The sequence below is a fragment of the Chenopodium quinoa genome, unplaced genomic scaffold (assembly GCF_001683475.1).
Source record: "Chenopodium quinoa cultivar QQ74 unplaced genomic scaffold, ASM168347v1, whole genome shotgun sequence".
NCBI lineage: Eukaryota > Viridiplantae > Streptophyta > Magnoliopsida > Caryophyllales > Amaranthaceae > Chenopodium > Chenopodium quinoa.
Genome location: NW_018742969.1, coordinates 923,033 through 1,024,862, shown reverse-complemented (window position 1 = coordinate 1,024,862; position 101,830 = coordinate 923,033). Strand labels below are relative to the sequence as shown.

The window sequence follows — 101,830 nt, the reverse complement described above, 5'->3', positions numbered from 1 at the left end:
AAATTGCTATGAGTTGATTTTATATACTCACTCTGTAGTTTTTTTTGTCTTTTCACTCACTTTAACAAGTAAAAGAGAGTCGGTAATATAGTGGAAAATGGGTTCCATTTTTAACTTTTAGGTAGAAATTTGTGTAACTATTTTTTAACAAAGCTTTTTTGGTGCAGCAGGCCACACTGTGTGGCCTGCTGCCAAGTCAGTAAAAATAACAGATTTTGATGCGCGCAAAACGGGGTTATTGTTCACGCGCATAACGGGTTACTGGTTTTGTTAGGGTTACTTGTATTTTTTTTTCAAGAGTTACTTGTAATTTTTTTTAGGGGTTACTTGTTTTTTTTTTTTTTTTTTTTACAGGAGTTGTTTCGGGGTTTTCTGATGTCCTGGGGGAGAGTTACAATTCTAAGACTAGAACCGGACGCCTGTACCTGCAAAACAAACAGATGCTCCGGACGATTGGAGATCCGCCTCCGACGGTCAAGTTAGTACTTGATTAAGGAGTAATTAATGCGGAAATAAAAGTAATTGGGTCTCTCTAGGTGAGAGTGTTAAATGTGCGTAATCTACCTTAATGAGGATTAATGGGCATATTTATATGCCTTGGGATGCGTGTCAGTACTAGGTTTAGGTTAAACCTAAGGCTGACTGGGCCTCCCACAATGATTGGGCCTTGTTGGCCGGTTTTCCCATTTGGCATGGGTGGACACGTGTCACATTGCAATTGGTCCAAGGAGGACGAATCTCTTGATGACACGTGGCAGGCTCCTATTGGCCTACATGAAGGACACGTGGCGAAACCTGACTGGCCCACGTGTCGGATGCTGATTGGTGGATAAAAATCCCCTAATCATTTGCCCCTCACAGGTGGCACGTGACTGGTCACGTGTTACCTGTGACAGGTGTCGCACCGTGACAGGCGACGGCCTGCTACAGGTGTCACTCGGTGAAAGGCCGAGAGATTCTCCCGCCCAAATTTTGAATTTTGGAAGTGACCCTTCGCCTTCTCACTTTGCCTATATAAGGGTGTGTTGACTTCAGTCATTTTCACACTTGAGAACTTTTTAGAGAGAACATTCGGACCCCTGAACTTGCTCTGACATTCCGGACTCTTTCTGCCTACCGCCTGCTCTAACAAGCCGGCTACTCAGGATTTTCAGAACTCCGTCAACTTCACTCGTTCAGGTAACCGTCGGTTCTCTTACTCTTAATTTTCTCTTTATTTTATTCTTTTTTGAAATGGCACCACGGAAGCACACGACACGACCTAGGTTAGTGATCAGCCGGTCACCGGGGACGGCTGAATCTAGGACTAGGAGTGTCGCCTGCCCTTTTCCGGACCCATCTTTGCCCTTTATACAAAGTCCGACTGTCTCTGTGTCTATGCAGAACATGATGGCCAGAACAAAAAGAACTGCTAGGATCTCGAACTCAGACGGCTCCTCCCACAGGGTGCCGATTAGTGAAACATCTGACCAGGCGCCAGATGTGGAAGTGAACCAAAGCGGCTTGACAACCGACAGTTCTGAGGGAGGGGTCAAGGTGACCCCTTCCCATTTTACAGTTGACATGTCTACATTCTCTCCTACTCCTTTTGAAGGAGAGAAGGCGGGGCCCTCTGGGAGAGGGGAGGAGTCGTCCTCTTCGGACTCGTCAGAGGACGAATCCGAGTCTAGTTCTTCTGGTCATGCTTCTCTGGACACGGAAGAGAAAAACAACCGCCTACAAGAGGCGAGGCTTTCTCACGCAGTTGAGAAGGGGGACAATTGGGCGGAGCCATCCGCCTCTTACCGAGAGCAAAATACCCCTTACTACTGCACTGTCCCACGGGGCCGGATCACGGCCATGCAAGAGAGAGTGGGGAGCTTTATTGCGAACCACACAATGGGCCCCGGCTTTTTAGTTTTCGTGCCGAATCCAGAAGACACAGTCGTCTGGCCGGCTGGTACTAGTTATGATAGCGCCTGCTTTGGCTGCTACAAGGCGGCCATCAGGGCTGGGCTGCGCTTCCCACTACATCCGGCTGTTCAGCGGATCTTGTATGGGTATGAGTTGGGGTTATGGCAGTTAGCCCCAAACTCCTGGGTCAACGTACTCGGCTATGTGGCCGGGTGCAAACTGCACGGGGTGGAGCCAAACTTCGAGGCTTTCGCCCACATGAACTACCTCAGCCGGACCCCTAAGGCAGGCGGTACCGGCTGGTATCAATTGACGAGCCACAAAGGCTACCTCATGACAAGAGGTAAAGCAAACAAGTGGAAGGATTGACGAAGCACCTTCCTTATCATTGAAAGTTCAGACACAGAGTTGAACAAGCGCTTCAACAGGTGGAACAGGGATCCGCCTCTTCTTGCAGGCGGCCACATCATGCCGCCTGTTCCCCCCAAAGACAAGAAAGAGATCCTGGATAAAGGACTCTTTAAAGTAGAGTCGAGGGTCGACTCTACTATAGGGGTACGAGAGCAAGTACCCCTGCACTGCGTCCCGAGCTTCAAATGGCTCTATGACGAGTACTTTCTGGCCGCCTGTGGCCTTAGCAGTCGGTGTTCAAGAGGTAGTCGGCCTGTCGAATACTCTTTTTTGCCATGAGTTACTGTTTATCTTTTTATTAACTTGGTATCTTGTCTTTGTAGCGGACGCCATGAGCAAGATCACCGCTTCCAAGACTGCGGCGACCATGTTGCGAGCCTCTATTATGCAACAATCCTCAACCGACTCCCCCAACAAGGGGGTGCCCTTGGTGAGCTCCGAACCTTTCACTCTCTTTTTTGGAGTTGGGTTTATGCATATACTGACCGAGTGTTTGTTTGTTTTTTTTTTTTTTTTTTTTTTTTTTTTTTTTTTTTTCAGACGGGCACTCCAAGAACCTCTTCTTCCCAACAGCCGGACTCCAAGACCCGGAGGACGACTGTTGCGAGCTCTCCTGGTACTGCCAGGAAACATGCGGCGGCTGAGAAACAGCCGTCCACTCCTTCTAAAACTCCAATCAGGCCGCCTAGAAGTATGAAGTTGTCCTTGTGAATTTAGACTTGCTCCCTTCTTTACTAGGTCTAACCCGTTTGTTTATGCTTGATGCAGCCGGCCCTCGGGAGCCAGACTTGGTCGAGGTGGCCAAGTCTATGATCAAAGCCGTCCCTCCGGCTGAGAGGGAGGCAGTCAGGGGTGTCGGCACCCTTGACCTAGACGGGATTGCAGGGGTCCTTGCTGAGGTATACTTAGCATATTTTTGGTTATTTAAATTCCAGGACGCCTGTTTTTTGTTTGAAAACTGACGCCTGTTCCCTTTTACTTAGGCCCTGCTCCGAGTGAATGGCCTTCGCAAGCCGCTTGACAGGAAGAACAAAGAGGTAAAGGCTGCAAAAGCTATGGCCGCCTCTGACTGTGATAAGGCAATGTTTCAAATTGCCCAAAATGAGATTTTGACAACTGATATTCTTTATTATTAGGCGCAGGCTACTTCTGCTATCCGGGCTCAGTTGGAGGCGGCCCAGAAGAAAAATAATGAGCTGGAGGCGACCATCAACAATCTCAAGGCCGAGCTGAGACCTCTTCGCCAAAAAATGTCCTCATACGACACCTTGGAGAAATCCTTGGCAAAGGCCGAGCAAGAAAAGAAGGAGCTGATCCGAGAGATGATGGAAGACTCTGCTCAGATCCAGCGCCTGACCTAGGGCCGCCTCTTCCCCAATGTCGACTTTTCCTCATGGGAAAAAACGTACCGCCAGTGTTCTGATAGATATAATCAAGAGATCCTGGCGGCTGCTGAGGACGAGGCGTTGGAGGAGGAGGAGCCGGTAATGGCGCTTGTGCCGCTTGGGGTGGATGCATCGAAGAAGGATGCAGCTGAAGCCGAGTCCAGCAAAAAGAGTGCTGACCAGGCGGCAGCTGCTATTATTGAAGATCTGCCCCCTTCTTAAGCTTTATGTCTTCTTTTTACGGCCTGCGTGTCGTTTGTTTCTGTTTACCCGGCCAGGGGGCCGGGGTTTTGAATATTTTGCCGGTCTTAATGACCGGCTTCTTTTTGTATCTTTTACCCGGCCAAGGGGCCGGGGGTATGAATATTTATGCCGGTCCTTCTGGCCGGCTGTTAATATAACTCAGGCGACCATTATTTTAGGTCGCCTTTTTGCCAAAATGTTTCGAATTTGTTTCGTTTCGAATTTGTTTCGACTTTGCTAAGTATCGAAACTCTGATATCCAATTGCATACTATACCGACTGTTTTGCATGGCCGATAGTTGCGGACAGGTACGAGGTAGTTAGTCACGCCACCTATGCCCCTGGACGACTGGTTGTCTGTTTCCAGGCTAAGCGATCAGTCGGCCACTTTAAAGATTGGATCCCCTTCAACCAAGTAGGAAGGTGGTTTCCTACCTGCCTTGTTTGTTTTTTTTTTGGCTAGAGACTCTAGTCGGTCCAGGCCGACTGTTCCCTGCCACATTTAATCTAGTGTGAACAGGCGCTGTATGAACACTTTTTTAGTTTCATACTAAATTTTTAAGGAGTGACGAAGTAAACATGATTGTTACCTAGTCGCCGAGTGACTTAGTAGTAGAGGTTTCAAGCGGTGGGTACCGGTTGTTCCCCTTTATTCGCCAATGTTTGTTGGCTATTAACTCATAAGATACCGACTGTTCTTATCCCAAGTAGTTCAGTCGGTTGGTTGACACGGATGGTTACTGCGAACCCTTGTTTGACCTGATTAGTCAGTTAAGTGAGAGGTATCCTTGTCCGGGAAACGGCTACGTGGTTGTCTTGGTTAGACAGTCGTATAGGTGTCGTGTAATGATTTTATAGAATAATGTTCCACCCAAAAGGGAGCTGCTCTCTGCGACGAATTTCATCCGGATGGATGCCGTCGGACGTCTGCTATAATGTTGGGACAGGTCGAATTAAACTTATATTTGGATCAGTTGGCTTGGCGCCTGGTCTGATCATTTCAGCCATGAGCCTTTGATAGTTCTTGGTGAACTGTGTTATGGGAGAGTAGCCGGTTGTGTGGAACAAGCGGCGTGCCCCTCTTAAGTAAGAATGAAAATTAAACATGGAGAGTAGCCGACTGTTTGTCAGTAGGCATGCCCCTCTTAATACAAAATTGAATGAAACAACAAACTTTTATTAAGTAGCCCTCGACTATTTACATCATTCAAAAGAAATATTTCTTAAGATTATCTACATTCCAGGTTCGAGGCAACGGTTGGCCGTCTGGTGTTTCCAGACGGTAGGTACCATCCCTAACCTCTTCATAGATTCGGTAGGGTCCTTCCCAGTTGGGAGTTAATTTGCCAGACTCATTAGCCCTACCAACTGCTTCCATTTTTCTAAGTACAAAGTCCCCCACTTTGAGTGGACGCCTGTGTACTTTTTTGTTGTATGATCTGGTCATTCTCAGGCGGTGAATTTCATGGCGCAAGACAGCATTGCCCCTCCTTTCTGGGAGTGAGTCTAATGCCTGGCGCATGGCTTCCCAGTTTGCCTCTTTGTCATATAGCATTACTCGAAGAGTCGGCTCGTAGTGTTCAATTGGAGGAACAGCTTCCGCACCATAAGTTAGGAGGAATGGAGTTTCTCCAGCCGCCCCTTTTTCAGTCGTCCCAATGGCCCAGAGAACATGTGGTAATTCATCCGCCCATAGGCCGCCTGCTCGTTCAATCTTTTTCTTGAGACCGTCTGAGATGATTTTATTAAAGGCTTCTACCTGGTCGTTTGCTTGTGGACAGCCGACTGATGCAAAGTGGTGTGCAATTCCTTGGTCACCCAACCAGCTTTTGAGAACAGGCGTCTCAAATTGGGGACCATTATCAAAAACCATAGACATGGGAACCCCGAACCGAGTGATGACATTTTTCCAGATGAATGAAATTACATCCTTCGTCTTGATTCCCTTTACAGCCTCCACCTCCACCCATTTAGTGAAGTAGTCGACTGCAACAAGTATGTACCTCCTTCCTCCTGTAGCAGGCGTATAGGGACCCAGAATATCCATGCCCCACTTAGCAAACGGTAGTGGGCTATGAATGGTAGTGAGGTCAGTAGCCGGACGGTGAATTAGTTTGCCAAACCTTTGGCACTTGTCACATTTTTTTCACCATCTCCATTGCATCTGCTTCTAAAGTAGGCCAAAAGTAGCCCTGCCGCCTTGTCCGTTGAGCAAGCGACCTACCGCCTATATGGGAAGCGCAGTAACCAGAGTGAAGATCGTCTAGTATCTCTCGTCCCTTTTCTGGAGTAACACACTTTAAGTAGGGTTGAAGGTACCCTCTTTTGTGAAGTTCTCCCCTTATCATTTCAAAACTGGCTGCCCGTTTTTTCAGCGCAGCCGCCTGGTGATGATCATCCGGCAGGGTACCGTCTGTCAGATATGCCCTGATTGGATCCATCCAGGTTGAGCTTCTGTCTAGGATTCCAATAGGGTCTTCCTCGATGCTTCTCTTCTCCATTACTTCCCAAAAAAAGTTCGAGGAGTATCACAAGAGGCGGATGATGCTAATTTTGAAAGTGCATCCGCCTGGTTGTTTTCTGATCTCGGCACTTGAGTCAGATGAAAATCTTCAAGGGATCCGACTGCTTGTCGTACCGCCTGTAAATACTTGATCATGGCCGGATGGGTTGCTTCGTATTCGCCACTATACTGACTCGCTATCAATTGTGAATCAGAACAGGCGTCTATCTTTCGTGCCCCTGCCGCCTTGCACATGCGGATTCCGGCTAGTAAAGCTTCATATTCTGCCTCATTGTTTGAGGCCTGAAAACTGAAGCGTAAAGCATACTCGTACCTGTCGCCCTCTGGCGACTGACATATGACGCCTGCTCCACAACCATTTGAAGTAGAGCTTCCGTCCACATATACCTTCCAAACTTGATCTGGATCTCGAGAATCAGGGGGACGAGTCATCTCAACAATAAAGTCAGCAAAGGCTTGCCCCTTCACTGCTTTTTTAGGCTCGAAAGTAACTTCGAGGCTCTGTATTTCTATGGCCCATTTGATCATCCGGCCTGACGACTCCATGGTGGTCAGTGGCCGCTTGATAGGTTGATCTGTATACACGACGACTGCATGTGCCAAAAAGTAGGGCTTCAATTTTTTAACAGCCATGAAGAGCGCAAGACCAAATTTCTCCACTAAGGGATACCTCAAATCGGCATTTTTCAGTACATGACTGACAAAGTAGACCGGGAGCTGACAGTCGTCTCTTTCAGCAAGAAGAACAGCGCTTAACGCATGATCAGAGACGACCAGGTACATGTAGAGTACTTCTTTGGGAAAAGGGCTGACCAGCCTCGGCAAGGAATGCAAGTGAACTTTCAATTTCTGGAAGGCCGCCTCAGCATCCGGCCCCCATTCAAACCTTGCCTTCTTCTTAATGGCCTGGAAGAAGTATAAGCATTTGTCGCCTGATCGGCTTAGAAATCTTCCCAAGGCCGCCAGACAACCTGTTAACTTCTGAACCTCTCGGACGGTACGAGGCGACTGCAGGTCGATGACCGCCTGCACCTTCTCAGGGTTCGCCTCTATTCCTCTCTGATTGATAAGGAATCCGAGAAATTTCCCAGACTCAACTCCAAATACACATTTCTTGGGATTGAGCATGACATGGTGCCGCCTGAGTGTGGCGAAAGTTTCTCGGAGGTCCGACAGATGATCTATCTGAATCTTAGACTTGACAATCATATCATCAATGTATGCCTCGACGTTTCTCCCAATCTGATCAAAGAACACAGTGTTTATCAATCGCTGGAAGGTGGCCGGGGCATTCTTAAGACCAAACGGCATGACCGTGTAACAGTATAACCCTTGATCAGTGACGAAGGTCGTCTTCTCCAGATCTTTCTTCCATAAAGGAATTTGATGGAAACCAAAGTAGGCGTCCATAAAGCTCATCAAAGCATGGCCGGCTGTTGAGTCGACCAGGTTATCAATTTTAGGCAGAGGGTAACTGTCTTTGGGGCATGCCTTGTTTAAGTCTGTGTAGTCTACACACATTCGCCAGGTGCCATTCGGCTTTTTAACAAGCACCACATTTGCAACCCAGTCTGGGAAGTAACATTGCCGAATGAACCCTGCATCAAGTAATTTTTTAACTTCGGCGGCTGCCGCCTGACTTCTTTCTTCGCCATGGTTCCGCTTCTTCAGCCTTACCGGCTTCTTTTTCGAATCCACAGCCAGTTTATGTACCGCCAGGTCAGGACTAATGCCTGGCATTTCGTGGACTTCGAATGCAAAGATGTCCTTGTATTCTTTCAATAGTTTGTGAAAGTCGTCACCCAGGACTCTCAGAGCAGTCGTCCCAACTTTGACTGTTCGGTCAGGACGCGAGTCGTCTAAGATCAGGTCCGTATGCTCACCAGCCGGCTGAGGGCGGAATTCATCCGACCGCTCATCTGCCAATGATTGCTATTTTCTGTCTTTTCTTGCGGCCCCCGTCTGGGCTGCCTTTCTCTTCTTGCCGCCTGCTTCTTGAACAGGCGCACTCTCCTTGACATTGTCAAGGTCTGTTTTTCCACCACTTGACCCAGCGGCCATAACAGTGGGCTTGATATCCGAGAGATAGCACTCTCGGGCCATCCTCTGATCTCCCCTTAGGGACCCGACTGTTCCATCATCCCTCTCAAACTTGAGCAACATAAGAGATGGGATTATAACAGCCTTGGAATTATTCAGGGTTGGTCGTCCCAGAATCATGTTGTAGGTCGAGAGTTCTTCTACTACCAGGAACCGGACTACCATGTGTCGTCCTTCCCCTTTTTCACCCAGGCGGATGGGTAAATCCACTCGTCCCACTGGGTGGACGACTCCTCCTCCAAATCCTACTAAAGGGTGGGATGCCGGATGTATGCAATCAGTCTGATATTTGAGTTTTGACAGACATTTGCTACTGATAAGATCTGAGGAGCTTCCGGTATCTATAAGGATTCGGCCAACTCTCTGGTTGGCCACTTTACATTCAATAACGATAGGGTCGTCATGCGGCCCCCTTACCCCTCCTAGATCTTCTTCAGTGATGACAATCTCAGGAAATGAATATTTGGAGGGCCATTCTTGGTGAACGGAATTTACGTCTAGCCGCCTGATATTGTCTTTGTTGCCCCTAATAGTGGGGCCGCCTCCTGAGAAGCCGCCTGCAATGGTGTAGACGACTGCATCATCTGTATCAGAGCTGTCGGCCTGTTGACTCTTTTTGGCCGACTGCTTTTTCGAGGAAGTGTTCCCCGTAGATTGAACAGACGGCGCCAAAATGTTTCGGGGTTTTCTGATGTCCTGGGGGAGAGTTACAATTCTGAGACTGGAACCGGACGCCTGTACCTGCAAAACAAACAGATGCTCCGGACGATTGAAGATCCGCCTCCGACGGTCAAGTTAGTACTTGATTAAGGAGTAATTAATGCGGAAATAAAAGTAATTGGGTCTCTCTAGGTGAGAGTGTTAAATGTGCGTAATCTACCTTAATGAGGATTAATGGGCATATTTATATGCCTTGGGATGCGTGCCAGTACTAGGTTTAGGTTAAACCTAAGGCTGACTGGGCCTCCCACAATGATTGGGCCTTGTTGGCCGGTTTTCCCATTTGGCATGGGTGGACACGTGTCACATTGCAATTGGTCCAAGGAGGACGAATCTCTTGATGACACGTGGCAGGCTCCTATTGGCCTACATGAAGGACACGTGTCGGATGCTGATTGGTGGATAAAAATCCCCTAATCAGGAGTTACTTGTATTTTTTTTTTTCAAGAGTTACTTGTAATTTTTTTTTAGAGGTTACTTGTATTTTTTTTTTTCAGGAATTACTTGTATTTTTTTTTTAGGGCCGGGTTTACTTGTATTTATTTTTTTTAGGGCCGGGGTTACTTGTATTTTTTTTTCAGGGTTAATTGTATGGATTAGTTATTTAAAGGTTACTTGTATTTTTTTTTAGGAGTTACTTATATTTTTTTTTCAAGGGCACTTTTTTTTTTTGTAAGGGTTACTTGTATGGGTTAATTCAAAGGTTACTTGTATGATTTACTTATTTAAGGGTTACTTATATGAGTTACTTCAAAGGTTACTTGTATGAATTACTTATTCAATGGTTACTTGTTACTTATTCAAGGGTTGCTTGTAGGCCCCATACCAAACCAGTAACACCCTACAAGTAACCCCCGACCAAAACCAGTAACACCCTACAAGTAACCCCTGACCAAACCAGTAACACCCTACAAGTAACGCCTGACCAAACCAGTAACACCCTACAAGTAACCCTTGACCAAAACCGATAACACCCTACAAGTAACCCCAAACCAAACCAGTAACACCCTACAAGTAACCTAACCCTTGACCAAAACCAATAACACCTTACAAGTAACCCATGACCAAACCAGTAACACCCTACATGTAACCCCTGACCAAACCAGTAATGTAACACTCTACAAGTAACCCCTGACCAAACTAGTATGTAACACCCTACAATTTTTGACGTAGAATGTTCGATATGAGATTCCACGAAGAAAGGAGCCTCAAATTTCTTTGGTTCTCATCGATTTCACTACTTCAAATGTTGTTCATGATTTTAAGGATAATTAATCACAATTTTTCACAACAATTTGACACCAAATTTCTACAATTTCGGGCTTTAATTGTAGCAATTTAGCAAAGAGGAGAGAGAAAATGGGTAGAGTAGAGATATGGTTGTTGGTGATGTATGGTTTGGCTTGAAGAAGAAGCTAAGAAAAGAGGAAAGAGAAAATAGGTGGAGTAGAGATATGGTTGTTGGTGATATGTGAGTTGGCTTGGAAAAGAAGTTAAGAAAAAAAAGGAGGGAGAAGAGTTGTTGTATTAAAAAAAAAAAATGGTTGGCTACACTGTGTGGCCAGCCACATACAAAAATTTGTGATTTTTTATACAACCAATACTTTATCAAACAAGCGAAGTGAACCAGCAAACAATCAACAGTACGTGGATTGTCAGACTAGACGAATTGAGGAACACGTGAATATTAATGACTATAACATGTGATCTAATTCAATGAAGTGAAATAGATCAATCTAGTCTAGCTTAAAAAGATGGCTAACTATATAATAATATAATGGACCACCATTATTATTTATCCTCAACAGAAAGATTCAAGGAATCCCTAGATTCACTTTCAAAGGCAATTATCATCTCTTCCGTCTATTCCATGTAGCAATAATTTATACACACTTTAAGAATCAGAAACTCCTGAATAAATTGAACAATAATTCATTTCAGAATCTGATGCTTTTCCCTCAAAGCTAAGATATATATATAACTGGTGGGTCAAATTATATCTTAGATTTCATTCTCTTTTTTTATTACTCGTCGACGAATAATGGAACAGGAAAATATTTAGGTCAAAATTGTGTCAAATTACTATCAAAATATTATCACAATAGGATTCTGGGGAGCATTTTATTGGAAAGTATTTCAATTTAGTTTATAGAAGTATCTTGTGACTCATATTATGTCTCCCAATAGCGCGAAAATTGATTAAAAAAAATAAAATAAAACTAAAATTACTTCATAATATAACGACCCTTAAGAAGAAGAATTCTACAATATGCTGGCTTTCCAAAAAAATTCTGGCCAAAGGAATAATAATATTTAGTTCTCATGCAATTTATCACTTTGAAGTTGGAAAAAAAAGAGTGGAGAATAAATTTTCTTTAGACAAAATGATTGGAAACAAAATTAATTAGAGTTTAATTGTAATTATTTTTCTCAATAATATCACAGAAAAAAAAAAATTTATCCTATTGTGGACATAGAATAATGTATCTTTAATATCATATGAAAGTGCAATTTCATGGATTTCTATGAATATTAAGAATGCATTTGACAAACTTGGTTTAATAAACTAGGTTTTCAATATAATGCTTGCACACCATTACTTGGTACAAATTTCAACAACACTCTTTATTTCTTGGTTTGGATCGGACCACAAACATGTGTTTCATATGTATTGAATTTAATAATTGGAGTAGTTAGAGGTTTGAAGTATTATTAATATGGAGTAGTTTTTTCTTAATATAGAATTGTTGCAATTAATTTGAAATACAATAGTAAAATGAGATGTTCATACATTTTTTTACTAACACTCTACTCAATATATATCCACTATCATAATATCTTAATTATATATATATATATATATATATGTATATATATATATATATATATATATATATATATATATATATATAATCGGTTCAATTTTTCACGATATAAAATGGCCACAATTTGTCTTATAATATCTACAATGTAAATATAAATTTTAAAAAATTTAATTTTAATCCAACATAAAATAAATATTTTTCACGAAACTATAAAATAAGAATAAAAATTACATAAGTGAAACTAAAAATTAGATAAATAAAAAATAATTAATAATATTTAGTACCATTAATAAAGTAATATAATTAATTACTTGGAAAAAATGTGTCAATTATGCACTATATAATCATTAAAACATTGCGGTAGTCATATTTCAAACGAATATTGTAAAAATTTCAGAGTTAAACACTTATAAAGCTAAGTTGTTATATGGTTTTAAAATTAAACCTCTTTGAACTTGTAAAATGGATTTTACGCACTTAATTGTTTTTTTTTTCAATTTATATATAGTGAATAGTGAGCGAGAATGTATATCTATCAATGAGATATGGTCTAAGATGTTATATAGACTCTTCAAGTTGACCTTTTATCCTTTTTTATTATTATTTTTTTTAATATATAGACTTTTCAAGTTGACCTTTTATCCTTTTTTTTTTTTTAATTTTTTTTTTTTTTTTTTTTGCGGCATGAATTGTTCTTTTATTTTTCGGCTACCATTGTTCTTCCTTTATAGTCCTAGTATTATATCACATATGAACAAGTTTCTCTTTTACATATTTCATGTTTCTCAATATTGATCCACACTTAGGGCCTGTTCTCATTGGAAGAACTGAACTGAATTGAGCTGAACTGAACTGAACTGAACTGAGTTGAACTGAACTGAACTGAATATTTTATAAGAGAAGGAAATTAGGAGCTGAGCTGAACTGAACTGAACTGAATTGAATTTCAACGCAAGAGAACAGGCCCTTAGCCCTCTTCCCTCGAGGGCCCAACAACAAGCAAGTGACAAATAAGACATGTTTAAATTTAAAATAGGAATTACCTTTTAGATAAAGATGGTCTTGAGATTCTAACAAGATGAAACCATCAAAAGGCCATCCATTATATCAACCCTAATTTAAAGAATATATTTGAGAATCAAACACCTTACATAGCAAGTATACATCATTGCTAGCTTTGTTTTTTGGCTGATTTAAGCCACATTGTTGATTAATACATCTTTGCTAGGTTTTTTTTTTTAGTTTATCTCTTGTTTTTGGAATGAATTGAACCTAAGTTTTCTTTTCATAAGCATTGATGTTAATTTTTGTTTTGCTAAAGGTTGAGACTAAAACTTCTAAAACAGATTTAAAATAATAGGCATAGTGAATCTTTTTCGTGAATAATTACATGAAATTAATTGTATTTGAATTGACTAATTTATTTAATTTTTTTTATAATTATTTGAAATTTTAACAAATGATTTAACAAGAGTTAGAATGAGGGTAGTGATTAAGGAGGGGATATGTGGAGCTAGTAAGTGGAAATAATTTGAAGGGATGGAGAACTAATAAGAAGAAGGAAAACTTAAATGAGGATGTGGGAGTGACAAACAAAAATTGACCACAAGTGTTAATACAATTATTGTCAAGTTAATTAATGCCCTATTTTACAATTTTGGTAGAAAATAAGAAAGAGTTTTCACCAAAAATCCTTTCTTTAACTAATCACAACAATTTTTCTTTTACTAAAACCTTTTTCTTTTCTTTTTTCTTTTTTTTTTTGATTTACTGTTGTATAGGGGTTTGGGGGTGGGGGGGGGGGGATCAATAAAACAAGTTATTACCCTATTAATTGATGAAATTACACTTGACAAAGTTGAATTGTTAGTTGTGACGGGTATCCTTATTATTGTAGTTTATAAAGATACATAAATCCTCATATATATAATTGCAAACCAAGATATGATCAAAAACAAATAAAATGGTACGGAGTAATGCTCATTTCATCTTTACCTCTAATCTCCCCACTTCACTTTTTCCGGAAATGAAATCCTCCTAACAAACTCAAAATTATGTGGTTCTACATATATGATGAACATGTTTATAGGTACTCATTAACCAATAAAATTGGTGTACTTATTATCTCTTATGGAAACATATAAATATGATTGTAAGAAGTTTTAACACGGTGGAATATAATACATCTTAATTTCTTTTCCAAGTGTATAGTGAGCACAAACGACACATATGAACAAAATTTGATCCAAAATATCATATAATACTCTCAACATGACCTTTTTTTTACTACCTTTTCTTGTAGTGTATGTGAGTTGAAGCTAAGTCTTGTTATTCGTTTCTCTTGCCCTACTCTCTCTTATATTCGTCCTCTCTTTATTTCCACCGTCATTTTCTTCCTTTCTAACTAGTCCTAGTATTCGCTCCACCACCTTTGTTCTCCCATTTGAGTCTTAGTATTCGCTTTACCGTACCCCATTTGTATGTACTACTATTCTCTTCATCTACCCTAGCTTTTTCATGTTTTTCAGTCTTATAATTGATACCTTCTTCATCCTAGTCGTCGTCCTTCTTGAGGGCCCAACAAAAACAAGGAACAAATATGACATGAACAAAATTAAAAAGAGTTACCTCATAAATAAAGATATTTAGAATTGAAATTTTTACACACAAGATGAAGTGATCGAAGACCACAAAATAACCCTAATCAAAATAACAACGTTAAGAATCAAACACCTGCATTCACTATACAAGTATACTTCTTTGCCAACTTTTATTTTTTGGTCGAGTTTGTTGTTTTGATTAAATTTTTTTTTTTTTTTTTTTTTTGAGGAAATGTTTTGGTTAAAATTTAACCCAACCTTTATTTATTATCATCAAATTTATAAACGAAATATATATTATCGAGCCTCCATAAAAATAGTGATTAAATCAAAATAAATAGAATAGGTAAATTCTATTTGTAATTAATTATAATAATTACGTGAAACTATGGAAGTCATTATATGTGTATGACTAATTTATTTGTTTTTTAAAAAAATTATTAATTTATAATTTTCTTGGAAATTATATAGTATATATCTTCAACTTTGGATGAAGTGTTATACTACCTCCGTTACAGATTATGTGCAACGATTTGACATAAAGCAGAGAGGAAAAATGTCTAACCGTTGCACATAACCTTAACGGAAGTAGTATAATTGAATGATGGATAGAGAAAGATAAAGTGAGAAAATCAGGGGCATAAAGAGATAATATAATGAGAAAGGGAGCTATATGAACGTTTAGTATGAGGGTAACAGTGTGACATGGTGATAAAGGAGTGAGAAATAGAGCCATTAAGTTCTAACCTAGTATGATGAAGAATAAGGAGATGACCATGAAGAAGAAAAACTTAAATAAAGGTGTGTTAGTAAAGTTAGGCGTGGGCCAAGTCGGCATAAATGATGTTCAATTGTTCATATACTGTAAGAGGATAACTCGACCTAACTTGATAAATCAGGCATGAACCAAGCGGCCGACTCGCACTTATTTTGAACCCATCTTTAAATAATTAAAAATAATAATGGACTGTTTGTTTTTGGTAAAAATAAAAAAATAAAAAAAGTTGGACCGTTATTTTTGGCGGGTAACGGAAATAACTAAACTTCAAAAAACAAAAACCCTCATTTCTTAGCAAACAAAAAACAAAAAAAACCCCAATTAAAATGACAATGCTAATTTCATCTTCAACCCTAATTTCTCCACTCCATTTTTTCCCAAATTCAGATCCTCCATACAATCTCCTTCAATCTCAACCCTCACTCTCTCTCCTCTCCAAATGCAACAACATTCAAACCCTAAAACAAATCCACTCACAAATCATCAAAACTGGCCTCCACAATACCCAATTTGCTCTTAGCAAGCTCATTGAATTCTGTGCTGTCAATCCTTCGGGTGATCTCTCGTACGCGCTTTCGATATTCGAATCGATGGATGAACCCAATACTCTGGTTTGGAATACTGTGATTAGGGGGAAATCTTTGAGTTCTGCTCCAATGGGTGCTTTTGATTTGTACATTCGTATGCTTGTTTCGGGTGCCGAACCGAATTCTTATACTTTTCCTTTTGTTTTGAAGTCTTGTGCGAAATCGGGCAATACCCAGGAAGGGAAACAGGTTCATGGGCATGTGTTGAAGCTCGGGCTCGATTCGGATGTTTTTGTACATACTGCATTGATCAATATGTATGCTCAAATTGGGGATTTGGATTGTGCACGCAAAGTGTTTGATAAAAGTCCTCTTAGAGATCCTGTTTCGTATACTGCACTTATTACTGGGTTTGTGTCTAGGGGTTGTTTGGAGGATGCACATAAGCTGTTTGATGAAATTCCTGTGAAGGATGTTGTGTCATGGAATGCTATGATTGCAGGGTATGTACAGAGCAGTCGATTCGATGAGGCAATTGCATTTTTCAAAGAGCTGATACGAGCAGGAGTTACTCCTAATGAGAGTACGATGCTTAGTGTTCTGTCCGCTTGTGCTCAATCGGGTAATCTTGAGTTAGGGAGATGGGTTAGGTCTTGGATTGAAGAACATGGCATGGGAACAAAGCTTCGGGTTGTAAATGCGCTCATTGACATGTATGCAAAGTGTGACGATCTTGAAACAGCATGGACTTTGTTTGAGGGATTACCTCAAAAGAACCTAATCTCATGGAATGTGATGATTGGTGGGTACACTCATAGGAGCTTGTACAAAGAAGTTTTGTGTTTATTCAGAGAAATGTTAGAACTTGAGGTTGTGCCGAATGATGTGACTTTCTTAAGATGGTGGATGAAGTAGATAGGCTCTTGGCCTTAAATGGGCATTTCCCTGATACATCTGAGGTTCCCTATGACATGGATGAGGACTTGAAAGAAGGAGCATTAAGTCATCATAGTGAAAGGCTGGCAATTGCTTATGGATTAATTAGTACAAAACCGGGAACAACGATTAGGATTGTTAAGAACTTAAGGGTATGTGGTAATTGTCATTCAGCTACTAAGCTCATATCAAAGATCTTCAACAGGGAGATCATTGCAAGAGATCGTAATCGTTTCCATCATTTCAAAGACGGCCAATGTTCATGTATGGACCAATGGTAAATATTCTTCTTATCCATTTTCATCTCATTGGATTTTAATTACTTGCACAAATCATGCTAGCTGATAAGCTATTCCTTTGCATCAGTCCAGATTATTATTTTTTTCTGGGAATGAAATTTAATTGTTCATGTAAAGTAATGAAATATAATTGTTCATGTAAAGTTGTAAACTTGTGAATCTATATTTAACATAATCTATGGCAGCATGAATACAATATACATACATTTTTTCCAAAATAACCCATGTTAATATTGTTGTTAGAGTCAATATTTTTGTTAACATTGATATATTTTGAGATTGTATATGAATTAAGGGTTATTGAAAGTTGGCATGTATAAAAAGACCGCGAAAAATTGGAATTATTACTGTTAAATATTACTTCTCTTGCTAATAGTAAGAAAACAAGGAAATGCTAGCAGAACTGCATCATCCTGCAGGTAATCAGCTGATGCAAGGAGATAATTTGAAAGAAAAACATCTTTATTTTAATTCATATACATTACATAAGATTAACTCATACAGTACAAGATTTGCTTCTTAATATGTAATCATATGATTCATACTAAGATCAACTCATTGTCTCATTCTATGTTATCGTCATCATCATCATCATTATCATTGTCGTCGTCATCGCTGTCATCTTCAATAATCAATGACAGCCTCCAGAACATGTGTCATCTTCAAATCTTATGCTCCAGTGTTTGGCATTCCTGCTTGATTGAAGGAGTTTTTGCGAGCTGACTTCAGCACAGTTTTATCAGCTACTATGAAATATGCTGCTCCAGCCACTATTATTTGCAATAAAATTTTCAAAGTTAAATTAGTGAATTTTTCAAAGGAAAACAATAGTAATAATAATTAGGGATAAAATTTGAGACCAAAATTAAATAAAATGTGAAGTTATATACCAGTTGAAATTATGAGGGCCTGAGCAGTGGGGTTGAGATTGGCCTTAGCCCAAGCCAACTTTCTTGCACTTGCTATCTGCAAGTTAAGGTTAACATTAAAATTTTGAAACCCACAAACACGAATTCTTGTATAATACGGGTGTATACAGGTGAATTAGCAGAGTTTTCTCGACGACCTTCTTATACACTCGTTTTATAGAAGACCTCACTGTTTTATATATAAAATTGGAATCTAAACCGATTTGATAAGAATGATTACGGGTAGAGATTGGGCTAAGAAAGCTTACAGTTGGGACTGCTGCAGCAATTCCAGCAACAACAGCAGCCTTTGCTCCAGCTACAACACCATCTGTCATACAAGAAGAAGAAAATAAACAATGTCCTTAATCAGCTAATGCATTCAAAGTTTCTAAGAAATATAATTAAAGCATAAATTAAGATGACAAATAAAATAAGGAGCTCTATTTTTACTCATAGAATAGTATAGATATTCCTTAAATTATTATATTGCACTCACATGAAATCTTAAGAAGCATTATATTTTCATAAGGTAAAATTTTGGTTAATTACTTTTTTTTTGTGTGTGTGTGTTCAAACAGACCAAAATGTGAGTTATAAATGAAACTAATATTATGCCAGTGACCATTTTTATCAGAATAATTGTGAAATATATATAAAAATTAAAAATAACAAATAACAAATTTTTAAGTACCATGAGAACAACGTTTAGCCATGGCTAGCCTTTGTTCAAGTGAAACCAAGCCAGGCCTCTCTAGGGGTGATTCTGCAATATTTTTAGCCATTTTTCTCTTATAGAAAAAAAAAAGTACAATAATTAAGAGTACTATATATAAGAAGGTAGCAAAAATATGATGATAATCAAGTGAAATTTGAAGGTTTAAGATGAGTTAGTTGAAATGGTGAAGAAATTGTATGTTATATTTATAGAGAGCTTTAGAGAGTGTAAAGTAGTTGTAAAGTGGTGCACAAATTAGGTGGTTTGATGGTTTTATGAGAAATCTAAGGTTTTAAGTCCCATTGTTTTCTACTTGACTTAGGTTTCTGTTTTTAGTCGGTTGATTCCTTTTGTCCTTTTTGTCTCCTTAATTGAGGATCTTTCATGTTAATTTGTGATTAAATAAATTAATCTATTAACATCCCAAATCACTCACTTAATTGAAAAGTTCATCTTATCAAGTGAATGGGAAACTGGAGTAGTGTACAAAATTTTTAGTGCTTCATTTGTTTTATGAAGTTAACTCACTTGCACTTTAAGTAATTTTTAAAATCAATGCATATCCTTTGATTAATATTATCATTAGTCAATTTAGTACATACTTCCTCTTTTTCTTTAATATCGCAATATAGAGTAAGGGAATTACGGTGTTGTGCATACAATTGCAAACATTTTACCTAATAATAGAGCTCTTTATTAGTATTGAAATGGTATTGTTTAAGTACAGTTTAACACCAATGAACGTTATTATTAGAGTCATTAAAAACTCAAGCTATTAGAAGTTAATAGTTTGCCTACTTAAAATGTGATTAGTATATTAAAGGATAATAAAAGACAAAAAAGAGGGGGGGGGGTTTAAATAGTTGGAATGAAAAATAAGGTAGCGAACAAATACAATTGTCTGTGTTCTAGTCTTCTTATCTCCTTAGGCCTTATCATTTTATCAACACCCTTGTAGTTTAGGATCATATACTCATTATATAGTTCAATTACTAATTTACCATGTCCTAATTAATAAATCTATGTGAAAGTGGTAAATCAAAATATTGAGTGAGATTAGAGGTGTTAGTCTGTTAGGTATTTAGGCCCTGTTTTGATACGATTATTTTCAGTTCAATTCAGTTCAGTTCAGCTGTTCAGTTCAGTCAATAAAAACATGTCTTTAAATTGAATTGGTAAAGTCGGATCAGATTAGATCAAGTCAAATTAAATTATTGTGTTTATACTCTGCCCGATTATTTTTTGGATAAAATCGGGTGATAATATCAGTTTTTATACCTACTGGAGTCTGGAGCTACGGCCATATAAATTGATTTTATCAAAAAAGGCGAAAAAATCAATGCCATTAAAATGGATACTGGCACATTGCAGAGAACAGTACTCAGCTAAATGGGATATTTTTTTAAGTAACGGATAATGTGACAAACAAGCCTAAAACCATGGGTACATTTATACGAGGTCTCCATTTACACTGCAATTGCATCCTTTTTTTTTTTTTTTTTTTTTTTTTTATAACTGCATTGTGCACTTGTGCCACACCTCCCATCCTCCTCCGTAACTTGCAACACGCGTCTCTTATGATCTCCGTTATTTTTTCCCCTTAATTTCTTTTTCCATCTATTTTAACTTTCTCTCATCTCATTGGGGACTTTGGTTTACAAATTGTGATGGGTTTAGAATCGGAAATGAATCTACAAGAAATAAGGATAGTATAAAAAATTGAGGTATGATCCATCATCCATTTGTCTTCTACCCCGGCCCATTAGCCCATACCTTATGGATTGAGGTATGGGTAAAGTTATAGAGTTATCTTGAATAAATATTAGGTACGGGTTTTATTCATTCCAACTTCGTACCTCACGTGTACTTGAGGGCTGAAACCTTTTATTTAAACGTCATAAAAAGAGTTTAAATATGAAGAAAAAAAAAATTTAATCCAAGATAATAAAGGTATGTTTTATAGACGGAGAATATACTAGTAGACCTGTTTATATAAATTTGAGTGAATTTTAATAACCAACAGGTGCTTGAATCCGTGAATAAATTTAATCAAGGTCTAGTTTGCATAAATATAAGTAGAGAATACTTAATTAGCCCTACCCAAATAAAAATTAAGGATAATTAAGCTATAATAAAGAATTTTTATTTAATTGATTAGTTTACTACGGAGTATAATGTTTACAGAATTACAGATCATAACATGGTATTCAGCATCAATGTGTCATCCCTCGTTCATGAGTAATGGGAGGAAAGTGACTAGTGAGTAGTGACCTAGTGGATATAGTATGGCATTACGTCATCGTATTTGCATGCTTCATGTATAATTTTCCCTTATTATATCATCTAGGGGTGGGACTTCGGTCTGGCGGTTCGGTTTGAGTCGGTTTCGGTTTGAAGCGGTTCGGATTGAAACGGTTTAGTTTAGCTGGCGGGTCGGTTTGGTTCGGTTTGGGTTAGTCACGGCTCGGTTTGGTTTCGGTTTATTTCTTTGCGGTTTAAATTCGGTTTGGGTCATAAGCGGGTCGGTTTATAAACGATTCGGATTATGTCGGTTCGGTTTGATACGGGTCGGTTAAGGGGGCGGGTTTACCCGGGTCAATGTCAGTTCGGTTTACAAACGGTTTGGATCAAGCCGGTTTGGTTTGAAATGGGTCGGTTTAGGGGCGGGTTTACCCGGGTCAATATCGGTTCGGTTTATAAACGGTGCGAATCATGTCGGTTCAGTTTGAAATGGGCCGGTTTAGTGGAGGGTTTACACAGTTCAATTGGTTCGGTTTATGAACGGTTTGGATCATGTCGGTTCGGTTTATAAGCGGTTTGGGTCATGAATTCATGATTGTTTTAAAGATCGCGTCATGACCATGATTTAATGAGTTGATACTTATAATACGATAAATCGATAATTAAGAATGTACAAGTATTCAATTAGATTGATCAACAAGTGTTTTAAACTTTTAAGTTTTAATGATCAGATATGTAAATATGTTTATCGATTGTAGTACATACCAATAATTCAATGAGGCAATGATACTTATGATAGTATGATAATGATACCAACCGTACATTCGTACGATATGATATACATAATAATTAATCTATAATTACATATACATTAACAATATCGTATTGAATCAATTTCCATTTCCAAACATTGCATTTCTTATAAATTATAACTTACACGAGATTAAATGGATTCGTTATTTAGTTTGTTACTTTATTTAGATTACTAACTCAAACAACTTAATAAGTTAAATGGACGAAATCACGAAATCACTAATTAAAGTGGTGATGAAATCATTATGCAATACTAATGTACGAATAGTCAAATATACAACGGTTAGATTGAATGCCCATGAAAAACAATGGTTAGATTTTCATTACTTTATTAGTTATTAGTATTACTTATTAAGTTATTATAAGTTTATTATATATATATATACTGATATACAGTCACAGACTCACAGATATATATAATATACATATAGAGATGTCAGATATTGATGTGCATTAACTCATTAAGTCATTAACTATGTCGTATTGAATCAATTTCAATTTTGAAACATTTGCGTTTCTTACAATTTATAACTTATAAGTAATAAACTAATAATAATAATAATAATAGTAATAATAATAATAATAATAAATAATAATAATAATAATAATAGTAATAATAATAATAATTATAATAATATTATAATAATAGTAGTAGTAAACTAGTAATAATAATAATAATATTAACAAATAATGATACTAACAATAATAATAATAATAATAATAATAATAATCCCTCAAAATAATAATAATAATAAATAATTAAAAAAAACGGTCAAAAAGACCTAGAAAAGCACAAAGAAAAATCTAGACCATTAGATCTAGATGAATATTCTGGAATCTACAAAAAAAAAATGAACGGTTAGATGTTGAGATTGAATATAGACGGTTAGATCAACTGAAGAAGTAAAACCTCAACCTAGAAAAAAAAAACCCACTCTATCAGCCATTCAGCCGTTTTACTCACTCATAGTTTCTCTTTCTAACTTCTCAGTTTCTCACTCTTTCGTTCTGAAATTCTCAAGAATCTCAAGCTCAACTTCTCAACTTTTAAAAATCCTAATTAGGGTTTTTGTTTTCGTTTCATTTGTGTTTTGGATCTACATTTCTGATTTCTCGCTTTACATTCTCGTTTTTTTGTTTTTTCAAATCTTCCTCTCCTTCAATTTGAAGGCTTCAAGCCATCAAAAGTTCAAAACTCAAGGTAATTTTTTGTTAATTTTTGTTGTTTTCGTTTTGATTTTTTTCGTTTTTGTTTCGGTTTGTTTATTTAGGGTTTTTGTTTTCGTTTCATTTTTGTTTTGGATCTAAGTTCTGATTTCTGACTTTTCCATTCTCGTTTTTTTTTTTCCAAATCTTCCTCTCCTTCAAGCCGTCAAACCTCAAGGTAATTATTTGTTAATTTTTGTTATTTTCGTTTTGATTTTTTTCGTTTTCGTTTCGGTTTTTTACTTTTTTTATTTAGGGTTTTTGTTTTCGTTTCATTTTTGTTTTGGATCCAAAGTTCTGATTTCTAACTTTTTCATTCTCGTTTTTTTTTTTTTCAAATCTTCCTCTCCTTCAAGCCGTCAAACCTCAAGGTAATTTTTTTGTTAATTTTTTCGATTTTTTTCGTTTTCGTTTCGGTTTTTTTTTTTTAATTTCAAGTTCTGATAATCTACATTCTTGATTTTTTCTTTTGATCTCCAGTTCAGGCAGTTCTCCATCTTCAAATCTCCTTCAAGCCGTCAAAGGTAATTACTTTTTCCTTTTCGTTTTTTTTAATACAGTTTTTCTGTTTTTGTATTTGATTATTGTTGTTGTTCTTGCTTGAATATAGTCGAAATATGCCTAAAATCTGTTGTTGATTGTATTTTTGTTTTTTACGGGAAAATGGTAGATTTGTGCTGTTTTGTTGTTTATTATGCTCGATTTAAAAGTAATGATGATGGGTTGTTCAGATTATGTGGTTATTGGCTTTTTTACCTAACAAAAGACCAAATTGTGTCACTTTCTGCAGTTATGTGCATAAAATAAATGCTAGTTTAGGGCTAGTAAAATAAACATCTCATGTTTATTTATAGGTTCATAATTTCATTGGAAACTTTTGAAAAAGTTTAAGCTTTTCTTATGTATGCTTTTTTCTTTTTGAGGATATAGGGGTAAACTTTTGCCAAAGAATGTTGAGGCATTGGTTACCACCCAAAATTGGTGTCGTGGTTATCAAGCGGATGTTGAGGAAGACGTCCTCCTTATTGATAAAGAGATTGAAGCCGAAAGTGCTTCATCTGCATAACTAGTATTTGTGTCTCATTGTGGTTTATTTTATCTTGAAAAATCGTTGCCCTTGTCATTTATTTTCAGACTTACTGGCAGCATTTTTCAAGACTTTTAAAATCGTTTCCCTTGTCATTTATGTTGAGACTTAAATAGTTAAATGTATTTTGGTACTTGCTGACAGCTTTTCTTAAGTTTTTGTTAAAACAACCATTGCTCAGTGATGTAAATCTGAGAGAAATTTTAAAAAAAACAAAAGCTATAATTTTGAATTTGCTTGAACTTGTTATGAGCTGCTGCCTGCTGGTAGTGCTTTTGCCTTTTGGTTGTTGTCTCTGCTGAGTTGTTATTGCCTATATTGTTGCCTGCATGAGCTGGTTCCTGCCTCCTGCCTCCTGCCAGCTTGAGGTGCTGTGTTGCTGCCTTTTGTGTTATGAATTTATGATAAGTTTTGTTGCTGCTGTTTCTTATGCTTGCTGTTTTAATTTTTCTTGAATCATCGTTGCCCTTGTCATTTATGTTGAGACTTCAATGTATATGTACTTGCTGGCAGCATTTTTCAAGTTTTAAGTTAAAACAGCCATTGCTCAGTGATGATACGATAAACGTAAATTTGAGAGCAATTTTGAAAAACAAAAATAAGTTCCTGCTGAGTCCCTTCTACTTATATTATTCCTTGCTTCTGATAAGTTGCTGATCTGTTATTCCGTGTGCTGGTTCCTGCTTGTTGCTGCTATTTCCTCTGCTCTTGGGTGTTGTGCTGCTGCTTCAAGATTCTGCTCCCAAATCACTCACATTCTCACTCCTCCCTTCATCTTATAATGTATCATTTTTTGCAACCCTAAACTTGATGATGTTTCAGTTGATAAATCTGAAATCTAATCTGGGTAGTAGTGATAGTAGTTTCATTATGTATTGGTATATGTATTGTGAATTTTAATCAATGAAAATGGTGACTTTTTTTAATTGCTTGTTGATATTACTCTAATTTCAATGCTATTTATCTGCTGGATTGTGGTAATGTTATGAAATAATTGTGGCTACAGATTTGGGATGCCTCCGTATTTATTAAAATTCTTTTTCTTAATATCTGGTTTAATATAAGAAAAGCTAAAAAAATGTGTTTTATAAACATTTTAGTCCTCCCCTTTACAAAATACTTGTATAAGAAAGTTTTATAAAGTGATAATGTGAATGATTGTACGCCTTATTGACTAGTACAGTAATATTCTAATGCTTATGCCACTTGTGTAACGCAATCTCATACATCTCCAATCTTATGTTACCTTTGAGGCTTTGAGTGTTATTGGATGATCATGAATATCAAGGAACAATGAAGATAATTTGGGTGGACTAGCATTATTACTGGAATGAAAATGATACAAATGATATATCTTGTAATTAAAATAAATAAGTAATCTAAAACGATATTAATAATGCCGTTGGCCTAGATCTAGGTGATATAAACCTTTGTATAAACCTAAGCCGTTTGATTAGATCTACATTTATTAACATTAATTGTATTTACTATTTAGCCATTTAGGTTGTAAATAATTCAATTTGAGTTAAGCAGTTTGTAATCGGATCAGTTTAAACAGGTTGCGATTCGAAAACAGTTCGATTTTAACGGTTTAACGGGTTATGGCTGTTCAGTTTAGACGGTTAGCGGATTATAACGGTTCGGTTTATACGTGCGGTTTAAACGGTTTCGGTTCATAAACGGGTCAGTTTAAACGGTTAGCGGGTTACAAATGGTTCGGTTTAAACGGTTTTTTCGGTTTAAACGGTTTCGGTTTATAAACGGTTCGGGTCATTAACGGGTTTATAAACCATTCGATTCGGTTTCGTTTCGGTTCGGATTTGCACAGTTTGGTTTGTTATCGGTTTACGGTCCGTAACGGGTTAACATTGAGCGGTTCAATTCGGTTTCGGTTTGATATTGAACGGTTCAGTTCGGTTTTCGGTTTGTATTTATCGGTTTATAAACGGATCGGTCCGTGATGGTTCGGTTCGGTAATGGACGGTTTCACGGTTCGGTTTGAAAAGTCCCACCCCAAATATCATCTCATCTTATGTACATGTCATGTTATGGTAATGACACATTCACACGTACGATTATACATTTTTAGGTGAACATACATTTGACATTGCTTAACCAAGTGTGATATTCCATACAATTTTTACTATATACGAATTTTATCGATAGGAACTACTACGGATAATGATAGAAAGGTAAAGTAAATGAGATAAATAACTTTAAAAGATTCAGACAGAAATGAAAATGTAGCTAAAGAGAATAAATTAACAATTATTAATGAACAACTTCTTATTTTGATTTAAACGGCTAGGAAATTAAATTAATTGATAAAATAATATATAAGTATTATTAACTAACTTCTAATACAGAGTACTCCATAATTCCCTATATCCATAAATGTAGGCTGTTCATACAAAACTTGACATTAACTAAATTAAATGTAGGACTACTAAATAGAGATTAATTAGCTCTTAATCACAAGATTATAAACCAACTAATCAAAATATACATTAAAAGCTTTGCAATAACATCACCATGCTTAATTTAAATTGTGCAAATTTTACATCGAACTGACTGTGAGTTATGGAGGAGGAAATTAAACATAATACAATAAAGTGAATAAACTAATTTTGAGGAAATTATACATAATACGAAATACATTAAACTAATTTTTAAAAAAGAAAAAAGAAATCACAATGATATTTACTCATATATTACAATGGTATAGTGATCACTATCATCGTGACTTCACCATGCAACGATCAAAATTTCAAACTGACTTTTTAATACGTAATACATTAATCTAATTAAAAAGAAAAAGAAAAAAGAAATCGCAATGATTTTTATTCTTATGTTACAATGATCATGTTCGACATAATATTTATTTTTTGTGATTAAAATTAAGCTCCAAAACTGTGGATCTCAGCATCTTTATTATTGATAGAGTTGCGACGTGCTGATTTCAAAACTGCTTTGTCAGCTACTATGAAGTATGCTGCTCCTGCCGCTGTAATTAATCATCAATAACCAATTTCAATACATTAGCAACGAACTTAATTAGTAATTCACACAAAATCAATTCAATACATACGTTACGTGTAACAAATTGATACACACGTACAGTTGCGTATGTATACAATGAATTAAGTGTTTAAATACCGGTTGAAATAATAAGAGCTTGAGCAGTGTAGTTGAGATTTGCCCTTGCCCATGGAAACCTTCTAACACTTGCTATCTATAAGATTATATTGCACATTAAAATATCAATTTATTATTACTATGTAAAAAGAAATGACGAATTAATCAAAGTATAACTATTAACCTATATATATTCTGAACAAATGAATAAAAAATTAAAGGAAAATAATTTTCAGAAACAACTCACGGTTGGGATGGCTGTAACTACTCCAGCAATAACGGCTGCCTTTGCTCCAGCTATAACACCCTCTGTATTTATTTATTTCTTTCACATGTTAGAAAATCACATGAAATTTAATTTTATCATAGTGTATAAATCTAATTTCATTATCCAACAACATTAAATAAAACTCGAACTTTAGACTTATGTCTTGATTTATTCATCACTTTTTTAACTTACTTCATTTATATAAGTTTGGTTAATTATTTGATAAGTTCAAATCAATTTAGACAGATAAAAATTAAATTTACACAAACCTCGGCTTGCTAATAGGGTTGCAACTATAATTCATTCTAATAATATACGCGACGTATACTTCATATAAACATAATAAATATACAAATTAAATGTGATATCGATGACAGCTGAGAGTAAAGTAAATAAAATACCATGAGAGTATTGTTTGGCCATGGCTAGCCTCTGGTCAGTTGTGGACTCTGTAAGAGACTGTTGATCAATACCTTTGGCCATCTAGAACAACCTAGAAGATTGGATAAACTTACGTTTGATTTATTTTATACGTAAACCTAGCTTATTTAACTTAGTGGTAAGTAGTTTTTGTAAAAGCTTTTGAACGAGGGAAAAATGATGAAGACTGAAGAGCTAGAGGTAGTATGATGTATATATAGAAGCAAAATTTGGCCTCCCTTCTTTTTTTTTTTTTAATTCATTTTATTATTTATTATTTATCTTATATTGTTTTAGTACTAACTTGGCCTGAATACTAGTTAGAGCTTATGAGTTTTGACTACAAAATAATTAACAATAAGCCCTCGTTTTTATTCACTTTTAGATTAAGTTTACAAAGCAACTTATATTTTGTTGCATCTATTTATATATAAGAATTATTACATGTGAATATGTGATGTGAAAGAAAAATGAGGTTAAACCTTGCGTGAAAACTCCTTATCGTAACGTTAATAAATTAGATAACCTACGGGCTACGGCCCTCTCATTTATCAAAACTTTTACCATAGTACATAGAAATTTAACTGTATTTTTTTGCTCATATCATTATGTACACAAATACTACAAGAATTCGATATATTAATTGATGGTATGTTCTCTTCAGCTTAATTTCAGTTCAGTTCCTAATTTTCTTCTCATAAATAATTAAGTTTAGCTCATTTCTGAAAATCAGAACTAACAAGCCTTAATTAATTACTCGATCATTTTACAGTGACTTAATGAGCGAATGTGATGATCAAAATAGTAAATTTACTAACAATTCATTACTAATTTAGGTAAGTTCACTTAAGAATCTTATCATGTTAAGATTAGAATAGGCCCAGTCTATAATAACTTATTGTAGATCCAATCTTCTAATATACCATACAAATGTGATTATCTCATACGAAATGTGATTATATTACTACAAAAGTGATTATATCATCTGAAACTGTTAGGTAAATGTATCACTCAAACAGGGAATTTATCATTATAAAAAGTATCAAATAGTAAATTACATTCATTCAAAAGATGATTTTTAAATTTTATCATCCTAAAGATAATTATATAATCTCATTAAATGATTTACTATGAGATTATATAATTCAAAATATGACTCACAAAAAGGATAATTATATCATCTAAAAATGTGATTATATCATCTAAAATGTGATTATATTATTTGAAAGTGTCAAATTTTGGGTCTACAATAATTTATTATAGACCGGGTCCATACAAGACCAATTATATTTATCATATATAATTACATACACCTTATCCAAAAAAAAAATCTATTTTTATTACTTTTCGTTTCTCAAGTTAAAAAAACAGTTCTTTCAAAATAAAATAAAATAAAATAAAATAAAATAAAAAAGGTAAAAAGACAGTACAGCTGTACAGAGAAAAGATGGATAACTATTAACTAATACTTCGTATAAAAAGGAAGAGTAAAAACAATGGGTAGCAAATTAAATTAAGAAGCTTTGGATCTATCACCCATCATCATCTCCTTTGTTATAGCCAAACCCAACACGTGTCAAAATCAAAGGTCCATGATTTTTGGAATTTAATAACGATTAATTGTAATATTATGGATATTGGGTGCACACCGTTTTGTAGCTAGTTTATAATAAAACGGTACGTGTTACAAAGTAGTACGTGGTGGTTTCAGTATGTTTCTGTTGCTATGTTTGGTGCATACTCCATGTTCATGTCCTTTTCATTATCCTTTTATTTTCTAGATTTTTTTTGGCAATTTATTACTTTTGCTTCATTTTCTGATCTGCTCCCACCGCTCAATCTAGTTGCCGGCTTGCCGTCAAGATATATAGATAATACAATCACAAGATTTTATAACGGATAAAGGCTTGTTTGGCATCATGGTAATTTCATGCTCATTTGATTTTATTAGTTTTGGTTATAAATTTCTCAAATACTTATATAATTATTTAGTCATATTATACCTGCATATAGGGCATCTTTTCTTCAGCTTAATTTCGATTCGGTTTAGTTCCTTAACTATTTCCTTCTCTCATAAACAATGCAGTTCAATTCAGCTCACTTCACTAAATAAGAACAGGCCCATAGATCTGAATAATATACTACATACATATATACATTTACAAGCTAATAAACTCGATTTCATTAGAATTGTTTAGCTTATAAAAAATCTTATAGTGACAAAACATGGTTAAATACTTTCTAATTAAAATTTGTATATATCTTGGCCTTCTAGCTTGATCCAAATCTTCAATGTACCTAAAAGCTTTGTTGAATCAAAATATAATCTTTCTTGATTTGCATTCTAAATTCTAATATCGGTATAGTTGTATAGACAATGTATAAAGGTTTTATATTAGCACGGGCACAAATTTATGAATATTTAAATAAAAATTGGGGAATATACTAGCTCAATTGATAATCCAAATTTCTAGCTCTATAATAATATTGGTCGATGAATACCCTCATCTTTATCACACTAATTAGTTGTGAGCTCAAGTTCAATATAATGCATCCATGCTTGAAATTAAAGTAAAGTTGAGACTCATGCTAATTAAGATATATTGAAGTACAAACTCCATGTTTATAAGTAATAGTACATACTTATTAATATTACATAGGTATGGATTAGATATAGATGCATGGTACTATTATAATTGCTATATTGCACCGCAATTATTATAATCATGTAATCTTAATCATATCCTAATTAGTACAATCAAATCTTTCTATGCGATCGTCAAAATCATAATCAACTTGCCATCATGATCATTTTCATTAATTAATTAATCATATATGGCAATATTATAGATCATACAATTTGAATTGATTATTTCAAATTTATTATAATTATGCTCCAATATTTGGATTTCTAGCTTGATTAAAAGAGTTTTGACGTGCCGACTTCAGAACAGTCTTGTCCGCTACTATGAAATATGCTGCTCCAGCCACTGTTTTATCAATTAAATTCAGAATTTTAATTAAGTGCCAAGAAAAAAAGAATTAAAATTCAATATAAAATATAATAAGAAATTTGAAGAAAAAAAATCTTTGATTATATATACCAGTAGATATTATAAGAGCTTGAGCAGTGTGACTGAGATTGGCCTTTGCCCACGGAAGCATTCTAGCACTTGCAATCTGAAAAGGTATTACATAAAACTCTCTTATTTAATATGAAGCGAGGGATAGAGTATGCTAATCAGTTAATCTACGAAGAAGTAACTTTTTTAGCGCATGCACTTCACATGCTGATGCACTATATGTACATACAATGCATTAGGTGAAAGGTATTGTCGTGAATATTAATTGTGACTAATATTGTTAAAGATGATTATGCTTTAATGCACGATCGATGTGGTTACGTGCTAGAGTGATCAATGTATGTACGACTAGTTGCATAACGTAACGTGTGGTTAGGCCGGAGGAGGAGGATTCGATAATTAGCTAGAGAACTCACAGTTGGTATGGCAGCAGCAAAGCCAGAAACAACAGCTGCCTTAGCTCCAGCAAGTACACCCTCTGATATTCAAATTTTCAAATTAAAATTAAAAACAAGAAACAATTAAACATTTATAAGCAAATTATACATTAATAATCTATTTGAAGAAATAGTAAAAAATAAATTGGCTAATGGGCCCAAGGACTTTTAGGTAAAGACTAAAGACCATAGAAAAATGAGTCCAAATAGTTTCTTGGGTCAACAAAATTAAGGTTTTTGGACCCAACAAAAATATTATAGAAATTTAATTTGGACCCATCTATAATTTTAGTCATCATAAAAAGGGCTCTCTTAGTTTATTCAATAATGTTATAATTAAATATACTAATCAACTTTAGTTAATCAAGTTTCGTGCATGCTACAGTAATTTGTTTCTTAGGAAGTGTGAAAGACGAAATCTTCATAAAAATAATTAGAGGATCATCTAAAACACCATCATTATACCTTAGATTCTTACTCTGTAACAAAATATTGACTCATGCTACAATCTTATTATGTTTTTCCATTTTGGAAAATCACTCTTTTGTCAGAAAATCAATGAGCACCCTCATAAAATAACATTATAATTTATAAAATATGTTAAACCGATTCATCTATTCTAGGACGAAAGGAGTATATAAAGACATTATAAAACTGCAATATATATACATGTATATACCATGAGCGCAACGTTTGGCCATAGTTAGCCTTTTATCAAAAGAGACCAAGGTAGACCTCTCTAAGGGTGATTGTGCAACATTTTTAGCCATTGTAATTTATAGGATATAAGAAGAAAATAATTTGGAAATGTGATAATTTATTGATGAGATGAATATATTAAGAAAATAATTTGGATGAGATAAAATGGTGAAGAAAAATGTGATATTTATAGAAAGAAATTTAGTGGGTGAGAAAAGTGTGTGACATTTTAAGTGACAAGTTTGATGGTATTACTAGAAATCTAAGTTCCAAGAAATAGTTTAGTCCCGTTGTTTTTCCTTCAATTGGATTTGTGTTGTAGTCAATTGATTCCTCTTGTCTTAACTTTTCTTTATTTTATCCAATAATGCTCATTGTGCACGAGAATGTTGTAATTAGTTGGTTGTGCTATCATGTGTAACATTGCAAGTTTAAATAGCTATATATTGAAATTACTCTTCGGATTCAATAAATGAAGTAATTGCAACACAAAAGAAAAAAAAATAAAAAATGCTCGAAATAATTGTTACAATTTGTAGCCTAAATCAATATATCAAAATGCTTGTCTCACCCCTTTATGCCCCCGCTAACTTGTAAATTCGTGAGACTGTGTTTTCTTTGTTATTTTAATTGCAATGATTTGCCTTTTGTGTTTATGTATATTCTTTCTCGATTACATAATCTTTAGTAATTTACATCTAATGTAAATTTTGTTACACCCGTCTTAATAATATATACTAATCAATGTGATTTTGTTGTGCTTACCTCACTAATAATATGTGTATTATGGGTGAGGTATTGAGTGAGATGGGCATGTATGAAGAAAAACACATATTGGAGGATGAAGTTACATTGCTTATAAGGATAACTTTGCCTGTCAAATTTCACTACATTTATTTTCATTATCTTTGTTTAAAACCGCCTATCAAAAAAACCATAAGTTCTTTTCGACCTAAATTATGTTTGGGAATTTTATATTTTGTCTAGAACACTCTCTATCTCATGGTTGGTACACTAAGACACGGTTGATGGTTTTATGGAATTTGTCAATGGTTTTCACATGATTTATTTTCAACCTTAGTGGGTGGCAAATGGCCCTTTTTGATTATCGTATACCATTTGTTGGACCATAATATAAACTTAATACTATTGCACACTTCACTTCTTTTTTATCCAATTATAAGCCGATTGTTGGGCCTTTTTTATTTTTAGCAATCCTCTTTACACCGTTTTAAGACGGTGCTTAGACTCAATATCATAAAATACTAATTTTCTAACTTTCTCAAAATAGGCAATCTCCAAAGTTAAGTAGAAGATCTTCCTTGCTATATAAATTACTAAAATTATTCTTGTTTCAATATCCCTAACCTATGGATCAATGTTTCATTGTCCTCTTAACTTCTAAGTCCTAACTACCATGTTTCAATATCTTTGTAAGTGAAATACAAAACATATAAATGAGTATTTTGTGTGATCTATATGAATTGATCCCTAGGATCAAGGATTGCCAAACGATAATCTTCCTTTTGCCCATATATTCAAAGTTTGTATTATTTGCAACTTGCAAGTGTTACAATATGACTATGTTTATTTGGTGATTTATGCTTAATATAAGGAATAACATTCATAAAAAAGTATTGTACAATATTCATATTTAATTATGTCAATTTATGTTTCGCTTTTTATAAATATAATGTTGTAAAATAAGGGGAAAGATGAGAGAGATTGATAGAGAATATATCAGTGTATTTCTATTCCATATAATGGGGTATATATAAATACAATATATTAGGGTTTGAATGGATAAGAATGTAAACCCTAGATCTAGATTGTTCCGGAATGATACAAAGGAGGATAATGGATATCCATAAATATTTCATAACACTCCCCCTTGGATGTCCATTATCGAAGATTGTGCCTCATTAAAACCTTACTACGAAAAACCCTGTGGGATAAAAACATAGTGGAGGAAAAAGAGTACATCATTCTTCGTAATACGCTCGAGATGCTGCCTCATTAAAAACCTTACCAGGAAAACCCAATTTGGGACAAAACCATGGTCAAGGGAAAAAGAGTGCAGCGCGTATTTTCTCCCCCTGATGAATACATAACTTGAGATCTTCTAATGTCGCAACAATGAATCCAATATGTTGGATATCTTCTAATAAGTTGGTAAAATATCATTTGTTGATCTTCGACTCTCCTAAGCTGAAGTTGCATCTTCAATTCTTCAAGCCTTCACGTGAACATGTGAAGTGTCTTCATTTCACCATATATGCATGTGTTTATCTCTAATATCACCATTCCAAATCTCTATTTAATAGTTGATTAAAAAGGATAAACTCATGCGGTTATGACTTCTTCTAGAAGTCGTTAATAATAAATATTGGTGATCATTATTTGATTTAACATTCATTAATAATAATTTGATGACAAAACTTGATATTATTAATGTCATCCTTCAATCTCATATGAATTATAATATAACATATGTAATTATGTACGCTAATCATGATTCTTCTGGACCATGAGAAAACATTCTCGCGCATAAGTATTCCATTGATATTATTTAGATGTTTCATGATTGACATGATAACTCTCTTGTAAATACAAATAGTAAATCTTACCAACTCTCATATGCTCAAACTTCAAGTTGAGATGTCAATAATGTAATCACATAGACTTTTCAAGAGTTTGATAACAATTGCAATATTCAAGACATAAAAAATTGTAGGGTTGGGCATTTAATACGTCGTATATAAGTTCTTCAGGAACTCTTTTTACATAATTCATAACGTGCAATTAAATAAGTGTCATCAATAATTTCATTACAATTATAAGCCCATTGGAATATAAATATCTCTTTCTAATTTCTTCCCAAGATGCAACACAACAAGATAATTAATAATGAGCATAATTTAGCGCATTCAGTATACAACGAATTAATCATTAACCTAAGAAATCAACAATAAAATTTACATATTGATTAGAGCTTTGGTGCTGATAACGTGTTGTAAAATAAAAGGAAAGATGAGAGAGATTGATAGAGAATATATCAGTGTATTTCTATTCCATATAATGGGGTATATATAAATACAATATATTAGGGTTTGAATGGATAAGAATATAAACCCTAGATCTAGATTGTTCCGGAATGATACAAAGGAGGATAATGGATATCCACAAATATTTCATAACATATAAGTTTAATTCAACCCATACATTAATAAGTTGAATCAAACAAGGCATGTTCTCTTCAGCTTAATTTCAATTCAGTTCAGTTCTGCTTCAATCAGTTCAGCTCCTAATGTTCTTCTCTCATAAACAATTCATTTCAGCTCAGTTCAATTCAGTTCAGTTCACTTTAGTTCAATTTAACTCCAATTAGTTCAATTCAGTTCAGCTCAGTTTAGTAAATCAGAACAGGCTCTTTTAATTCTTATTTAAAGCTCGCATAAATTGGAAACAACATGCATCAACCAATTATATTGAATAATATTACTTTTTATCTTAATTTCGAAAATATAAATAATAACCTTAACTTTTTTATAAATTCAGCAATAGCAATAGGGCTCCGACAACATGAATTCGAATGAGTAGTTAACTTCTTTTGGTCAAAAGGAGAAGCATAATTTTGACTACTAATTATATAATTAAACACGTCAGATGAAATCTAATTAACAAATTAATTAATAATTTCTTGGGTTACATAAAATTTAGGGATTGAACTAACTTGCACAATCTTTATTATAGTTAGGTGGTACTCAAGAATGTCTCCATAAAATTGTGTGCAGTCTGCATTATCAAATCCACTTGAATATTCAGTTTGCTGGAAACTGCGTTTTTATGCTTTACAATGTGGCCATGTAATCGATTTCCACCATATGGTAATCATTATACTCAACTTATAATTATAAAGAGTTTATTTATTTATTTATTTATTTTAATTGAAGGGAAAAAAAAACCGAAAAAATCAACAACTTTAGCTTTACTTTCTTATACTCATTTTTTACAATATAATTACATGCATTTTTTTTTTATCTAAAATTTTCAATTTATAAATCTATCTTATATATATATTTTAGATATAATTATAATTTGAACTAAAACAATCCTTATTATTGGTTGTAAACTTATATAATGGTAAAAAGTTTACACCATTTTCTCAAAAAAAAAAAATTAAAAAAAAAATTAACACCATCCATTCTAGAGTAATTGGCACACATTTTTTTTATATACTAATTTTGACTATAAATATATTAAAAATAATATTATTTTCATTTAAAATATTGCTAAATTAGTGTGTGTTCTATTCACCTGATTTTTACTTATCTGAACTTATCTGAACATAACTGAACTTATCTGAACTTATCAACCCTTATCTGAACTTATTACACCTTATTAACACTTATTTTCACTTATTTGACCTTATTAAACCTTATTAACACTTATAAGACTTTATTAGACATTATTTGTCATTCTTGAAACATATTGTGTAACATATTGGTAATATGAGTATATATATATATATAACAATATATTAAAATAAAAGCAATAAAATATGAAAATATTAGCATTTTTTAATATATTAAACTTGTTGATTTGCTTAACTTTTATATAAGCAAAATTTATCTAGTTTGACCATATCTTAGTTACTTTAATTTTATTTTTTATGCAAATGTTACTTTATTCTTATACGAAATCATGATAATAAAACACATAAAATTTTACAAAAAAAAAGTGAAAAGCAATCTTGATTAGTAATAACTCTATATAAATATAATAAGTGGAAATAAGGTGAGGAGAACGTTAATTTAGAACTTATTAACCCTAAACTTATCTGAACTTATTAACCCTTATCTGAACTTAACTGAACTTATCTGAACTTATTAAACCTGAAATAAGTGAAAATAAGGTGAACAGAACAGACCCTTAGTATTAATATCGAGATTCAAAATAGCAGCAATTAATTTTTAAACATATTTCAAACCATATATTTAATAATCAAACTAGTACATTAGCAAGTACGTCAAGTTTAACCATGTCGAAAAAAAAGAACTTTTACTAGAAACACATAGATGTTTAATTAAAGTGATTTATTTAAATGTAAATGTGTAAAAATATACATGTCTACATTCTTTGCAAAATAAAATAAAAAAATCATACAAAATATATCTATTTAATTTTGATATTTCTAGCATTGAGTGGAATGAAGCGCATTTACATTAGAAAATCTTCAATCTTCAACGCCTACACTTTTTTCATAACCAATAATTGTCACTAGTCATTTGTATACCTCCTTTCATTATCTAACCAATTACAACGTCATTAAAAAACTATTGTCTTGGAATGCTTGTTTCAACATGGTGCATTAACTCATTGTTGCTAATCAACATCAATCAACTTCCAATTCTCGAGCTTATCTTGGTATTTGGTTGTTATTTGCCTTGTGATCTTTTAGTTATTATTATTATTGCACGTACACCCAATCTTAGCTAAAATGTCCAACTAACATTAACCTCCTCTTGTTTGTTAGCCCTTTGCCCGCGTGATTTTTTTTGTCATTAAGGTTATGGATACCTCTCCAATGTTAGCGTTCATACATATAGCTCTCGCGTTGTTTAATTAGAAAAAAAAAAAAAGGATTAAAATGACTATGTGATAGTCAAACTCACAATTTTTAATTGTATTCCTCATGTCAATAATAAGTAGGCCAGTATTCAATCTCCATCAGTTTGTCAAGCAAATCAACTTGTCTGATTAAGCTAATTTTTATGTGTAATTCGATTTAATGGTTAAATTTATAGTTTGAGACTTTAATTTATAAATTACAAGTCTCTACTTGCTACGAACCGTTAAATTTTATATTTTTGTCGGAAAATTAATTTAATTTCCTAGCAAGAGTGAATTAGAATTTGTTTTGAGTTGGTCGGAAGTTAATTTTATGGAATCAATGAAAGAATATATCTCTATAGATAAGACAAGGATTCATGTGATAGTGATGAAAGAGTGCATGTAATGAATATGTCAAAGGAAGGAGTCACGAGCATTTTCTGATTCCATACATTTCCTTGTCCATGCAATAAATTCATTAACTAAAATATGGACTTGTATCATTACATATGTGCACTTTGTGCCCACAAAAATAATTAACCTTCTCTTCTTTTTGTTTTGGCAAATACTCTACAATAATTATCGATAATATTATGAAACGGAGATAGTATAATTTAAGACACGTATAGGGGTAGATGAAAAACCATCTAATTGTTAGACAAGGCCAAACTACAACATATCTTATTTCCACATTATGAACAATAAAACCACACTTTATCTTCCTTGTTAAACTTTTTCCTTACAATAAATCCTATTATATTCTTTGTAGTTATCTTTACATGCTGTAAAATTAACAGTATCCATCTTGTCAAATTTTTGATTCCAAAGTAAATTGATCAAATGACCGTACAATTATTGGAATTCCAAAGTCACATTCTTTTTAACACATTTTCAATAACATTATTGATGTGGTGTTAGCATTTTTTTATTCTTGTAATATTGTACACTATAAATTAATGTTATGGAGTACATTTTAAAAATTGTTTAATAAATAACTTTTTAGTTGACTTTTTACATTTTATTTGATTAAATAGCTAACAATAAAATACAAATAGTATCAAACCAACTATATAAAACAGGCGATAACCAATTGCCAAACATCTTTATTTTGTTTACTCTAGCTGGCTTCCTCCAAAATAAATTACTTACTGTAGTAAATAAAGAACATAAAATTTGACCCTACTAGGAAAAATGACAAGAGAATTTGTCCAAAAAAAATAAACTCATGATGAAAAAGAGGAAAGAGAATCAGAGAAAGGTAGAAGGGCCATGATGGGCCTGTGTTTTAGCCAGCCCTCTTTCTCTTTAATCAATGAAATTAAAATAAATTATAAATTTCAAAAAATTAATAAATAAATAATAAATAAAAATAAAAGAAAGAAAGAAAAGGCTGGTATATCAAAGTGCCTAGATGAGTTAAAAGGTAGAACAAATTAACAAAAAGAAAACACCTTTTGGTCATAGCTCACACCAACTTTACAGAAAACCAAAATTCAGTATTATAATTTTGTATTTTTAGATATTTTATAGTGTTTAAGACTAAATTTTGATCATTGTTCACATATTTTCTTTTTCCCTACTTGAGTAGAATCATAATTGTGACCACATGATATAATGAAACCTCATGGGGAAAACATTGATGCAATTATGTGCCTCCTTCCAACTTTTCTTTCATCTTATAATTATTGAAAATTCTTTATCGTAATTCAATATTTGCAAGGAGTTTCATATCATTGGTTAAACAATTCATTCCATATAGATAATTAAGAAAAAAATGAAATTTGGAAGAAAGCTAATATGAGGTGTTAATTGTACATAACATTCGATCTATTCATAATTAAATGTCACATTATTGATAGTGTAATTTGAACTAATAATGTGACAATTAAGTCTGAGTACAGGTGATATATGTCTTAAAAGTTAGCTAAATGAGAAAGACTAGCTAGATTGATCGTGGAGTTTTCTCTCTTTGGATCAAGTATTATACATATGATAATAGGAATAGTAGTGATTGAATTACAAGCTAATTCACCACCACTAATTAATCAATTCTCTTCTATTAAGACCCTATAAATCTATAAACTAATTATATACAATTCAAATAAAAAATAAAAAATAAATAAAAATAAAAAGAAAAAGGTCTCACTTAATTAAAAGTAATCAAAATGAGATTGAGGAATCTGATATGGTGCTTCCCTCTCTTTTTTGCTTAGTGCTTTTGGCATATTGAGACCTCTTTGGTAACTACTACTACTATTACTACTAGAACTCTTCCTCATTTTGTTATTGTGAAGCTCTTTAGGCACCAAAGGTGGTTTAACTGACCTAATTAAGGCCCAATTAATACCCTTGAAGAAGTCATGCCTTTTGATCTCATTTGAACCCTTAAGGTTACCAATCCTTTTCTTAGGATTCTTCACTAGAAGCTTGCAAATTAGGTCTTGAACTTTTGCCATTTCTTCATACTCTTTCGCGCTACCTAGGCTCATCCTAGGAAACGTTACAGGTTGCTTCAGAATATTAATCAGTGTCTTCTCGTTATTTTCACCCTTAAAAGGTGTCCTACCATACAACATCTCATAAAGAAAAACCCCGTAGGTCCACCAATCGACAGCACTCCCATGGCCGAGCCCAGAAATGACCTCGGGGGCCAAGTACTCGTGGGTCCCAACAAAAGACTTGGACCGAGCATTGATGGGCTCGGCCACTAGCTCCGTGTCAAAAAATACTTTATTATTATTATTATTCGTCGTACCATCACAATCACCATCACCATCGTCATCAGAATCACTATCGATACGATCACCATTGGCCGTCTGTCGAATGGTGGTGGTGTTCCTAGGGGATGTCTTGTTCCTCCTCTTGTTACTAGAAAAACAAGAGAGGACAGGTTGTATAGGTGTAACACAAGAAGGTGTGGAACACCTTACATAAGTGTTCTTCTCAATAGAAGTTGGCAGCTTTTGTTTTAACAACTTTGGGACCACGTCACACTTGAGTGAAAGATCAAAGTCAGATAGCATAATGTGTCCATCTTCTCTTACCAATACATTCTCTGGCTTTAGATCCCTGTATATTATTCCCATCATGTGTAGATACTCCAATGCTAAAACTGTCTCTGCTGCATAAAACCTGTTTTTCATAATCAAAATTCAAAGTCAATACTAATTCTTTTTCAAATTAAACTCAACTAAATTAAATTAACATACATGTATATATAATATATAACACAATATTTACTAATTAGTTTACGTATATATTTACTACCTCGTTTTAAATTTAATTACTCGTGTCGTGCTGATTAATTAATGATATACATATATAAACTCTATTGTATGTGCCCATAAAAGAGTAATGGTACATGATATATTTTTTTGCATGCACGCCTCATATTATGTATTTATATTATCTCTACCAAAAATTATTATTTTCTTACTAAATCAAATTGACAATATATGGTGAGAAAGACTGCTCATGGTAATAAAACAAAACACCAAAAGCATCATGCAAGCAACTATGTACATACATACATATATACTTTGATCATAATAATATCTAACTCTGCTACCATCATACTGTAATATAACCAACAGTTGATTGTCAAATAAGAAGATAGATTAACTAAAAACCGTGCTAAGAAAAACTTACTTAGCAGAGGAGATATGAAATCTCCGATTAGGTTGACGAAGCCTAAGAGCATACAAATCACCACCAGAGCAAAACTCCATAACCAAACAAGAATAATGAGAAGCTTCAAAATCAGCATACAAAGTAGGCAAAAAAGGGTGATCAAGCAACCCTAAAATCTCCTTCTCCATATCAGCCCTAACAAGTTTCTTCCTAATAGCAAGAGCTTCTCTATCAACCACTTTCATAGCATAATAACACGGTACCGCCCCTACGGCCGGGTTTCGTATTTGACAAAGGTACACATTACCTAAATCACCACCCCCTACACGCTTCAATATCTTGAAATGTTCGAGCCCGACTCGGCCTCCGGCTACTTGCCTCCGGAGCCCCTTTATCGCCTCCCACCCGGCTTGTTGAGCCTTGTGGGGTTTAGTTGTAGGGCTGGATAGAGAATGGCTTGAGAAACTACTTCGACGACTAAGACTAAGAGTGCTTAGGTTTAGGTTTAGACTCATCCAACTTTGGCTTGAGTCTGGGATTGTTATGGAGGATGAACAGCTGCTTTCTTGGTCAAATGAGTCTGCTGCCATGGTTGATGAATGAATGAAGATGGAGTTTATATGATGAGAGAGAAAGTAGAGAGAGAAAGAGGGTTTGTTAATGGAGGTTGAGTTGAGAAGTTTGAAGGAGAGAAAATGAAAGGGGGTGTTCTTTTTTTCTTGTGAGGTGGGGAAGAGGGTGTGTATATATAGAGAGGAGTTTTTATAAAGGTAGAATGAGTTGAGTGTCAATTCTTTTTGTTCTAAAATTAACTTAACTTCATATTTAGATGCTTATATTAGAGATATTATGAGATATAATATATCTCCTGAAATCAGTGTTATTATCAAATCCTGTTATTTTTGGTATAATAGGATATTATGTTGAATAAATATCTTTGTTATCATATTTTGTAATAACTAATTATATTATTCGATTTTTGTATATCTGTTAGTGAATCAGAGAGATTATATTCGGATTATATATTCTTATGTAACACTATAAATAGTAGCAAGTATCCTTTCTTGGATAACATAATTCAAGCTTGCTAGTCTCTCGTTCTATCTATATATGCTTTTCAACATACATGTTGTTTCTCATAACTCTATCAACTTATATTCGCTTTGTTTTGGGAAACTCCTAACATCACCTTGTGTCATATCAAATTTTACATAGTATAATTACGCAAGTCAAACTAGTTAAGACATGTAGACAATCGGAAACTATGGGAGTAATATCTACCGCGTACCAAACGAACCTTAGCTTCATACTTATCTATTCATGTACAATCTATTAATGTGAATTGTTTGATGATTGAATCCATATTATTGTGGGAATAGAAGAACATGAGGTTACAAGGACATACTTTATTCTTATAAAAAATTGTAACAAGTTTAAAAATTGAAAAGTTGTCACGCTTTAAGTAGTAGTTGGGAGATATGCTATTATCTATCACATATATTCACATTATATCACTGTATTGTTAATTCATCCAACACACTATCATATATACAATGTGATCTTTTATCATCTTACCTACCTATCTATCAAGCTTGCTATAGCTTAGAGTGGTCCTACAACCTCTTAACTCAGTGGTGGTGGTTTAACTATCTTACTATAAACTAATTTTACTAGTTTAATTTGCATGCAAATCATCATAGTTATTAATCTATTGACCACTTTTTTTTATGAGTGTTATGCTTGTATTGGTTAAGACTCAAAGTAGTTGAAATGAGAATCAAGTTAGATGATGAATGATGTATATAGTGTTACATTTTTGCATAATTACTCACTTAGTCACTTACTTCAAATTAATTTCAACAACTTTTGTCAAATTTTAAGCTAATTGCTTTTGATGATTGGCTTTTTCCTATCTCTTTCTTCTATATATGAACAAAGAATTGTTATTTTTCATTTGATTATATATGTACAATAGTATAGGGATGGCAAGACTTTTAAGCTAGAGAGGTCAAGTAAGACATGATATGAGATATCAATTTATAAGACAACTCCTAGTCACTTATATTGATGACGGGATGAAAATTCTATCTATATTTGTACGCTTATTTCATACCTCATTTTTAATTTACTCCCTCCGTTCCTAAATATAGTTTTCATTTGACTTTCTACTGTTTCTAAGACATGTCTTATCCATTTCATTATTAGATTTACCATTTTACCTCTATAACTCCGCAATGATTAATTATAATACACCATTTTACTCAAGTTCTCTCACACTACTCTTTTTCTTATCCATTCTATTATTGGATATACTTATAATTGCATTTTTCCTTACAAATATAAGTACATCCATTGGTAACTTAGGATCAATTACATGATTTAAATCGAAATATTAATTGTATCTTGTTGACAGCTGACGGTCAAAATGCTTTGTCGCTTGTGCTAAAAGTTACAACACAGATTACCAAAGAATGTTATTCTTTTTGGCTAAAAAATTAATTAAAAATAGCATAAAAGTGGTTCTTTAAAGTTAAAAACCTTCTCTTGAAGAAAGAGCATATGATGGATGGACCATATCCTAAACAAATTTCTTCATAACTTTTTGAATTATAGTTTACTACGACTGCTTTTTTTAAATCACCGAAAACAATTACATTAATTAAATTAATGGTACTTAGTAAAAAGCATACTCTTAAACTTTAACACGTAGAATTAGTACATGAAACTTCATAAAACAATGGTGAGAATACAAAATTTTTAACTTCTTGTTTTTCAAATCGGATATTCTAAAATCAGATTGCAATCTTTTTTGTAGACTTTTTCACTGCTCTTGCCCATCTTTAGTTTTAGAATCATGTAGTATTTTAAGCGTGTATTCTTTTTCTTTATTAATCTAAATTGATCTAAAAATTTAAAATAACAAGAATTGTTAGATATATCATATATGAATTAAATTATTAGAGCTTATTTATCATCATAACAATTGAAAAAAAAAAAATCAATTAAGTATATCAAAAACAAAAAATATGGAGGGAGAGAGATTTGTGTTATGAAATAATAATTATGCCGTATTTGTGAATCCATGCAAAATAATTTTAATTTTTTTGGTGAATTGTATCCATGCAAAATAATACGAGTATTAATTATTCATTAAGTTCAAATATGTTATAGAGAAATAAATCAAATTATTTTGTGTATGTTTAGCTTATATACATCTAAATTATGTATCTCATTACATATAAATATACTAATCTACAAGAAAATACAATAATATGAAGTATAAATCTTTAACATGAAACTAATTGAAATAAAAATTATATAAATTTAGGTAAATAATTTTTATATTTTGAAAAATAAAAATTGAAAAAAAGGTGGGAGAAGCATAGTGTAATACTAGATTCCATAGAAAGCACATGAAGTGCCCGTGCCACAAATAAATATCACCTCTCTTTATTTCTCTTTATATTTCACAAATATTAAGGTGCCTTTTTGTGTGTGGTTTAGTAAATATACCTTTGTGATTTACCTTTTTTATGTGCATGTGAATCCATTATTTATTTTTCTGTAAAAATTTAAAATATAAACTTAAAGCCTTAGCTTCCAGATCAGTTACAGTGGATTTGCTCCAGATTTTCAACCAATAGATCTTCATTTTTCTTATTTTATATTTATGATTGTGCTTATTATTATCTAATCTTGTTTTACTTTGCTATTATTACATTGTTTTATCATTAAATACAGTTTATAATATAGTTTGTGTAGTTAATTAATTTACTAGCCTTACTATCTAGCAACCTAGCTAGCTAGATAACCTACCTTGTAGTATCATGATCATATCATAAGCTTGGATATATGCCAATACTTGAAGCAAGGTTGCATTTTCTTTTTACGTATTATTGTCAAAATTATTGTGGAGATGTGTTAATGCATCCAACCTTATTTTCTAAAAGTTAATTAGAAGGACATTTTGGTTCTAGCAAGAACAAAAGAACCAAGAATGATAACTAACCTAGATTGAGGTTGATATAAGGACCCAATATTGTCCCCTAAAAAGATAAAATTTAGGTTTTTATTTATTTATTTTTTTCATGAATTCAAAAATTCCCTGAATTTAGTGTTTGAATCTTTTTCGTAAATGATAAAATGTCTTTCAAAACATTTCAACTCAGTTTTCCCCATTAGTTGTGCAGGATTTGATCACTTGTTTTCTTTTTGTTGCAGTTTATGGTAGCACACCCAGCAAAAAATTGCACAAACTGCAATGTTTTTGGATTGTTCAATGGCCCATACATTACAGTTCTACCCATACAATTTTCATAAAGTTACTCAGATCCAACATTAACTCACAAGGTTACAGTTTTTTGTCAATGATTTAATTACTCAACTTTACACACTTCCTAAGCATTATTATTAACCTAGCTAATAGCTTATCATGTAATAATTTGTCTGTTTTAATTAAGTCCATGGGAAAGCAAAGGTATAAGAGATCGCGACAAAAATACTAGAGATTTGATCCAGCTTAGGTCTTTGCTGGTACCGTCTGATCTTAAAATGTCTAGTTCAATTACACAACCCTGGAAATTAAACAATTATTAGGGGGTTGTGTTGAGATGTATTAGCATTATTAATAGTGCGTTGTTTCTACTTCACAAACTAGGGTGCATGTATAATACACCTTAAGACTTCATCGCCTTTTTTTTTTGCCTATTTGGCAACATTTCAAATGAGGTAAAGTGAAATTTCGTATAAACGGGTGTGGGTGCATTATGTACTAGGTGTGCATGCTAGAACCTCGCTAGCTAGGTATATAATGGATATCTACCTTAACTGATCTTTATTCTCTCCAATCCTAGCCTTGATCACAAAATTTAAATACGTAAAATATTACGGAGTAATTGTTTTTATTTTTTATTTTTTATGAAAGTGTATATCGAATGAAGAAATGATTATGTGACAATTATTTCCGTATGAAGAATATACGTAGTTTGATATATATTGACATTAATTTGAATCTGATAGTGTGAATTATTTGTGACAATATTTTGCTCATAATGGCATAATGCTTATTACATTGAAATGGTTATGAATACAGTTGCATTTGCATACATACTACTTTAAAATTTGGCCGATGCAATGCACATGCTATTTGTTGAAATATTGAACTTTCAAATAAAAAGTAAGAATATATAATCACTAAAATTGTGGTTGCAATGAAAATAGCCTACGCAAATCTGATCTTGTTCATTATTTGTTGTAATAAACTTATGATTGCGCTTCATGACTTAAAAATGTTTTCATCATTCAATAACTTAGTTGGATTTTGAGAAATTACTTGCTTTTGGCTACCGTACCATGCATGTCTATGATTACTTGCATTCTATGCTTCTCTAATTAATTGGTAAAGCATACGTCACAAAACCGACACCACGTAGGATTATATATGTCCTTGCATTATTCATTTATTTAACAGTCTATTCTTACATACTTCTTCGTAAATTTAACGACCCATTAAATTTGCCTATTATGAAAAAAATTTGAAAGAACATACATAAATTTTTTAAACGGGTGCATACTAAGCTAATTATAACTTGTATTCAAACATGGTTTACTTTTAGCTTCTACAAATATTTAAGCTTTCTTATTAATTCATTTATCATACGTTTTTTTTTTTTTTTTTTTTTTTTTGAAGGGATCATACGTTCTTCTTTTTGTTTAAAATAAGCATGTGAAAAGTGTTATTTCCATTAAAATTTCATCAAAATTCTAGAATACCATTGAAATGAAATTATTATTCTTCACAACCTTTGCGTCTCTGAAAGTGCTTTGGCTATTGAATAAAGTTCAATGTGGGTTGCAATTTATTTGTAATTTTGTACATTTTTTTTTTAAAATCCAAATTCAATTTTTACCCTAGAAGGTGCACAAGAGAAAAGAGCCCAAGCTCGGGACACTTTTTTTTGTTAAGGTAATCATTAATTAGTGTTAACGATATGAATTTATACTTTTATGCTACTCTATGAAATTTATTTGCTAGAATAGTACCGTACTAGTGAATCACTCCATCTGTTCAAATTTAGTTGTCATACTAAGATATACATGTACGTAGTATCAAATTACATCCCTCAATCTAATCTCGAGGAGAATAAACACATATTACATTCCATATGAGTACACTTTAATTATATCATATCAAAATTTGAGGTGAACTAAACATAGCTTAAATTAATATGTAACGTGAGCTATCTAAAGTCGATCATAACCAAAACTAATCAAATGGGTAGATAAGGAGGCACCTTTGAGAAATTAAATACTGAAACAATACGAGTGGTATTTTTTGACAGTGTTAAAAATACGAAGTAGCAAAAAGCTAGAAACAAAGAAGATAAATAAAGACATAAAAGAATGACGCTAATTTTTTTAATTCTGCATGTATTCCAGTTTCCACTCTTATAGTGCACTGACCAAGTGACCAAAAAAGTTCAACGGTGCTGACAACACCACAACATAAGTTTTTAAATCAACAATTTTAAAAAAAAAAAACCTTAATTAAACTTATTCTGTTCTTTAATTAAATATCGCAACATTTTTCTATAAATAAAGTTATAGTTTAATAACAACATTTTCTTATTTGCACATTTTTATTTTTATTTTTATAATTTAATCGCTTTGTTACATAAATTACTTTTCTTTTTCATTTCTCTATATATATCTCTTGATCTCATTATTCGCTAGGATACTGTGCATCCCCTACATGTTACAATGACAAAATTAAAGAACGGATGAAAGACATGAAGTATATCTTATACTCGGTATCACATTAAAATTAAAAAAAAAATGATAAAATAAAGAGAAAAAACATGAACTTCAGTGAAAGTAGTAAAGCAAGATATTGAGAGCGAGGGACAAAGATAGATGGTGTAACAGGGAAACTATATAGTATAAGCACATATCTAATCGTGTTTGTTGTCCATTGTTTGGATGCATGTAATCATGGGCAGCTTCAACTAATGGGCTCCAAATGCATTCATGTCTGTGTGCCCCTACACTATCAATTTTATCTTTTGACATTTTTATATTTTCATCAATTTTCTAGATTTTTTTTTTTAACTTTCCTTTGGCATATATATATAATTCTAATTTGTCCTTAGCTTCTACGGTTGCGTACGTACGTGATACCTCTCACAATTCAATCAGCCCAACTATATAGTGGCAACGTTTCAAACTAAAGAGGGGGGAGGGAGAAAAAGCCAAAAAGGAATTCTCTATCTCAAGCAATGAACCAAATGTAGGTGATAAAACGCTAGACAAGGTCATAAAATGAGTTCGTCACCACATTCACCAAACATGCTTATTTCATATATATACACATAGTAATTGATAAATGAAAAATAATACTTGAACATGTAGAATATTTTGATTTGTCCTCATAAGTGTAGACATTTAGTACTATGTAATGATAGAGAATCTCCCTATTAAGATGAATGTGTAAATGTACAAGGAGATATAATTTATGTAATTGTAAATCGGCTATCAAACTAATATCTTATTAATTAATGAGAATAAGTTGTAATAATATATGTGGTTAGAACTTAGATAGATCATAGAAGCTAGGGTTAGAAAACAAGCAACGAGTAGAGAAAGTAGGAAGTTATCCTAAGTTTGACTAGTACGTAGTTTAGATTTCTAATCCGAAAGTCCCAAAAGTATTTACAAAGGGCCTATTTCATAAAATTTCTAAGATCCTCCAATAAAATTAGACATTCTATTATTCTAACATGCTTAAAATGTCATTAAAATACGCTAATCTCTCAAATGACCTTCCATCCCTCCTAATACTAGACCACATACATTTCTTGTATTCAATTAACTAAACTGATCAAAGTCCAAGTTTGGATTTAATTCCCTTACATTCTTGACTTTTTGTTTTATTATATTATCTATTCTCCAAACTTTCATAATCAACTACGTAATTAGAGAATCTATGCCATTATTATTCATTTGCAAATGGTTTACAACTCTTAAAATTAAGAAAATTAACCCTAATATTATTCCTCATAGTCATAAAAGCCAAGCTTTAATTTTTATAGCAAAGAAATGCATTCTAGATGCTAGAGATATGAGATATCTAAAAATATATATGTGATATATATTCCCTAGATATAATTAGGAGTTTTCACAAAATCTAATATGATATATATCAGAGCACAAGTTTTGAGTCAACCTTGTTTCTGCAATATTTTTTTTTTAAAGCCCTAGCTATATTGCAAATAAGTAACATGAATGTTGTTATCTCAATTTAGAAGACTCGTCTTGATAATAAATACTTTTATTTATCAAAAATAGATATTATTACTATTATTAGCTAGGTAAGTCATATCATTATATTCACAAATATTATTGGTATAAATTGTATATTACCACTTTACCAGTAAGCAAATGATGCAACTGTATAAATTACCAAAGAATGGAATAAGCAACAGCATGTAAAGTTGAGCAAACGTGGTTTCTTACGAATTAAATAATGTTATCGAAGAAGCAAAAGAAAGCAGCAATAAGATTGATAAACCTGAAAATACAATCAAATAAGATAATTTCGTCATGTGATATGAGGATTTTTGAGGTATATAGAATCTATATCATCACTAAAGCTTGATGTCTAGTTGGTTGGGAACATAACAAAACTAGGAAAAGATTGATAGTTTATCTAGAATTCTAGATTTAACATCAATAGAAAAAAGTTGCTTGGTACATGCATGAATGTGTAATCTAGTGAAGGTTCAATGCAATCAATCTCTTTACCTACCTCTTTTTATCTTAAAAGTTAAGGTGAGTATGTTTTTATGCTTTATTAATTAATTAAAAAATCTTGATTAACTATTTTGAACCTTTTTTTTTTATTTGACAAAACCATTAAAAAGAAAATACAAAGAAAATAAAAGATTCTCAAATATATTACTTCCTCCGAATCTTTTTAGTTGCTGCACTTATAAAATTGTAGAATTCTAAACATTTTTTTTTTATGCCAACAAATTTTTTGATGTTTAGGAAATAAAATAAAATTACAAACATTGTCAGTACTAAGCTTCGAACCCATGACCTATTGACCTCAAGTAGTTATGGCTTCCTTTTGATCTCAACATAGAAAATCTAAACATATTAGGCTTTGAATCTTACTTTGGCATACCATATTCTAGATGGGTCATTTTAGCAAGTCTTGAAATTGGGTATGATTTGGGCTTTAAAAGTAATGATGGTCTTCAATAAATTGGGCTTAATTAGTTTTATTGGGCCAGTTAACTTTACTATCATTATAACTTGAGTCTACAAAAGTAAAACTCGCTATTGATTTGTACTTGTACTTGCATCATGTTTATGATTGTGTCTTAGTGACTACTTGTATTTCACTATAATAGCTTCTTTTTTAACCCTTGATGGTTGCTTTGTTTCTTCATGCCTGCCTACTTGAGTACGAGATTCTGTTAAAAAGTTTGTATGTAAGTTTGATGCATATGATATACATGTAATCTTTGTCTTAGGAGCTCGTGTGACCAAGCTACATGCATGCGATGAATATCAAATAACAAAAACAGAAATAGATAAATCTATGATGCGTCACTAAGATTTTGTTTATTGGTTTGATGTAAAATGTTTTCATGTAAAAATGTTTTACTATGTTTGATTTGTAATATTTGATAGCAGCTTTCGCCATCCGGTGACCGGTGCCAAAGATTCTTGAATTGTGGTGAGAGGTTTAGCTTCAAGTAAAACTACTTTTGTGGTAGCATGTAAGATTGTAAGTACGATATGCAATGGTGCTCATCCATGTAATAAGAAGCCTTTTGGATTATGGAGTATTTGGACCTCCAATATATGGGCCATAGAATCCATTCACTCCTTGGGCCTTTTTCTACCCAAAACTAAGAGTTCGATTTTATTTGCATTTTGTTGTTTTTTTTTAGATCCTCGTTTTATTCGTAAGTTATCTTTACAATCTTAAAATTACAACAATTCTTTTAGAGGGTTGAAAAAAAATACTCCGTAGTCCACTAACTTAAATTAAATGTTAAAGGTGATTTTTTTTTTTTTTGGTGTTTAGAAAGCCACAAGGGCGGGGTGAGAATCGATCTCAAAATCTCCTAAAATCGGGAGGAATGCTCTAACCACTTGATCTATCCCTCACTCTCAAAAGTGAATTAATTTTAAGGGCTACGAGTATATTATACACACTTTTTAAAATGGAATTGAGTTGGAAATTCATAACAAAATTACGCACAAATCAGCGTAATTAATGTTATTTTATCTTTAATATTTCTTCATTTTAGCTTCTTATACATAGTTTGACCTTTGATTAATTAATCAATCTTTTATTGATTGACCTCCTGTGGATTAGAATTTTTTTTTTTTTGCAATGGTATACAACTTTGGACCTAACGCGCGACCCAGTAACCTTTCGAAATGGGGGATCCCCGATGGCAACAACCACGGTAGTAGTTGCGGAACTACTGGATCGGGAGAGGACAATAACCTTATTGCCTGCTCCTCTTTCTTCGCTTCGGGGACGGAGGTCCTACGGTAGCAGTTAATCTACTCGTATCATTTTCCTTTTACGCATTAATTAATGTTTTGTTGTTCAATTCCTTGTTTGGTTGAAATTCATGAATTTCAAAGGACATTAGGAGCTTTTCCATAACTTTTTAACTCATAAAACTAAATCCCAAATATGGAGTTAAAAAAAACCATATTGCCCATACCTCAAGACAAATTAATTTCAACCTTTGAATTGACTAAATACATTAAACTTAGCTTAGGTGTGGATTGGTTGGTAAACTCCTAGATTTTTTTTTTTTTTTTTTTTTTTTTTTTTTTTTTGTGTTGTTTGATTGATAATTTCATGGAAACTAAGAATTTCAAGGGAATTTCACTTCTCATAAAATGAAGGAGTTCAAATACCTAGGAAAACATAGATAAGTTGAATTTCTCATGGGAATGCAAATTTGACATTTCTTAGGAATTTCAATTATATAGGAATATAAATTTATAAGGAATGCAATTCCTACATTCAATCAAACAAACCATTCTTTAGAAATAAAAATCACTATGAAACTAAGAGAACATAATACTCCATATTGTATTAATTTGATAAGATACGAGTACAAATCACAAATATACTTAAATACAACACGACTAGACTGTACTTAAACTAAGTTATTCAATGCTCAAACCAAATTCATACTCACTTATTTTTTAAGAGATGCGTTTTGGTTTTTTACACTATTCACTTAGGGCCTACTCTCATACGTTTATTTTCAGTTCAGGTCGATTCAGTTCAGTTTAGTTTATCTTAGTTCAGTTCAGTTTAGCTCAACTCAGCTCCTAATTTCCTTCTCTTATAAAATATTCATTTCACTTTAGTTCAGTTCAGTTTAGTTCAGCTGATTTCAGTCTATGAGAATAGGCCCTTAATTCCAATTTGAATGGATTCAAATCAAATGATCAAATTCCCAATAGCGGGTGATGCTCACCCTCAAAGAAAAGCCGAGACAATAGTGATCAAAGTCTCAATTACGCGCCGCCGACTTTGTAAGCAAACATGCATTTTTCATTTTCACTTTTACCCCAAAATCTCTTTTAAATTTAAAATAAATAAAAATTTAAAATAAATAAATAAATAAAACCTTAATTTCCACATCAGCAATAAAAAAGTTGGTTATATAAGACGGCCTAATATTTCATCCAATTTTAAGGCGTCCAGCTTTCTCTCTCTAACATCCCTCTTCTCTCTCTACTTTCTCTCTCTACTTTCTCTCTCTTCTTTCTCTCTGATTACAGAGTTTTTGAAGCAGCGAAACCCAGCATCAAACCTACCAGTAGAAGAACAAGAAGAATTCAAAGATCATCAATTTATTTATTTTCGGATTTCAAATCGTCGATCGTTTACCCTAGTTCATTCAATTTTATCGACATCTTGGCTATTTCTGGTAATAATTTTTTATTCTGATGAAAGCCCTAAATTTTAATTGGACCAATTTTACCCACCTTCTTTTTTGATTGTTTCTTGTGTTTTTGTTTATGAATCGAATTTAGTGTTTCGGGGATCTTGGTTTTGTTTCTAGGGTTTTGATTTTGGTGGGATTTGTTGGGTTCTTGTGTAAAGGTTGAATTGCTTGGTTTTGATTGTTGTCAGTTTGAGGCGGCGGATGTTTGCTGTTGTTGATTGAGTTTTTTGTTGCATTGTTTCAAATGTACGAACTGTAATTGCCTGTTGAATTGAATTATTTTTCTGGGTTTGATTTTTCATGGTTTATGATTGGATGAATTCGAGGTTGGTCCAGCAAGAAACCCAGAAGAATTGTTAAACTGGGTTAAAAATTCAAGCTTTATGTTGTGTTTGAAATGTTACTCGGTAGATTTGCTGTTTGGTATTTAGGATTTTTGTGAAAGTAGGTTGTCATTTGCTTTGATACATTAGTCTGTTGTTAGTTATGCGTTGGTAATTAGTTTGAGGCTCTACTTGCTGACTTTTGCTGGAAATTGGTTCGATTTCGGCATTATACAATGTGTATTAGGCAAAAAGGCCTAATTAAATGATGGTGATTCCATTTCAAACACAGATTGGAGAAGATAGAACTGGTTGGTTTTGCGATATGGACACCGATGTTTTATTCATCAAGGAAGCAAAGTTTTTGCGAGAATGTATGTTACTCTGGCTTTACATGAAAGGTTTTGAGAACAATTTTTCATGGACTTTTCAGAATTATATGGCTAAAGATAACTACTCCCTCCGTCCCCGAATGATAGTCACTATTTCCATTTTTGGACACCCAAAATGTTAGTCACATTTCACAATTTTAGGTCCCATACAATAACACAAAATGACCTATGTACCCTCATTTTTTTTGGATGTATTATCTGTGCTTCCCAAAACACCCTCATATTTGCCTTTGTACTTGTGCCTTAATTGAATGAGTTGTCTCCCTTTTTAATAATGACAATCAGTTTCTCTCTCTTCTTTTTGTTTTGCACATGATTGAATTTTAGTTCCCATGTACTTTATTTATTTCTCCTTAATTCCCGTGATTTTCACCCAAAAGTGACTATCATTCGGGGACGGAGGGAGTATATACCATTGGTTTGCTTATGGCAGCAGCAACAACCGTGTATGGATCATTCCCTGAGTTGGGCTGGTAAAGGTAACAGTGTTCAAAGCCGTGTATACTGAAAGATCACATGGGAAGACTTGTATACTAGTTGTCTGATTTACGTCTTAGTGCACAGGTGGAGTGTATCGTTGTATCTATGTAGTATTAGCAGGCAGCTGTAGTTTGGATTGCTTGTCAGTCAAATACTCAGAAGGTGCAGATAATGTGGAATTACTTTGGGTTAAGCAGCAGACACTTGGTATAAAATATACTGTTGGTCTGTCATACCGTCTCTAATTTCTTTAGGTTTCTTCTCCTATGATATGAGCTAAGGTTTTAGGGTGAAAGTTGAGGTATGCTGGTTCACTCATGTGGAGAACGTTACAGATGTCTGCATTTGAAGGGGCCAACTCCCATTGATCCATTTCACAGGGATGTTCATGGTGTTGTATATCTTTGGAAGAGAAGCTAACAGTTACTAGTATGTATGTATGTCAATTGATATTTGCTAGAAGAGACCAATGTGTTTTACTTGTGAATGAAGTGATGGAAATATTATTTGTTTTGATTTCTTTTTTGATCATGTATCTGCAAGGCATGGTGATAAAATGCTGTATTGGTTTTGCTGTTTTATTACTTTCATATTGCAGTGTTATTTAAAATTAATGATCAGTGGAATAGATTGTACGGGTTAGTTTATCATTCAGCTGTGGGGTTTTAAGCTGGAAAGAGTTCTTTCTTTATTGCATCACTAAGCTTACTCTCCTTTTTCCTTTACCATGATATGGCATGGTGGAATGATATGCAGATATGCTCATCAATTTGATTATACTAAAGATTAATTGATTTTTGTTCATATTTTTTTTGAACAATCTTGCAATACTGAATACAATCTATCATTATGCAACATGTCAACATCATGGTTTTGCTTTGCTCATTTTCGGGTTCCTCTAGTTGGAATTTGGATCATTATGTAATGGAAATTCACAAAATATGAATGTTAACTCTCCATAAAAAGAAGTAACCCCATCTCAGATCAAATCATTGAATTGGTCTCATATGCTCATATAGTCATTCTAGACTTAGGTTGTTACTTGTTGGTGTCCTATACTTGAGTATTTGGGTTCACTTGGTCATTTGCTTAATGAATTCTCTGTGTGATCTAGGTATCAAACTTCAGTATATCAATATGCCTAAGGCAAGAAGAGATCGTTCTGTCTCTTTTGAGAGATCTAGAAAATCACCTGTTCCTTGCAGCTCGAGTTTGTCTTGTGAAACTAAGGCCAAAAGTCCTCCAGCAACAGTGGAAGACTTGAAAGAATGGGAGGATGCCAGATGTGCCGTTTGTATGGAGCATCCTCACAATGCTGTGCTTCTCATTTGTTCGGCATATGACAAGGGTTGTCGCCCATACATGTGTGATACCAGCTATCGACACTCCAATTGTCTAGACCAATTTCGCAAGTCATTCACAGAAGATTCAACAGAAACGCTGACAGAAGAAGGAATTCAGCCTGCTGTGCAGTCATCAGACATTGTGGCCGTTGAAACTGTGGTGACCTCGCAGGACGAAGGGAAATCCCAAGGTTCTGTTGCTGAAGAGATTGCTAGCATGCATAAGCTTCAGCAGAAGCTTGTTTGCCCTTTATGCCGTGGACAAATTAGTGGGTGGGTTGTGGCAGAGTCAGCTCGTGATTTTATGAATGCCAAGATTCGGAGCTGTGCCTGTGAGACTTGTGAATTTAGTGGCAATTATACTGATCTGAGAAAGCATGCAAGGGTAGAGCATCCCCTAGTGAGACCTTCTGAGGCTGATCCTGAGAGGCAGAGAAATTGGAGAAGACTTGAGAGGCAAAGGGATATAGGTGATGTGCTCAGTACAATCCAATCTTCCTTTATGGAAGATCAAGATGAAGATGCCAATCTTCAGATGGATGAGCGTGGTTGGATCACCATATATTTCCTCTTTCGGGTTTGGCGTCCTTCATCTAGTCCCAGGAGCAGCAGTAGTTGGTCTGGTACCTCCAGGTCTCGAACCCGAGCACAACAGGGTACTAGGAGGAGATCGTCTGCTAGGTTATGGGGAGAGAGCCTTGAGGCTGAAACTGGATCTGCTTCCGTAGAGGATGAGGATTCCTCTGATGACGGTTCAGTCCCTTGGAGGCGTCGTGTGAGAAGACGTCTACCCACCCCAGACGACGAATCTTGAGTGCCTTAAATAGAGTTACTTTACCCGAAGAGAACTGGACTTGGGCATATCTTTCTTGCTGAATATCTTTGTTGCAGTTTGGCATGTGTCTTAGTTTAAAATCGTCAACTTTCTCAGGCATTTGGGGGGATTCAGGGATAGTATCAGTGGCTAATAGGAAGCTGCAGAACTTGGAGATAAATTCGCTTGGGCAGTTCCTTTGCTTCACTTTCAGATTGGTTCAGAACTGTACTGAAGAATTTCTTTGATACTCATAGAATATATGCTGGCTTATCAGTGTATCACATATAAAATGAGCGAGTTTGTAATTTTCTTCTCGAAAATGTACCAATTTGAAAATGATACTAATTTTTATACCTCTATGGTTTGCACTTTGCAGTGCAATTGCAATCCTTATTTTCCTCCTTTTTTTTGCACTTAGATTTTTCCCCTAAATTCATTTGGTGTTATTTATAATAGAATATCTAGGTACCTGTGTGTATATTTTATCTTTGAATAATGAAGCAAATATTATGTTGTCCATTTTTTTTTTTTTCTATGGAGGAATCAGTTCTTGACGTTCTTGTTCTCTTTCAAAGAAGTTGCCATGTCTAAAAGTCTCACCTAATTATTGAATTGAGCTGTTTCCATATCTATAAATGGAATCCAATTTTTTTCATTGCTCAAAGTACTAAGGAAGCGAGTATACTGAATATGAAGTATATTATCTCTAATAAATAAGTTAATGAATCCTATGTTAGAAACATTTTGGTTCGTTTCACCCTAAGTCCCCATAGATTCTTCTAATGATGAATTGTGAAGTCATTCTTACTTATAATAAACTAGTTTATATTATCGTAATAAAATCTTCCTTTTTATTCGGGATTTTATCCTTGATTTCAGGTCTCGAAATCTTGAGTACGATCCTCAAAACTTAACTAATTAAACTAGTTGATCATTCACTTGTATAACATAGGTATCGTATGCGCTTGTTTTATTTATGAGAAACCGAAAGCTATGAGCGTGTTCGGCAGTCGACACTAGTAAAAGATATGAGCGTTAATATTATTAGTTTTTGTGAAAAGCTAGGTAGCTGTTGGATTTTTTTCTTCTACATTTTTTGAATTTTACAGCTAATACTAGTTAACAACAACTTTACCGGACAATCATACTTATGACCTGTTCATATTTACCGAACTAAACTGAATATTTTATGAAAGAAGGAAATTAGGAGCTGAAGTGAAATTAATCTAAAGTGAACAGACTCTTAATCATTATTTTCACAGCTACACATACAACTAACAACTATTATTACAGCTATATTTTGCCGAATACGCCCTATACTATATTTCTCCTTAATATTAACCACATTTTCTAATTTTTTTATGTTGAAAAAAAAAGCAAAGATATTCACCGTATAATGGATTTGGAGCCTATATTTTGGCTAGTAAATAAAATTCCCAAACTACCTCATCCTTTCATACCCTCACTCAACTTTCTCTGCTTTCTCTTCACTGAGCAACCACCACACCCGTTTTCTTCCGGGTCAGAAAACCACTTTCCGACTGGGTCGGACTTCTGCTCCACCAGGCCCAACACCGGCCCACCTGCAACTCCACACCGCACCTTTACCAAAATCCTCTATTCAGGTAAATTCTTTCGTTGCTTCACTCTTTCGTTTTTTTTTGGTAATTAATTATCATGTTGGCAACTTCAAATATATTTTTTCAGAATTTTGTTTGTAATTTGTTGAAATACTTGGGTAGTTAAATGGGTTTATAAGAATTGATTGATTTTGTGACTTATTTTTGAAGCTACTAAATTGTTTTCCAAGTTTGAATATTTCTTGATATATAGGATAATTGTTATATAAATTGAAAGTTTTGAGCGTTATTGCTTGGTAATTTTTCAAAAATATGTGTTTCTACTAATCTTGGATGATGGTATTATACATTGCTTCTTACTGAAATTGTGATTTTTGTTGGATGTTGGATATTGCGTTAGAAGACAAAAGTGAGATTATGATAATGTTTTTCTGTGTCTGATAAACTAGAGTGTACTCGTATTAATGCACGGAATATATCGAGTATGCAAAGAAAGTCGATCTTGTTAGTAGTAATGGAAGTTATGGGGAGCTTGTTGTTAGCATCAGATTCTTGGGTTGTTTAAATGACAAAAATTGTTGTATTTGATTTTCTTATAATTATGTTTAATTGGGTGTAATTATCCTTTGATTATGGCTGTTGTCTTCAATGATATGACATTATATTGAATTTTAGGGTAGCATGTACATATGAACTTTCTGACCTCCAATATGAATTTTCTAGATCCGATATTGGCCGCGAGTCCTGGAGATGCAATGATGCTTACTTGGTTGAATACATATAACCTCTCGCCCTCTCGGTGAGCCTGCTTGAATCCATCTTGCTTTCTGTGGCATAAAACTTCAAGCATGGAAGTTTCTTGCCACCACACTCTTTCTCTATCGACTAATTTTCCAAAGTTTTTCTCTACAATGTCCGCTACTGGATTACTTACTTCCATTCCATTTCATAACACTGCTTTCCTGAATTTATTTCCATGTAAACTCAATTTAGTGCCAAATTTTAAAGCTGAGGCTATAGCAACTCATAATGTGGGTCTTAAGGACTTACCACACCGTAAAAACTGCATATTGTCAAGAATCCAACATGCTAATGATTTTGTTAACTCTAATCATCAAGCTGTGGAAGATGAGGTAGTTGAATTTTTTGCTCTCCTTAACCAAATAAACAAAAATAGTGGTGGAACTAACAACATTTCTTCCACTTGTAAACAAGTCCATGGTCATCTTGTCAAAGTGGGTGCTTTAAAGGCTGATGCTTTCATAGGGAATATGCTAGTGGTGGCGTACTCAAAGAGTTTAGAGTTGTTAAATGATGCTATCAGGCTATTTGATGAAATTCCAAGAAGAACTGTATCCGCGCATGCTGCTTTGATAAGGTCATTCTGTCGATCCGAGAAATGGGTTGATCTTTTCTTGGCTCTTGGGATGATGATAAATGATGGCATGTTACCTGACAGATATCTTATACCAACTATCTTAAAAGCTTCTTCTGTGATGGGAGTGGAAAACATTGGTAAAATGGTTCATGGATATGCCATTAGAAGAGGGCTTGATGAGGATGTTGTTGTTGGGAATGCTCTTATTGATATGTATACAAATTGTGGGGGATTACGATTGTCGAAGATTGTTTTTGACACAATGAACTCACGGGATGTGGTTTCTTGGACTGCCCTCATTGTTGCTTATATGGTTCACGGTCTTCTTGACAAGGCAATGGATATATTTTGCAAGATGGAGTTGGAAGGTGTGGAAGCCGATTTGATTTCTTGGAATGCCCTTGTCTCAGGCCTTGCCATGAATGGGGAGATTGAAATGGCTCATAGAAGTCTAGAAGAGATGCAAAGAAAAGGGGTTAGGCCAGAAGAGAACACTTGGAATGGAATTATTTCAGGCTGCATTCAGAATGGATTTTATGGAGATGCTTTAGATGCATTTGTTAAAATGTTTCGGACTTCCTTGATCCCTAATGTTGTGACAGTCTCCAGCATTCTACCAGCTTGTGCTAGCTTGAAGGATCTAAATTTGGGAAAAGCAATTCATGGATACGTTATTAAACTTGGTCTTCATGGCAATTCTCATATTGATGGGTCATTAATTGGTATGTATTGGAAAAATGGAAGGATTGATGATGCAGAAAATATTTTCGTCAGGATAATGCACAAAAGTACTTTCGTATGCAATGAGATGGTTGCAGCTTACATGAGTGATGGAAATGTGGAGCCAGCTCAAAGCCTTTTTGTATCAATGAAAGACTCTGGTCCAAAACCTGATGTTATTACTTATAACACTATGCTTGCTGCCTGTTTTGGGCATGGAAGAATTGAGAACATTTTCAAACTGCTGTATGAAATGACTGAAATGGGTTTGCTACCAAATGTTGTTACATTCAACATTTTAGTATCTGGCTATCAGCAAGCTGGCATGAGTCATGAAGCTCTGAGATTTTTCCAGGCCATGCAATCACCTCATAGTGGCAGCTTTCTTCCACAGATAATGGAAAATTCGATTGAACCAAATACTGTAACTGTTACTGGTGCCCTTGCAGCTTGTGCTAATTTAGGTTCTTGGCGCCATGGGAAAGAACTTCATGCTTATATTGTCAGAAAAGGGCTTGACTCAAATATTTTTGTATCAAGCGCACTTGTTGATATGTATGCAAAATGCAATGATATAAACTCAGCAACAGATGTTTTTTGGAGAACAAATAACAGGAATACGGTTACATGGAACACGTTGATTGCAGGTTACATCAACAGTAGGTTGGAGCATGAGGCATTCAATCTCTTTGATAGAATGCTTAAAGAAGGGGTAGAACCAAGCCCTGTTACTTATATGATACTCATTCCTGCCTGTGGAGAAACAGGAGCTCTTAGATTAGGGAGAGAAATGTATGGATACCTTCTGAAGAATCAGTTTGATGAGTCTGATGATTACCTTGCAAGACCTTTGATAAATATGTATGATAACAGTGGCAGGGAGGCCAAACAGGTATTTGACTCCAAGCTACAATTTAAGAGCACATTTAAATATGATAATCTAATGAAATACATTCATTATACTTCTTTTGTACCTATTTCTAGATACTTTTAGAACCTTTCTAAGAAATATTGGAGTTGCTCAAAAGAATAGTATTACATGTTACCCAAGTATATTATCTATAGTGGAAACACTAGACTTTTATACATTATAACTCCTAACTTTTTGCGTCCTTGTGCTGTACGGAGTAAGAAAATTGATGATGTGGATGGCCTACCAAGCATTTTTGTTCAGCAATGTCCACAACCACAAGACATCAGTGATGGAAATTTGAGATGGGAGAGAGAGGATACTTGTTCCATCAATGGTTATGGGAGGGAAAAAAGGGAGGAAACTTGAGGAAATTATACCATCCCAATATTAAATTTGCTAAGCCAGCATTCTGTAAAGTGCCAGTGCTTTAGCAAAGGTGGTGTGTCATTTCAACATTTTTCTCGGAGCAATGGAGTGGGGCAGTGGGCCAGAATTTCCATAATGGTTATGCATAAAAGTATATAACAATAATTTAGACAAAATATGGAAAGTTTATGCATGAGGAAATATCTCTGATCCAATGTGAAGAAGCTTCATCGTTTCCTCTAGTATTTCTTCAAGTTCAAAGAGCATAAGGAGTTGCTTGCTTTGGAATTTTCTCTATGATTTTAACTAAAGCAAAGGATTAGTGAGTTACATGTGAAGAACTAGTGTTATTGCTACCTTGATGTTGCTTGGCTCAGCATACAGGTTAGTTGTCGTTTCTTGATGTTTTCATCGAATTAGAATTCTGTAATGCTGTATGGTAGGTTTATTTGACATGTCTCTATATACATGCACTTCAATCCAAGACATTCTCTTGATGAGTTAATGTATATAATTGTAGCCCATGGTAAACTATTTAGGTGCTAAATACCAGTGTAGATTTGCATTATATGGGCCATTCTTATTAAAACTCTACTGAAGGCTATTTTAATATAAGCTATATGGTAGCCTTTTGGTATTATTTGTGATGTTACTTGTGCTTATATTATCAATGGACTGCATGTATAACTATAACATTTTTTATTTTTATTTTTATAATGGTTTAATAATTATTATACGAATTATAACTAGTGTAATAAGTGTTTACCAAAGTCTTAGTTTGCGTTTGTCTAATTATGCTATTAGTGGTATTTCATTGATACAATTTATAATGTTTACTAGGTGAAGATATGAAGCATCATTCCATCAATAATGAATATATGAAATTCCAATTATTCTGCTGACCAAAGTATCATAATGTCGATATCCTTTGGTTGTAGAATATATGAACTAAATTTGTAAATGTGCAAGATTGAGAAATTGTTGATAGTGATGTAGGACAACATATTATATACGACTGATGAATTAGTTTTTCTACAGAAGGGAAACTTCCTTGAACTGTTACTTGGAAGGAATTTGAATTTATCCTTCTGCAGCATCTGCCCTGAACAACATAGCTTGTGAAATACATGTGGAACAGAGTTTTCAATTTACTATACTGCTGTAGATACGGTGATGCTCTTTGGCGTAGCTGCTGCCTTGTGAATTTGCTACAGCTGTAACTTCCTGTGTACTATTTCTGTAGAAGTTGCTAGTATGTCTGTAGCAAGTGTTGCTGCTTCTCTAGCTTCTTTCAGAGTTGTTTCTTGGAGCTGCACAAGCTACAACAGCATAGCTTACCTGCTTTTTTCATTGTTGTTTGTTGGTTCCAACTTCCAACTATCTTTATGCTTCGCATCTGTTTTTGTTTGTTGAATTGACCACCTTATATTTTGATGATTGACCTACATAAAACAAACTTTGACTAACGACGTTTATGAGTCTTGGTTAAAACAGAAGATTCAGGTTTGAAGTTAAATGTTCCGGAGTAGGAACAACAGAGTTTGGAAGACTTGATGATGAATGCAAGCTTTCAAGATGTCCTCACAACTCTATATTCTTAGTTACTCAGTGTACGAACTTAAGAAACAAAAGTGTTGGAAAGAATTAAGAAGAAACTCGAAGTTCCTGAAGGAACTTGACGAATGACTCAGAAAGTTTTAAACGAAAGTTTTAAAACGGTTTTCAAAAACCCTTAATTTAAGGAAGTGATAAAAATCTGTTTTGAAAAAGATTTAAAAAGATTTTATAAATAAATAAATAATTCATTAATTTAAAAAGATAAGTTTTAAATTAATTAATTATTTATGTTTTAATTAATAAATAAATAATTATCTTTTTTTAATAAATAATAATTATCTTTTGAATAAGTCTTTAACTGATTTTTAACTTGGTAAATATTGGCTGCTTAAATTAAGGAGCACGTTGAATTTAGGAGTCAAGCTAGGGAAATCATGTTCCTAAATTTCCTCTGCCTACATCCCAACTTCTCAGTCAAAGAGAACGTGGGATTAAGGGGGAAGTGGGAACTTGATGGAAGCTTGGTTTAACTCCTTATAAAAACAGATCAACGTTAAGTTTTGAAAGTGTGGAAAAACAATCTTAAGTATTCTGAGCATAGAGTTTCAAAGTGTTTAAAAGAGAAGTTCCTTCCATCCTTAGTCTCTTAAGTTGTTTAGGAAATACTTGTAATCATTGTGTAATTGGGTTTGAGTTGTGAGAGTTGTAAAGTGTGAGACTTGAAAGAGTTGTTTACACTGTACAAGTGATTCGGAGTAGAATCACAAAGTGTGAGAAACTGTGATGAGGGATCACAGTTGGGTAACTTGAGTTCCTCACGGAACTTGAGTCTAGGCAACGTATTAGTGATTGTAAATCATTTTTACATAGTGAATTTATTCATTGCCTATCTTAGTAGTAGATTTAATTCCGCAAAATTTACCATAGTCTACATACACTACAATTCACCCCCCCTCTTGTAGTATACATTGTTCTATCATTGTTGTTGTTTTTTTTATTTTGCTTACTCTAAATTTTTTTCCATTCTACTTCTGTAGATGCTGAGGGCATAATGAAACACTTTTGAGACCTGAGTTTGAATCAGTATAACCAACTAAAAACTAGGGCAGTTCTCACTTTGTAACTCATATTGTAGAGCTGACAAAATGACGTAGCATTGTGTCCAATCATTGCAATAAGCAAGTGTTATGTCTGTGACTCTGTGTTAATGTTTAATGCAAAGTTGACATTGTTGAGTTGGATTAAGTAATCTTGTTCTCAATCTTTAAGTATCTGTTAAAGCCTTGCAGAGATAGATTTTGGTTAAACATCAATTTATGATTAACATTTACGTTTTCTGGAGGCTAAATCTCTGGCAGAGTGCTGAAGTAGATTGGCATACACAAGGCGATGTTGGTATCAGCTGCAATATACATAAATTTTTTTTAGTTCTGCAGTATTCTGCTGAACTTTCAGTTCCAGTTACACTGGTAGATTGGTAGTTAGCATCCCTGACAAAAGACAGGCTCTCACTCTCTCAGTGATACAGAGACTGTTACTAAGCTAACTGCAGTGATAGAACGCTACCTGGAGACCAAGCAATGAGTTGTTTTTTTTGAGAGAGCTGATACCTTTAAACTACAAATACATGATCATAAATTGTTTTCTTAAAAATTATATTTGGGATTGTGCTGCTGTAAGGGATAGTGTTGAATGTTATACCAAATTTGTCGCCTATTATCTTCAGAACTTGATGTCTTACTTGAACTTCATTGATAAATGGAATGGACTTCACCAGATATCATTCGAGCTGTTGAGAATCGAAAGGTTTGACCTTGCAGCGCCAAGCTTTCCTCTCTTTTCCATTGAAAAGAAATGATCACAGCATCACAGACCTGCAGAAGCGGCATCTCATACTACAACATTGCATTAAACGGTGCTTCATGGATATTACAGGCTTAACAGCGAGATTGACATTGAAAAAGAAAAGAAAAAAACCACTGTCAATTTAATTCAATAGTTTCTGATTTTGATCAATGTGTTAATCTCACATTAATGAACTCGTATGCCCCCCAAAATTACATAAAGCAGTATATCTATACTGCAATACTGCTTTGCAGTTGCAACATGTTTTTGTACATTATTATTATTTCTTAGAATAATTTATAATGTTTTTAGTCACCCAAAAGGTTTGGCTAGAGAATTGGTGGGAAAATTGTGGTCTAGGAATCTCTGAAAAAACAGTGTTTTTTAATTGGAAAAAAGAAGTTGACTTTCATTATATCAACTGACAAAACCATTCTTCTACAGAAAACCTTCTTATTTGAAGAAAGTGCCTAGAAAAGGCTTTATTTTAACCTCCGAGGTTTTGTATTTAAATCTTGGCTTAAGTTAAATTATTAATATGTCTGATCTAATTATTAGATTAAATTTTGCCACCATTGTATATACTATTTCTTGGAAATTAATATTTTTCTCAAGTAGAGAATAGAATACACAATACAGTATAAAATATTGCTTATGTTGTTAGAATTACTATATGAGGCAAGTGATACTTGGTCTCATTTTGTGTCATGTATTCAATGCAACATTATCTTAATAAGTGTAGAATTTTTTTTATTTTATTTTATTTTTTTCTCTTTTCTTTTAATCAATACAAACATGTCAATAATGATTATCATACGGTTTTGCTCATTGTCATATTTGATATATTTGACCAAATTTCAACTTGCTAATATAAATATAATACTCCAATAATATTAGGTTACTTTTATCCAATTCGACTCATTCAAGTTGAAGGGATGACTAATGCCAACAATGACTAAACTCTAATGCACTTTTTTTTTTTAATACAAAATCAAAGTATCAAGAATCTCATTGTAGTTGAGCTGTTTTAAATGCATGTGAACTCTTACGGTGTAACAAAAATAAATTCCCGTAAAGGAAAACTTTCACTAAATCGGCTATTCATCTATAAATTTCTTGTATTTAAATAACTCATTTTACTGAAAAAATATTAGGGTGTAGTGATTAGTTTTAAAGAGTGAGATATTAGAGATTCAAAATCTGTATCTTATCAATATTTTCGACCAAAATCCACCGCGGAATATAATTGAGAATCATTCTGTTTTTTTAATTGGTTTTCCAACCACGTTCAAATATTCCTATAAAATTTGACTGGAGGCCCCAAAATTGCCTGTTTCTCCCTTTTTTTTTTTTTTTTTTTCTCTCTCCTCCACACCCAACAGCAGGGCTGATCTCAGAAGCTTAGCTTTGTTACTGGGTTGCTGGGGATTTCTCAAAATCCTCATCACCTGAAAACAAAGTTGTGTTCTTGAAAAGAGGGTTTCAGTATTTTCTGAGGAATAAAAAAAAATACTAATTTGGGAAAAAAGGGGGAAATTCAAATAATGGGTAATGAAGAATCATCAACGGCTAAAAATGATGGAGGAATTGAAACCCAGGTGGTATTGAATGTGTATGACCTAACGCCTCTTAATCATTACACCTACTGGTTCGGTTTTGGGATTTTTCATTCCGGCATTGAAGGTTATTTCTTGTTACTTTTGCTATTATTTATCTAACAATTTCTTGATTTTTATTAATTTTACTCTATTTTTGTTAAATTGATTGATTATTTATATGTTTGATCTGGGTTTCTTTCCATTTGATCTGGGTTGTTTCACTATATCAATATGGTGATTGTTAGGTTATTGTTTGATTAGGGTCTTAATTTGGTGTTTTGTAAAATTGGTATTGTAAGTTGTTTGGACTCTTCCTGTTATGCTGTCAAATACTTAAAGGATCTCAGTATTCTATAACCATCTGCATTTGTGTAGTGAAAAAACCGAGCTCGGAAATATAAACCATATAGCTAAGAGCCTAAGAGGATTAGAGGAACCATGAACTAGAATAGAAGATTAATAAGTACATATTTTGTGGTAGTCCCATTAGATAGTATGTCTTTCTTGGTATATGAGCATAGAAAAAATGTATTGGGTTATAATGATGTTCTCTGAAATAATCTAATGTTGGTGATATTGTGGGATGGCACCATTTGATGATAGTTCTGAAGGTTTTGAAGGAGTAAAGAGAGTTGTGTGTCTATGATGGTTACTACGGACTGTAATCAGTTACCAGACATTTCTTATTAGTAAGTGTGTTTTCTGTATTGTTGTTATCCCATCATTCTCAATTCAAGATTAGTTACTTCTATTCTGTTGTTTTGACTGTAAAGTTTGGTGTACATTGATCTTGTATCGGAACATAAGGCTTCATTGGTCTAGATTTTTTATTAGAAGATTTTGTCTTGGACGTTGTGTTTTCTAGTTTTCATTGATTTATACCAGTGTGCTTCATTGCCTTCATGGCTATAGGCTAGGTAATTTTGCTAAGGCACTTCACTACTGATGCATCTTAGGCACTCTAGCCTCTTTTGACACAATTGATGGATCTTTTGGGTGCCTATTTAAATTTATGTACCTTTTAAATCTATTGTTGAAAAAAAAAAACTCATTAATCTCCATAATTTTACTCTTGAGTCTTGACATCTCATAACCTCTGCTAGTCTGCTTGTTATCCTTTCACTCATTCAGTCTTTATTGCATCTGTACCACTACCTTTTTATGGTGTTATGTTTTTGTATGTTAACATTTTATATGGTGATTGTTAAGGTTGTCCATTTTTCTTGTTTTATGTAGCTTTTTAGTAAATGCGCTTTGTCAACCCATGCATTTACTTTGAGATGGAAGGAGTATATAAATTTATACTATGGTATAAATGATGTCTTTATTATGGAAAGATCAGCATTAGGTCAGTAGTAGCTTCAATTGGTTTTTTTTTTTTTTTTTTTTTTTTGGTGGGAGTGGGAGGGGGGTGGGTTATAGATTGCTATTATTTTTTCTCCGTATTTGGAATCATGCACCTCACTTTGCCTCAGCAAAGACGGATCTGTATGTCTTCTAAGACATTGATTGAGAGTTTCCTTTAACTTCCTCAAAATCAAATCTCATTTATGCATCTTACACAAACAGTCCATGGCATGGAGTATGGATTTGGAGCCCATGATTTTCCAGTTAGCGGAGTTTTTGAAGTGGAACCAAGGAGCTGTCCAGGTTTTATATACAGATGTTCTATCTCATTAGGCCGGACGAGTATGTCCCAACCTGAGTTTCAGCATTTCGTTGAGCGAGTTGCTTCTGAGTACCATGGAGATACTTATCATCTCATCACCAAAAATTGCAATCATTTCACAGACGACCTCTCCTTTAGATTGACTGGCAAAAATATCCCTGGATGGATCAACCGTCTAGCCCGAACTGGTATGCCCTGCACTTTTTTTTTTTTTAAAAAAAAAAATAATTATAGTATTACACCGTATCTTTTCTTGGTTTCCATTGCATTCTTTTCACCTTCAGTAAGTGTAGTTTCATATAAACAATCATATTGACTTGATATCTTGAAATATAGGTGTGGCAAATCTAACAAGTCCTGCATGATATTATTTTATTTTGTAATAAGTATAATAGATATCTAATTGAGAAATAAGTTCAAAATTCAGAGAAAGAAATTTTGACCATGAAAAGAGAAATAGTCCAACCAAAAAAAACAGAGAAAGTATTTGGTTCACTGGTCTTGTTCTTCTATTTTGGACAAAGCATTTCAAGTTGGAAAGTACTCATTTAGCTGCTGAAAGTTCCTTCTTGCATGTTTTCTGATCTTTCCTTCACACATATGTCATACAAAACATTTTGTTCTCCAAGAAAACCCTGTTTGAAGGGCATATCATGTTCCGATATTCTATGTTTGAACAACTGGCTGCTATACCCTGCATCATATTGTTTAAGAATAAAACTCGTTTTTCTCTTGTATCACAATAAGATTTTAGTGGTATTTGATTGATGTGGGGGAATTTTGGACATGTGCTGTTTAGTTGTTCCAGTTAATTTTCTATAAAAAGTGGCCAACTTTGCAGAAAGTTTCATTTGACTTACCAGCTAGCAATATGGAATGAGTAATGTGACAAGTGATACAGAGTAAATATATATTTGGCTGTTTCATAGCTTTACATGCTGAGGTTTTGGTGTTTTCTGATTTTCCCATATATTGCTGTAACAACATGAACTACATTGAGCCTTGATCCACCAGGTGATGGTCCCAATAGTATCCTTGCCCTCAAGAAGTATAATACACTAGAGCCTTTTATTTCAACTTTAATGCTAAACTTTTTTGGGAGTGGGACTTAGGAGTTTGAAACCAAAAGGAAACTACTTTTGAAAGCTGTTCCAGCTAATGTTATTGGTATTATTGTGCCATATTTTGGATGATCCTTTCTGTTATCATCTGAGTATTTGATAGATAAATCTCTCACATAATTCTCTGTTCTTCTTACTGCTTCCACCCCAAATTTATTTTCCTGGATTGCTTTGGTGGAAATTAAGTTAAAAATAGTGGGCTGACCCGTTTGCAATATGTGATTAAAAAAATTGAACTGGATAAGAGTATTGGACTGATCAATATGGTAAATATGAAGATTTTTGGGGCTGAAGGAGTATTTGACTTTTTGCTGCTATGAAGAGTAGTACTACCTGCCTGAGGTAGGAGCCTCACTAAGGGTGGGGAAACGGTCATATTTGGGATGAGCTTTGCACCTTCTATTCTTTAGTGAACAATCAAGTCTGGAAAGGGCTAATAAAATGCAATTTTGCTGGATTTCAGGTGCTGTTTGTAGCTGCCTGCTTCCCGAGAGTCTGCAAACCACAACTATTAAACAGTTGCCCGAGTATCATGATTGCATAGGTATGTACTAAATCAACATTGTTTGTTCTCCTCTTGTAATAGTAATAACTTCGTAGATTTATACTACTCCCTTAATCCCTAGATAATAGGCCACATTTGTTTGGAATCTTTTTGAGAAATATAGCTGCAATACCATAATTATGGTATCACTTATGTTAATTTTTACATCTCCACCCAATGTTGTCTTTCTTTTAAATGACTCTTATAAAGTTATCACTAAGAGTAATATGTGAAAGTTCAAATTTTAATGTTCTCCGTAAGAAATTTAAATGTAACCTGATAGATTGGGATGAACTGAATTAGAATTGTGGCCTTATCTTGGTTTTGAGGTATGTTTACATGTACTTAAGCTTATGGTTTAATATGAATTCAGAAGATGGAATGGAATCGTCTTCAGTAGACAGTCCTCATGAGCACACTGAAAGCGAAGATACTGATCAAGATAAAATTCTGCTGCTATCACCAAAACCTGGATGTAATGATGTTGCTTTTATCAGGGAAGCAGAATAACAGAGGTGCAATCCGTTAGCTTCTTAGAAGACGTGCTTGCTAGAATGGCTAGCAGAGAGACCTCTACTTAAGGAGCTCTCCATTTCTGTATTCCCCGCGAATTACCTCCATTTTTTTGTATATTTTGGCCTCACCTTCTTGCTGGAATTAGTGAGTTGTATCATTGTGATTGCAATCTCAGCTCATGTTAGTCCTTTGCCAAAAGTTAAGGTTTTGCTTAAAGTTGGTGTAATTGTTATTATATTGCCCCGAGGGCTTTCTGAACTTTCACCAGTCTGTGATCGCATAATGATGTCAACCCGTTTTGTGTATGATCTTGAAGTGTTACACAATCAAAGAGACAGTTTATTAATGATTAGAGATTAGATTGTTAAAGCTACATTGGATGAGTAAGGGTGCAAGTAATATCACAACTATTAAGTGCTCCTTCGTCTCAAAGTTGCACGTCTTATTTGAATTTTGAAATGAAAGTATATCTAGTTATCTGGTTTTCTGTTAAATATCACTCTTCAATCACTGAATCGTATGAGTAATAGTTTTACTACAAAGTGAAAGCGTCAATAGTTCTGCCCAGTTTCTTTGTCAACAATTTTTCTCTTTCTAATTGCTTGTACATGTAAATGATTCACAGCTAATTTGAAGGGGCAAGCGTATAAAACCTTCATTATAATGCAATTGATTTCAATCTCATACCGTTCCATGCCGGTACTAGTGTTGAGGCAGCATTCGTCTAGAATCATGAAATAAAAAGGGGAAGGATGTGATTTTGGTAAATTATATCAATTATGAATCTACTAGGAAAACTTAAGATGCAGGGTACAGAGAGCTTGCACAAAGAACAAATACATTATACACAAATTATCGAGCAATTTCATATTATTTTTTTCCTCTGACCACAAAATGCATCACCAAATTATCATATAAGCCGACAATATGTGAAACAATCAAACCAGAGAAACACGAGTAACTCTGAAATTAACACATAAAATCTCACTGTAAAAGAGTAACCTAAATCATAAAAATGAATTTCCCCCTCTTTTATCAGGTTTCCATTTTTAATGAGCCCGGCATCAACCATCAAGATTCAATTTTGATTTGAGCCAACTACAAATATCCTGTATCTCTTCAGGGTGAGTGTAGTGACCAAGACTGCAATCAAAGCCAACAATAAGTGAATTTCAAACATGCAAAATATTCTCCAAAAAAAAAAAAAAAAAAAAAAGAATGGGGGGCGGGCATTAGCAGGATAAAATTATTATTACCCAGCGTATGATTTGAATGTGACGTCACCAAAGCCACTAGAAGACAATGCCTTCCAAGACTTCTCTCCAAACTTGTATTTAACAACATCATCAACTGCCATTACAAAAAGCTTTGGATTTATAATTTTTAAAAGTGGAGTTGGAGAGAGAATCATTTTATTCACAATATCACCTAAAATCCTTTTACTCCCAAGTACTTTTACCATTTCCCAGCAGGGTATGCCAGATAATATATTATTTTACCCAAAACTTCAAATGTTTTTGCACGAGTTCCATACCTTTGCCATGACAAAGCATTATAGGTAAAGATGCAGCCCGATTTGGAGCCTCGTTAGCAGCTAGCTTGTTGTTCAAGCTCCTAAAAAAACGTCCAAAAGAAGGTTAGTAAGTGAGAATATCATCAAAGAACATAGAGAAACAAGGGAAAATGTGTAGGTAGAAGAAGCCAACTTAGCACAAGGAAGCCAGCCGCTTAGCCCAACAACTGCACTCAGATTGACTGGAAACTCTTTTCCATTAGCATACTTCCTAGATACGTGGCATACTGCAGTATGAAGGGCACTTGCTGCACCCATACTGAAACCACCGACAGCAAGTTTAACTGCAGTATCAAACACTACACATATTAATACTACAATTCAACAACTTCTAAAGCCATGCTACTTATTAGAAAAAGCCAATTGTATCACAAAATCAATTATTCAAATTGTCACGCAACTAGCAAAAGTAATGGCATTTTTAAACAAAAAAATGTAATGAAATGATTGAAGTGAAAGGCAGTATCTCAATAAATATAAGCAATAAAAGCAGGGCTTCACTTTTATACAATTTATTTTTGTTGGGGAGGGGGGAGATATAGCATGAAGCAAAGAATGGAGGTCGAGAGTCCATCCATAATAATGGTTGCCAATATTGTAGAGTGTATCATATATTGCAATCTTATCTCTTTCTTTTTCTTTTTCTTTTTCTTAGTTTTTCATGCTAGAGTTTCTTATACTAGGGAATGCTTCTCAAAAGGAATAGCCACAGATCCATCCTAAGTACATCAGTGTAGCCAACACTACATTATGTATTTGGATGATAATGGTAAAGGCCTACAACTTTAGTTAAGAATGCTGTTCAATTGAATACCAAAACTAGCAGACAGTCACAAACTCACAACTGACAAGAGCTACAGAACTTGATAAAGTATAATTATTAGGTTTTGTTGACGAAGGTTTGTAATAAATGGAAGTAAATGTTGATATTGAAACATATTTCAAAGACTCAAAGAGTGAAATCTGATGAGGTAAATTCAAGTGGAAACCAAAAAAAAAAAAAAAAATCCACTACCAAAGGTTTAGTCGCTAGAATTTGTATTTCTTCCATGAGTTCCAGCTTATTCATTCCTAACTACCTTCCCCACCCCTAGCCAACTGCATCAGTTATCTACTCCCATGCTCTAGCAGGTGTTTCTCCACCATTAGTTAATTCATCAACATCAAACTATCATTCCTTTTGTGAGCGAAGTTGTTTTAGCTAAATCTGGTTACAGATTGTATCAGAATTTCGTTTGTTTTCTCTAACATATGACCACCACCGTATCAGATCAATCACCCAAACTGAGATTCTATAACAATAAAGAGGTATATGTTTACAATTATAATCCAGAATATTGCATTATATACACTAAAGATGATCAAACTGTGTGCCAACTAATCTCAGCAATAACAGCATTAATGTTCCCAACGATTGGCCAGGTAGACCAATGAGATATGGATGGTTCATTGGTTCCTTAGACTCACAGAGAGGAATTGTGGCAAAGGGAAAAAGTTTCCAATCATACATAGACTCAGAATATAAATTCAGGACTCTTAAAGCTACAGTTTCCCAAATTGCCTATGAACCCTGAATATTTATAGCCATCGCTTGAAAGTCTAAATGAAAGGGACATGCAGCTAAAAAGTGTAAACAAAGATAAAACTTAAGAGAAAGGAACCTACTGTCAGTGGGCTCAGTAGACAGCAAATTTACAACATGCGCTACAGTAGCATCCAGTCCCTCTTCATCATCCAGAGCATCTTCAGATAGTTCTTGTACATCAAACCCTGATTTAATTCGCATTGCAACCGATTATGTCAGCATTGCAAAACTGCAAAAATTCAGCTGTGGTCCATAACAGCTAATTAGCAATTTATTATGAAATCAGGATGGCATATGGGCAGAATGCAAGTGCATGCACAACAGCCACCATTGTGCAAAACTAGACAAGGTAAAGACCTTGTTCAGCACAATTCACTTCATACCTGAGCATAAAAAGCCCAAATATTGAGCATAACCAAATAAACACTTCAGCTCATATGATAGAAAATTTATTTTGTGCATACCATCATTGCAACAAGCCAACAACAACAAAATAAAATACACTTGTATATATTAGAAAAATAATAATAACATGATTTGATCACAAAAGGACAAAAGGTAGACAGTACAAATTCAATTTCTCAGGAGTTAAATGCAGCAATTCCTCATCATGAATTCATGATAATCTAGTATTAATTTCTTATTTTAACAAATTTTTGTACGTGAAGTATGCTCACTATGTGAGTTCCATTGTGTTAAAATCCACCTTCCTCACACCATGACACAATGCCATTTAAGCATTGATCACACACTACAGCACAATACATAGTTGAATTAAACAAACATTCATGCTATTGCATATCAACATATGCACATTCATATATTTTCTATCCCCTAAGAATATTAAATACAGTACATGTCTAAACATGTTAGGTGACCAAATCAAGTATTCATATCTCTCTAAAGAAAATGGTATCTAAGAGCTCAAATATGAGCTTGCAAAGCTATTGCACATAGGACAAATATCAAGAAAGATCTGATCAAACTCACAAGCAGTAGAAGGAAAGCCACCAAATAAACTAATGGGCCGGGTTGGAGCAGTAGGGCAGATCCATTTAATCTGCATTACAAAAAAATAATCACAAATAAAGTCCAGTCAAAATACTTAAACGCGAGAGAAAGCATAAAACCAAATTCAATTCAAAATTCTCACATTAGTCATAGGAAGGGTCTCTAAAATTTGTGACCAGCTGCCAGAAGAAACACATAACAAAGTTAGACAACTAGTTAGCATCCATAACATAACACCCACACACCAGACTAATAACTAAGCCACCACCCAAAAAAGAGAAGGAACATGTATTGCTGATATACAGTTGGATTATCTTTTCGAATCCAAATAGTTAAAAATAGAAAATTGAATGTCAGTAGAGGAATCAATCAACAAGGACATAGAAAAATAAAAGAAATTAGAAAACATACAAAAGAGAGGGGAAAAAAAACTGCTATGAGCAACAAAATATAATTAAATGCAGCAGAATTACCTTCCACCATTATCACCAAGGCCATGTAGCCACACAACAGTTGCCTGGTGCTTGCCTTTGGGCCTAACCACATAAGTCCGTCCAAATTCATATGCCTTTCTTGCAGCACTACCACCTAAAAAAGGAACTAGCAGAAAGTCAAATAGTCAACTACAAAGTACTTGGCTAATCATAAATCGAAAATTGGAATTCTAATTATGTCTAATAAAATTACTTATATAACCGCCCATTCTCATCTCAGCCGCTCAAAGCTTGATAACTCCAAAACTTAGCTCTACGTTTGGTGAGAAAGTAGTAGCAGCAAAGAAACTAAAACAGATTGAGAAAATAGGACTGACATTCTCTAAAACAAAGACACCTAGCTGTTACTCTCAATATCTAGGCTGTAACTGTAACAGTGTCCAACACATATCTAACATCTTAATCGAATATCAGGGTATTTGAGTGTTATCCTTCAGATACGATTCGGGGAAAAAATCCAACCTAATGTCAGATTCTTATACTAGTTCAACGCTTTAACAAAAGGACAGAAAAATTCTGCCTCTATGAATTCAATTTCAGTATGCCTCTATTCCAAAAAGACGGGAAAATGTCTAAACTTGGTTATCTTCAAGTAATAAAAGTTACTTATCTTAGTTATTTATCACCATATTCAGAATGATGCAGTGTTTCGGGACAGACAGAGTTTGTTTCTTTCTTTCTCCGAGCAATGCCATGTACTACTACACGTCATGATTAAAGGATTATGTCACATTTGTTCAATTGTCTTAATTTAAGTTCCACATCAAAATCAAAATCAAAACCAAAACTGCATATTCCCAAAGCAACTTCCACAAAATAAACCATATTATCAGCAGTAAATTACCCCATATATAACTATGAAAACTCGAAAAGCTTAACAAATAATGGTATGATTATTTGGCAATAATTAAAAGTGTGGAAGCAACTAACCTGAACCAGCAGATGCGCCACTGAAGCTCATTCTTGCAATATGTATAATTTCTGCAGCATTAAACCAAAACAAATTAATTATTTAATTATCTACAATAATCAAGCAATACTGGAACATCAATGCAACAATCCCAGAAGTCAACGATAAAAATACTCGCAATTATGCAATTAAAACACCTCAAAAATTGAAACTTATTCCAGAAAAACAAATAAATTTTCAGAAAATCCAAATGGATGCCCTATCCAAATAGAGTGAATTCCTCAAAAACGAGATCAAACATATGATTTATTTTCGCGGAAGAGATTAAATTAAAAGAGAGAAGATTACAAATTGAATGAAGAAAGTAATCGAAAGAAGAAAAATGCAGAAATTAGGGTTTAAGCGAGAAAATTAGGGAGAAAAAAAAACCTGAAGAAAGGAATGACGGAGAAACGGAGAGCAGAAGTTAGTTGTGAGGTGAGAGACTGACTATATGGCGTGGCATCCGTTCGTGTGTGCTTGTCCTTTTATAACCTTCATTCATTTTTATCCTCCTCATTCAACGGAATTCCGCCAATTCTTTTGGCGTTATTCTATCGCGTATTAGATTAGATTAGATTAGATAAGAGTTTTTAATACTACCCCCATTATATATTATTTGCAACGATTTGACATAAAATAGAGAGGAAAAATGTATAATCGTTGCAATAATGTGTAACGGAGATAGTATGTTCGATAGAATGTTTGAGGCGTTTCATTAATGGTGCTTTTAATTACTTCGATGTAATATTAAAGGTGTTTTAGGATTGGTGTATCTCGTAATTTAAATTTTATTAGGATTTTTATTTTCAAATTGAAAATAGATATTCTTTTTTTTTTTTGAAAGCAAATTGAAAATAAATATAATAGTCATTCACTTGCTAGAAATGATGTATGAAAGTTTGATTCAAGGTTATACTCTGTATTTGATTTGTCATAATAGTGACTAATTCAAAATATGCAACTTTCATGTTAAAAAATGATGAAAATCCTCATAAGATCTCAGTGCACTCGAAGCTAATATATTTGTACACACTACCACAAAGAGCTTCATTGCCCTTGACAAAGGTCTTATTTATGTGTAAGAAAATAGAAGGTAATATGGTATTAAAAAAAAATTTGGACTGCCAAAATCATCAAACATTATCAATATTTTTTTAATACTACGTATTACTGTATTATTTTTACAAGTTGTTCTTTACAATTAACCCTTAACTATGAAACTTTATAACCTTTCAAGTTTCAATATATTATTCTCGTCAAAAAAAAAAAAAGTTTCAATATATTATTATATTATTGCACCCAAAAAAATAATTGTATCATTCATACAACACTGTTTTGGTGGATAAAGTCGGACATTATAATCAATCAAAAAAGTTCATGCTTTTAAGTGGCCGTTAAAATTGCAAAAATCAAAATTGGTCAGAAACTCAATCAATATGAAAATTAAGTTAAGACTAATTACATATTTTGCCAAAAAGCAATTCTCTTAGAGATCTAATTAATCATTACATCAGGTTACTTCAAACTTTTCATCCAGTATTACACGACTTACACCACTACTAAAAAAAAAGTAAAAATCTAATTTTACAGAGCAAAACACAAAACATTGAACTAGTATCAACCAACACAGGTAAGCAGTATTGTGATTGATGTATCAAAGAAACAAGTATAAAGAAAAAAGGCTCCACGGGGTCGAAAATTTGAGATTCACCCCGGATTTCTTCGGGCTAGCTCGAGCATAGTAACGCCATCGTGACAAACACATTATCATCTCAGCAACATTACCTAAACACATAACCAAAATGCTCGGTGTTAGGATAATCTGGACTGAATAATTCGAAAAAGAATATAGAAGCAATGCCAATGCTGAAAAGAGCAATACATGTATGATGTATCTAACTGGCTTCCCACTAATATTAAAGCTGGGGTTTCAACCTTGGCATATTCTTCACAACACAGTTGACAGTACCTTCTCAAACTGAAAATATCAACAGGAATTTTTTGTAGAATGAAAGTAAGAACTTATGCCCACTATAGAGTAATAAGCAAATCACAGTAGTTTATTATACATGATTTCAGATGATTAACATGCAAAAAAAGGAGCAACTTTGATGATCTGATCCGTACATACTTAGATCCATACATATGCATTTATGCAATACGTACACGTAACACAAGAAAACTCAGGGGAGCATTCTATCAATAACCACAATGTAATGTTTATTGTACTACTAAATCATGACAAACAATGATAAAACGCTACAAAGGATCGACGAATTTAGTCCAACCCCGGGGCAAATATTGCTATTTTGGGCATATGTAAGGGCACTCAAACCAAACCCTCTCCCAAAAGGTGGGACCATTGTCCCAACAAGCTCAAAAGAAGCCAGATAGTTATGCATACAGAACATTACAAACACAACTTGTAATGTTATTCTTACAGGGAAGCCACTAGATGGCATATCCTGCTAAAATTCTGAATCATTACTCTGGTATGAAATTTGTGTATGATAGTTGACTTTTTAAAATGAAAGCATAAAAAATTAAAAATAATAATAATGAATAAAAACTAGCTGTCAAGCGTGTCATATTACTGAGTCAAGGACATTATATTTATGGTATGATGTCAACCAAGGACCAAAGACTTGATGTCAAGTATTGTCAACACAAAGTGCAAATAATGGAGAGTTGGAATGATTCCTACAACCGTGAATCCAACTTCTCATATTCTCCCACTTTTGCACATCTTTTGGAATAATGTCTTGTTGTTAAGTATCAGATCCGTGATTCAATAATGACTTATGCTTACAATCATGTCATCTTGTAGGTGATATCTCGAGTTTGGATTCCTCTCATTACTTAAAAGGCATTATGCTAAGATATATTGATTACTCTACGAAAGTTAGAAAATTTCATTCCGTTTTACAAGTGAACGTTTAATCATTTATGCACAGGGGTGACGTATAGGAAATTGGATGGAATTTATCAAGAAATGACAAGTTTTGTTGTCTTGTGAAATACCCTTTCTTATCCTAAAATTGAAAGTACAATACTATAACTTTTTTTTCCCCATTTCGAATGCAAGTTGCAATATAGAAGTCATATTGATCGGTTAAACCAAAAATATATATTTTTTTGCAGACATGACACAATCACTGAATTCATGAAAATAACAAATGCTCAACAACTACACACGAAATTTTTAAGCCAGGGGCATAGTATTTCACAGTTCAACCAAAATCTTAGGTTGAGAAAAGCATAAAATACAATGAATGATAGTGGAATATATAAAGAAAAACAGCAGTAAAATGAAGATGAAAAAAAGATTACCTTTTTAAGCTGCATAGGTGTTCTGCACCAGGCACATGAATTATCGGCCTGACACAAGTGTACCAGGCTCAAATGTTGATGTGCTAGCAGCTGTATTGCAATCTGATAGTACTACTCCAGTAGCCTTTAGCCTGCACATGCCAGGACCAACTTTATCTTTGTCAATGGATAACAGATCAACAATAATCATTTCAGTTTCTGGGGGCTCGTCCACTCGCATATTTCCTTCAAGCATATCAACCACCTGAGCCATGGTAGGCCTACGCCTGACCTTCTCTTGAATGCACCATAACGCGGTATACACCAATGTCCTTACCTGTCTCTCATCAATATGCCTTCCTTCCAATAGTCTTTGATCAACTAATGACATAAATTTCCCTTGTTTTGATTTTTCCACTACGGTTTTTGGAAAATACTCGTACTTCCTAACGGACCTATCTTTGCTATCATCAAGAACACGCACGCTTCTCCTCCCTCCAATCATCTCAAGAAGCACCATTCCATAACTATAAACATCGGATTTTGCAGAAATGCCATTTTCTAAAAGCCACTCGGGTGCCAAGTACCCCTTAGTCCCCCGGATATTAGTAAAGATACTGCTCTCACCTCTTCCCATCAATTTTGCCAGCCCAAAATCTGACACGACTGCTCGATAATTGTCATCGAGCAGTATATTCTCGGGCTTTACATCAAGGTGCAAGATTCTTGACCGGCAATCATGGTGCAAGTAAGAGAGAGCCTTAGCCACATCAATGGCAACACCATACCTCAAATGCCAAGGAAGACAACCTGCTGGTCGATTTCTTTTGTCCCTTCTAGGGAATATCCAACCATCCAAGGATCCATTTTGAACAAACTCATAAACAAGAAACCGCGGTCCCCCAGGAACAATGCAATAACCATACAATCTTACCAAGTTAATGTGCTGTACACTTCCAATCGCTGCAACTTCTGAAAGAAATTCCTTCTCCCCACGTTCCTGACTTTCTATCCGCTTCACAGCAACACAAGTACCATCTCCTAGGATTCCCTTAAAAACACTCCCAGATGCCCCTCGGCCAATCAGTGCGTTGAAGTTATCTGTAGCCAGCTCAAGCTCTTTTTGACGGAACTTCGTAGGAACACCTGCCACTTTTCTGAGGAAGCTACAGGGGACGGAAAGTTCCCGGGTCATCACATGTTTCTGAGGCAAAATAAGAACAGTTCCCTTGGACCGGCGTCTGATAAGCCATATGAAGATAGCAAAATTAACTGTAAGACAAACACCAAATACACAAAAGAATTGCCAGGTAGGTCCAAGATACAGAGCAGATACAGTAATCAAGGAGATGAGAGTCACCACCAATATCAGTGCAAGTATCTTAGAGCACTTGTCATCCATCATAAACTCAAAGCTAATAAGATGTACTATGAGGAAGAAAGCAATCTTCCTTCTTCTTTCCTCATATTTTGAGGACAGCATGATAGACAAGTACATCCATATTATTCAATACAATGTTGCCCAAGTCAACGATAAATTTTCTTCCCTTATATCATCTCCTTTGATCAAATCTTTTTAGCAATAACTGAAGCATCAACATACAATCCCTTTCTCATTATTTTATTCACATTAATTTCTTATTGATGGAAGTATTCATCAGCATAAAATTGAAACATTGGGGCAAGTTGGCCTAGTCATCCTACATAGTGCAAGACATGAATGATGGTAATTGCTTGTGTGTAAGATACAACTCATCCAAAATTAAAAGCATCCTACATTCACTTGTACTAAAAGATCTAAATCTAATAATCAAATCATTCAAATGCAAAGCCGTATTCTTAAGAAAAATTGATTATAATGCCAACAAAATTAATTATAGCCCCTAATATCAAAACAAAAATACCAAAAGCAGAAAAAGGTTCAAAAGGTCTGTAATTTTTCCTATCAGTTACTTCTCTCATAGTCAATGCTAACTCTGCCTCTAATTTAACTCTGCCTCTAATTTAGATCACACCGCATGTGAAGACACATCAAGTTAGATAAAAAAAATAAAATCTCAAAAAGCTCCCTAGAAATGGCGAGATCCTGCTCATACTGCTATTAGATACTGAGAATGTGACATGGCTTGTAATTGGCACAATCACTTTGACTCAATGCCCTTATTTTTAATTTGCACAATAACAAAAACTGAGTATGAGTATTCATACATGTCGTAAAATATAACATATGAAAAAAAATATATATAACTCTGTAAATACATGGTTTACTAATACAATAATACTGTTATACCGTTATTTGCTGAAATGCCAAAAATCTAGTAACTGTAATTTTTCCTGTACTTGTGCTGCCATACTGACTTCTAAGACAAGAGTGACACTGAAGTATGAGACTTTAGATATTCAGATAATCTCAATGGCCACTTCCAAGTCACCACAATTTCAAGTTTTCTGCTAAGCCAAATACAATAATAAAATCTCCAAGAACTTAATTGGATTTATAGGATTTCACCAGTGCAATTGAGCATTATCACATTACGAAAACACCAGTAATTTGAATCAGCATAAACAACTGTGGCAAGTGGAAACATACCCCTGATTAATAACCTATTCCATTTTAACAACCGTGGCAAGTGGATACAAGTCACTCATATTATTATTTGGTATGCATTCAGAAGGGACCCTTTTGAATCCTGCAATTGACTTCTAATATGCTTTCTTGGCAAGAGAACAGATGAAATTCAGAAGGGAGTCTAACAATTTTTTATATTGATCTTACTTCATGACTACAGAATTTTCCATATTTCTAACTTTTCTGGTGGGAAGAAAAAAATTTACAATTTACAAATAATAAGCAAGTAGTAACAGCTGTACTGGATCATCCCTCTTTTCAGGATGAAAAAAAAATTCCATTATTAGCGTTATAAGCCAGCTACAATGTTTTGGGATATTATAGAACAACAGCCAGAGACAAGTGTTACCAAAGATCATGTCAATGAGAGTCAGAGCTATATCTTAAACAATAACACAAGGAGAGGGGGGAAAAAAAGAAATATCTAACAGAAGAAAGTATTGAAATATTTACCTAAGTAACCAACCCCAATGCAATCACTAAGCTACTGATATGACAAAATTGTGATAGACTGATAGGCAGAATTATCAATCGTACATTGATGATGTTGAAGCAGCTGCTTGAGATTTATCGTTAGAAAATTGAGAAACCTGCAAAGCATTAGCCTTCGTATTATTCCAGCCTTGGATCTTCTCTGATTTCATCAACAAAAGATCGTGGAGGAACATTTTTGTTTCAGGGGGCTCATCAACAGGCAAACGGCCTTCAAGCATATTAACCACCTCACCAGTATTAGGCCTAATCTTAACCTTCTCCTGAATACACCAAAGGGCTATGTAGACCAGTCTTCTAACCTCATTCTCATCAATAATAGTTCCTTCTTCCAACAGTCTTTTATCAACCACTTCCATAATCTTCCCTGCTTTCATTTTCTCATAGACAGTTTTTGGGAAATATTCCCACACTTCCATTTCAGGCTTCGTGGACTTTCCTTTGAAATCTCCAGCAGACGACATAACGACGCTCCTCCGCCCTCCAATCATTTCAAGAAGCAACATTCCATAGCTGTAAACATCAGACTTTGCAGAAACTCCTTTCTCTAGGATCCACTCGGGGGCCAAGTACCCCCTAGTCCCTCGAATTCTTGTAACAACCATATTTTCCTCTTTACCCATCAACTTTGCAAGCCCAAAATCTGTCACGAGTGCTCGATAGTTATCATCAAGAAGTATATTTTCTGGCTTAACATCAAGGTGCAAAATCCTTGAATGACAATCATTATGGAGGTAGCAGAGAGCCCTGGCCACGTCAATGGCAACCTGATGCCTAAGCTTCCAAGGCAAGCAACCACCTGGCAGCTGTTTTTTGTTGTGTTCACGAGAGAAAATCCAGCGATCTAATGAGCCATTTTGAACAAACTCATAAACAAGGAAGCGTGGTCCTTTTGGGATAATGCAATAACCATACAGGTGTACAAGGTTCATGTGCTGTACACACCCAATTGTCGCCACTTCAGCTCTGAATTCCCTCTCTCCCCGTTCCTGACCTTCAATCCGCTTTACAGCAACACAAGTCCCATCCTTCAGCATTCCTCTATAGACACACCCTGATCCTCCCTGGCCCACAATTGAGCTGAAATTATCCGTTGCCAGTAAAAGTTCTTCATGTAGAAACCTTTTTGGAAGCCCCAATCCTTTATTTAAACCAGAAAGTTCCTTGTTCCTTGATAGCTTCTCCAGTTGGGTAAAAACCCATATTATGATGCCAAAGGACACAATCATGATAATTCCAAGAACAGTGAAGAAAATCCAGGGTGTTTTCAAGAAAACTGCAGCAGCAACGAACAAGATGAGAAGGCCAGAAAGCAGAAATAAACCAAGCAGCCTAGTTTTCTGCTCTTCCATAATTGCTTAAAATGCTCTCTCAGAATTTTCTAGGGAAGATTTACACATACTTTGGAATCATGTAGACTATGAATGAAGCTTCAATGTTTCCATCTAGCAAAGATTGATCCTAAAATGAAGTTTACCAGTGATTTCAGGTTCTAAATAAGACTTTTTTCTGTCAGAGACAGGGAACAAGGAAAGAAGATACTATTAAATATTCCACTTAGTATATGCCTTTTTCAAGCCATTAGCAAATGAGTCCTTCTAACAGAGGATATCTAATCTTGTCCTGAAGCTGTGACAAGCTCATCAGAGAATAGTTAACTAAGCCCCCTCTATGAAAAGTGTATAATAGTCCATTTTCTAATGTTGAAGATTCTCGAAAATTATCCTGATTCTTTCTTCTAAGCATTGTCATTAGCTGCCATAAGTCAATCAAACAGATGACATCAGATAGAGGTTTGACCATTCGCTAATGCAGAAGGTATAAAGACTATAAACAAATGAATATGACTCATGGAACCAACCCAATTGACTTGATCAAATTAACAACTGCTTCTCATGTAAAGAACATCAATTAATCCAATTATAATAACACAAATAATAACGCAGACATTTATGTCCAGATAGCTCGATTAACCGGGACATAGTTGTTAACCACAAAAAATCATGTACACACAAAGTAGATCGAGCATGAAGCACCATGTAATGCAGACATTAAAAGGCATGGCTAATACTAATTGATAATAAGAAGTTCTTGTGTTTCATATTAATGCTTCATTGCTTCAACACTTACAATAATTAAATGACAAGGTACACTTCAAACTACAAGGGTTAGTGGGCATACCGCTAAAGGAGATTAAGATCACTGTTGCAAAGTTTTCATCCATTCTCAACAAATATGATTATATGAAAGATTGAAATATCATAGTTGCCAAGTTTTCTATTGTTAAAAGTATGTTATTGAACTAAAAAATATCTCCTATAATTTGGGCAACTTTATTGGAGCATTTTTGTTGTAGCTTGAAATATGATTTTTAGGTGGATGTGCTAAGCTATCTAGCCAAAAAAAAATTACCTTGCTTGAATCTAAATTAAAGAAGAAAAAAAAGCATATGGATTGATATATGGGGTCATTCAAGCTACATGTAGTATCAATTATAGCTCTCCATTGGAGAAGATCAGAAGATTGTAGCATAATATTAATGTGACAAATCTATAAGAAATCTTGCTTAACTATTAGAGACATCTTTACTTCTTTATTACTAAGTACGAACTATCAATTAGTCAATCAAGAAGCATTCCTATCAAGAGTTTAATACTCTCAATTATATTTCCAATCAAGGGTACTATAGTGAGGCTACATCAATATCCCCGTCCCCTTCCCTCACAAGGAACAATGTGTGGAATCGGAAACCCACCTAAACTCTTTTTTCTTCCCAAAATACCCTTTCAAGCCCGGAAAACTCAATAAACTCAAAAATTTTATATAGTACTTTGTATATGCCAAAAACTTCAAACAAGCCCTCAGACCGACACACACTATGCTAGCCTGCTAGGGTCATCACTCGTCCGTCCTTCATACCCTCACCCAGCCAAACCACAGAAGCATAGACATATTAGTTCAATTACACCAAGTATTAAGTTATGGTAGTACTATATTCTACACCAACCTATCAGAAAGCAACCCAAATTTATATTTACTAATACTAACTCAATCAGATAATCTTAATTAATGACCCATTATGCTTTATAATTGGGGCAAAATCTTAATATGGCTTTCAGAAATGTTAGTCTTTTCCTTGCTTGTAAATTCTAACAACCTCATTCTTCTTAGCTGCATAAATTATTGACCAAACCTAACTGAATAACATAGTTTATTCAATATTTCCATCAAATCAAAAACACCCTTTGACTAATAATTCAAATAAAAATACAAAACTAAATATTTGATGAATAATATACTAGCAACAAACAATGGTGGACATTTGGGCAAGTAGATACATAGAATAAAGAAAGAAATGAAGAATATACCATGCATATTTGCTGATGAATTTCCACAAACTTTACTAAAAATCTACAGTATAATAATTACTTATTATTGCCAATTAATGGAGAATAAATATTTGGAATTTTATAATTTTGTACCTGATAGAAGCACTCTTTGCTGCTGCACAAGAAGCCCAAATGTGTCGACTTTCTTATGGATTTGGCTTCGAATACGAAGTACCTGCATTTCGATTTCAGATTTCAAATGAGTACAAATGATCAAATTACTTTTGGCCCTAATTTCAGAAAACTCTAGTTTGATTTTTCACCTTCTTCAATGTACGTAATGAAAAATGCTGCTTTCGATTGTGTGAAATAAATTACCCAAAAATCATGAAAAGTTAATTCATTGAAATTGCACCTCGAGTCAATGCTAAAGATGTCAATTTGGGTCATTTATCGGTTTTTTCCAATTCAGCGTTTAATTTCAAACTCAGTTCAGTAAATCAAAACGGGACTTTAGTTTGGTTGAATTGAGTTCATTAAATTGGGTAGATTAGGTTACTGTCAGACAAGTTTAGCTTGAGTTTTAGTCGAACCATATTGGAGTCATGTCAATTTGAACTAACATCGCCGGCATCAAAATATTATGTGGTAAAGTAAGCTAATTTTGCAATTAATTTATGAATAAATATTATTGTGTGGTTACGCAAAAAATAACACCGGTGGTGTTAAGGAAAAAGAAGAGAAGTAGAGAAAGCGAGAACCATAAATGAGTAATGAAAGAACTAGACTACTAGAGCGTTGCAAATATAATGTTGTAATTTTAGTGAAACAAATGAAGTAGATTCCCTAAACTACTCATCTACCAAGGATCAATTAGAGATTTAGACGAAATCGCTAATAATGTTTGTATAGTTCGAAAATCACAATTGGGAAATTCTAATCTGTGGCCCCCATATTTCTTCAATTTCTCAATTGTACCCTCAAAAGACGGTAGTTGAGACGGCATTTAAGTCTGTCAAATCTTCACCATTTTTCTCACTAAAAATATAAAATACAATGCACCCATTTTCATCTTTACTTCCCCCATCAATTATGCTCTGTTATACGAGAGCCCAAAAAAAAATTCTGAAATTGTTTCAAGATTGAATTCGAAGCTAAGGTGAAGAGCGAAAGCAGAGGAGATTGAATAATTACGATCGAATGTATGAGTAGATACATACAAAGAATGGGTTTTTTTTTTTTTGAACAATTTGTGTTCCGCGATTTACGATTGTTGGGATTATGTAGTATAATTGTAGGAAATTTAAAGCTAAAATATAATCAATGGTCAATAACTTGTTGAATTGATGATAATTAGTTCATAAACTTAATTGAATTTTTTTTTCAACTGAAATTTAATTGAATTTAGGGATTCACTTTTTCATTCACGCTTGAGATCTGAACTCGAATCTGCTCCAAATCATCATCTCCAACCTTCAACTTCTCACTTCCTCGGACATCACTTTCTTGCAACCACGTGAAATCCCAATGAACATTCTAAATTGGAAGAGAACGAGTGACTTGATTTACAGATTTGCAAAAAAAAAAAAAAAAAAATAAATAAATAAATAGGAAATGAAGGTTGGAGATGATATATATCATAATTAACTTAACTACCTAACGGCAGTTTAACGGCAAAGATATAATTTGTAACAGTGTCAAAGGTTGAGGGTACAGTGTGTAAGTTTGTAAAAGCGGGGGTACAATTGAGAAATTGAACAAAGATGAGGGCACAACTTAGAATTTCCCATTTTTTTTTAAGAAACGTTAGCCGGGTTGTATTATTAAATTAAATCAAGTTCCGCCAAAGTGCTGAAACTTTGAGGAAAAATCATAATTAGGGCATGTTCCGATTGATTGAATTCAGCTGAACTGAACTTATTAATTAGTGATTTTTAACTACGGATTAGTGATCTTTGATTATTTATTGATTATTTATTACTATACATATGTGTATATACAAATGTACATATTATTATTATTATTATTATTATTATTATTATTATTATTATTATTATTTATTGATTATTATTATTATTATTATTATTATTATTGTTGTTGTTTTATTATTATTATTTATTGATTATTATTATTATTATTATTATTATTATTATTATTATTATTGTTTTATTATTATTATTATTTATTGATGATTATTATTATTATTTATTGATTTTTATTATTAGTATTATTATTTCAATTATTATTGTTATTATTATTATTATTATTTATTGATGATTATTATTATTATTTATTACTTATTGATTATTATTATTATTATTATTTATTACTTATTGATTATTATTATTATTATTATTATTATTATTATTTATTACTTATTGATTATTATTATTATTATTATTGTTGTTTCAGGGTTTTCTGATGTCCTGCGGGAGAGTTACAATTCCGAGACTGGAACCGGACGCCTGTACCTGCAAAACAAACGGATGCTCCGGATAATTGGAGATCCGCCTCCGACGGTCAAGTTAGTACTTGATTAAGGAGTAATTAATGCGGAAATTAAAGTGATTGGGTCTCTCTAGGTGAGAGTGTTTAATGTGTGTAATCTGCGTCCTCCCCCTTAATGAGGATTAAGGGAGGTATTTATAACCTCGGGAAACGCGCCAACCCTAGGTTTAGGTTAACCTTGGGCTGATTGGGCTTCCCTCGGAAGTTGGGCCTAGGTGGCCAACTTCTCCATTAGGCATGGAGTATGCCACAGTGTCATGACATAATAGGTCCAGGGTGGACGAATAAGTGTGTGCCACGTGGCAAGCCCTGAGAGGTCCAACTGGGGGACACTTGGCAGGACCTGATTGGCCCACGTGGCGCATTTCGATTGGTGGGAGCAAAATCCCCTAATCATTTGCCCCTCACAGGTGGCACGTGACTGGTCACGTGTTACCTGTGACAGGTGTCGCCCTGTAACAGGCGACGGCCTGCTACAGGTGTCACTCGGCGAAAGGCCGAGAGATTCTCACGCCCAAATTTTGAATTCCGGAAGTGACCCTTCGCCTTCTCACTTTGCCTATATAAGGGAGTGTTGCCTTCGGTCATTTTCACACTTGAGAACTTTGTGAGAGAACATTCGGACCCCTGAACTTGCTCTGACATTTTGGACCCTTTCTGCCTACCGCTTGCTCTGACAAGCCGACTGCAAAGGATTTTCAGAACTTCATCAATCGTCACTCGTTCAGGTAACCGTCGGTTCTCTTACTCTTAATTTTCTCTTTACTTTATTCTTTTTTGAAATGGCACCACGGAAGCACACGACACGACCTAGGTTAGTGATCAGCCGGTCACCGGGGACGGCTGAATCTAGGACTAGGAGTGTCGCCTGCCCTTTTCTGGACCCATCTTTGCCCTTTATACAAAGTCCGACTGTATCTGTGTCTATGCAGAGCATGATGGCCAGGACAAAAAAGACTGCCAGGATCTCAAACTCAGACGGCTCCTCCCACCGGGTGTCGATTAGTGAAACATCTGACCAGGCGCCAGATGTGAAAGTGAAACAAAGCGGCTTGAAAGCCGGCAGTTCTGAGGGAGGAGCCAAAGTGACCCCTTCCCATTTTACAGTTGACAATTCTACATTCTCTCCTGCTCCTTTTAAAGGAGAGGAGGCGGGCCCCTCTGGGAGAGGGGAGGAGTCGTCCTCTTCGGACTCGTCAGAGGACGAATCCGAGTCTAGCTCTTCTGGCCATGCTTCTCTGGACACAGAAGAGAAAAACAGTCGCCTACAAGAGGCGAGGCTTTCTCACGCAGTTGAGAAGGGGGACAATTGGGCGGAGCCATCCGCCTCTCACCGAGAGCAAAATACCCCCTACTACTGCTCGGTACCTCGGGGCCGGATCACGGCCATGCAAGAAAAAGTGGGGAGCTTTATCGCAAACAACACAATGGGCCCCGACTTTTTAGTGTTCGTGCCGGATCCAGAAGACACAGTCGTCTGGCCGGCTGGTACTAGTTATGATGGCGCCTGCTTTGGCTGCTACGAGGCGACCATCAAGGCTGGGCTGCGCTTCCCACTACATCCGGTTGTTCAGCGGATCTTGGATGGGTATGAGTTGGGGTTATGGCAGTTAGCCCCGAACTCCTGGGTCAACGTACTCGGCTATGTGGCCGGGTGCGAACTGCACGGGGTGGAGCCAAACTTCGAGGCTTTCGCCCACATGAACTACCTCAGTCGGACCCCTAAGGCAGGCGGTACCGGTTGGTATCAATTGACGAGCCACAGGGGCTACCTCATGACAAGAGGTAAAGCAAACAAATGGAAGGATTGGCGGAGCACCTTCCTTATCATTGAGAGTTCAGACACAGAGCTGAACAAGCGCTTCAACAGGTGGAACAGGAATCCGCCCCTTCTTGCAGGCGGCCGCAGCATGCCGCCTGTTCCCCCCAAGGCTAAGAAAGAGATCCTAGATAAAGGACTCTTCAAAGTAGAGTCGAAGGTGAACTCTACTACAGGGGTACGAGAGCAAGTACCCCTGCACTGCGTCCCAAGCTTCAAATGGCTCTACGACGAGTACTTTTTGGCCGCCTGTGGCCTCAGCAGTCGGTGCTCAAGAGGTAGCCGTCCTGTCGAATACTCTGTTGTTCCATGCATTTCTTGTTATGACTTTTATTAACTTTGCTATTTGTTTTTGCAGCGGACGCCATGAGCAAAATTACCGCCTCCAAGACTGCGACGGCCATGTTGCGGGCCTCCATCATGCAACAGTCTTCAACCGACTCCCCCAACAAGGGGACACCCTTGGTGGGCTTCAAAACTTTCACTCTCTTTTTGGAGTTGTGTTTATGCATATACTGACTCTTTTCTTCTTTTTTAGACGGGCGCTCCAAGAGCTTCTTCTTCCCAACAGCCGGACTCCAAGGCCCGGAGGACGACTGTTGCGAGCTCTCCTGGTTCTTCCAGGAAACATGCGGCGGCTGAGAAACAGCCGGCCACTCCTTCCAAAACTCCAATTGGGCCGCCTAGAAGTATGAAGTTGTCCTTGTAAATTTTAGACTTGCTCCCTTCTTTACTAGGTCTAATCCGTTTGTCTATGCTTAATGCAGCCGGCCCTCAGGAGCCTGACTTGTTCGAGGTGGCCAAGTCTATGATCAAGGCCGTTCCTCCAGCTGAAAGAGAGGCGGTCAGGGGTGTTGGCACCCTTGACCTAGACGGGATTGCAGGAGTCCTTGCTGAGGTATACTTAACATATTTTTGAGTATTTGAATTCCAGGACGCCTTTTTTTTTTTTTTTTTTTTGGAAACTGACGCTTGTTCCCCTTTTTACTTAGGCCCTGCTTCGAGTAAACGGCCTCCGTAAGCCGCTTGACAGGAAGAACAAAGAGGTAAAGGCTGCAAAAGCTATGGCCGCCTCTACCTGTGATAAGGCAATGTTTCAAATTGCCCAAAATGAGGTTCTGACAATTGATATTCTTTATTATCAGGCGCAGGCTACCGCCGCTATCCGGGCTCAGTTAGAGGCGGCCCAGAAGAGGAATAGCGAGCTGGAGGCGACCATCAACAATCTCAAGGCCGAGCTGAGACATCTTCGCCAAAAGATGTCCTCATACGACACCTTGGAGAAATCCTTGACGGCTGTTAAGGAACGTCTGGTGACCCAGGAGAAGAGTCTTACTCAGGAGCTCTCGGAAAAGGCCGAGCAAGAAAAGAAAGAGCTGGTCCGGGAGATGATGGAAGACTCTGCTCAAATCCAGCGCATGACTTGGGGCCGCCTCTTCCCCAATGCCGACTTTGCCTCCTGGGAAAAAACGTACCGCCAGTGTTCTGATAGATATAATCAAGAGATCCTGGCGGCTGCTGAGGACGAGGCGTTGGAGGAGGAGGAGCAGGCGGTAGTGGCGCTTGTGCCGCTCGGGGGTAATGCATCGAAGAAGGATGCAGCTGAAGCCGAGTCCAGCAAAAAGAGTGCTGACCAGGCGGCAGCTGCTAATATTGAAGATCTGCCCCCTTCTTAAGCTTTATGTCTTCTTTCCACGGCCTGCGTGCCGTTTGTTTGTATTTACCCGGCCAGGGGGCCGGGGCTCTGAATATTTGGCCGGTCTTTAATGATCGACTTCCTTTTAATGTATTTTTGTTTTGCTTCAAATTTGTTTAAGTATTGAATATTCTGATATCCAATTGCACACTATACCGACTGTTTTACATGGCCGATAGTTGCAGACAGGTACGGATAGTTAGTCACGCCGCCTATGCCCCTGGACGACTGGTTGTCTGTTTCCAGGCTAGGCGATCAGTCGGCCATTTATCCAATCGGTATTCGACCCATTTTAAAGACTGGATCCCCTTTAGGCAGGCGGTCCTGTCATTTGTAAAATTAACCAAGTAGGAAAGTGGTTTCCTACCTGTCATGTTTTTAGGCTAGAGACTTTAGGCAATCTAGGCCGACTGTTCCCCGCCAAATTTAATCTAGTGTGAACAGGTGCTGTATGAACACCTTTTTAGTTTCATACTAAATTTTTAAGGAGTGACCAAGTAAACATGATTGTTACCTAGTCGTCAAGTGACTGAGTAGTAGAGGGTTCAAGCGGTGGGTACCGGTTGCTCTCCTTTATTCGCCAAAGTTTGTTGGCTATCAAGTCATAAGATACCGACTGTTCTTATCCCAAGTAGTCCAGTCGGTTGGTTGACACGGATGGTTACTGCGAACACTTGTTTGACCTGATTAGTCAGTTAAGTGAGAGGTATCCTTGTCCGGGAAACAGCTACGTGGTTGTCTTGCTTAGACAGTCGTATAGGTGCCGTGTAATGATTTTATAGAACAATGTTCCACCCAAAAAGGAGCTGTTCTCTGCGACGGATGCCGTCGGACGCCTGCTATAACGTTGGGACAGGTCGAATTGAATTTTTATATTTTGATCAGTTGGCTTGACGCCTGGTCTGATCATTTTAGCCATGAGCCTTTGATAGTTCTTGGTGAACTGTATTATGGGAGAGTAGCCGGTTGAGTGAAACAAGCGGCGTGCCCCTCTTAAGTAAGAATAAAAATTAAACATGGAGAGTAGCCGACTGTTTGTCAGTAGGCATGCCCCTCTTAGGTAAAGATGAAAACTAAATATGGAGAGTAGCCGACTGTTTGTTAGTAGGCGTGCCCCTCTTAGTACAAAATTGAATGAAACAGCAAACTTTTATTAAGTAGCCCTTGACTATTTGCATCATTCAAAAGAAATATTTCTTAAGATTATCTACATTCCAAGTTCGAGGCAACGGTTGGTCGTCTGGTGTTTCCAGACGGTAGGTACCGTCCCTGACCTCTTCACAGATTCGGTAGGGTCCTTCCCAGTTGGGAGTTAGTTTGCCAGACTCATTAGCCCTACCAACTGCTTCCATTTTTCTATATACAAAGTCCCCCACTTTGAGTGGACGCCTGTGTACTTTTTTGTTGTATGATCTAGTCATTCTCAGGCGGTAAATTTCATGGCGCAAGACAGCATTGCCCCTCCTTTCCGGGAGTGAGTCTAATGCCAGGCGCATGGCTTCCCATTTGCCTCTTCGTCATATAGTATTACTCGAAGAGTCGGCTCGTAGTGTTCTATTGGAAGAACAGCTTCCGCACCATAAGTTAGGAGGAATGGAGTTTCTCCAGTCGCCCCTTTTTCAGTCGTCCTAATGGCCCAGAGAACATGTGGTAATTCATCCTCCCATAGGCCGCTTGCTCGTTCAATCTTTTTCTTGAGATCGTCTGAGATGATTTTATTAAAGGCTTCTACCTGGCCGTTTGCTTGTGGACGGCCGACAGATGCAAAGTAGTGTGCAATTCCTTGGTCACCCAACCAGCTTTTGAGAACAGGCGTCTCAAATTGGGGACCATTATCAAAAACCATAGACATGGGAACCTCGAACCGAGTGGTGACATTTTTCCAAATGAATGAAATTACATCCTTCGTCTTGATTCCCTTTACAGCCTCCGCCTCTACCCATTTAGTGAAGTAGTCGACTGCAACAAGTATGTACCTCCTTCCACCTGTAGCAGGCGTATATGGACCCAGAATATCCATGCCCCACTTAGCAAACGGTAGTGGGCTATGAATGGTAGTGAGGTCAGTAGCCGGACGGTGAATTAGTTTTCCAAACCTTTGGCACTTGTCACATTTTTTCACCATCTCCATTGCATCTGCTTCTAAAGTAGGTCAAAAGTAGCCCTGCCGCCTTGCCCGTTGAGCAAGCGTCCTACCGCCTATATGGGAAGCACAGTAACCAGAGTGAAGATCGTCTAGTATCTCTCGCCCCTTTTCTGGAGTAACACACTTCAAGAAGGGTTGAAGGTACCTCCTTTTGTGAAGTTCTCCCTTTATCATTTCAAAACTGGTTGCTCGTTTTTTCAGTGCTGCCGCCTGTTGATGATCATCCGGCAGGGTACTGTTTGTCAGATATGCCCTGATTGGATCCATCCATGTTGAGCTTCTGTCTAGGATTCCAATAGGGTCTTCCTCGATGCTTCTCTTCTCCATTACTTCCCAAAAAACAGTTCGAGGAGTATCACAAGAAGCGGATGATGCTAATTTTGAAAGTGCATCCGCCTGGTTGTTTTCTGATCTCGGCACTTGAGTCAGACGAAAATCTTCAAGGGATCCGACCGCCTGTCGTACCGCCTGTAAATACTTGATCATGGTCGGATGGGTTGCTTCGTATTCGCCATTATACTGACTCACTATCAATTGTGAATCGGAACAGGCGTCTATCTTTCGTGCCCCTTCCGCCTTGCACATGCGGATTCCAGCTAGTAAAGCTTCATATTCTGCCTCATTGTTTGAGGCCTGAAAACTGAAGCGTAGAGCATACTCGTACCTATCGCCCTCTGGCGACTGACATATGACGCCTGCTCCACAACCATTTGATGTAGAGCTTCCATCCACATATACCTTCCAGACTTGGTCTGGATCTCGAGAATCAGGGGGACGAGTCATCTCAACAATAAAGTCAGCAAAGGCTTGCCCCTTCACTGCTTTTCTAGGCTCGAAAGTAACTTCGAGGCTCTGAATTTCTATGGCCCATTTGATCATCCGGCCTGACGACTCCATGGTGGTCAGTGACGAAGGCCGTCTTCTCCTGATCTTTCTTCCATAAAGGAATTTGATGGAAACCAGAGTAAGTGTCCATAAAGCTCATCAAAGCATGGCCGGCTGTTGAGTCGACCAGGTTATCAATTTTAGGCAGAGGGTAACTGTCTTTGGGGCACGCCTTGTTTAAGTCTGTGTAGTCTACACACATTCGCCAGGTGCCATTCGGCTTTTTAACAAGCACCACATTTGCAACCCAGTCTGGGAAGTAACATTGCCGGATGAACCCTGCATCAAGTAATTTGTTAACTTCGGCGGCTGCCGCCTGACTTCTTTCTTCGCCATGGTTCCGCTTCTTCTGCCTTACCGGCTTCTTTTTCGGATCCACGGCCAGTTTATGTACCGCCAGATCAGGACTGATGCCTGGCATTTCATGGACTTCGAATGCAAAGATGTCCTTGTATTCTTTCAATAGTTTGTGAAAGTCGTCACCCAGGACCCTTAGAGCAGTCGTTCCAACTTTAACTGTTCTGTCAGGACGCGAGTCATCTAAGATCAGGTCCGTATGCTCACCAGTTGGCTAAGGGCGGAATTCATCCGACCGCTCCTCTGCCAATTAAACCTGGGCACGGGCCGGGTTGGCCCGCGTGCCGCCCGGCACGGCCCGCCGTTCGGCGCAGCCCGGCACGGCCCGAATTTAAGCACGGCACGGCACGAAGTTCAACTCCCGTGCCACGGGCCGTGCCACTGACAGGGTTGAGAATTCCCAGGCACGGCCCGGCACGAGCACGGGCATGGCCCGCCGTGCTGGCCCGTAGGCACGGCCCGCGGGCCAACGGTAATGTTACCGTTTCATCTAGCTCTAATAAGCCAAAAAAACGGGTAAAAAACGGCTAGTTTTTTGCCAATTTTCTCCCCAAAAATTCTATAAATACTCAGCTTTATTTCATTCCCAAATCACAAAATCACAATCTCTTCTTCTTATCTCTTATATTCTCTAAATCTCTAATAATCCTTATTTTCTTAAATTCTCTAATTATTCTCTTAAATTCTCTAATTATTTTCCTAATATCGGAAAAAATTAAAAAGTTCGTAATCGTAATTAGTGGAGCGTTGAAGCACGGTTGTAAGATCTAAACTAATCTTAAATTTATTATTGTTTTATTGTTATTATTAGAATAATCTTGTTTAATTATTATTGTTGTTAATTGTTATTGTTGTTGTTATAATTGTTGTTATTAATTATTATTATTGTTACAATTGTTGTTATTATTTATTTTTGTTGTTATTGTTATTGTTATAGTTGTTGTTATTAATTAATATTATTGATATTTTTATTGTTAAAATTGTTGTTATTAATTATTATTATTATAGTTAACCACTTTTTGTTAAAAAATTAATTGTTAATTATGGCATCGAACAACCCATCATCTAGGTCTAGGGGGAAAGGCCGACTTATCCGTAGTAGTAGTTCTAGGGAACCACCAAATACAACGAGCCCCCAAATTACGAGTCAAACCAATGACCCCATTTACTTCCCCCCGGGCTATGAGCCATATAATACGTCGGGATTTCCAGCACCACCACTAAACCAATTTCCACTACCACCATACCAATTTCCACCTAATTATATCGGTGATCAACAAAACTATTGTTCTAGCCAAGGTAGCCAAGAAAGTACCCGAATTCCCTCAGGTTCTACCCCTTCTACTGCCACTCCCACTAGTCTCACTACTAACCATCACACACATCATGAATGGTTAACCGAAACTGAGATGCTACTTTTGAAAAACCGAAGGAGTGAGGTATGGCGTTATTTTGTCCTAAGTAAAGATGGTGAACAATGGGCAAAATGTAAAACATGTAATAGTGTATTCACGGCAGTTACCAAAAACGGGACGGGACACTTATCTAGACACATGAAAGCTTGTGCAAAACCAGCTAGTGATCCAACCCAGCCCAAAATTTCCCAATTCCATCCATACAGCTTTACATACAACTATGAGAGGGATAGGGATGAACTAGGAAAAATGATAGTACACGCCGAACAACCTTTTCTTTTCTCGGAAAGTGACGCATTCAACACCTACATTAACAAAGCACTACAACCCCAACATAAAAGAATCTCTAGGAAAACCGTTCGTTCCGCCGCAATGAAAAATTTCCTAGAGTACAAAGTCCGGTTACAAGCCGAATTGAGTAACCTTAACTGTAGAGTATCTTTAACAGCCGATTCTTGGGATAGTGGTTATAAATATCACTATTTATGTGTGACTTGCCATTGGGTAGATGATCAATGGATGTTACAAAAAAGAATAATACATTTCAAAATGCTGGAATACCCACACACCGGCATTAACATTGCTCACCATTTAATGCAAGCAATAGACGAATACAACCTTCGAGATAAAATGATGTCTATGACTTTTGATAATGCAACCTCTATGACATACACAGCTAATCTTATCAAACAAAACTTAACCGATGTACTATTAGACGGTGAAGCTCTTCATATTAGATGTGTTTGCCATGTACTTAACTTATGTGTACAGGATGGAGTTCGGGCAATTGGCCCATACTACAGCAAAATCAGAGATGCTATTATGTCTATTAATAGCTCTAACATGAGATACCAAGAATGGAAGAGTTTTCTAAAACAACAAAAGATAAGGGTAATAAAAATTAGAACCGATTGCCCAACTAGGTGGAATTCCACCTATGACATGTTAACAAAGGCAATTGAGTACAAGGGCCCGTTAACATTATTTTACAACCAAAAATTTCCACAAAATGCTTTGTATGATGATGATTGGAAAAACTGTGAAAGATATATGCAATTTTTACAGTTATTATATAACATGACGTATTGTTTTTCTACTGTTTACAATCCTTGTGCTCAAAACTTTCTTTCTAATGCATGCTTACTCGCCCAACTTTTCGCTGATCATCGCCATCAAAGTGATTATGATCAGTATCTTCCAGCAATGGAAAAAAAGTGGCGTAAATATTATAGTGAGATTCCTTTGATTTATATTTTTGCTTCCATATTAGATCCTAGGCAAAAGTATGAAAACACATTTATGTTAGTTGACATTTACTTTCAATGCATGTTTCTTGACGATGATGTAGAAAACTATAAGAATAATGTGAAGGATCAGTTTTTTGCTTTATATAGAGTCTATGAAGCCAAATATGGCACCGTTCCTCGCTCAGGGCCTTCCCAACCATCCAAAAACGTAAGTAAGAAGGCCAAACATTTATTTTCACAAGCTACTAACTTGATTTCAAGGTTTTCAGGTGATTCATCAATCAGGAGAACGCAAAGCGACGTCTCGGAGTTGCAGATGTACCTGAGTTACGACTTCACCAAAGGCATGGACGACGATGAGATAAACAGCCTCGACCTCCTTGCATGGTGGAAACAACAAAGCTCGAAGCATCCAACTTTGGCGGCAATGGCACGAGACATTCTTGCTATCCAAGTTTCCTCCGTCGCCTCCGAACGAGCTTTCAGCGCATCCGGAAGGGTTTTAGACGATAGAAGAACAAGTCTAAAACCCGAAACACTAGAAATGTGCGTGTGTTTCAAAGATTGGTTGGATGCGGAAAATCGCTCACAAGACCGTTCTTACGACCACAACGACAACGAAGAAGGAACCTCCGCTTCCGGTTCGGGTTCGGCTAGTTCCCAATCTATGCAACTAGCCGATGACCTTGAAGGCGAAGGCGAAGACGAAGACGAAGACGAGCAAGAAGAAGGAGAAGAAGAATAGACAATTATTGTATATTGTACGATTTTAAAAATATCAATTTTATCATTTTCCAATTTTTGTTTAATACCATCATTGTATGATTTTTATCATTGTTATCATTGTACAATTTTCTCAACTCAAGTAATAATAATATAAAGTACGCATTATTCACATCCAAAGTCCAATTTGCCTTTTTTCCCCGTTTTGTTACAATTTGTAAATTCATATTAAAAAAAATAAAATTATACCAATTATTAATAAATCATAAACATTAAATTTTAAAGTAATAGTATAAAGTAAATATATAAATATAAATATTGAATATACAAATTATAAAACATAAATATTCAACTTATAATTATAAAATTCATAACTTAATAACTTATAACTTATAAGTTATAAACTTATAAGTTACCTTATAAAACTTATAATTATAATTTTATAACTTATATACATTATAAACTTATTAATTTATAATGTTGTCATATATTAAAAAAAAAAAATAAAAATATTTGAAAACTGCACCAGCCCGCAGGCCGGCACGTGGCCGGCACGGCACGAGCCCGCCAGGCACGAGGGCCGTGCCGTGCCGTGGGCTGGCCTGTGAAAATGGCCGGCACGGCACGACACGAAATCCTGGGCCCGCCGGCACGACCGGCACGGCACGAACCAGCCCGTGGCCCGCCAGGCACGGCCCGCGGCGGCTCGGCCCGGCACGGTGCCCAGGATTACTGCCAATGATTGCTATTTTCTGTCTTTTCTTGCGGCCCCCGTCTGGGATCTCTTTCTCTTCTTGCCGCCTGCTTCTTGAACAGGCGCACTCTCCTTAACATTGTCAAGGTCTATTTTTCCACCACTCGACCCAGCGACCATAACAGTGGGCTTGACATCCGAGAGATAGCACTCTCGGGCCATCCTCTGATCTCCCCTTAGGGACCCGACTGTTCCATTATCCCTCTCAAACTTGAGCAACATAAGAGATGGGATTATAACAGCCTTGGAATTATTCAGGGTTGGTCGTCCCAGAATTATGTTGTAGGCCGAGAGTTCTTCTACTACCAGGAACCGGACTACCATGTGTCGTCCTTCCCCTTTTTCACCCAGGCGGATGGGTAAATCCACTCGTCCCACTGGGTGGACGACTCCTCCTCCAAACCCTACTAAAGGGTGGGATGCCGGATGTATGCATCAGTTTGATATTTTAGTTTCGACAGACATTTGCTACTGATGAGATCTGAGGAGCTTCCGGTATCTATGAGGATTCGGCCAACTCTCTGGTTGGCCACTTTACATTCAATAACGATAGGGTCGTCATGCGGCCCTCTTACCCCTCCTAGATCTTCTTCAGTGATGACAATCTCAGGAAATGGATATTTGGAGGGCCGTTCTTGGTGAACGGAATTTACATCTAGCCGTTGATATTGTCTTTGTTGCCCCTAATAGTGGGGCCGCCTCCTGAGAAGCCGCCTGCAATGGTGTAGACGACTGCATCATCTGTATCGGGGCTGTCGGCCTGTTGATTCTTTTTGGCCGACTGCTTTTTCGAGGAAGTGTTCCCCGTAGATTTCTTGACATAAGTGTCAAGATCACCTTGCTCAGCCAGGCGGTCCAGATACCGCATGAGACTGATGCATTCATTGGTGTGATGACCAACATCTTCATGATAATCACATAATTTTTCTTGGTTCCGGTTGTTTGCAGAACCCTTCATGGGGACCGGCTTCTCAATTGAGATCCGTCCCTTGATTTCCTTTAGGATAAATTGGCTATCCTTGTTAAACGCATACTTTGGGGAGTATGGTTTGAATTCTTTTTTCTTCTTCTGGGCCGGCTGTTTAGAGGAATCAGCCGCCCAAACCTCTTTTCTCTTCTCATCTTTGTTTGACGACTATTTCTGTCGTCCTTCTCTTTTGTCGGACCTTTTCCCGTCTGACTGTTTTACCGTACTACAAAGATCAGTCGCCTGTATATAGGCTTCCGCTTCAATCAAGGCCTCTTGAAGAGTCGCCACCCTCTTTCGGACCAAATCAAATTTGAAGGTCGACCCGTCTTTGAGACCTCTGAAAAAGTCAGTATAGGCTACTTCATCCGGTAACCCTTGAATCTGTATTCTCATCAGGTTAAACCGCCTGATGTAAGAACGAAGCCCCTCCTTCTCGCCCTGCTGAATCGTTCTTAAATCAAGGGTCGTCTTCTTCGCAGGGATGTTCATGGCGAAGTTGGAGGTGAATAAGTAAGCAAGCGTCCTGAAGTTATTTACACAACCAGTTGGCAGGTTGCCGAACCATTGTTGTGCTATTCCTTTGAGAGTCGCTGGGAAACACTTGCACCAAGTGGGATCATCCAACCCTTGAAGGTACATCAGGTTGGTGAATGCCATCAGATGGTCTTCTGGGTTAGTAGTGCCGTCATAGGCGCCTACTAATACATTTTTCACTTTGGCCGGCTGAGCGGCTTCAGTAATTTCCTTGGAGAAGGCCGACGGCTGTTCGCCAAGTCTAAGCAACCGTAGCTGCCAGTCCATAGGTTGGACATTTTTTGCTGCATGCCCACCAAACGGAGGTGGCTGCAAAAAATACTGTTGTTGCGGTACAAACGGTAAGTTTGGTACCGCCTGGTCGCTATGAAAGCCGGACTGACGGGAGGTGCCGCCTGACTGACTCTCATGATACGACTGAGTATGCCTCATCGAGGTATTGCGCAGACTGTCTTGGAATTTTGAAGTAGAGGCCGACTCTGACAATCGGTTACTCTTCTTCTGCTCTAGCAGTAGCCGAGCATCTGTGTATGTTTTCCTCGACCCGTCCGCCTGAATATGACGAACAGGTTTCCTCTTTCCTGGAGTAGGAAAACGGTATTTTGTGAAATCAAGGGCAGGCGGCTCCCACTTCCTAGATTTAGGATGAGGGGTCGCCTCTCGCCCTTGAACTGGCTTCCTCTTCCGTGAAGTGGAGGGTTTCTTAGCCGACTGCTCCTTGTCCAGAGCAGGCGGCTTCTTGTTG

General features: G+C 35.6%; 10 protein-coding genes and 1 pseudogene across 15 annotated transcripts; 4 read left to right on the top strand and 7 right to left on the bottom strand.

Moving 5' to 3' along the window:
• Nucleotides 1-15,108: 15,108 nt before the first annotated feature.
• Nucleotides 15,109-17,439, top strand: LOC110729141 (annotated as a pseudogene).
• Nucleotides 17,440-17,685: 246 nt separating this feature from the next.
• On the bottom strand, nt 17,686-19,151 carry LOC110729138 (early nodulin-93-like). Its single transcript, XM_021908857.1, has 4 exons — nt 18,844-19,151; nt 18,419-18,480; nt 18,132-18,207; nt 17,686-18,011 (listed from the first exon to the last, which is right to left on the bottom strand). The coding sequence occupies exons 1-4, from the start codon at nt 18,932-18,934 to the stop codon at nt 17,911-17,913; spliced, it is 330 nt and encodes a 109-aa protein (XP_021764549.1). The 5' UTR covers nt 18,935-19,151; the 3' UTR covers nt 17,686-17,910.
• Nucleotides 19,152-26,931: 7,780 nt separating this feature from the next.
• LOC110729140 (early nodulin-93-like) lies at nt 26,932-28,466 on the bottom strand. Its single transcript, XM_021908860.1, has 4 exons — nt 28,019-28,466; nt 27,597-27,658; nt 27,371-27,446; nt 26,932-27,218 (listed from the first exon to the last, which is right to left on the bottom strand). The coding sequence occupies exons 1-4, from the start codon at nt 28,098-28,100 to the stop codon at nt 27,112-27,114; spliced, it is 327 nt and encodes a 108-aa protein (XP_021764552.1). The 5' UTR covers nt 28,101-28,466; the 3' UTR covers nt 26,932-27,111.
• Nucleotides 28,467-30,682: 2,216 nt separating this feature from the next.
• On the bottom strand, nt 30,683-32,463 carry LOC110729139 (early nodulin-93-like). The gene is made up of 4 exons (XM_021908858.1): nt 32,237-32,463; nt 31,537-31,598; nt 31,142-31,217; nt 30,683-31,027 (listed from the first exon to the last, which is right to left on the bottom strand). The coding sequence occupies exons 1-4, from the start codon at nt 32,325-32,327 to the stop codon at nt 30,927-30,929; spliced, it is 330 nt and encodes a 109-aa protein (XP_021764550.1). The 5' UTR covers nt 32,328-32,463; the 3' UTR covers nt 30,683-30,926.
• Nucleotides 32,464-39,816: 7,353 nt separating this feature from the next.
• On the bottom strand, nt 39,817-42,351 carry LOC110729136 (protein kinase PINOID 2-like). The gene is made up of 2 exons (XM_021908853.1): nt 41,518-42,351; nt 39,817-41,001 (listed from the first exon to the last, which is right to left on the bottom strand). Exons 1-2 carry the CDS (start codon nt 42,087-42,089, stop codon nt 40,020-40,022), a joined length of 1,554 nt encoding a protein of 517 aa, XP_021764545.1. The 5' UTR covers nt 42,090-42,351; the 3' UTR covers nt 39,817-40,019.
• A 10,875-nt stretch (nt 42,352-53,226) lies between these two features.
• Nucleotides 53,227-57,369, top strand: LOC110729137. Of its 2 annotated transcripts, XM_021908854.1 has the most exons (3): nt 53,227-53,477; nt 54,111-54,192; nt 55,805-57,369. In XM_021908854.1, the coding sequence occupies exons 2-3, from the start codon at nt 54,144-54,146 to the stop codon at nt 56,845-56,847; spliced, it is 1,092 nt and encodes a 363-aa protein (XP_021764546.1). In that variant the 5' UTR covers nt 53,227-53,477; nt 54,111-54,143; the 3' UTR covers nt 56,848-57,369. The 2 variants fall into 2 exon arrangements, with proteins under 2 accessions (XP_021764546.1, XP_021764548.1); XM_021908856.1 differs by lacking the exon at nt 54,111-54,192.
• Nucleotides 57,370-58,233: 864 nt separating this feature from the next.
• On the top strand, nt 58,234-63,571 carry LOC110729134 (pentatricopeptide repeat-containing protein At1g19720-like). 3 transcript variants are annotated; one of them, XR_002512825.1, is made up of 4 exons: nt 58,235-58,475; nt 59,154-61,420; nt 61,661-62,191; nt 62,846-63,571. XR_002512825.1 is itself a non-coding variant. In XM_021908851.1 (3 exons), the coding sequence occupies exons 2-3, from the start codon at nt 59,279-59,281 to the stop codon at nt 61,805-61,807; spliced, it is 2,289 nt and encodes a 762-aa protein (XP_021764543.1). In that variant the 5' UTR covers nt 58,235-58,475; nt 59,154-59,278; the 3' UTR covers nt 61,808-63,571. The 3 variants fall into 3 exon arrangements, 2 of the variants coding, with proteins under 2 accessions (XP_021764544.1, XP_021764543.1); XM_021908851.1 differs by having other exon boundaries at nt 61,661-63,571; XM_021908852.1 differs by lacking the exon at nt 62,846-63,571 and having other exon boundaries at nt 58,234-58,475; nt 59,154-61,777.
• Nucleotides 63,572-66,373: 2,802 nt separating this feature from the next.
• On the top strand, nt 66,374-71,078 carry LOC110729133 (deSI-like protein At4g17486). Of its 2 annotated transcripts, none has more exons than XM_021908850.1 (4): nt 66,374-66,892; nt 68,377-68,664; nt 70,061-70,141; nt 70,518-71,078. In XM_021908850.1, the coding sequence occupies exons 1-4, from the start codon at nt 66,754-66,756 to the stop codon at nt 70,649-70,651; spliced, it is 642 nt and encodes a 213-aa protein (XP_021764542.1). In that variant the 5' UTR covers nt 66,374-66,753; the 3' UTR covers nt 70,652-71,078. The 2 variants fall into 2 exon arrangements, with proteins under 2 accessions (XP_021764542.1, XP_021764541.1); XM_021908849.1 differs by having other exon boundaries at nt 66,378-66,892; nt 70,515-71,078.
• Nucleotides 71,079-71,461: 383 nt separating this feature from the next.
• On the bottom strand, nt 71,462-76,767 carry LOC110729132 (acyl-protein thioesterase 1 homolog 1-like). Of its 2 annotated transcripts, none has more exons than XM_021908847.1 (10): nt 76,660-76,767; nt 76,251-76,301; nt 75,300-75,426; nt 74,969-75,005; nt 74,806-74,875; nt 73,896-74,000; nt 72,364-72,514; nt 72,192-72,271; nt 71,914-72,007; nt 71,462-71,800 (listed from the first exon to the last, which is right to left on the bottom strand). In XM_021908847.1, exons 2-10 carry the CDS (start codon nt 76,279-76,281, stop codon nt 71,722-71,724), a joined length of 774 nt encoding a protein of 257 aa, XP_021764539.1. In that variant the 5' UTR covers nt 76,282-76,301; nt 76,660-76,767; the 3' UTR covers nt 71,462-71,721. The 2 variants fall into 2 exon arrangements, with proteins under 2 accessions (XP_021764539.1, XP_021764540.1); XM_021908848.1 differs by having other exon boundaries at nt 75,300-75,414; nt 76,660-76,766.
• Nucleotides 76,768-77,765: 998 nt separating this feature from the next.
• Nucleotides 77,766-81,241, bottom strand: LOC110729131 (probable receptor-like protein kinase At5g20050). Its single transcript, XM_021908846.1, has 2 exons — nt 79,603-81,241; nt 77,766-78,057 (listed from the first exon to the last, which is right to left on the bottom strand). Exon 1 carries the CDS (start codon nt 81,077-81,079, stop codon nt 79,643-79,645), a length of 1,437 nt encoding a protein of 478 aa, XP_021764538.1. The 5' UTR covers nt 81,080-81,241; the 3' UTR covers nt 77,766-78,057; nt 79,603-79,642.
• A 1,211-nt stretch (nt 81,242-82,452) lies between these two features.
• LOC110729130 (probable receptor-like protein kinase At5g20050) lies at nt 82,453-86,405 on the bottom strand. Its single transcript, XM_021908845.1, has 3 exons — nt 86,355-86,405; nt 86,185-86,266; nt 82,453-83,978 (listed from the first exon to the last, which is right to left on the bottom strand). Exon 3 carries the CDS (start codon nt 83,929-83,931, stop codon nt 82,738-82,740), a length of 1,194 nt encoding a protein of 397 aa, XP_021764537.1. The 5' UTR covers nt 83,932-83,978; nt 86,185-86,266; nt 86,355-86,405; the 3' UTR covers nt 82,453-82,737.
• Nucleotides 86,406-101,830: the final 15,425 nt, after the last annotated feature.

What these genes read in the sequence shown, in the direction of transcription:
- LOC110729138 (XM_021908857.1), bottom strand. Translation starts at nt 18,934, where the DNA reads ATGGCTAAAAATATTGCAGAATCACCCCTAGAGAGGCCTGGCTTGGTT. An exon ending in TTGCTGCAGCAGTCCCAACT is followed by an intron (nt 18,208 to 18,418) that starts GTAAGCTTTCTT and finishes CTTAACTTGCAG; the next exon opens with ATAGCAAGTGCAAGAAAGTT. An exon ending in GGCCCTCATAATTTCAACTG is followed by an intron (nt 18,012 to 18,131) that starts GTATATAACTTC and finishes TGCAAATAATAG; the next exon opens with TGGCTGGAGCAGCATATTTC.
- LOC110729140 (XM_021908860.1), bottom strand. Translation starts at nt 28,100, where the DNA reads ATGGCCAAAGGTATTGATCAACAGTCTCTTACAGAGTCCACAACTGAC. An exon ending in TAGTTACAGCCATCCCAACC is followed by an intron (nt 27,447 to 27,596) that starts GTGAGTTGTTTC and finishes ATAATCTTATAG; the next exon opens with ATAGCAAGTGTTAGAAGGTT. An exon ending in AGCTCTTATTATTTCAACCG is followed by an intron (nt 27,219 to 27,370) that starts GTATTTAAACAC and finishes GATTAATTACAG; the next exon opens with CGGCAGGAGCAGCATACTTC.
- LOC110729139 (XM_021908858.1), bottom strand. Translation starts at nt 32,327, where the DNA reads ATGGCTAAAAATGTTGCACAATCACCCTTAGAGAGGTCTACCTTGGTC. An exon ending in GGCCAAACGTTGCGCTCATG is followed by an intron (nt 31,599 to 32,236) that starts GTATATACATGT and finishes TTTGAATATCAG; the next exon opens with AGGGTGTACTTGCTGGAGCT. An exon ending in TTGCTGCTGCCATACCAACT is followed by an intron (nt 31,218 to 31,536) that starts GTGAGTTCTCTA and finishes ATACCTTTTCAG; the next exon opens with ATTGCAAGTGCTAGAATGCT.
- LOC110729136 (XM_021908853.1), bottom strand. Translation starts at nt 42,089, where the DNA reads ATGGCAGCAGACTCATTTGACCAAGAAAGCAGCTGTTCATCCTCCATA. An exon ending in TTTCATATCTCCTCTGCTAA is followed by an intron (nt 41,002 to 41,517) that starts GTAAGTTTTTCT and finishes TATGAAAAACAG; the next exon opens with GTTTTATGCAGCAGAGACAG.
- LOC110729137 (XM_021908854.1), top strand. Translation starts at nt 54,144, where the DNA reads ATGGACACCGATGTTTTATTCATCAAGGAAGCAAAGTTTTTGCGAGAA. An exon ending in AGCAAAGTTTTTGCGAGAAT is followed by an intron (nt 54,193 to 55,804) that starts GTATGTTACTCT and finishes TGTGTGATCTAG; the next exon opens with GTATCAAACTTCAGTATATC.
- LOC110729134 (XM_021908851.1), top strand. Translation starts at nt 59,279, where the DNA reads ATGGAAGTTTCTTGCCACCACACTCTTTCTCTATCGACTAATTTTCCA. An exon ending in GTGGCAGGGAGGCCAAACAG is followed by an intron (nt 61,421 to 61,660) that starts GTATTTGACTCC and finishes GTACGGAGTAAG; the next exon opens with AAAATTGATGATGTGGATGG.
- LOC110729133 (XM_021908849.1), top strand. Translation starts at nt 66,754, where the DNA reads ATGGGTAATGAAGAATCATCAACGGCTAAAAATGATGGAGGAATTGAA. An exon ending in CAACCGTCTAGCCCGAACTG is followed by an intron (nt 68,665 to 70,060) that starts GTATGCCCTGCA and finishes GCTGGATTTCAG; the next exon opens with GTGCTGTTTGTAGCTGCCTG. An exon ending in CGAGTATCATGATTGCATAG is followed by an intron (nt 70,142 to 70,514) that starts GTATGTACTAAA and finishes ATATGAATTCAG; the next exon opens with AAGATGGAATGGAATCGTCT.
- LOC110729132 (XM_021908847.1), bottom strand. Translation starts at nt 76,281, where the DNA reads ATGAGCTTCAGTGGCGCATCTGCTGGTTCAG. An exon ending in GGCTGGCTTCCTTGTGCTAA is followed by an intron (nt 72,272 to 72,363) that starts GTTGGCTTCTTC and finishes ACGTTTTTTTAG; the next exon opens with GAGCTTGAACAACAAGCTAG. An exon ending in ACATTCAAATCATACGCTGG is followed by an intron (nt 71,801 to 71,913) that starts GTAATAATAATT and finishes CTTTGATTGCAG; the next exon opens with TCTTGGTCACTACACTCACC.
- LOC110729131 (XM_021908846.1), bottom strand. Translation starts at nt 81,079, where the DNA reads ATGTACTTGTCTATCATGCTGTCCTCAAAATATGAGGAAAGAAGAAGG.
- LOC110729130 (XM_021908845.1), bottom strand. Translation starts at nt 83,931, where the DNA reads ATGATTGTGTCCTTTGGCATCATAATATGGGTTTTTACCCAACTGGAG.